This window comes from Homalodisca vitripennis, chromosome 2 (assembly GCF_021130785.1).
Source record: "Homalodisca vitripennis isolate AUS2020 chromosome 2, UT_GWSS_2.1, whole genome shotgun sequence".
Lineage (NCBI taxonomy): Eukaryota > Metazoa > Arthropoda > Insecta > Hemiptera > Cicadellidae > Homalodisca > Homalodisca vitripennis.
The window spans coordinates 12,422,891-12,567,069 of record NC_060208.1 but is presented as its reverse complement, the minus strand read 5'-3'; the positions used below and the strand labels follow the sequence as shown (position 1 = coordinate 12,567,069).

Below are 144,179 nucleotides of genomic sequence, written 5' to 3'. Positions count from 1 at the left end.
ACCAGAACCCCTAACTAATTAATCTTATATCTTACCAGAACACCTAACTAATTAGTCTTATATCTTACCAGAACCCCTAACTAATTAGACTTATATCTTACCAGACACCTAACTAATTAGTCTTATATCTTACCAGAACACCTAACTAATTAGTCATATATCTTACCAGAACACCTAACTAATTAGTCATATATCTTACCAGAACACCTAACTAATTAGTCATATATCTTACCTGAACACCTAACTACTTAGTCTTATATCTTACCAGGACACCTAACTAATTAGTCATATATCTTACCAGAACACCTAACTAATTAGTCTTATATCTTACCAGAACACCTAACTAATTAGTCATATCTTACCAGAACACCTAACTAATTAGTCGTATATCTTACCAGTAGTTTGATCAATAAGTGTTTCATTGCCTACAGACCAAACAGATATTTTAACTAGAATGAATTTTAATCATTAGGATAATCCATAAGCGCAGAGAGAATACCAAACGTATTAGTCGTATATCTTACCAGCACTTACATCAATAAGTGTTTAATACACTACAAACAAGAACGGATAAGTTTCTACTAGAATGAATTGTAATCATTATGATTATTCATAAGCGCAGAGAGAATACCAAACTTATTAGTCTTATTTCTCACCAGCATTTGGATCAATAAGTGTTTAATACACTACAGACAAGAACGGATAAGTTTCAACTAGAATGAATTGTAATCATTAGGATAATCCATAAGCGCAGATAGAATACCAAACGTATTAGTCTTATATCTTACCAGCACTTACATCAATAAGTGTTTAATACACTACAGACAAGAACAGATAAGTTTCTACTAGAATGAATTTTAATCATTATGATTATCCATAAGCGCAGAGGATAAGCAGAATACCAAACTTATTAGTCTTATTTCTTACCACCACTTGGATCAATAAGTGTTTAATACACTACAGACAAGAATGGATAAGTTTTAAACTAAAATGAATTGTAATCATTATGATTATCTATAAGCGCAGAGAGAATACCAAACGTATTAGTCTTATTTCTTACCAGCACTTGGATCAATAAGTGTTTAATACACTACAAACAAGAACGGATAAGTTTCAACTAGATGAATTGTAATCATTATGATTATCCATAAGCGCAGAAAGAATACCAAACTTATTAGTTTTACTTCTTACCAGCACTTGGAGCAATAAGTGTTTAATACACTACAGACAAAAACGGATAAGTTTCTACTAGAATGAATTGTAATCGTTATGATTATCCATAAGCGCAGAAAGAATACCAAACATATTAGTCTTATTTCTTACCAGCACTTGGATCAATAAATGTTTAATACACTACAGACAAGAACGGATAAATTTCTACTAGAATGAATTGTAATCATTATGATTATTCATAAGCGCAGAGAGAATACCAAACTTATTAGTCTTATTTCTTACCAGCACTTACATCAATAAGTGTTTAATACACTACAGACAGGAACGGATAAGTTTCTACTAGAATGAATTGTAATCATTATGATTATCCATAAGCGCAGAGAGAATACCAAACGTATTAGTCTTATATCTTACCAGCACTTACATCAATAAGTGTTTAATACACTACAGACAAGAACGGATAAGTTTCTACTAGAATGAATTGTAATCATTAGGATAATCCATAAGCGCAGAGAGAATACCAAACGTATTAGTCTTATATCTTACCAGCACTTACATCAATAAGTGTTTAATACACTACAGACAAAAACGGATAAGTTTCTACTAGAATGAATTGTAATCGTTATGATTATCCATAAGCGCAGAAAGAATACCAAACATATTAGTCTTATTTCTTACCAGCACTTGGATCAATAAATGTTTAATACACTACAGACAAGAACGGATAAATTTCTACTAGAATGAATTGTAATCATTATGATTATTCATAAGCGCAGAGAGAATACCAAACTTATTAGTCTTATTTCTTACCAGCACTTACATCAATAAGTGTTTAATACACTACAGACAGGAACGGATAAGTTTCTACTAGAATGAATTGTAATCATTATGATTATCCATAAGCGCAGAGAGAATACCAAACGTATTAGTCTTATATCTTACCAGCACTTACATCAATAAGTGTTTAATACACTACAGACAGGAACGGATAAGTTTCTACTAGAAAGAATTTTAATCATTATGATTATCCATAAGCGCAGAGATAATACCAAACTTATTAGTCTTATATCTTACCAGCACTTACATCAATAAGTGTTTAATACACTACAGACAGGAACGGATAAGTTTCAACTAGAATGAATTGTAATCATTATGATTATCTATAAGCGCAGAGAGAATACCAAACGTATTAGTCTTATTTCTTACCAGCACTTACATCAATAAGTGTTTAATACACTACAGACAGCAACGGATAAGTTTCAACTAGAATGAATTGTAATCATTACGATTATCCATAAGCGCAGAGAGAATACCAAACGTATTAGTCTTATATCTTACCAGCACTTACATCAATAAGTGTTTAATACACTATAGACAAGAACGTATAAGTTTCAACTAGAATGAATTGTAACCATTATGATTATCCACAAGCGCCTAGAGAGAATACCAAACGTATTAGTCTTATATCTTACCAGCGCTTACATCAATAAGGGTTTAATAACACTACAGACAAAAACGGATAAGTTTTAATTAGATGAATTGTAATCATTATTATTATCCACAAGCGCAGAAGAGAATACCAAACTTATTAGTCTTATTTCTTACCAGCACTTGGATCAATAAGTGTTTAATACACTACAGACAAGAAACGGATAAGTTTAAACTAAAATGAATTGTAATCATTATGATTATCCATAAGCGCCTAGAGAATACCAAACTTATTAGTCTTATATCTTACCAGCACTTGGATCAATAAGTGTTTAATACGCCTATAGACAAAAACGGATACGCTTTAACTTAAATGAATATCAATTTATTAGGACCATCCACAAGCAGCCCAGAGAGGAGACTCAACTAATTAGACTAATATCGTACCAGTAGTGGATCAATAAGTGTTTAATATATGACTACAGACAAAAACGGATGTTTTAACTAGAATGAATTGTAATCATTATAATTATTCACAAGCGCAGAGAGAACACCTAACTAATTAGTCTTATATCTTACCAGTAGTTGGATCTCTGTTGAGTAATTGGCCTCGGTAAGTATCGGCGAACTTCTAAGAACAAACAGTAAGTAACAGGCGGCTGCGTCTGCAACTCTCGACCAACTCCCCGCGGTCACCCTCGCTCCAACTGTAACTCTAATTATCGAAGAAAACTGTAACTTACCTTAACTTTAGTTAACAATATTCTTCTTGTTACGTTCAAGCCAGACCGTACTAAACAATAGACCGTTTATTCTATCTATGATAATAATAATCTTTCAATTAAATGAACTTACTTAATAATACAAATACTTGCGCTATTTTGTTACATTAAATTTCTTTCCTGTTTCAACTTAATAACACTTTTTTTAATAAATATCAGGAATTTTGTTATTTAGCTTGAACTTTTTAAAACTAGCAACGATTCACGTCGAGCAGAGTTAGACAACCATTCGGAAAAAAGGCATGATTTAGTGCTTTCATATATATGAGCAATACATTTGACTCTACTAAATTTGTAACTCTGGGGATTATTCGAGTCCAAATTCGGTAGTCGAGCTGATCAGAGTTTGCTCAAGACGTTCTGTAAGGTTAGCGAGCGTTATCTGAACTCGCGTAATTCTGAACGTTCAACTTGTCCGTGTTTTAAGTGTTCAAATTTAATTTGAGTAAATTAATCATGGCTTTCTGTGTTGTGTGCATGGAAGAATGTAACGAGTCCAGTGGTTAAAAAGAACTAACTCGGAAACCTAAAAAGGTAATACCAATTAAAAAAAACCTCAACCAACAAAATTCGTACACACGCCATGACACTAAGATCTAGGACCAAAAACATAGGACCGGAAGCGGCTTGCCTTTACCCCTTCCTCCCCCTGATCATGGCCTTCGTGGCCCATTGTTCCAGATCACATGAAGCAGTGCTAAAGAGAGAGCCGACAACGATTTTCGAGTTAGTATCCCACTTTCATTCGTGCCGGTGAAATGTGTGATTGTGTTTCTCATACTCGTGACGTGCTCGGGATTTGCATTCTCTGCAATGACAACGTCTGGGTTGCTCTCCAAGCGGCTTTTGGGTATGTTTTAACCCTTTTCTTTCTCTTCTTTTCTTCTTTCTGTTCTCTATTTTCGTATGTATTAATAACTACCCCACCTGACGAAGAGGATAGATTCCAATCCTTGAAACGCTGTGTTATACATTTTGTAACCATAACGATGGAAATTTCCTACTTCTATTATCCTGTAAAATCTTTCATCGTCAATAAAAAACTTTAAACTAAGAGTCTAGTGGTGTTAAATGTACCGGTGGTTGTGATAGTTATATTCACACTTCGTAGTTGAATGGTACAGAGGGTATGACAACTCGTTCTGTGAAGGAATGGAAGAAAAATGCAGAAACCAATCCTAAGGTAGTGTCAAGTCCTGACCATTAGTGTCCACTCCGATTGTAAAAGATTCTTTTATTAATATAAGGGAAGGTTTTAAAAATTAAGTTTTAATGCACTTTAGAAACGAAATATAAAAAAAGTAAAGTAAAGAATGTCTTATTTTACCAGGCGAAGTTAAGGCTAAGAAAGCCCTCTCTAACACTTAACCTGGAGCCCTCGAAAATGGAAATGCTCGAATTGTCATGATCAGTACAGTTTATATCAGATAAACTTGATACATCCAACAGCATGATGGGAGAAATTAAGGGGCAGTTTTGTCTTATACAAAAGAAAATAAAAAAGTGCTAATAAAGTCGTTATATTATGCATTGATACATTCCAGATTAAAATATGCATTTCAGAGTTGGGGAGAGAACTTTTAAATATAATATTGATAAATTGCGAGTTACGCAAAATCACTTTATTAAAATTATCCTACGAAAAATAGACGAGAAATTTCCTTTCCATTGATTAGAAAATTAAATGTTTTGCCAATCCAGCACTTTTTAATTTTTGAAGTATTAAGAATATTCTACACTAGAAACGGGAATACGGGGACAAACAACCTGGTTCATAATATTAGGCTAATAAGTAATAATATATTTCGCACCCCTAAAGTTAACAAATCATTATTTAGACGATACTTTGATTCTTGGGTCTAAATACACCAATCAATCTCATTTTGAAATAAAAAAATAGTAATAACTTTAAGCTATTTCTTAAAAAATATTAAGTTTTGTTGTTTTCAAATGAAAGTGTTGATTTTTGGAATTACTTTAATTGAATAGACATAGATTAAACACTTTTATATAGTAGTCTGAATGTTTAGGAACTGTATAAGATATAACTATACGATAAATGTTTAATGTGTCAAAATTAGTAAGAGAAAATATAGTTTCAAGTTACTACTTTTATATTATTATAATTTTTAAATTTTATTTGGTAATAATATACCCCGGTACGCCATAGACAGATAGCAAGTGATGATACATTAAGGACTGGACTCAATTACAATGTTATTATTATCTAATAGAACTTCCACACCTGTACTGTATACAGGGTGACAATTAAGTCTGGAACCTCCTTTTTAACTTTTTAACCACAATATAAAGAAATACCAAAGTTCACATGTGCTTACTGGTGATAGTAATGCACACATCTGCCCAATTACCGACCGGATAAAAAACTTCATTACTACATTGTCAGATGATGGGAGTGGAACATTTTGAACACTTACTTTGATCTCAGGTACTTAAAAAGTGGTGTTTACTTGTAATAGTACTTAAGAATTTACATTGTTCAATTGTTTTAAAATTCAAATAGCTGTAACTAATGAATGAATCCACCTTTTGAAGTCCGGTTTGCGGCATTGTACTCTGCTAAGTAAGACCTTTAATTTGATACCAAACTTGACCTTTGCTGCTATTTAAGAATTTTGTCTGACTCCTTGTGGACCGTCCCCCAAAGGGATTATCCGGTCGGTAATTGGGCAGATGTGTGCGTTACTATCACCAGTAAGCACGTGTGAACTTTGGTATTTCTTTCTATTGTGGTTCAAAAATTAAAAAAGAGGTTCCAGACTTAATTGTCACCCTGTATACTTACCAGTGTAAGTTCCGAATTGTTTTCAATTTGTGTTTTTGGAATAAATATCATATGATCATTATAGGATATACTATGGTAGCTAGACAATACTCTTGGTCTCTAAAATACCTAAGGTTAATCCTTTACACTGTTTAAACAAATTTTAAGCAGGTAATCTTCAATAATTAAAATTTGAGGGAACTCAAGTGAGTGTAGTGCAACGCCACCGTCGTTTAAAGTTGAAGCCTGTAGTGGCAATCCATTACTCCACATTCTATTTGTTATGTATAATGTTATGTATGTATAATCATTTTCTCACCTGAAGAAGAGCATAGATTTCAATCTACGAAACGTTGTTTTAGACATTTTGTAATTGAAAAAACAGTGTGTTTTTTGTATTTTTGGGTAATTGTTTGTTTTAGCGTCCACTTTGTGTATTCTCAATTAATTTGTTCTACGAATTTTGAAAGAAAGTTGTATGTCAGAATTGTAAATATTAAGTAAAACATCGCTTAGCAAATGTTTTGCAAAAATGTTACTTTTTGCAAATTGATCGTCGATCCAAGCGCCTGCCTTTAAAATACACCGTCACTTTGGCGGGCAAACGCCAAAAGCAAGCTGACATGAATTGCATAATCAGTACTTAAAATTAATATGAATTTATTGAGCTTACTCTAATAATTTGTGTTTATAATCGCTTATCAGTAATTAATAATAATATTATTTATGAATTTCAACTTATGTACTTTTATAGTATTTCAAGTAATAACAAAACAATATATATTCCAAACTCTGCCGGTTAAAACTACAGAACCAATTTCAAGACAATACGAAGATGGGGTATAATTTCAATACGGCTCAAGTTACTTCATAAATGCTGAAAATTCTCCATATAATAATACACTTTTCTTATCTTCAGAAATGTATCTTAAATTGCTGTTACTAAAACATGTTTAAATTCCAAAACACGACCAAAGAAAGTTTGCATCACCACAGTAGACGCATGAGAGTGCCGATGCCAAACGGTCTAAGGCGTTGGACTTCGAGTCTGTGAGTTAAAAATAGCACAGGTTCGAATCCTCCCTGTGACGTTGCACTTTTTATCAGTACCATCGACCTTGTACTGTATCAACTCTACCCCTTATTCTGTTTGATAAGATCCTCGTACAGGCCAGTGGCCCATGGGGACGAGCAAAGTACGGCTTAAAAGGAGATTAGCTTCTCCTTAATAAAAAAGACCCTTCCCCATCCAAGATTTTCCCAAAGCCCAGAATTGTTGCGATTGAGCTAAATAATGTGAGAGACTATTACATTATACTATTTTTATTCACAGCATTATTTCCAAAGTAGTGTTCCAAACAAAGATTTTAACGTAGATGTAGCATTTATACGATTTTCCATACAATTTTTAGTTTTTATTTCCGTATCGTACGTCAATTTTAGTTCATCATCTTAAGTGGTAAAACTTGTTGACGTACACAGAAGACTTGTTTGTTCTATCGTAACTTATAAAGAAAGTGCTTTAAAGTGCACTATCCAGGACGACCTAACCCAGTTTCATAGAGACATCTCTTCGTGTTTACCAATGATTTGTTGTGAAAAATCCTCAGATCACAATATCTGAACACATATAAATATCTTTCTAAACTAATGCCGTAAAGTTCTGCGCAATAAAACTTTTGAACATGCAAAATCTACTTAGTTTGGGTTTGTGTACAATTTTATGAGGGCGTTTTCAATCTCCGTGCCACCGTGTAGGATTTGCACCTTTAAGATGGCAAAAGTTGATGATAAAATTTGAACTAGTGGCACTGAACATCGCAACATTAACACCCCAGTTGATATTGATCCGCCAATTAAACCTGACGGGCACAACAGCAAACGCATTTGGCTTCGTATTGTTAGAGTTACATTCTTTACAATTTCTTTATTGAAGAAAACCTAAAAGTCAAACTTTACCTGACAATACTGCACCGGCAGATTACTTTGGCTGAGTGGTTAACAACAATAGTGTCGATCAAATCTTGTTCCACCTAAAATAGAGTACCTCCCACTTTACGGCCATCATTAAAAAAATCCCCAACGCTGAGTTATAAAAAGAGATATTGAATGGCATATGTAAGCTCACCTGATCTACCATCTATACCGTAGATTAAATCAAAACCACAGTGCGATCTAGATTGTAAAAACGGAAAAATCTATGTTTCATGGGAATTATTCTAGTTGCCATTATAGGATTTTACAACTAGGTAAACACATTGCCAGACAATCCAATGTCAGTTGTAATAAAATAAAATTGGGCATCTGTAATAAAACGATCAGGTTATTTAGGTCATTTAATAATAATAATTAGTGAAAAGTGACTACATTCATGATATGCATTGTATGAGTACAGCCAAACCACGTGTCAGGCAAACAACTTCGCTGAACATGCATACAAAACTCAAGTATATAGCTAATTTCATTCCAACTCAAGGTTTTTTATAGTTTTCATGAAAAAATTAAAGTCTGTAGATCAAATCGTTATTTGGATATTTTACGGATAGGGTATTGCAACTCAGAGGCTATGTTAACGCGTAGGCTATGCTGACGCGTAGGCTATGCTGACGCGTAGGCTATGCTGACGCGTAGGCTATGCTGACGCGTAGGCTATGCTGACGCATAGAAAAATCCCACAGGGGGACACGCATCATCAAACTCAACGTTATCCATATAGAAATGAAGTAACAAGTAGTATTTTAAGTCCATACCTCCATTATGTATCGAAATGATCTGATGACAATTTTACAGACAGACACACTTATAGAGGGGCATACAGAAAAGGAATTTGTCATATTGTCTCGATGGACCATTTTGGACGATCTGAGCAAAAGTGAACTTTAACTTTCAATTGAACCAGAGTGTACTAATGATGTTGAAGCAGTGGCAGGCTCACTATGACTTTACAACAGTGACGCTCTGCCAACTGTCCCATACGAATATACCTAGTGCATACACAAATCATGTAAGTGTATTTCATGCTTCTAAATCCATTCCGAACGAAATCGGTTAAAAATTCGGGATGTTTACCAATTAAATTTTAAAGGCAGTGAAATATCAAACCCTTTAAGGTAAAATTCAGATAGTGGATATCTTAGTGTTTCCTCTCGGAATATCCTCTTGGTAGAACGAAAAATCCTTCGGAAAATCCTCCGAAAAAGTCCTCGGATCGAAGGACCAAAAGCACGGTGTCGAAACCCCTCCTTCTTCAGAGTTTAGAATCCTTCCTTTCTAAGATTTACTTCACCGACCACTAAACCTCGAAAATAAGGGGACAAACAAACTGCTTAAGTGTTTAAGAAGTTTGTTATTGACGATGGAATGTTTGAAAGGATAATAGGATTTCGGACATTTTTCATTACTGCCAAAAATAGAAAGAAAATATTGAACATAGCCGAACACTGCTTGGAGTCCAGGCAGGAGAAATGAACCCAGACACTATCACTGCACAAGATGCAAGTCACGAGCATAAGTCACGAATACGAGAAGTCAAGAGCACAAAAACACCAACGCAAGCAAAAGTGACGTGTTTTGTGAATATCTGCGCAGGTTTTCAGGCATGTTCAATATTTTCTTTTTCTTTTTTTCTTCCTTTTCTTCTTTTGTAGGTGGCGGTTCATTTTTGAATTTCCTAACATTTATGTACTTGTCATCACCTCACCTGACGTTGAGGATAGATTTTACTCCTCGAAACGTCGTTATGCACTTTGTAACACAAAACAATGACAAGTGTTTAACATATGTTAAAGTTCAAGAGTTTTCATTATGTGTTCAAAATTCTACCGAATGTTTCCTCCTTCTTTCTTTGACCTCAAGTCGACCTTGAAGACTCAGTGAAGTATTGGCACTCCCTAGAAGCCAGAGTCTGGCAAATAGAGGCCCTCACCTAAGGGAGATCGTAATAGTTGCACTTCGCAAACCTTTCCGGCTATACCAAGAAACTAGCTTCAATATTGCACCTCTACGTTGGTGTTACTTCGTCCTTTCGATTTAAAGTCTTCTAAAGACACAAACGTAACTTAGGAAGATAGAAAAGTGAAATCCAGATGTTAAACTAATTTACTATGAAAATCAAAGCCAAAATCTCGAGGCTCCAGGCATTATCCACAAAAAAGCTAAACTTTTACAAGTAGCGCAAACCCTTTGACAAGCCTGCGGACCTCCCGTATGTTTTATAATAATTATAATAAAAAGAATGAAATAAAAATAACAAGAACAGGTATCATATTAATTCATAATATTTATTGTTGTAATAATTATCTACCCTTAACATTATCCTAATTGACTATGAAACTCAAAGCCCATATGTCAAAGCTCCAGGTATTACCCACAAAAAATCAGAACTTTTACAAGTAGCGCAAACCCTTTGACAAGCCTGCTTACCTCCCGTATGTTTTACAATAATTATAATAAAAGTTGAAAATAAAAGTAACAAGATCAGGTGCCACGACTCATAGTGTTTATTGTTGCATTAATTATCTACCGTTAAAATTATGCTTGGTTCAATTATTTATGCTATTACTCTGTACGAGGGTTTAGTACGAATATAATTGAAAGCTTCATCCTATGAGGAAGATAGATGGAATATCCAAACTCTCACGTAAGGCTTTCATCGGGAGTTAAACCACCGCTTTAAGTTGGCTTCACGCAAGCTGCTGAATCGAATTGCGTTGAAAGGCTTAAAGTTGGCTCCGCGCAAGCTTCTGAATCGAATTGCGTTGAAAGGCTTTCTCCGTTATTGGAATACTAACGCTTTATCGAGTCTGGATTATCATTTGTTGAGTGCAGCTTTATGAATCAGTAAAGCTATACTAATTAATATTATAAATGCAAAAGTGCCTTTAGTTGTTTATTTTACTTTCACGCACAAACCATCTAACCTACTGTGCTGAAATTTTACCGGATATTCTTGCGGTTTGCTGAGATAAATATAGGCCTATTCTTGTTTAGAAAATCCCTCCGGGCTACGCCCCACTGTTCTTTAAATCGCGAAAAACCCCATATTTGCCCTTAAAGTTGTGGAATATTAATTGAATGAACATGTCAAATATAATCAACTGTTATATGTAAACATATTTTGTTATTTTCAATTTTTTACATTTATAGTGAGTAAATTTTCTAATAAGTAACCATAATATTGAACGCCGTTTTAGATTCCAGCAATTAGTTAAATACTAATCTACCTTATAAACTGTCTTAAAACATAAGAGCATTTGACTCTGAAGACTCCCTTTTGATGCAGTCGACAAGAACTACGCTAGATAAAATTTCGCTGGACTGTTCATTTGAACTAATTTAAAAGATTTTACTATAAATTTAAACATTAATATAACATCCATCTTAGTTCTCTTTTGACAGAAGTAGGGTTCTCTGATCTGTATTATATATTTTCTTGATCGTCAAAGAAAACAAAATCAACTATGGAACAAAACATACTAAGAACGAAGTTACAATGGCGAATTACAATGGCCATAATTATAAACGTTTTGACGTATTTTCTTGAACCTGACAACAAGGCAAACCCGAAATTTGGGAAATATAATTCACTCAAAACAAAAATGCTCATACTGGTGCAAAACCTGTGAAACTGTGTGCGAAGACGCGGGTAACTGTTATTACTTTTAATATTTATGCTTTCAAAATTAAAATCAAACGTACATGACAATTAGAAAATAAAATTGTTCTATTGTGTTCTCTTTATTGTGGGTTTTTATTTGTGTCACAGGCAATGGTACCTTACAATTATATTTTTATATCAAAATGATCTTGTGCTGATAATAAAAAGTAAAAATATTTTTGATAAAAAAACATCAGGATCTAAATTAAATTTTTATACGCCTATGTAAAATGCTAATTTATCCATCTACAGGCATATTATACAAAATGTACAAAAACTGCCAAGAACTTCAGTGTAAAATTTAATACAAATATTCGTTTGATTTAAAATGTTCGAATGGTTACTAAACTCATAATATCCTATCGACAGGGGACTAGCAATATAAGGCCACTAATTAACTACGATCAGGGAGTTACCTGGCGGGTTTCATATATATTACAGTAATTTAAACATTATTGAAATACACAAGTTGTTTTAAGCAAACACGATATAAAATTTGTAGCGTTACACATTTTAACATGGCCATTACCATCTTACCAATGTTCGTTCATTTCTTTAAGATATGACGGAAACAAATAAAGGTTCATTCTAAAAACGGAGGAAAGTTATTATCAAATATTCAAGGTTGACTATAAAACTGTATCGTTTGAAACAAGCGAGTTTCCAAAGTATTCGATGAAAGGATAAACACTAAATCTAGCTCATAAATACACGGGCAATACATAATACTGGATAAACGATGCCATATGCGATAACCGATGTATAATACAATGTTCAGAGCTGCGGGCACGTGTTAGATAATACAATCCCTTTCGGCGTGGTCGATAAGCTGAGGCAGATCAATTTTAAATTTTACTTTATAGATTATAAAAAACCCCCTTATATAAGGGGTTATCTAGGGATATCCCTAGATCATAAATATTTTTCAAATATAACATATCCTCAGCCTTGAACAGATTGCGCTGTCTAAAAACTATCCAGTTCAGATTTAAATGCCGACTAAGAGCCTTAAGCAACACCCCACATGACAACATTTGGAAAATTTAAACTCCCCCTCCTCTCATTTAAACACCTTCTCATAGATTGTAGGGACTGGGAAATATTTAATTCATCCATGTGATGTGCCTAGTGTCTCCCGCATAAACAAAGGTAAAAGTCATTTTAAATAGAACTTCAATTATCCAGCTACTGCTCCGGTTTTTACTCTTATCAACCTTTAAGGATTTGTACTGTCAAAAGATTATCAGAGAAGATTGTTAAATCTATTCCATTCTTTCCTATAATAACCCAAATGCCATAGTTCTGAAAATTACAATTTCACTTCTGGCTCTACCTCTAATAAAGTCAACCGAAAATTGGCTTTATGGTGTCATTATAAAAGTTTAAAGTATTCAAGCAAAGAACCTTACAATAACCCATACAAAGTAAGACATTAAGTTCAAAGGTATATGTTATCAAATGAATAATTAGTGTACTGTAATTTAGGGTAATGTGTAATTTAGTGTATGCTTAGTTAAGGACTGATTTTGACCAATTTTGCAATGCTTGTGTACAATCGGATATTTGCGTGTTCTTTGAAATGTGTCATTGTAAAAGTTTAACGTATTCAAGCAAAGGACCTTACAAGAATCTATACAAAATAAGACATTAAGTTCAAAAATTTTATAACGTAGTAAACTAGTATTATTGCCTAATAATCGTATTTTTCATCCATAATATCTAAGAAAACGTAAAAGATTAAATTGTCTGCCATTAATTGATAAAAATAATACAAACCACATTTAAATAAAAAACTATATTTAAGTCAAAATAAAATTTTCGTTTCGTGCAAAAGTGAAATTGATACGTGGCAATTGAAGCAAAATAAAATTTCCGCTGTATTCCGCATACTTTTCGTTTCTTTTAGCCAGTTTTTTTATAGATTGTGCTTTAAAATTATTAATGATATAGGTAATCTATAAATCAATATTATATACTAGCTGTTCCCCGCGCCTTCGCACGCTTTTTGTAAGCTTTGCTCGTGTATGAGCACTTCTGGTTCAAGTGAATTATATTGTCAACGCCGATGTAGAGTTTACCTTGTTGACACTATCAAGAAAATCTGCCAAAAGTGTATGTTTATAGCCATTGTACACGTACATGTACTTAATAATAAAGTAGTCTAACATTCAAGCTATAAGTCCAAACAGAAATTCATTTTAAAGACAAATATCCATAAAAACTTAGCGCCTTCACATAGTGTGTGGTTATTATACACAACTATCTCGTAATTGTAGTTTACAATGTGCAGGCGCTTTTGATAACTTATATATTTTGCAACGCCTCCGTGGTGAGTTACATCAATGGGCATAGCATATAAACCTTCAACGTGGAAAATACATATACATACAAATTTTCATCATGATCGGTCAAATAGTTTCTGAGTCTATAAAAGGACAAACACACAAACATTAATTTTTATATATATATATATATATATATATATATATATATATATATATATATATATATATATATTCCATATCTTAAATAACTGGCATTTATCATATGTTTTAATTTCATTGTTTATGTAATTTATTCGGTGTTTATTTTGTTGTTTACGTCTTTGAATTACATGCAGCTTCTTATTTGCTTCAATTTAACTTTAACCCCTTTTGCCGTACGTCTCCTAGGAAATGAAAAGAGTAACGGCTTAAACTCTTGTTTTAACGTGTATTATAATACCTATACAAATTCTATTTTTTGAAAATCTAAACTCGAATATATAACAATACTGGTAATGGAATAAAGTAAACCCTCTTTTCTTAGTAAAAAAAGAACGTCTTGTACCTGTATTTATTAAATGCATCGTTTATAACAGCCATCTTTTGCAAATATTTGAGCATACATCTAATAATTATAAGAATCCATTTTCATTAATTAGTTTTTTTCTTCAGTAAAGCAGCATTCTTCAAACTATTTTACAATAACTTTATAGCTGTAATACATACAGTTAATACTGTACCTTCTCTGCTGATCTATGCTGAGTGGGGGCTCAGTCTCTGCTGTAGTTAACGTGCTGATATGTAATTCTTGGAAATATAAAATCATATAGATTAGGATATAAGATTATATATCTTTTATTTATTTATTTATTTATTCTTCCAACGGAATTACACCAGTAGTACACGTAATAAGTTAAAAAGAGTATAAACTATTAATAGCACTAATATAATGTATAAATATATAATTAAATAACAAACAGTGTTGAAATAAATAATCAACAAAGCAGCGAATTAGTAATAAATATAAGTAAACAAATAATCAACAAAAAGGTAAAAAAACAAAAAACAATAATAAATAGCTAAATATAAACTATATACATATATTTAATCACCACGCCATTTATCGTCACGCCATCTTAATTTCTGCCGTGACGATCGCCATTTACTATTGGCCTCTGGTCAGACGTAGGTCGTTGGTAGATGAATGCAGACGTACTGTATTCTGTAGTTCAGTTTTAATAATTAGTGTTGTGTGTTTGGGTTTTTTCATTAAGTGCATGTTTTAGAGTTAGTGAAGGTGACACACAACATGGTGGTTGTGATTCCTGACTTAGGCGTGTCCCAACGCTCTGGTATGATTTGTTTATTTTAAACTAGTTTGTAATTATGTGTTATGTTAGTTATTTACCTGAAGAAGAGATCAGATTGCAGATCTCAAAACGTAGTGTTAATGATTTTTTTGTTTCACTGAACCATTGCAATTGTCCGGTAAAATCCTGTTTCCTTCACGTCCTTCCATTGGCAAAAGAACTTCAAACAAAGAATACAATTTTAACTTAAATAGTAACGATAGTAACCAAATTCGAAAGTGTCGAAACCCCAAAAAAGAAATAATGCTCGGTTATGATTTATAATGCTTGATCAGTATCAGAACAAACATTCTCCATTTTCTACTAAACTTAAGAGCGCCCGTTTATTTGAAATTATAATTATCATGTTTTCAATAAACAGCTAAACTAACTGTGGAGAATATAGAATCGTCTACGGGTATAAAGTACGACAAGGAATTAATTAGTTTGTCACCTCCAGTACTTCAGAGATTATATGAGTTTAAACATTACGTCTTTTCTCTATTTTCTACTGTTGTTTTAATGTAAAACATTTTTATGGTTGTCAAGAAGAAAGAATATCACCGAGGGCGGCTCAGTAAAATCCTGCTCAACAACGAGGAGAGAACAAACAACACGGCCTTAAGTAGGACAAATGGGGTGAAATGTTCAACCAAACAAATGATCCTACTACTCAGTAGTTCCTTATTTTCTCCTCGGCCTAGCTTGTTGGTGACTGGTAGATACTGATAGAACTTTATGTACTTGTACATACTCCTGCATTCATCGAGTACTTGGACTTTAATATTAACTTCAAGTATACGCTAACATATTTTAATTCGCAAATGTATTCTACTACACTGAAATAACGCCAATTAGATATCAACTTATGATGGTAAAGTAATTAAAAGATCCCTCATTAGTCAAGTTTTATCATATTCTCTAAGAAGAAGGGAACCCTCATTTCACACATCATAAATTTTTATCATCAATTGCACGCACTATAACTCATTTGTCATTGCCATCTATACCTCTCGCACTTTTTTTTCTGTTATATATTTACGCATGTATACGTCAGTGTCTTGAGTTCATTAATTATTGTTCAAAACTTTAAAAATGGAGATGTCCGTTGAAATGTAAAATAAAATAAGATAAAATAAGACTTAAACATAGGAAAAGTCCATTACAGCTAGTTTTGTTTTATGTATATCTTATAAAACACGTTTAACTTTATTTAACTACCGATATAGCGAGAATTATTGGCTGAGCGATAGCGAACCTCTTCTAAAGGTTTATCGAAAAAAATCGATTTGTCCCTGTTGGGAGTAAATTCAACGAAATTTACACATTTTAGAGAAAATCGTTCCCTAAACACGTAATTTAAATACTGAAAATGTCGAGATTGATACAAAATATTTATAATTATACTCCCCAAAGTTACGTGGAAACAAAAGTATTTTGTGTGTGATACATTCGTAACTTTACTAGCCCGCAGGGCTCTCTGTGTTGTCTATTTTCCTACGCGCGCAAGCAGGCACACGCGCGGCCCACCGTTCTGGCTTATGGCAGTTTCTTTGTTTGATGAAATAAAATCCTGATATTAAACCGTTGTTATATTTAATTAATTGAGTTGTAAACATTAAATTACCAGACAACCCGATCTGTCAAAATTAGGTTATTTTGACCCCAATTATGAAAACTGAACTAACAAACAGATTAAATATTTCTAATAATCCAATTTGGAGTCATAGTATGATTTGAGAAGGGCATTTAGAGTAAACAAATAATAATTATAAAGGCTCACCCCGGATTCCTGATTTGCCGCAAACTACTTTCTGCCTTTACGACCGTCTATTGGCATCTGGTCAGTTTTCAGTGATTGGTCGACCATTGCAGATCTATTGCGTACTTTATTCTTTAGTTCGTTTTCAATAATTATTAGTATTTGGTTTATATGAAGTGAATGTTTTAGCTACATCTATAAATGCAACTAATGAATATTCATTTATATTGATCATCATAGTCACAAATACCTTAGCTACATCTATAAATATGTTAGTAATGTATGTTAAAATCAGATGAAATCGTTTATTTGCAGTCAACAATTAACATTAACTTAGTTATGGTGGGAAGGGTTAATTCAATGTGAACGTAGACTTTAGCTCCAGTTCACTTTCCTCTTAAGTGCAGCATCTGAAATCTGATACTTTCGCTGACTTGACTCCTGAAATCTGGAGTCATGATCGTCTGAAGAGATTCAAAAATAGTCAGGCGACGAAAAAGCTCAAGAAGCTTTGCATTGTTTCGATATCAGAGACAACCTATTTCTTACGGATTGGCATTGTGGGGTGTTTGCGCAACCGCAAACTTTTCCATAATTTTCATTCTTAAAAAAAATCAGTTCGAACAATTGCAAAACTGCAATGGAGAGAGTCGTGCAGGCCAGCTTTCAAAAATTTAAAATTGTTGATATTACCTTACCTCTACGTCTTGGAAACGTGTCTTTTTGTCAAATCCAAATGCGAACACACAAGAGGTAGTGATTTACACTCTTATGCAACTAAAGGCAAGGGATGACTAGGGAACTGGAAGACGCAGGACGGTAGCTCACGAGCGTTTGCCTTCTCAGGCAGGAGTTCGAATTGTCAACAACTTGCCAAACTCGATTAAATGTCCCCATGCTGAAGGCATTCAAAGCTTGTCTAAAAACAACATTGATTACACATGCGTTCTGCAGTATAGACGAGTTTATGGCACACAATTGGGAGACCTTTCAATTGGTTGACTGACCGGGGAAGTGGTGGATCAATTCGAATGGGTGAGAGAAAGTGAACGCAAAAATTGTATGTATGGAAGGGACTTCGATGGTAGAACGAATGGAAAATTTAGCTCAGAATACTTGACGATTGCTATAACATTGTTTATATGTTCTACGCAATAAATAATTTATTATTATTATTATTACCTACACTACAAAATCTAGGCAAAGAGGTATTCTCATTGTCTCATCAGGTGCACAATAAAAAAATAAATATACTGGTTCCAACTGACGAATAAGAAACCTATATAATGTGAAAAATTAAGTAGTTGTTTACGGTTTTACTCAAGAAATTACTCTCGGTCTTAAATTGTTCGTAATATATCAGAACATTTTAAGTAATCTAAGTGTTTTATACTCTCATGACAAGGTCATACTTTTCGAAGGATCTTCCTGTGATAAAATCAACCTAAGCTGTTCACGGTTAGTCAGTAAAAACTCTGATCTTCTTTAACTGACTATTTTGTATAGTTCCTCATGAGGTATATTGAATTACTAACATTATTAAATTCGGTCATTTGGAGCATAATACATTCACCATTCCATCATTAAAGACAGTGGAACCACCGAATAAAATTGTGTAAATATGTAAGGTGTGAGAATGGATACAGAATCAGAACTGTGTACATACACACTTGTGGTAGTTGTTTGTTCACATTAGGTCTCCATCAAGATCTCAGAGCAGCCCACACAGACTAGAAGTGGATATATCTTAACCTTCCTAACTTGTATATATAAAACGTATAAAAATAATGTTGTAAATTGCCATGCAAAACAGTTTTAAAACTATTTTGTGTGAGTGCTACAACACGTTACGAGATGATTTCACCATTAAATATTTAAAACGTCTCTTCAGGACTAGCTGAAAGTGGTTACAAAAGATCCATTTATCATTCCAAAGAAAAGGTTATATCCGTCTGATCCTAAAAGAGCACTGACGGTTATATCCGTCTGATCCTAAAAGAGCACTGACGGTTATATCTGTCTGATCCCAAAAGAATACTGACGGTTATATCCGTATGATCCCAAAAGAGTACTGACGGTTATATCCGTCTGATCCCAAAAAGGGTAATGACGGTTTAACTGTCTATCACAGGATTGTTGAAATAATCCATATTAGAGCTGTTTATGTTCTCTAGTGGCCTTCTTATGTACTATTTCGACTGTGAAATGTTTTAATGAATTATTGATATAAGATGCCCATGACGTCAGATATATAACAACAGCTTTGCCGCCAAATATCCTGTCTCGTGGCAAGTTCATTAAATGGGTTACTTGTAATGTTTGTATTTGTATGCAGTACATGCAATCAAACCCCAACCAAACGAAGTGCAAAGCTTCACGTCATGGATTTCCAAATAAATGTCATAAAACAAATATAGGAAACGCGTGTTGCAATGAGAGAAGAGGCCGCAGCTGTTTTAGAGCCTGGAGCAGTCGCAACGCTTGACAGTACGCCATTTCCCGCGCTATCTACCAGCAAGGGAAGATGACCGATGAAAACTAAAACGCTGCTTTGGGTACTCAAATACAACACAAAATGTAAGAGAGAAGAAGTTGGTTATGAGGGCACTAAATGTGAAATAGCACTTTGCGTGTACCAAGGTTTTAGAAAATTATTATACTTTGCCAAATTTCTAAAAAAAACGAAATTGTTAGTTTTAAGGCCTATAAGGTGCAAATAGTTAATTATTTAAGCCTTTATGATGTTTAAATACATTTTGAATAAATATAACTAAAGAGGGTTCTTTACTCCATGGAGTCAATTAATAATATATAGTTTTGCTTACTCTAGTACACCCTTGGAGGTCGACGGTTATATCCGTCAGTACTCCTCAACCGGATAAAACTCTGTCAATGTACTTGCCTTGAAAACATGTCATTTATACAAATAATATAAAAAGTGGAACTGCTCTGATGAGGTAAGGTAACAAATTTATATCCACTATTTTGCGAATGCGGCAAATAATAACTGCTGCCTGAAATCTGGTCGACGCAAACTGATCATAGTAATGCAAATGGGTTTGCCGCTTACTCCAGTGACACGGCACAATCTATCTCTTTTACAGAACTGTATAATATAACAATTACACACACACACAAATATATATATATATATATATATATATATATATATATATATATATATATATACACACACACACACATGGATATATTATATGTATGTAAGAAAGAAAACTTCAATTTAACTGCTTGATACTCCCTTACTCCTTGGTAAACTTTTATATAATATAACATAAAATTAACAAAAGAAGAAAAAAGTTATTAAATCATCCGTAGTTTCATTTAGTACATAAAAAAAAAAAAACGTTGTAAACTGTCAGTCATTGTAGATTATGTATTTGTTAGTAATAAACCACATATTTTACTTAGAAATCCTCATAAACTATATTACTTATTTAATGACATGGAAACATCAATATCTAATACAACAATGTTAATATTAATACTTTTCTGTTAACTGTAGCTGCCTAAATTAAAATATAGGCCTATGATGCTCTAGTTGATTAATTATGAACGTGATTTATTAGTAAACATGACTTAGTAAGCGAACTTGTCCATTACAAAGTAAATTTGCTATTGAAAAACACTGGCTGTTCGAAGTCATGAGCTTTTTAGGTATAGGAATTTTTAAAGAATGTATTTAAAGCTAAATATCATGAAAATGTTACGAATTTTATCCGATAGATGGCATCACATCCTTGGGAAATTTGTTTGTTTTTTTCAACTTTAAGTTCTTAACTGATTTATAAGCCAGGCAGTCATAGACTTAAATTATGAATAGAAGCATACATAAATGACTTTTATTTCAAATTTTAAAATAGAAATGTTGGTAACCATTTTGTAGGTAATAAGTTTTGAAATTTTTACTTTTAAAATCGGTTGAATAGTTCGTTCGGAATCCTTTTTTCGTTATTTCTGGTATTTACCTCTTGCCAATAATGCACTGCACAGCCACCGCCACCCTGTGCCTCCTGCAGTTCTCGGGTCTTGCCTAGCCTAGCACATCTGCAACAAATATCAATCTACGTGGCACGTGTTAATCATTTACGTCAACCACCAATTAAGTATATAATCAATAGCATCCTATCATCGAGGAGGCGATGATCAATAGCATCTCCACAGACTCCTTACAAGATCGTAAACTAAAGGACCGATATCTTCAATTTACATAGTAAAAAATTGTGCAGGAAGATTGAGCGAGCACTAAAAAGCCTAACCTAATTAAGGTTTGGATTAGGTTAGTTTCTGAAATTGATCAAGATTCACTGAAGGTAGCATAGACATGTAGGATGCAAGGACGTAGCCAGCGAGGTGGTCGCAGGGTCCGAACCCCTCACCAAATTTTTAATTTGTTAAATTATTTTTTTAGTAAACTAATATTATTATTTAAATAATTCAGTATTACTGACATGTATTGCTGAAAGATCGTTCTCAACAAAGAAACGGATCAATGACTTTTTTAGGACAAAAAATGGAGCCTTACTCTCTGTCCACCAAAGGACAACATAAGTTGTTGGACTCTCCCCAAAGTTTTCATGGCTACGTTCTTGGTTAGAAGATGATTATAAATAATCATAACAATGCGTTATGTACAATGATCGCTGGTAAGCTATAACTTAAACTCATCTGCTATAAAATGGTCCAATGAATAACTCCACAAATCCCCCAGTATCTGTGGCTCTGACATGTCAGTTCTTAACTCGAGTATCAGACATCAATACCGACGCGGTGCACTGAAAGATCGATGGCAGTTGGACATCGAAACCCACTTGCCCATCATGTCGGTTACGTAGAGGTAGAAGTAGAATGTATTTATTCCCTCAAAATGCAATAAATATTTACAAGTAGTTTATTTTATATAAAAACAAATTAAAACTAAAACTCAATTGTCTTGTTGTCCGATTAATTTTAGGCTATATAATATGTCCTATTTAAGAATAAACATACTTTACACAATGACAGTTTACTTTAAAAGTTTTGAAATTTAAAAAAATGCTATTGATATTGTTTGAGGAAATAACAGGGCCTCCAAGGCTGAGCCTATTTGGAGGTTCCATCATTGTATCACGACAAATATATACAGATTCCATCTTTAGAATAATTGAAAAATAAAATTCTCGCTCTAAAAACATAAACAAATCACGCATTTATTTCATATTCTTAAACTGAGCTATATAATGTTAAATAATATAAATGGTCCTAAAATATACATACAAACCTATAAATAATAATAAAATAAAACTAATACAGTCATTACGGATATAAAAATGCATCAAATTACACAACTATTAATTAACAAAATTTCTGGCTACAGTATAAATGTATGTTATTATAACTTTAGTTTGCTTCGTCCAGGGAATTTCCGCAGTGTTTCAATCTCCTCTATACAAAATAACCAATAATAAAGTATTTTTAAGAATATATTTTAATTTTTGGAAGTTTTAATATTGACTGGTGGTTTTTTATACATTCTAGGTGCAACAAAAAAGAAATACCTAGCAGGGAATTGCAATACTCTTCGTTATAGCCTGCAGTTTCTCCACTCAGAATATCTAAATCATTCTACTTATTCAAGCTTTTACAAAGTTTGACTCACGATACGCAGAGTCAAATCTAGACCGAGAGTAATATTTATATTTATATATGGGCAGCTTCTCAGGCACGATACACAGAGTCACATCTAGACCGAGAGTAATATTTATATTATTTATATATGGGCAGCTCCTGTGGCACGATACACAGTCACATCTAGACCGAGAGTAATATTTATATTTATATATAGGCAGTTTCTCAGGCATGATAGGCTACACAGAGTCACATCTAGACCGAGAGTAATATTGATATATGAGTAGCTCCTGAGACACGATGGAGTTGTGTACGCATAAACATCTGGACCGAAAGTAATATTAATATATATGTACCTCCAGAGACATGATGAAGTTGTATACGCAAAGCCACATCTGGACAGAAAGTAATATTGATATATGAGTAGCTCCTGAGACACGATGAAGTTGTATACGCAAAGCCACATCTGGACAGAAAGTAATATTGATATATGAGTAGCTCCTGAGACACGATGGAGTTGTGTACGCAAAGCCACATCTGGACAGAAAGTGATATTGATATATGAGTAGCTCCAGAGACACGATGAAGTTGTATACGCAAAGCCACATCTGGACAGAAAGTAATATTGATATATGAGTAGCTCCAGAGACACGATGAAGTTTTATACGCAAAGCCACATCTGGACCGAAAGTAATATTGATATATGAGCAGCTCCTGAGACATGATGAAGTTGTGTACGCAAAGCCACATCTGGATAGAAGTTAATATTGATATATGAGTAGCTCCTGAGACGTGATGAAGTTGTGTACGCAAAGCCACACCTGGATAGAAGTTAATATTGATATATGAGTAGCTCCTGAGACACGATGAAGTTGTATACGCAAAGCCACATCTGGACAGAAAGTAATATTGATATATGAGTAGCTCCTGAGACGTGATGAAGTTGTGTACGCAAAGCCACACCTGGATAGAAGTTAATATTGATATATGAGTAGCTCCTGAGACACGATGAAGTTGTATACGCAAAGCCACATCTGGACAGAAAGTAATATTGATATATGAGTAGCTCCTGAGACGTGATGAAGTTGTGTACGCAAAGCCACATCTGGATAGAAGTTAATATTGATATATGAGTAGCTCCTGAGACGTGATGAAGTTGTGTACGCAAAGCCACATCTGGACAGAAAGTAATATTGATATATGAGTAGCTCCTGAGACACGATGAAGTTGTATACGCAAAGCCACATCTGGACAGAAAGTAATATTGATATATGAGTAGCTCCTGAGACACGATGGAGTTGTATACGCAAAGCCACATCTGGACAGAAAGTAATATTGATATATGAGTAGCTCCTGAGACACGATGAAGTTGTATACGCAAAGCCACATCTGGACAGAAAGTAATATTGATATATGAGTAGCTCCAGAGACACGATGAAGTTGTATACGCAAAGCCACATCTGGACCGAAAGTAATATTGATATATGAGCAGCTCCTGAGACATGATGAAGTTGTGTACGCAAAGCCACATCTGGATAGAAGTTAATATTGATATATGAGTAGCTCCTGAGACGTGATGAAGTTGTGTACGCAAAGCCACACCTGGATAGAAGTTAATATTGATATATGAGTAGCTCCTGAGACACGATGAAGTTGTATACGCAAAGCCACATCTGGACAGAAAGTAATATTGATATATGAGTAGCTCCTGAGACACGATGAAGTTGTATACGCAAAGCCACATCTGGACAGAAAGTAATATTGATATATGAGTAGCTCCTGAGACACGATGAAGTTGTATACGCAAAGCCACATCTGGACAGAAAGTAATATTGATATATGAGTAGCTCCTGAGACACGATGAAGTTGTATACGCAAAGCCACATCTGGACAGAAAGTAATATTGATATATGAGTAGCTCCAGAGACACGATGAAGTTGTATACGCAAAGCCACATCTGGACAGAAAGTAATATTGATATATGAGTAGCTCCTGAGACACGATGGAGTTGTGTACGCAAAGCCACATCTGGACAGAAAGTAATATTGATATATGAGTAGCTCCTGAGACACGATGAAGTTGTATACGCAAAGCCACATCTGGATAGAAGTTAATATTGATATATGAGCAGCTCCTGAGACACGTAGAAGTTGTATACGCAAAGCCACATCTGGACAGAAAGTAATATTTAAATATATGAGCAGCTCCTGAGACTCGATGAAGTTGTATACGCAAAGCCACATCTGGACAGAAAGTAATATTGATATATGAGTAGCTCCTGAGACGTGATGAAGTTGTGTACGCAAAGCCACATCTGGACAGAAAGTAATATTGATATATGAGTAGCTCCTGAGACACGATGAAGTTGTATACGCAAAGCCACATCTGGACAGAAAGTAATATTGATATATGAGTAGCTCCTGAGACACGATGAAGTTGTATACGCAAAGCCACATCTGGACAGAAAGTAATATTGATATATGAGTAGCTCCTGAGACACGATGAAGTTGTATACGCAAAGCCACATCTGGACAGAAAGTAATATTGATATATGAGTAGCTCCAGAGACAGATGAAGTTGTATACGCAAAGCCACATCTGGACCGAAAGTAATATTGATATATGAGCAGCTCCTGAGACATGATGAAGTTGTGTACGCAAAGCCACATCTGGATAGAAGTTAATATTGATATATGAGTAGCTCCTGAGACGTGATGAAGTTGTGTACGCAAAGCCACATCTGGACAGAAAGTAATATTGATATATGAGTAGCTCCTGAGACACGATGAAGTTGTATACGCAAAGCCACATCTGGACAGAAAGTAATATTGATATATGAGTAGCTCCTGAGACACGATGAAGTTGTATACGCAAAGCCACATCTGGACAGAAAGTAATATTGATATATGAGTAGCTCCAGAGACACGTAGAAGTTGTATACGCAAAGCCACATCTGGACAGAAAGTAATATTGATATATGAGTAGCTCCTGAGACACGATGGAGTTGTGTACGCAAAGCCACATCTGGACAGAAAGTAATATTGATATATGAGTAGCTCCTGAGACACGAAGAAGTTGTATACGCAAAGCCACATCTGGATAGAAGTTAATATTGATATATGAGTAGCTCCTGAGACACGATGAAGTTGTATACGCAAAGCCACATCTGGACAGAAAGTAATATTTAAATATGAGCAGCTCCTGAGACTCGATGAAGTTGTATACGCAAAGCCACATCTGGACAGAAAGTAATATTGATATATGAGTAGCTCCTGAGACGTGATGAAGTTGTGTACGCAAAGCCACATCTGGACAGAAAGTAATATTGATATATGAGTAGCTCCTGAGACACGATGAAGTTGTATACGCAAAGCCACATCTGGACAGAAAGTAATATTGATATATGAGTAGCTCCAGAGACACGTAGAAGTTGTATACGCAAAGCCACATCTGGACAGAAAGTAATATTGATATATGAGTAGCTCCTGAGACACGATGGAGTTGTGTACGCAAAGCCACATCTGGACAGAAAGTAATATTGATATATGAGTAGCTCCTGAGACACGAAGAAGTTGTATACGCAAAGCCACAATTGGATAGAAGTTAATATTGATATATGAGTAGCTCCTGAGACACGTAGAAGTTGTATACGCAAAGCCACATCTGGACAGAAAGTAATATTTAAATATGAGCAGCTCCTGAGACTCGATGAAGTTGTATACGCAAAGCCACATCTGGACAGAAAGTAATATTTATATATGAGCAGCTTCTGAGACACGATGGAGTTGTATACGCAAAGCCACATCTGGACAGAAAGTAATATTGATATATGAGTAGCTCCTGAGACACGATGAAGTTGTATACGCAAAGCCACATCTGGACAGAAAGTAATATTGATATATGAGCTCCTGAGACATGATGAAGTCGTGTTGATGGGTAAGTAAATGAACTGTCCATCACCCAGTCATCGGTTTTTAATCCATTTGCGATCCGACACATCACCTCAAACTCTACTTGATTAAAGTTTCATCAACTAACGTAAAATTACGGCCATTTCATGAATTAATTACTGGGTGACCTTTTCATTCCGCAATTACTGCTCCATCAGTGTTTGTTTACATTGGAAACTGCGATCGTACTCGTACAGCACGACCTATTCATACAACTCGTATTAATTAAATACCACTGTGTTTAAAAAAAACCTCTTAAAAGTAACGTATCTACGACTATATGTTAATTAAAATAAGTGGTAATATCTTATTGCATCCATTAAATTAGTATCAATGATACTTTTTATTTGTAAAGTAACAGGTAAACGCCATTGCGCAATGAAACAAACGTTATTTCTGTGTGATTCTCTTTAAATGTTTCGCCGGCCACTTGGTATGCAGCATAAAGCCTAATTACACCTATCGTAGATTCATAAGAAGTAACTTAGAACTCATGTAAAAACATTATTCATGCAAAACTATTAGTAACTATTAGTGTTAGTATAGATTCAGAATATATGAAGAAAAACATTCCAAATAAATGACGAGCATCCATTATATTCCAATATTATTAGTTAATATATAATATAGTGCTATATAAATTATATATATATATATATATATATATATATATATATATATATATATAAACACACACACACACACACACACACACACACACACACACACACAAACACACATGTCTTTATATATAATACATAAGCAACTACTTGAAATTGGTAGGGGGTCTATCGAGACGTAAACATTGAAAACATTTATCAAGGCCCCTAAATGTTACTTCCATCTAATTTAGGGGAGGGTTTGAAGAAGTGTACTAAATTTCTTAAATATTCTTAATTATGTTTAGTCGAACATTGTTGTTATTTTACGAATTATCTGTAACAATAGTCCTTCCGGCTGTAATTGTGATGTGGCGGTTGTAAAGTACCGGTAATTGTGTTTAGTTGAACATTGTTGTTATTTTACGAATTATCTGTAACAACAGTCCTTCCGGCTGTAATTTATTGTGATGTGGCGGTTGTAAAGTATCGGTAATTATGTTTAGTCGAACATTGTTGTTATTTTACGAATTATCTGTAACAACAGTCCTTCCGGCTGTAATTGTGATGTGGCGGTTGTAAAGTACCGGTAATTATGTTTAGTTGAACATTTTTGTTACTTTACGAACTATCTGTACAAACAGTCCTTCCAGCTATAATTATGATGTGGCGGTTGTAAAGTACCGGTAATTATGTTTAGTCGAACATTGTTGTTACTTTACGAATTATCTGTAACAATAGTCCTTCCGGCTGTAATTGTGATGTGGCGGTTGTAAAGTACCGGTAATTATGTTTAGTTGAACATTTTTGTTACTTTACGAATTATCTATACAAACAGTCCTTCCAGCTATAATTGTGATGTGGCGGTTGTAAAGTACCGGTAATTGTGTTTAGTCGAACATTGTTGTTATTTTACGAATTATCTGTAACAACAGTCCTTCCGGCTGTAATTTATTGTGATGTGGCGGTTGTAAAGTATCGGTAATTATGTTTAATCGAATATTGTTGTTATTTTACGAATTATCTGTAACAATAGTCCTTCCGGCTGTAATTGTGATGTGGCGGTTGTAAAGTATCGGTAATTATGTTTAGTCGAACATTGTTGTTATTTTACGAATTATCTGTAACAATAGTCCTTCCGGCTGTAATTGTGATGTGGCGGTTGTAAAGTACCGGTAATTATGTTTAGTCGAACATTGTTGTTATTTTACGAATTATCTGTAACAATAGTCCTTCCGGCTGTAATTGTGATGTGGCGGTTGTAAAGTACCGGTAATTGTGTTTAGTCGAACATTGTTGTTATTTTACGAATTATCTGTAACAATAGTCCTTCCGGCTGTAATTGTGATGTGGCGGTTGTAAAGTACCGGTAATTATGTTTAGTTGAACATTGTTGTTACTTTACGAATTATCTGTAACAACAGTCCTTCCGGCTGTAATTGTGATGAGGCGATTGTACAGTATCGGTAATTACGTTTAGTTGAACATTGTTGTTACTTTAGGAAGTATTTGTAACAACAGTCCTTCCAGCTATAATTATGATGTAGCTGTCATAATTCAACCAAAGTGTATACTTGTACTATAGTATAATATCGTATATTATACTACATATACTTGATAATTTTAAATACAACTATAGTTTTTAACAATAACTTTTCGACTCAATCTTCATTGTTCAAAAACATCGAAATGTGTAAATATTTAAAATATAATTAAAATGTTAAACATATTCTGGACGATTTTCGTATTTTAGTAATTATCACTGAGGGGCAGATAACCCGAGATGATGTTTGGCTGTTTGGACGTAGTGTCGTCTCTTCATTCACATATTGGCAACATAATTCAGAGTTGCCACTGTGTTGCAGCATTCTCAGATTGAGCTTGAGAGTAATTGTAAAGCTTACTCTCGCTCCAAGAACCTTCACAGCAAGAGTAGAAGACTAATCGTTTCATCATTTAACAAGCTGTTTTTGCATGCATCTTATCATGTTTTTGAATGTGGCTTTCATCAAAAACTTTAAACGACCGCCATTTTGTAACTTTGAACGGGTGAGATGACCCGCTTGTGTTTAGCGGTGTTGTCTCTTCAGACCCACACTGGCAACGGATTTCAGTTGCTACTGTGTTAAAGTACCATCACTAGTAAGAACATGTTCTAACATGTTTCATTAGATATTTTATTTCCGTTATTTTATTGCATCAGAAACCAAATTTTAATTTTCACATCCAAATTCTTAATGTTTTTTATTTTCACAATGCGCGGCAAACGTCAAGTAATACAGAATAATATAGTATACTATCTGTTCATATAATATGTTTGGTCAGAGCTGAGAGTAACGAAAACTGAGAGAATATTACTAGATTTCTAATGAGAAGAACGTCCAAATAAGACCTCACTGGAGTAATCTTCGGGGAAAACTAACGCCAGACCAGCCTGCAAAAATCTTAAATACCTCGCCGAATCTAAGGTGAGCCATATTTGCCTCTTATCCATTACAGGCACTGTAACAAAAGTGAAAATCCGCAAATCGGCGATTAGCACAGGCAGAGGGAATTAAATATTAAATTTTGTCCGGGTACAAAAATCAGACGATTTCTTGATCCAATTATTAATATTCTAAAAGTTTATGTTACAATAAATGTGAATTAAATCTTTCCCAGTGTAATACTTTTTGTAAAAGAAGTGGTAACTGTGTATAGGTGAGCATTGTTATTGTTTTACGAATTATTTGTAACATCAGTCCTTCTGGCTGTAATTGTGATGTGGCGGTTGTGCAGTATAGGTAATTACGTTTAGTTGAACATTGTTGTTACTTTACGGATTATCTGTACCAACAGTCCTTCCGGCTGTAATTGTGATATGGCGGTTGTACAGTATCGGTAATTATGTTTAGTTGAACATTGTTGTTACTTTAGGAAGTATTTGTAACAACAGTCCTTCCGGCTGTAATTGTGATGTGGCGGTTGTAAAGTATCGGTAATTATGTTTAGTTGAACATTGTTGTTACTTTACGAATTATCTGTAACAACAGTCCTTCCGGCTGTAATTGTGATGAGGCGATTGTACAGTATTGGTTAATTACGTTTAGTTGAACATTGTTGTTACTTTAGGAAGTATTTGTAACAACAGTCCTTCCGGCTGTAATTGTGATGAGGCGATTGTACAGTATCGGTAATTATGTTTAGTTGAACATTGTTGTTACTTTAGGAAGTATTTGTAACAACAGTCCTTCCGGCTGTAATTGTGATGTGGCGGTTGTAAAGTATCGGTAATTATGTTTAGTTGAACATTGTTGTTACTTTAGGAAGTATTTGTAACAACAGTCCTTCCGGCTGTAATTGTGATGTGGCGGTTGTAAAGTATAGGTAATTATGTTTAGTTGAACATTGTTGTTACTTTACGAATTATCTGTACAAACAGTCCTTCCAACTATAATTATGATGTAGCTGTCATAATTCAACCAAATTGTATACTTGTACTATAGTATAATATCGTATATTATACTACATATACTTGATAATTTTAAATACAACTATAGTTTTTAACAATAACCTTTCGACTCAATCTTCATTGTTCAAGAACATCGAATTATGTAAATATTTAAAATATATTTAAAATGTTAAACATATTCTGGACGATTTTCGTATTTTAGTAATTATCACTGAGGGGCAGATAACCCGAGATGATGTTTGGCTGTTTGGACGTATTGTCGTCTCTTTATTCACACATTGGCAACATAATTCAGAGTTGCCACTGTGTTGCAGCATTCTCAGATTGAGCTTGAGAGTAATTGTAAAGCTTACTCTCGCTCCAAAAACCTTCATAGCAAGAGTATAAGACTAATCGTTTCATCATTTAACAAGCTGTTTTTGCATGCTTCATATCATTTTTTGAATCTGGCTTTCATCAAAAACTTTAAACGACCGCCATTTTGTAACTTTAAAAGGGTGAGATGACCCGCTTGTGTTTAGCTGTGTTGTCTCTTCAGACCCACACTGGCAACGGATTTCAGTTGCCACTGTGTTAAAGTGTCATCACTAGTAAGAACATGTTCTAACATGTTACATTCGATATTTTATTTCCGTTAATTTTATTGCATCAGAAACCAAATTTTAATTTTTACATCCAAATTCTTAACATTTTTTATTTTCACAATGCACGGTAAACGTCAAGTAATTCCGAATAATACAGTATACTATCTGTTCATATAATATGTTTGGTCAGAGCTGAGAGTAACGAAAACTGAGAGAATATTACTAGAGTCCTAATGAGAGGAACGTCCAAATAAAACCTAACTGGAGTAATCTTCGGGGAAAACTAACGCCAGACCAGCCTGCAAAAATCTTAAATACCTCGCTGAATCTAAGGTGTGCCGTATTTGCCTCTTATACATTACAGGCACTCTAATAAAAGTGAAAATCCGCAAATCGGCGATTAGCACAGGCAGAGGGAATTAAATATTAAATTTTGTCCGGGTACAAAAATCAGACGATTTCTTGATCCAATTATTAATATTCTCAAAGTTTATGTTACAATAAATGTGAATTAAATCTTTCCCAGTGTAATACTTTTTGTAAAAGAAGTGGTAACTGTGTATAGTTGAGCATTGCTATTGTTTTACGAATTATTTGTAACATCAGTCCTTCTGGCTGTAATTGTGATGTGGCGGTTGTGCAGTATAGGTAATTACGTTTAGTTGAACATTGTTGTTACTTTATGAATTATCTGTACAAAGAGTCCTTCCGGCTGTAATTGTGATGTAGCTGTCATAATTCAACCAAATTGTATACTTGTACTACGAGTCGTATATTATACTACATATACTTGATAATTTAAATACAACTATAGTTTTTAACAATAGCCTTTCGACTCAATCTTCATTGTTCAAAAACATCGAAATATGTATATATTTAAAATGTTAAACATATTCTGGACGATTTTCGTATTTTAATAATTATCACTGAGGGGCAGATAACCCCCCCCCCTGTACAAGTATCGGTAATTACGTTTAGTTGAACATTGTTGTTACTTTAGGAAGTATTTGTACCAACAGTCCTTCCGGCTGTAATTGTGATGAGGCGGTTGTACAGTATCGGTAATTATGTTTAGTTGAACATTGTTGTTACTTTAGGAAGTATTTGTACCAACAGTCCTTCCGGCTGTAATTGTGATGAGGCGGTTGTACAGTATCGGTAATTATGTTTAGTTGAACATTGTTGTTACTTTAGGAAGTATTTGTACCAACAGTCCTTCCGGCTGTAATTGTGATGAGGCGATTGTACAGTATCGGTAATTACGTTTAGTTGAACATTGTTGTTACTTTAGGAAGTATTTGTACCAACAGTCCTTCCGGCTGTAATTGTGATGAGGCGGTTGTACAGTATCGGTAATTATGTTTAGTTGAACATTGTTGTTACTTTAGGAAGTATTTGTAACAACGGTCCTTCCGGCTGTAATTGTGATGTGGCGGTTGTACAGTATCGGTAATTACGTTTAGTTGAACATTGTTGTTACTTTAGGAAGTATTTGTAACAACGGTCCTTCCGGCTGTAATTGTGATGTGGCGGTTGTAAAGTATCGGTAATTATGTTTAGTTGAACATTGTTGTTACTTTAGGAAGTATTTGTAACAACAGTCCTTCCGGCTGTAATTGTGATGTGGCGGTTGTAAAGTATCGGTAATTATGTTTAGTTGAACATTGTTGTTACTTTAGGAAGTATTTGTAACAACAGTCCTTCCGGCTGTAATTGTGATGTGGCGGTTGTAAAGTATCGGTAATTATGTTTTAGTTGAACATTGTTGTTACTTTAGGAAGTATTTGTAACAACAGTCCTTCCGGCTGTAATTGTGATGTGGCGGTTGTAAATTACCGGTAATTATGTTTAGTTGAACATTGTTGTTACTTTAGAAATTATTTATAACAAGAGTCCGTCCGGCTGTAATTGTGATGTGGCGGTTGTGCAGTATAGGTAATTACGTTTAGTTGTACATTGTTGTTACTTTAGGAAGTATTTGTAACAACAGTCCTTCCGGCTGTAATTGTGATGTGGCGGTTGTAAATTACCGGTAATTATGTTTAGTTGAACATTGTTGTTACTTTAGAAATTATTTATAACAAGAGTCCGTCCGGCTGTAATTGTGATGTGGCGGTTGTGCAGTATAGGTAATTACGTTTAGTTGTACATTGTTGTTACTTTACGAATTATCTGTACAAAGAGTCCGTCCGGCTGTAATTATGATGTGGCGGTTGTACTACGTTTAGTTGAACATTGTTGTTACTTTACGAATTATCTGTACAAAGAGTCCTTCCGGCTGTAATTGTGATGTGGAGGTTGTAAAGTATCGGTAATTACGTTTAGTTGAACATTGTTGTTACTTTACGAATTATCTGTACAAACAGTCCTTCCGGCTGTAATTATGTTTTAGCTGTCATAATGGGAGCTAAGTGTTTGCGTTAGTTCCATTAATTCAAATTATAAAAATAATAAAAATAACCTGGAACAATTTAGGAGTGCAAAGTTGACACAATAATATTTAGTAAAATAAAGTTACCGGTACTGTGTACGATTTCATATGCAACTATTAATTAAATCGTAAACTACGAAAATCATGTAGTATTTGAATTCAAAATTTATGCTCTATAAAATTATCAGTTTCAAACGTTGAGTTAAAAAGGTGGCAAAAATATCTATAGAAACGGCTCATTAAACATTATAAATAGTAACTTAATTATTAACTTAATTATGTATGTGTTGACTTCTTCATACGATAAATTTACGGCTAAACTTAAAATTTCTGTTTTATTATTGCATATATGAAAGTTTACTGCTTCCAGAATATTGATTCCATTAAATAGGCTAAGTTATAATATAGTGCAAATAGCAGGAGCATACACCCTAGCCCACCTACCAAAGTAATGTTCCCCTACAGTTTTTAAAATGGCCTATTATGGCCCAACCTATTTACACTTTGCGTACGGAGTGAGGTTTTGGGGAGGCTTTGCCAAAAACAAATTTAAGCGAGTCTTCAGACAAAAAAAAAATGCTGTCAGAATAATTTGGAAAATTAAATTACAGAGAGTCGTGCATGAAATCTGTTAGGGAGCCTGAACTTCTGACTTTGCCCTGCTTCTACATATTTGACGTAATGTATCAACTATCGAACCCAACATCATAGACTGACGCAGTCGCAGCACTTCCAAAAGTGAATATCAGGCGGATTATAAATTATAAAGAAATTATAAAGAACTCCAACATAAAAATCAATCAAAAACTGGTCTAAAACGCCTATTGGAATCATATGATCTGAGGTCAGTGAAAGTGTGATTCAGTGAGTGAGTGAGTGAGTGAGTGAGTGAGTGAGTGAGTGAGTGAGTGAGTGAGTGAGTGAGTGAGTGAGTGAGTGTGTGTGTGTGTGTGTGTGTGTGTGTGTGCGCGTGCGTGTGTGCGCGCGCGCGCGCGCGCGTTTAAAATTATGAAAATTGAATAAAGTATTATTTTATTTTGAGCTTGTCTCAACCAGACATATAGCAATAATTCTGTTATAAATCATATCTTAAGTAATTAGTCATAATTTAAGTGAACATGCCTTTTAGAGAACTTCTCGACCAAGTGTAGACAATTTAATTCAGAATCAATTCTTACTGGCTGTTCGAGTTCGTCTTTGCCTATATTTGACTATATCATCGTTTCTCTTGTGCATCGTATATACTAGAGAAGTTCACGAATATTTTATTCATGTTTACTTAAATATTATTATCGTGGAGTCTACTCTTTCCTATACATAATAAAGAGGCCAGTGGCGGCTCTAGATCTTTGCTACCAGTGCTCCCGGGGCACCGTGTAGGGAGGGGTAGGCCTACCATACAAAAATTAATATTGAAATATAAACTAAAAAAACAGATACCACTGGATTCTGGGAAGCTCCAGTGTTGCAGGTGTTATTTTTTCTCCCGTTTTTTTCGGAAAGTTGAAAAGTATAATCGTCTGGAAATCAAGCGGTACAACCTCACTTCCTTCCTACTCGCACAATGCCTTCGGTTTAAAAAGCCGAGTGAATTTAAAATCCAACAAATTTTAATACAGTCAAATCACTTATAAAGGTAGACCGTTTACAAAAAGACCATGGGTGACTTGAGTTTACGCAGGGTGGGGTAAATACCCCTTCGACGCTGTGATGCCGCCCTCTCCCAGTATCCCCCCACCACTGCTCGGCATTCGCTCCATCGGATCATACGATTAACCCGGCTCAATCGGTCTCGTTCACTGCTGCGATTCGTTCAGTTAAACCGGTAAGTACAGAGTTATTGAGCCTTCCCACTAGAGCGTGTCATGCCGGTCATCGTGTTGACCGAACAAAATGAAGGACTGAATGTAATGGCCGAGTGAACGAAAGGATCCGCTCGTAAAAAAGTGTTCGAATAGAGGAAGAAACAGCATATCGTACAGTGAATGGATAGATATATAACAATAAATGTATTGTTTCAGGAATCCAGTAAATGTAACTGTATCTACTAAAACTGATAAAAAATGTAAATGTAAACTACCAGATACATTAATAAATATTTTAAATGTTAATACTCATAATCAATGGACTTGGTTGATTGATGTGACTTTGATTTATGATAAGTAAGGTTATTCCCTTACAAATATTTTAAATACATTAAAATAAATAAATAAATAATAACAAATAAAATTAAACAGTCACATTGCTCGTTTGAAAATAATTTATTTTTATAAATAACAAGATATTTATATCCAAACGATTAACTTCCCACCACTTTTCATAATACCCAGCCTCTATTCCCCCTGTTAAGTTACGCAACAAGACCGAAAGACTCGTCTCTATTGGCCACTGCCACAGCGCGGCTAACCCCACAACAAAATGCTCCTGATACGTGTATGGCTACCTACATTAATCTGTTTTACGCTTAGACTGCAAGTCTGCCTACGCACCAAAATATAATATAGTTATAATAGAGCAGGTAAAGTGTCTGCAGTGTAAACAAAACTGTGCGAGCGAGACACGATGCACATAGCTGATAAACAGATGAAGATGGTGCTGGTCCCACTCCCCACCACAACCTCCCGCCGGAGAGGGGCCCCTCCTGCGCGGTACTGCTCAGACATTTGCTCCTGCGCAGGTTTCTTTGCGAGTGGTTTATCTATAATAGCTAAATAGTATGTCTCTGCCTTCATAAATTTATAAACATTACTCACAATTCCACGGCCCTGACTATGGATAATTCTATCTTGGACTTTCGACTTTAACTTATCAGACATCATAGGCGTATCCAGGGGTGGGGGGTTTTGGGGTTGTAACCCCCCCCCCATTTATAACAGCTGACATATAGTAAAACACTCATGCTTCGTAATGTTTTGGAATGACTAGTCCATCTGCAACACGGGGGTTTGATAGATATGTTACAGACCTCACTTTCCGCACTTCGGACGAGAGAGATAGCGAGCAATGGGCATGACTTCTTGCCTACTAGCCATCTCTTTGAACGGCTAATCTGTAATAGTCTTATACGGTACTACGTGTTTTATACTTGACTTACCTATAAAAATAAAATAATGAACTTTCAAGTTTTTGGTGGTAAGTTCTGATATATCTTGACTTCAGACCCATTTAATTTGTTTTATAACATATTTTAATCAAATTTTTACGAAAAACTGTAAGTCCACGATCAAAGTAAATAAATATTACGGTCCTTTAAATAAACCTGACACAAAGTTTGTAATATTTTAACTTTTTATTATACGCACTAGAACATACTTTGTTTACATTAATTTCAGGAATAAAATATTAATAAGAAAATAATTAGTGATAGTTTTCTAGGTTGCACTCAAAGGGTTGCCAACATCAGCAATCAAGCCCTGGCATGGTCAAATTGTACTCTAACAATAAGTTTTATGTTAAATCGTTTTCAATTTTTAATAAATATTAATTCTGGTGGGCCATTGATATGTAAAATATAAGCGTCTTGAAGTTCACGTCGGTTAATTTCTAATTTTAAGATTAAATAACTTTGGTATTAAGGATTTATCTTTCAATATCTCTTTCACTGAATACTTTATTTCAATTTTCATGTTGCAATGTTTCTCGATATTTTTCATACTTCAAATTATGTTTTTTTTTTGTAATTTCAGTGTACTTGGTTGTAAGAAACTGCTAAATAAAAGGCTAGTTAGTTATGTAAAAGATTAACAAAACTTTTCTCTATACCGTGCCTTCCCTTTATACACAGTATAAAGTTAAGAGTGCAATTTTGTTTTTGTTAAGTGATTTGTTGTTAGTTTTAGAATACATAGCAAATATTCATTTTCGTTTTTAAACGCTGTTGATTTAATTTTTATTTTGAAGATTACAAAATGGCTTGTACTTACATATACTAATAATCAGGTTAAGAGTAAGAAAGGACTATTTATTCCAAACTTCGCCTGAAAAATAAAGAGAATTTTCATTTTCATTTCATTTCATTTCCCTGTCAGATCTCAGGTTGATGTCTGTAATAGTTTGTCTAAAATTGTTACCTAAAAGAATGTCTAATATGGCAATAGGGCCATTGTTATCACTAGTATGATGACATTAAAATCGCAAAAAACAAAATAGATTTATTTTTTGTCGATTTATATATTTGTGTACGTTCATTAAGTATTACAATGATTATCGACCGTTCGCTATAACATGTTTGTGTCATGTGTTTTGTGTATGAAAATACAACATTACACAACCAAAGTAACAAAAAAATTGTGCGTTTAAATAATATTTAACTTTAAATTCGTTTTTTGAATTTGTTTATATTTGTTCATCGCCGAGCGTCTGCTGCGTCTATGCACAATTCACGTAGTTGACGTCAACCGCTCAGCCGCGGTAAATATTACAAATTTCATGTCTCAAAATTTAAGTAGTTGAATACGCAGTAAATATATCCTCTATAAAAATGCAGGTCAAGTTCCGTTATTTCACCCCATGTTTTTAAATCGCTACTATAGCCACGGAATTGATTGTTTGAGGTAAACTAATCATTTCAATTTATATTTCTCATCAGCCCCTCTAGAATTTTATATTTTACTGATAGGTACTATCTCGAGGAGAGAGAGAGAGAGAGAGAGAGAGAGAGAGAGAGAGAGAAGATGAGAGAGAGGGAGGGAGGGAGAGAGAGGGAGAGAGAGAGAGAGAGAGAGGAGAGAGAGAGAGATAGAGAGAGAGAGAGAGAGAGGGAGAGAGAGAGAGAGAGAGAGAGAGAGAGGGGGGGGGACGTGCAGGCCATTCACAGGATTCCGACAAAACGTGATAAAGGCCCAAAACCTATAATTATCCAGTTTTCAAATCGGCAAAATCGTGATCTGCTTCTGAAAACTTGCAGAAAAGCTAGGCTGGAGTCAACTACATTTGTAAGGGGTATCCCGACCACAAGAGTGTATGTAAATGAGCATCTCACTGCATTTAATAAAAATATTTTATACCACGCCAAAAGACTTAGGGATATGAATTACAAATTTGTTTGGGTTACAGAGGGGAAAATATTTGTTAGGAAGTCCGAACAAGAAAAAAGAAATTCGTATATCTTCCCTTGAAGATCTAACCAACCTTGGATTGACGATACAATAATTGAAGTGAATTATTAGCAGTTTAAAAACTCTCCCGAGCCGTTAAATGAGAAGCCGAGATTTCAGTGACCATAGTTTAGGGATATTTTACTTGAATATTCGAAGCTTACGAAGGAACTTTGATGAACTTGTGATTTATTTAAGTGGTTTGTCACATCATTACAAAATTATAGTATTGACAGAGGTGTGGATAAAGAGTGGAGAGGAGGTGAAGTATCAATTGCCCGGATACGACCTGATACTACAAGATCGACCAGATAACCAGTCCGGTGGGGTCGTTATATACGTGGACTGCGACCTCCGCTGCACTCACCGCCTATCTTGCTGTCCACTGCTGAGATAATCAATATCACTTTCATAGTAAATTATAATAATACACTCTTGGACATTTCATTATATGGTATATATCGTAACTGTACATTTTTATTTCAACACTTTAAAACCGACTTTGAAAATATTTTAAGATTGTCCCATAACCCAAAATTTATTATAGGAGATTTAAATATTTTTATATTAAAAAATAATGGCTCAGGTAAGGACTATTTAAATCTATTGTCGTCCTATGGATTTATAAGCTATGTTAACGCCCCCACTAGAATATTTAACAGCGCTGCTTCTTGCCTTGACCATGTGTTTGTAAGAAATTCCAAGAATATAGAGTTTAAAAGTAGAATTTTAAATTTAAGTTTAACAGACCATTTTGCTTGTAGAATTGAAACTGTCCCAATTAGACTGTAATATTACCAGTAGGAATTGTTTTATTAAAGTAATAGACTATAACATGTTACGTAGACAGTTAAGTTTGGCTGACTGGGGTAACGTTTTCAGTGAGCATGATGTGAACAAATGTCTGGCAGAATTTTATAGAGTATATTTTGAGTGTCGGGAAGCCTCATCATACCTGAAAAAAGTTAACAGTAAAACTAGAAAACGAAATGCTTGGGTTTCTGATAATCTTATCTCTCTGATAAATCGTAAAAATGATTTATTTAAAATTTTTACTAAAGATAGGAACAATTTTGCACTAAAAATTGAATATAAACACTTTTCCAAAACCGTCTCTAGGAGAGTAAGGCAGGCAAAGATTGATTACTTTTCATCGATGATTGATAGGGCAAATGGTGATTCAAGGAAATATTGGGACATTGTAAAAAGAATAGTGAAAAATAAAAAAAGTAAACTCAGTAAATTAATGGTAGATGGCAATCTTTTGTAAATAGAAGGCAATGAGCGTATGATAGCCAATAAGTTTAACGACTATTTTACAAATATTGTGTCGGATTTAAGATCAAAAGAATTCGGATATGACCTATTCCTTGAGGATCAGTCCGAGTATAACTATTTTTTCTCAAAATTTGATTTAAACTATGAAGAAGTATTCAATACCATAGTTAAAATTAAAAATAAACCAAGTTGTGGCATTGACGGAATTAATACTATAACTATTAAAGAGAATATTAACGTATTTTGTCCTTTACTTGGTCATATATATATATAGAAAATCTTTTTCCCAGGGATTGGTTCCAGACGATTTCAAGATAGCTTCTGTGACACCCGTCCTAAAGTCTGGTGACCCGTCAGAGGTGTCATCGTACCGGCCGATCTCAGTCATTAATACCATAGCAAAGATATTTGAAACTATCGCTAAAAATAAGTTGCTGAACTATTTTAACACTAGGTCACTTCTCTCGGAACACCAGTACGGATTTCTGCCGGGCAGGGGGACGGATTTGGCACTTGAGAAGCACGTTTCAAGTATAACGTACTCAAGAAACCAGGGTAAATACACACTGGCCGTATATCTTGATTTTCAAAAAGCTTTTGATACTCTAGATAACCATATACTAGTCAATAAATTAAGAATTAGTTGGCATAGGTGGTACTGCTTTGGACTGGCTGATGTCTCTATGTACTAAAAGAAGACAGATGGTAAAGATTGGTAATTCATATAGTGAATCTTTAGAACTGCTTTATGGAACGGCTCAGGGTGGTATACTTGGTCCAATTATTTTTCTAATATACTCGTACATAAACGACCTATTAAAACTACCTTTACATTCATCAGTCTTTGCGTATGCTGATGATACCGCCTTGGTGTGCTCTGCTTTCAACAAGGAGACACTAAAAATGAGGATAAAAGAGGATCTGAGTGCGGTGTTGGAGTGGCTAATTAAAAATAAACTTTTAATCAATATTTCAAAATCAAAATGTCTTGTTTTTTTTCAATCAATCCAATGATAAAGATTATTTAAGAGATGATTTGAACTTAGTTTGTCATTCACATTGCTGTATGTATAACTGTACCTGTTCCAATATTGAGGTTGTGGATAGTGTAAAGTATCTGGGCTTATATGTTGATAAGTATTTGAAATGGGACCACCACATAGACTTTTTATCGAAACGGCTAAGGAAAGTAAATTACCCTCTATACCATCTTAAGCAACACCTTAAAGATAAACACATGAAGGAACTATTTTTTCTTGGTTTGAGAGTATACATATTAAGATTTGGATTAATACATTACGGTGGAACATTTAAAACTATTCTAAAGCCAATAATAATGGCGCAAAGACACGCATTACGCATAATGTTTGGTCTACAAAGAACAAACCGAATCAGCTATATTTTTAAAGAAAATAATATATTAAATTTTGACCAGCTGTATAAGTTTTGCTTGTTAATGCATGTACATAAATATTTAGATCACTATAAAATCAAAACCGTGAATAGAACAACACGCAGTTCCAGGTTCTATCAAATTGAATTGCCTCTTTTTGGTTCAGTTTCCTCTAGATGCCAGTTCTGCTACATGGGCCCAACACTTTTTAACAAGTTCATAGCCTATTTATGGCAATGAATTATTTTTTGAGAAAAAGCCTAAAGTAAAAATGAAAGCATTAACTTATGTCACTGAAAGCGTGCCTGATTGAGAGTATAGTTGCTTAAATCGCCCCATTTATTTATTTATATATTTTCTATTTTTTTGTCTTTTCTATCATATACTAATGTATTTCTATTGTATTTATTATTTATTATAGAAAATAGAGCACACATGTTCTATAATTCACTTTTACTGTACTTGTTATAAATCTATAGTTTTATTTCGTTGTTATTATTTATTTGTTATAAATTTATAGATTTATCTCGTTGTTATTATTTATTTGTTATAATATCTATAGATTTATCATAATGTTACTTATTTATTGTTAAACATTGTATTTATAAATTTATTATATTGTTACTGTTCATTTGTTATGTATTTATGGATTCATATGTTGCTTATTTATTGTTATACATTGTTACAATTAATGAACTGTTGTAATTGTATAGGGTAATTGTGTGGACTCGGTGCAGGTTAATTGATTCATCGATTTCATGTGTAATTTCGATGTATCTTTGTTGAATGTTTAGAGTAGTTAATGCATAGCACGATGGATTATACAGTAGATACCTATAGGATGCTTCCTATATTGTTTAATTATTTATAGGAATATTTATATTTTATTAAGAGAATTGTAAATTTATATAATAAGTGAATTGTAAGATTGTGATCCTTCCAGCAGTGCTGAATTTCTTGTTGATTCGGGTTCGAGGAATGCCTAGAAGCTTCCTTTTGTCTCTAGGTATTGAGCATAAGTTACAGGTCTGGGTTGGATAGGTAGGCTACCATCCAGTTCAGACATTGTGTTTGCTCAATTTTGATTGGCCAATGTTAGGTTGATTAGTTGGTGGGAGGCACTTCTAGATCCTTCCGGTGGATTCAAGCAGGTTTTCAAGGGAGTCTTTTGCTGTGTGCTCAGAGAGAGAAGTTCGCGTGGAAGTGATTAGCCTACTCTTGCCGTATACATTTTTCGGTAGGAAGGTTGAGTTTTAAGATTAAAATTCTTTTCAAAATTTAAAGTTTGTATTTTCAATTAAGTAATATATAACAGTTATTTTTGTTTGTTGGTGAAGTCTTCAGGAGATGTGTGAGGTACTGTGAAAGTTAGAATTTAACATTTAAATATAAAATTGCTTGATGATATTTTACTGTTCAAGTTGGTTAAATCAGGAATAGCCTGCTGATAAAGAAAATTTATTTTATGCTCTGAGATTTTATATATATTTTACAAGTTCCTAAATTTAATATTCAAAGCCAAGCAGATTATTCTGGATAATTCAATAATCTTGTAAATTGGAAAATTACAGGAAATAAGAACTTTGTAATTGATACAACTTTGAGTTTAACTGGTTGGACATTGTCTTTGTTCATATATTAATTATGAATATTACCTTAATTTGTTTGATTTTTATTTTGAGAAGAAGTCTTATTTAATTATTTGTTTCATTTTATATTTGAAGAAGATTATTTAATTTTGAAATTTAATGAAGATTTTTATTTTGAGTTTGTGTTGAAAATATTAGCACTGAGAACTTGAAGGACACAATTATTGAATGATTTGATTCATTGTTAATTTTAAGGCTGGACATGTGAACATTTGATGGCTTTAAATACTAAATAGTGAGAATAAATTATTAAATGTAAAAAAGATAGCTTGGCGTTGATCTATTTTTGGTGTTGACTTTTAATTAAAAATTTCTATTAATTTAAACTGAGTTTAATCATTGAATTCCATTGGAACTTGTGCTTGTTAAAATAAAGGGTTATTAGTTTACAACCCAATTGATCGCTCATATACTAAAACAAAAATAGTTGTAATTGGTTTATAGAAATTAACCTTCCTATAGACACGTTACAATACCTCAATTCTTACAGTAAAAAAATAAAATTTTTGTCTGCAAAATATCAACTAATTTATACTTGTAATATAGAATGGACTGTTGCATTAGGACTGATATCATCAATCAGTAATGAACAATATATAGATTAAGATGTTCTCGCGCGCACCTTGCATGGTGCATTGGGAAAATACATTGTAAAATTATTAAATTTTTGAATAAAGATGGTTGTGAACTGTGAACACACACACACACACACACACACACACACACACACATATCTATTTTATATATATATATATATATATATTATACACACACACGCGAGCGCGACAGTGTGTGTGTGTACTGGAAGGCCGTATTAGAATGTAGAATCCAGGTAAAATTTGGATGATGTGTCTTGTATTTCCTGATGTAGCAAAGGTTTGCAAGCCTCTGTTATTCTCATTAACAGCGTCATTTTCTTGAAATTCTTTTATGTTATTGTTATTATTCAAAAATGGAAAATTTTCGCTTATGTTATAGCCGTTTTTTGCGTAGCATAAAATAATAATAATGCTCTCAGACGTCTGTCAAATATAAAATTTTTAAATTTATTAGCATTTAACATATTCCGAGTGGGGGGAGGGGTGCTACGGACCCCAGCTTGACTGGGAAGTACGGGCAATTTTCAGCGGAACCCCTCTCCCCCCTAAGTAATCCTAGATACGCCTATGCAGACATTATCAGTAAAAAGAAGAAACCACCACACTGTCACAAACAGACTGATTTTAGCGAGCGTGATGATTTATTTGTGACGATGCAATTCCGAGATAGGAGGATGTCACCGATGAGTCATAGGAAACGTTTTCGGGCCGCAGCGCATAACGCTACCCCCCTCACCACCGTCAAACCTATCATCAAACACTCAAGGTCACGCGCGCCGGTGTTTTCAATCTGTACACTAGTCAATGACAAGATTCGCTTTGCTGGAACGGAAATACAGTAGCTTTCATTGATAAGGCTACAGTATTTACAGTATCATTTGTATAAATATTTTAAGGTAGAATAAAGTGTTCTTTTCAAAATTGTATTGACCAACTATGAAGCTGAAATTAAGCATCTCAATTTCAATTTCAACTCATTCGAAAACTATTACATCTCAAAAACTGATAATTCAAAAACTTAAAATGTAGCGATCGCACAACTATAATACAGGTGCAGCTCCAGGGATTTTATTTTGAGTGGGCCCATGTGTGTGTGTATATATATATATATATATATAAAACTTTATGCCCGGGGGTGGACAAATACTCAAAATGGTGAGTTTTAAGGCCTTCCTGAGGTCAAATTTAGTTTTCTGGTGTTTTAAAAAAATTGTTATAATTTTAAACATTTTTTGATCAGTTAAATAATTTGATCAGTTTTACTTTGGTAGTAGCCACTATAATATCATTTTATATCATTTTTTATGTAGGCCTATATGTTGCATTTATGGCAAGCTTTTAATATTTTTGTCTAAGGTTTTATTCTCAATGCAGAGAAGGCTTGGCAGTTCTTTGAAATTGTCTTTGTTTACTTTGTTACTTCCTTTGTTACACCTTTTGATTGTAGGCCTAATATTACTTTCGGTATCAGCTTCTCGGTCTGACTCACTAGAGTCACTATTTTCTGTCCTATCTTCGTAATCTTTTAGTTCAGTTTTCTGGTGCCCGCGCAATGCAATGTTTTGACTTCCACAACATATAATGCTTCTAATAACTGACTTAATGATTTCTCCATTTTTTTGTATTTCTTTGGTGAGTTGATAGTTGTAGTCGCCACACCAGTCTTTTTGGAAGATTTCCATCCATGGTATTTAGATAAACATGCTCTGTGGGCATTGGAACTTTCATGTCTTGTCACCACACTTCCTAGATGTTTCCAATCAGTGTAACCAGTTTTAACTAATACATCTTCAAGTAATTGGCCCTGAGTAGAAAAATGTCTACAGACAAAGCAAAAACTCGAATAATTTTTAATTGAATATTCTATCCAAGGGTAACATATCTTTCGTACCACGATCTTTGTTTCCAACTAATGTTGCGGCGTGGAAACGTTACTACTGGCTGTTTGGGCCCATTTTCACAATTTAAACTCAAACCAAGAAAGACAACACGACTATGTACCATTTGTGTTTTAGAGGTACAGGCGGATCCAATTTTTATTTTTTTACTCTTTTGTTGCTAAAATTTTTCACAAATGCTACTCAGTTTAGGCCTGCCATTGTCAGATTCTTTGTCTGTTTGCACTGTTAATTGTAACATTATTATAGCATTTTTTTAATTTACGCAAATATTTATCCATATTAATTGGTTTAGGCACATAAATAGATAAATTCTACAATTCTGACCTCCTAAAATTGTCCACTTTCACTTTCACTAACACTAGTTGAAAGTTCTCAGTGATCTTTCATTTAATATTATTTACAATTTAGGCTCTTTGTAACAATAACACTTTTAAGTTTAGTTTATCTTTAGCCACAATGAAAACTTAGCAGTTCACAAGATGCTTATAATATAAAATAAATGTTTAACCTGTATAGGTTATAACTTTTTTCTCGAATTGCTCTGAATATAAACAAAACAAAACCCGTTTTTCGGGAATACTTCCTGTTATTACGTCATAATCTTAAAAATCTGGGTGGGCCCGGCCCACCCGCTAAAGCCGCCACTGCTATAATGCCAGCGCAACTGTCTGAGTCATGACTTGTGACACAGTTCCAATTTAGTGTCCGAGTCTGTAACTGTAAACTACACAATGTTCAAACTCAGCGCCGGGTTACGTTCACGTTCAAATAAACGGTCAAACAGGTTAGCCAAGTGACAAGAACTTAAAACCCTCAACAATGAACTAGTCGCGTTTAGTGGGAGTATCACAGATTGGTGGTAAATTTATTTGCGACAAACTTGTTGAATTCGTCTCGTCAAAATTCCGTACCATTCTAGTGCTCAAGCGTCAGGAACACATTCGTTGTAACTGTTTAGGAATAGTGGAACTGTTTCAGTAACGAGTCATCATATAGGAGCTATTTTTTTGTTCGCCAATGAGTGCAGTAAGTGTTACACAGTTCCATCAATTTATTATCGTGCGGAACTTTTCCTTATTTTAACAACTTGTCGTTACCTTTACACTTTCCTTTGCTGTATTTTGCTGGTATTATAATCTTTAATAATTTCAAACCATCTTGTGGTAATTTTCATATTTTGTGATTCATATTCAGCCGAGTGTATGTGTAACCTTATCTGCAATAAATATACTTACATTAAAGAGTTTGAATTGAAAAAACATGGGTTTATACCCTTGCCTAATCTTATATGAGTAGCGTTTCTCACGTGGAATTATTCCGGATCAGGTTCCATGTTCAATAAAAATTTAAATAATTTTCCACGTTCTCATAAGAATGAAAAATCTTGAGGAAGTTGTGTGTTAAATATTTAGTCTTATATCTGAGTATGGAAATTTGCGATAACACAGATTAAAAATAACTCTCAGGAGAGAATTTACTAACACACAAGAGTAACAGCTTGTTTTCATAATTCAGTATTCAAATATTCAGTAACATACACGTGTATACATTCAACATACACCAAGAGTTTCAATTAATTGTGCTAAGATACTATTTTATAACACCTAAAATCGAGGCTACAACTACTAAGATGTTTGGGTAGACTGTTGTTTCTGCGCATCAGTTATGCGCCACAACAGTTGCTTTGTAGTAACAGATCCAAAGAAACTGTTATTACACTGCAAGCAAACCACTGGCATATCAGACAGACTACCCGGCAACCTGGTGTGGGAGCTTGGAACTGACCGGATGCGGATAATCACTCTGGTTAAAACCGTCCCATACATAGATAAGACCACCGTGAAGTTAGCGTCACTTTATCGTCCGTCTGTATTCCGTGCAACAATTTTGCAGTCAACAATCTGAAGGCGCTAACAAACATTCAAAATCTGAAATAATAGTATAAAACTAATTATTAAAAAACGATCTTTCACAAAATCTACACAGTTAATCGTATTTATTACTTACCACAAAGAATTCCCGTTAATATACTTTAATTATACTTTAATATACCAACGTCAAAAAGGTGGTGTCGGCCGTCAGAGGTCCTATCGTCTAAATTAAATGCACCGTTAGACGGGCGTTCTCGCATAAAAGTAACTCCTGAGACTTAACCAAACAAGTGCCCGCAATGAAACTTTGTACACAGATGCTCTGTAAGCTGAACTTTAATATACCAACGTCAAAAAGGTGGTGTCGGCCGTCAGAGGTCCTATCGTCTAAATTAAATGCACCGTTAGACGGGGCGTTCTCGTATAAAAGTCGCTCCTGAGACTAAACCAAACAAGTGCCCGCAATGAAACTTTGTACACAGATGCTCTATAAGCTGAACTTTAATATACCAACGTCAAATAGGTGGTGTCGGCCGTCAGAGGTCCTATCGTCAAAATTAAATGCACGGTTAGACGGGCGTTCTCGTATAAAAGTCACTCCTGAGACTTAACCAAACAAGTGCCCGCAATGAAACTTTGTACACAGATGCTCTGTAAGCTGAACTTTAATATACCAACGTCAAAAAGGTGGTGTCGGCCGTCAGAGGTCCTATCGTCTAAATTAAATGCACCGTTAGACGGGCGTTCTCGTATAAAAGTCGCTCCTGAGACTAAACCAAACAAGTGCCCGCAATGAAACTTTGTACACAGATGCTCTGTAAGCTGAACTTTAATATACCAACGTCAAATAGGTGGTGTCGGCCGTCAGAGGTCCTATCGTTAAAATTAAATGCACGGTTAGACGGGCGTTCTCGTATAAAAGTCACTCCTGAGACTTAACCAAACAAGTGCCCGCAATGAAACTTTGTACACAGATGCTCTGTAAGCTGAACTTTAATATACCAACGTCAAAAAGGTGGTGTCGGCCGTCAGAGGTCCTATCGTCGAAATTAAATGCACCGTTAGACGGGGCGTTCTCGTATAAAAGTCGCTCCTGAGACTAAACCAAACAAGTGCCCGCAATGAAACTTTGTACACAGATGCTCTGTAAGCTGAACTTTAATATACCAACGTCAAATAGGTGGTGTCGGCCGTCAGAGGTCCTATCGTCAAAATTAAATGCACGGTTAGACGGGCGTTCTCGTATAAAAGTCACTCCTGAGACTAAACCAAACAAGTGCCCGCAATGAAACTTTGTACACAGATGCTCTGTAAGCTGAACTTTAATATACCAACGTCAAAAAGGTGGTGTCGGCCGTCAGAGGTCCTATCGTCGAAATTAAATGCACCGTTAGACGGGGCGTTCTCGTATAAAAGTCGCTCCTGAGACTAAACCAAACAAGTGCCCGCAATGAAACTTTGTACACAGATGCTCTGTAAGCTGAACTTTAATATACCAACGTCAAATAGGTGGTGTCGGCCGTCAGAGGTCCTATCGTCAAAATTAAATGCACGGTTAGACGGGCGTTCTCGTATAAAAGTCACTCCTGAGACTTAACCAAACAAGTGCCCGCAATGAAACTTTGTACACAGATGCTCTGTAAGCTGAACTTTAATATACCAACGTCAAAAAGGTGGTGTCGGCCGTCAGAGGTCCTATCGTCGAAATTAAATGCACCGTTAGACGGGCGTTCTCGTATAAAAGTCGCTCCTGAGACTAAACCAAACAAGTGCCCGCAATGAAACTTTGTACACAGATGCTCTGTAAGCTGAACTTTAATATACCAACGTCAAATAGGTGGTGTCGGCCGTCAGAGGTCCTATCGTCAAAATTAAATGCACGGTTAGACGGGCGTTCTCGTATAAAAGTCACTCCTGAGACTTAACCAAACAAGTGCCCGCAATGAAACTTTGTACACAGATGCTCTGTAAGCTGAACTTTAATATACCAACGTCAAAAAGGTGGTGTCGGCCGTCAGAGGTCCTATCGTCGAAATTAAATGCACCGTTAGACGGGGCGTTCTCGTATAAAAGTCGCTCCTGAGACTAAACCAAACAAGTGCCCGCAATGAAACTTTGTACACAGATGCTCTGTAAGCTGAAACTTTAATATACCAACGTCAAATAGGTGGTGTCGGCCGTCAGAGGTCCTATCGTCAAAATTAAATGCACGGTTAGACGGGCGTTCTCGTATAAAAGTCACTCCTGAGACTTAACCAAACAAGTGCCCGCAATGAAACTTTGTACACAGATGCTCTGTAAGCTGAACTTTAATATACCAACGTCAAAAAGGTGGTGTCGGCCGTCAGAGGTCCTATCGTCGAAATTAAATGCACCGTTAGACGGGGCGTTCTCGTATAAAAGTCGCTCCTGAGACTAAACCAAACAAGTGCCCGCAATGAAACTTTGTACACAGATGCTCTGTAAGCTGAACTTTAATATACCAACGTCAAATAGGTGGTGTCGGCCGTCAGAGGTCCTATCGTCAAAATTAAATGCACGGATAGACGGGCGTTCTCGTATAAAAGTCACTCCTGAGACTTAACCAAACAAGTGCCCGCAATGAAACTTTGTACACAGATGCTCTGTAAGCTGAACTTTAATATACCAACGTCAAAAAGGTGGTGTCGGCCGTCAGAGGTCCTATCGTCGAAATTAAATGCACCGTTAGACGGGGCGTTCTCGTATAAAAGTCGCTCCTGAGACTAAACCAAACAAGTGCCCGCAATGAAACTTTGTACACAAATGCTCTGTAAGCTGAACTTTAATATACCAACGTCAAATAGGTGGTGTCGGCCGTCAGAGGTCCTATCGTCAAAATTAAATGCACGGTTAGACGGGCGTTCTCGTATAAAAGTCACTCCTGAGACTTAACCAAACAAGTGCCCGCAATGAAACTTTGTACACAGATGCTCTGTAAGCTGAACTTTAATATACCAACGTCAAAAAGGTGGTGTCGGCCGTCAGAGGTCCTATCGTCAAAATTAAATGCACGGTTAGACGGGCGTTCTCGTATAAAAGTCACTCCTGAGACTTAACCAAACAAGTGCCCGCAATGAAACTTTGTACACAGATGCTCTGTAAGCTGAACTTTAATATACCAACGTCAAATAGGTGGTGTCGGCCGTCAGAGGTCCTATCGTCAAAATTAAATGCACGGTTAGACGGGCGTTCTCGTATAAAAGTCACTCCTGAGACTTAACCAAACAAGTGCCCGCAATGAAACTTTGTACACAGATGCTCTGTAAGCTGAACTTTAATATACCAACGTCAAAAAGGTGGTGTCGGCCGTCAGAGGTCCTATCGTCGAAATTAAATGCACCGTTAGACGGGGCGTTCTCGTATAAAAGTCGCTCCTGAGACTAAACCAAACAAGTGCCCGCAATGAAACTTTGTACACAGATGCTCTGTAAGCTGAACTTTAATATACCAACGTCAAATAGGTGGTGTCGGCCGTCAGAGGTCCTATCGTCAAAATTAAATGCACGGTTAGACGGGCGTTCTCGTATAAAAGTCACTCCTGAGACTTAACCAAACAAGTGCCCGCAATGAAACTTTGTACACAGATGCTCTGTAAGCTGAACTTTAATATACCAACGTCAAAAAGGTGGTGTCGGCCGTCAGAGGTCCTATCGTCAAAATTAAATGCACGGTTAGACGGGCGTTCTCGTATAAAAGTCACTCCTGAGACTTAACCAAACAAGTGCCCGCAATGAAACTTTGTACACAGATGCTCTGTAAGCTGAACTTTAATATACCAACGTCAAATAGGTGGTGTCGGCCGTCAGAGGTCCTATCGTCAAAATTAAATGCACGGTTAGACGGGCGTTCTCGTATAAAAGTCACTCCTGAGACTTAACCAAACAAGTGCCCGCAATGAAACTTTGTACACAGATGCTCTGTAAGCTGAACTTTAATATACCAAACGTCAAAAAGGTGGTGTCGGCCGTCAGAGGTCCTATCGTCTAAATTAAATGCACCGTTAGACGGGCGTTCTCGCATAAAAGTAACTCCTGAGACTTAACCAAACAAGTGCCCGCAATGAAACTTTGTACACAGATGCTCTGTAAGCTGAACTTTAATATACCAACGTCAAAAAAGGTGGTGTCGGCCGTCAGAGGTCCTATCGTCCTAAATTAAATGCACCGTTAGACGGGGCGTTCTCGTATAAAAGTCGCTCCTGAGACTAAACCAAACAAGTGCCCGCAATGAAACTTTGTACACAGATGCTCTATAAGCTGAACTTTAATATACCAACGTCAAATAGGTGGTGTCGGCCGTCAGAGGTCCTATCGTCAAAATTAAATGCACGGTTAGACGGGCGTTCTCGTATAAAAGTCACTCCTGAGACTTAAACCAAACAAGTGCCCGCAATGAAACTTTGTACACAGATGCTCTGTAAGCTGAACTTTAATATACCAACGTCAAAAAGGTGGTGTCGGCCGTCAGAGGTCCTATCGTCGAAATTAAATGCACCGTTAGACGGGGCGTTCTCGTATAAAAGTCGCTCCTGAGACTAAACCAAACAAGTGCCCGCAATGAAACTTTGTACACAGATGCTCTGTAAGCTGAACTTTAATATACTAACGTCAAATAGGTGGTGTCGGCCGTCAGAGGTCCTATCGTCAAAATTAAATGCACGGTTAGACGGGCGTTCTCGTATAAAAGTCACTCCTGAGACTTAACCAAACAAGTGCCCGCAATGAAACTTTGTACACAGATGCTCTGTAAGCTGAACTTTAATATACCAACGTCAAAAAGGTGGTGTCGGCCGTCAGAGGTCCTATCGTCGAAATTAAATGCACCGTTAGACGGGCGTTCTCTTATAAAAGTCGCTCCTGAGACTAAACCAAACAAGTGCCCGCAATGAATCTTTGTACACAGATGCTCTGTAAGCTGAACTTTAATATACCAACGTCAAAAAGGTGGTGTCGGCCGTCAGAGGTCCTATCGTCAAAATTAAATGCACGGTTAGACGGGGCGTTCTCGTATAAAAGTCGCTCCTGAGACTAAACCAAACAAGTGCCCGCAATGAAACTTTGTACACAGATGCTCTGTAAGCTGAACTTTAATATACCAACGTCAAAAAGGTGGTGTCGGCCGTCAGAGGTCCTTTCGTCAAAATTAAATGCACGGTTAGACGGGCGTTCTCGTATAAAAGTCACTCCTGAGACTTAACCAAACAAGTGCCCGCAATGAAACTTTGTACACAGATGCTCTGTAAGCTGAACTTTAATATACCAACGAAATTGAAGTTGTTTGTGTTTTGTACTTATTAGTTATATAAGTAATATATTACCTTTTTATTAGACAATACTCGTACTTCTTTTCCATGTAGTCAGGAAATTTTAAAAAAATGAGAGCTATAACAAAAAGTAAAATTAATATGACACAAACCATGTTTTTTTTTTTTTTTTAAGTGGTGAAAAAATGCATTGCTGCACGAACGCTTGGTCTTACCGTAACCAAGCGAACAAGTGTGGGGCTCTCCACCAGATAGTATTCTGATGGCATACCCACTAAAAAAACACCACTTTCTTCTTTTTTCTTCTTCCTTCTCTAGACTCTGGAACTCAACGGGTACAAACTTAAAAGATAATACCAACAAATATGTTATTACAATTTCTTAAAGCATATGCTATGTACGAGTTTTTTAAATTTATATTACAAATACCCAACACCAACAAAATTTACTCTGCCATGCAACTATGGACCTATTTTACGGACATCAATAGCAGAAACTGTTACTGAAATGTCTATATACATGTATGATATATTATGGGAATGAATTTACAGGCCATGATTTAAGCAAAACAATTAAATTATTCGTGGATGGAAATATTTACGCTAACACATGTATGGGATAAGAAGGACCGTATGTATGTATTCACTGCGCTCTGTCAGTTATGACACAATTCCCATACAATAATAATGAAGAAAAATACGGCTGTAAAACATTTACAATTTCTAAAATTTACTTTTTGTTATTAATGTTTTACTTCACCTGTAAAGAGTATTCTTATAGACAATCTAAATATACGTTTAATCTAAATATCAATCTGAGGGACAATTGTATCCCTTTACCACTTCAGTAAATCATGTTGTCAGGAAGAGGAGAACATGTTGCTCACGACAGCGACACGTCCTTCGTGTGGTCATTACCATCGTCTAAGCAGGTTCTGGTTGTAGAAGGATTCTTTTCGAAAGAGATGAGGTGGTGGAAGTAGAGTATAGTATATTTCGGGGTTAAGTATGGCGTATGAGGTAGTTAGTTGTAGGGTTAGGGTTCTTGATAATAATTACAATTAATATAAAACTAATGGTAGCTACTAGTTTCACTACCAACAACTTCAGGAAACATCTCATTATTTTTGTGGGACCTAATAACTTTTTCAAACAGTGGTTGTTGCAAGTTCTATTTGGATCTCTTCAATTCATTGGCTTCTGTCTATCAATATACTGGGCATAACGATATTGGCAGCTACTCAATCCTCCACCAAACCGTTAAGCACTTTTCTTTGCGTTGGGCGGGACCTAATATTTTTGCTATACCGTGGTTGATGCTAATTCTATATACAAATTAATAAAATTGCTTTCTTTCCTTGGCTTCTGTCTATCAATATACTGTGCATAACGATATTGGCAGCTACTCAATCCACCACCAAACCGTTTAAGCACTTTTCTTTGCGTTGGGCGGGACCTAATATTTTTGCTATACCGTGGTTGATGCTAATTCTATATACAAATTAATAAAATTGCTTTATTTCCTTGGCTTCTGTCTATCAATATACTGTGCATAACGATATTGGCAGCTACTCAATCCACCACCAAACCGTTAAGCACTTTTCTTTGCGTTGGGCGGGACCTAATATTTTTGCTATACCGTGGTTGATGCTAATTCTACATGCAGGTTAATAAAATTGCTTTCTTTCCTTGGCTTCTGTCTATCAATATACTGTGCATAACGATATTGGCAGCTACTCAATCCACCACCAAACCGTTAAGCACTTTTCTTTGCGTTGGGCGGGACCTAATAGTTTTCCTTAAAAACAGGTGTTGTTGTTAATTGTTTCATTCCCATGGGTTCCTGTTGTATTTCGATTTAAATTGTTGGCAAAGTTTGCAAATAAATATGAAATCATTTACCTCAACCTCATGTTGGGTTTTACTTAAATACTTAAGACATGGTTTGAAGTGAGCCCATCGTTTGCAGCTGTCGCACACTATCCATATTTTGCATCGAGTCTCTCCCTTTCCACATTGTAAGCATATGTCTGCCATATTATCTGACCATTGCAGAATTTCTCTTTTTAAGTATTCTCTATAATCAGTAGGATTTATTTTCGTCGGCATTTTTTGGTCTTTCAGAAAACATTCTATATAATTTATAACATATATTCCACAATTAAAGCTATCACTTTGGACTGCCCCCTCGCCTTTTACATATGTCCATCTGTCTACTTTCATGCCATCATTCTTGTACTGAGTTTTTTGAAGACCACTGAGAAATGTCCTAAATTTTTTAAATCCAACTTCACAGTTGTCCGGATATCTTGGCAGTGGGTTGTAGAAAAAAGCATGTGTGGTTCTGTATGTCTCCAACCAGCACGCAATAGTGATTTTTGTTTGATACAATATACGGCATTAGAATTTTTGTCATACTCATTTAAGTTTCGGAAATAATACCAAACAGGCGATGCTGCAGTAAACGGAATTATGTTTAAAAAGTGTTCCGCAAGTTTCTGTATTGACGAATTTAACGTTGTCTGTTTTGCACAGTTTTTTAATTAGAGCAACAATAGCGCAGTCGATCACATTCTGGTGTAATTCTCTCGATCCATTCAATGTGAAATATGCGTCTCCGAACAGATACAGTTTTTTTGTAGGCACTAAATTTTTAAAAAAGGCTACTACATACGTATCTGTTTCTAATTCATTTTCCTCGTACAAATAAAAATCTGGATTCATAAATAGGCCATTTGGAATCGCACAGACGTGAGGATACTGTTTGCTCATACTCACCCTAAATTTCCTGTTATTATCTTCACCTACACTTCCTATTTCTTTTCTTGTACTGTGTTCGTTTTCTGAAGGTAGTCCTCTATCAATAGTTATGTACTTCTCTTCATTTTCTGGCGGCTCGTCTACTGTAGGTTTATCGGCGTTCTCAAATCCTGCACTACAAGTTTGTTTTGTAAATAATTTCGAATTTCTTAAGGGTTTGTTTGTAGTCAAGTGATATGTAGAAGTCGACCTGCGCTTCTTTTGCCATGTTTCTGTGATACTTGGATCATCAACATCTTCAATATCCTCAGAATGAAATTCATTACTTATCTGGCATGGCTGTTCAAAAGTGGTTTGGACAGTCTTTGGCTCCATTGGATTCAATATGACCTTAGTTTCAATATCACAAAAGTTATTTTTCTGTCTAACTCGTTGTTTTCTTTCTTTGTTATAATCTGAAATATCTATACTTATATTTTTCAATGAAGACTGTACATTGCTTTTTTAGAAGTTTTATCAAACGCCCTATTTTTAAATTCGTTTTACTCTTTAAAAGTCTGTGTTTAACCTGTTGGAAGTAGTTCTCAACGTTCGCGTTTGATAATCTATTAAATTCTTCACTTCCATGCATAAACAACATTAAGCCACTCCAAAAAGGTAACAGTGGCATTAAGTGGTTATGAACATAATCGAAGAATCCTGGACAGTAATAAATGTTTAATTCTTCGGTTGCTGGTTCATTTTTCCTGATGGTGTGTAGCTTGTCCGTAACAATTTGTAGAATTGAACAATATCTGGTAAAAAAGGGACTATCTAGCTTTGTTTTTCCACTCACATATTCATTATCTATGTCGTTAAGGTTTGAATTTTGAGGAATGTCTGATTTTGATATAACTAGGTCTTTATTTTCAAGTATCTGGTTCACTTTATCAATCTCATGTTTTGTAATAGAGTAATTCTTTTCACTGAGTGATATAGTTGCAAGCATTGTGTAGATCTCATCAGTCTCACTCACTGAATTGCATATTACCAGGAGACCCATCACTTTCAGTATCATTTCCTTCACTCTCTTATTTAAAATATTTTCTTTTGAGAGCCTGTCACTAACCATTTTCATGAAATGTGCACAGCATGCGTGTATTGTTATTTTAGCTCTATACTGCTGCGGGTCACTCCTGTCCGTTACGATGTCGTAGCACATACGGAGATATTGCAACAAATCCATCGAGTTCCAAGATATAACAATTCCTATCATCATAGCCCAACTCCAATCACAAACAATACGTTTAATAAGTGGCCAATGTTGTTTACTTGATTTCAAGCAGAAATACTTATAAGTTGTAAATAAATCAGCTAGGGCGCTTATGTCATGTACCTCAGATAACATTTCTATGACAGGTAAAATTTCACCATTAACATTAACAACCAATGCATAATACAAAATAGGTTTGTTATTAGATAAGACCACTTGTCTTGCAACCGAGCCTGTTGCATCAAAATAACCAGCTGGCACGTTTTTTACTTGCGATTACCTTTCTTTGCAGACCTGTAAACATATATACCTGGAAGGGTGAGGCTACTACCTTTCTTATATATTTCTCCTCCTCAGTGGATGAAACTGATTCGGTTTTTGCCAGTAAAATTAGGTCTAACAAGTCGTTTGAGTGCAAGTCATCTTCTTTGAACGCTTCTGATCGACATTTTCTCAGCGTCATTAATGTTTCTGACAGACTGCATATTAAGATCAATAGCAGCATCTATATTTATATGTTTCATATCTTCATTCTGTACCGTTTTTTGCTTGATCTAGTAACAACTTCTTTTTGTATATTTTACGTTCTCCTCCCCTCAGTTGGTAAAGACCTTTTTCTTTCCAGTATGAATCGGGACAGACGTACCGCTGCTCGTTATTCTTACATCAACAATATCAGTTATTTCAACTTCAAATTTAAACTCTTTACATTTTCCAGCTGCGCTTGAGCCACACCTTGCATATGTTACATATTTTAAATTTTCATTATGTCTTAGTCTACTATTTGTAAATATTAACCTGCAACTGATATTTGCTTGTTTTATTACAGCATTTCGGAACCAAATTCTAAATGTGGCTGTATCAAATACACCGTTAACCATTACGTCGTCTATGTGACCAGTAACTCTTTTTTCTTCAACTGCAAATTTATTAGAGCACGACAAGGAATGTTTCCTTTTAGGTACTGCTATGTACGATTTTCCTGATTTTTCTGCAATATTTTCAATATTTTTTTTAGGTATTCCTCATTGTTTGAACAATTAGCCGATACATTAATTTTTCCTTTTTGATGTAATATTTCCTTATTCATATTGTCAGTCTCATTGGTGACATATTCACTGTAAACATCTTTTGAACTATCGAATACTGACATCCATATTCTATCTCGATATAAAATTTCGTCCATTCTATCAAAAGGGTATTTTTTATCGTCATAATACTGGTAATGTCCACAGATGTCGTAGTTGTCACTACCTCTTTCTGATTCTCTTATTTCAATTTTTAATTCGTCCCCAACTGTACTTAAGTGTATGATCATTTCATTGTCGCAAAACTTATACAAGCACTTTTTAAAAACTAGAATTACGGGTTTTTTGATAGATCTGATTTGTTTTAGATTTTCTTTATATTTATACAAATACATGTCATCAAAATCTGTCCACGTACACACTCCACCGACCCTACGATGACAGCTAATAAACTCTTTGACTAAATGTTCAAATCTCTGATCTTTTTTACACTCATTTTCCCACAAAATAACAGTGCTATGAATTGTATTGTTAATAAAGATTTCTGTTTTCGTTGATGTTTGTAAGTCCTGGTGGCCTGGTGATTTGCAATAAGTCAATGATTTCACACAGCCTCTGCTGTCTTTTAATCTATCAGCGAATGTTTCTCCTTTGCCTGTTATTTGCTTTATTCCAATATCTGACTCAGGTAATTGTGTTAGAAACTTATTCCAAACATGCTTGAATTTTCTTGCATTATTTTTATTACTCCCTTTCCATCCTACCTTCTGACAATAGTGATTGTACACTTTATGATAAACGATCTTTTCCTTTTCCATTAGTTCTTCTTTTGTTATTTCATCACCGAGCGTGTTCAAAACACTGTTTAGTAATTCCGCATACTTCTCGTTTACTTTGTTCCGAGGAGATTGTTGGATGTCTTTTTCTGCTGTAACTTTTGTTATGAATTTTGAAAAGTTTTTTTCATACAATTTATTAAGCAATAACATGTGTTTGTTACTGCAGTCCCCAAATATCAACAAAGCAGCCTCTTTGAATAATGCGTGTCTTTCCTTACTACGTTTTTTTTAATTTTTGGTTACAGCATCCTTTCTTGTTTAAAAACGCAATCAATTTCTCTAACACATCAGGATATGTTGAACTAGTCATCGATTTCTCTTTCAATTGCAGACTCTGTAATGGGGTTTTTCTACATTTTTAGGTTGATCAGACGAAATGTAACTGTTTTCTGCGATGCCACTTTTATGAATGGTAGTATCATGTCTGGTGTTAGATTTGTGGGGTTCATCGGAGACTTCCAACTCAAATAAATCTCTTTTTATTAGTAGATCATAATGGCCTTCTGACTCGTGACCTTTTTCTATTCCTTGAAATACAAAATCATATGTTGTATACACTTGATTGATATTAAAATTAGCAACCTTAAAGATAGTATCTTCCCCACAAATCCTTTGTTTAACATCTCTTTCTCTGTATACAGTTGCATTTCTCTTGTAAACCTCGCAAAAAACTGTAATTTCAAATTCCGATCCATATATTCGCTTCTGTACATTTCCCATTAGGTTTGCATATTTTAGAGGAGAGTTAAATTCTTCTCCGAGCGTATATTGTATTCTCTCATAGTAATGCTGCCAGTTTGTTACTACGTGGTTCACTATGCTCGTCCTAACTTCCGCGTGCCGATGTTGTGTACCCCACAACGCCATACTCATTGCCCGAAATAAACAATGACCGTCCCCTATAACCTTAACTCTTTCAAACACCTCCTAAAATAAATATTACTTATATTATTATTATTATAACATAATACGCATTATTGATTACATATTACAATGGTCGCATCATATAACTTGTTTTGAAAATAAGCAAAAACTGCTCATTTAGAAGATTAGGATAAGTTTATAACAGAAATATGAAAAAGTATATATTTTACTTATATCGCCTCCTTCATTTGGTCTTAGTGATTTATCTATTGTCCAGGACTATTCAGGCCAGTCTTCAAACCTCTTTTTATCTCAATAGCATAATTTAAAAGTCATTTTTAAATACTATACATTATACAAAATTTACACAACTATGAAACCTTTGTTAAAGTTAATGCAGGCCTACCTTGTCTCTGCTATTATATTCCATAATGGTCGTAGCGACACCACGCAACAAAGCCATGACAAAGTAGCAGATTTATCAACCAACAGGATTTAGTATAACTGACAAATCCTGAAAAAATATCGAAACATGTATCTTCGGCCAGTAAGGAGGATAATGTGTTTAAGTTGTAAGCGTAAATACATGTGCATTGATTATTTTTAAACGATTACTTAATAAATGTTTTAAATTCAATAGTTCCATTTTACTAAATTATTTTAATTCCATAATAATACTTAAATAAATTTCAAATTGAATCACAGTTAAGTCACCGTAACTTATAATAAACTACTTTTATTTTGGATATGATAGATGGTGGTTAGCACTATAAGGTCAGATATTAATGCACAGCAAATAAATAAATTTGTTTGTAAAAGACTGGCCTCTGTATTCACTGTTCTTAAATCCGCGCATGTATTTATGTTTTAATTGTCATATTTATAAAAACACGTGCACAAAAAAATAATATAATACCGTAATGCTCAGTTTAAATATGACTTTGAAAATATTTTAAATGCATCAATAAATCCTACTTTAATAATAGGCGATATGAATGTCTGTACAATGAAAGAAATTGGATCGGGTCCAGAATATATTAATTTAATATCTTCCTTGCTGTGTACAGATAGGCATGGTAAGAACCAATATCGTCGTGTAATAATTTAATTTATGTTCATTACAGGTAATGTTTTGTCTAGAAAATCGTATTACAAAATTAAACCATGTTTTGTAACTGGTATGAACAAAATAATTTTTCTGTAGAAAGGTTTAAACTAAAAAAAGTTGTGTTAGATTACGTGTAACCACTGAGTTTTGAAATTAACTGTTAAGTATAAATCTCTTATTATATTTTCCGTTATTTGTAAAGTACGGAATGTTTATGTTAAAATTCAAACTTGTTGCTATTTGATAAATAAAATAATCAATTGAAGCCTACATCTGTTGTTTTCAGATGGATGATATACATAATTTCAATTTCACTATTAGTACGAAATGATAGACTTTATCTATTACGTCATAATTATGTATCATTAAAAATTTAATCGCGAGTGATAAGTATAAAATATTAATACCAATTTATCCATACCAGGTAAAGTTTATAATATGTTTTAAAATTTTAAAATTAATTACCTCAGATAACAGGATACAGAAGATCAAGTAGCACTCCGTGTGTTGAACTTTGCACTAATGCAAACAACGTTCACAGATCACAGCCAATCCAAGAATGGTGCCAAACATCCCTCAGGCATCGTTTTTATATTTATTTGACATATTGGAGATTTGCAACGGGGAACAGAAGGAAGATGGTCCTAGACTACTGTAGGGTTTTCAGCAAAGTGTGAGGTCCAACTTTTTCCGGGGTTCAAAGGGCGCCGCCCGTGTGCCGCCCTTGTGCCAGCAATTTTGAATAGAATTTATGATTCTATTGGCAAATCCCAATATTCACTTTGCCTAGTAGAAGCAAGGACATCGCTACCTACCATACAAAAGCAAGGAATGCAAAATCAGAACTAGGCATTTTCCTCTCAATGTCTTCCAGGACGTTACTTAAACTACAAGTTTAAAAAAGATCTACAGGGTGATTCAAAACTAAACGGCAATCTCTCGGGAGCTTATTCTATAATGCACCCCGTCTAACGGTGCATTTAATTTCGACGATAGGACCTCTGACGGCCGACACCACCTTTTTGACGTTGGTATATTAAAGTTCAGCTTACAGAGCATCTGTGTACAAAGTTTCATTGCAGGCACTTGTTTGGTTAAGTCTCAGGAGTGACTTTTATACGAGAACGCCCGTCTAACCGTGCATTTAATTTTGACGATAGGACCTCTGACGGCCGACACCACCTATTTGACGTTGGTATATTAAAGTTCAGCTTACAGAGCATCTGTGTACAAAGTTTCATTGCGGGCACTTGTTTGGTTAAGTCTCAGGAGCGACTTTTATACGAGAACGCCCGTCTAACCGTGCATTTAATTTTGACGATAGGACCTCTGACGGCCGACACCACCTATTTGACGTTGGTATATTAAAGTTCAGCTTACAGAGCATCTGTGTACAAAGTTTCATTGCGGGCACTTGTTTGGTTAAGTCTCAGGAGTGACTTTTATACGAGAACGCCCGTCTAACCGTGCATTTAATTTTGACGATAGGACCTCTGACGGCCGACACCACCTATTTAACGTTGGTATATTAAAGTTCAGCTTACAGAGCATCTGTGTACAAAGTTTCATTGCGGGCACTTGTTTGGTTTAGTCTCAGGAGCGACTTTTATACGAGAACGCCCCGTCTAACGGTGCATTTAATTTCGACGATAGGACCTCTGACGGCCGACACCACCTTTTTGACGTTGGTATATTAAAGTTCAGCTTACAGAGCATCTGTGTACAAAGTTTCATTGCGGGCACTTGTTTGGTTTAGTCTCAGGAGCGACTTTTATACGAGAACGCCCCGTCTAACGGTGCATTTAATTTCGACGATAGGACCTCTGACGGCCGACACCACCTTTTTGACGTTGGTATATTAAAGTTCAGCTTACAGAGCATCTGTGTACAAAGTTTCATTGCGGGCACTTGTTTGGTTTAGTCTCAGGAGCGACTTTTATACGAGAACGCCCGTCTAACCGTGCATTTAATGTTGACGATAGTACCTCTGACGGCCGACACCACCTATTTGACGTTGGTATATTAAAGTTCAGCTTACAGAGCATCTGTGTACAAAGTTTCATTGCGGGCACTTGTTTGGTTTAGTCTCAGGAGCGACTTTTATACGAGAACGCCCCGTCTAACGGTGCATTTAATTTCGACGATAGGACCTCTGACGGCCGACACCACATTTTTGACGTTGGTATATTAAAGTTCAGCTTACAGAGCATCTGTGTACAAAGTTTCATTGCGGGCACTTGTTTGGTTAAGTCTCAGGAGTGACTTTTATACGAGAACGCCCGTCTAACCGTGCATTTAATTTTGACGATAGGACCTCTGACGGCCGACACCACCTATTTAACGTTGGTATATTAAAGTTCAGCTTACAGAGCATCTGTGTACAAAGTTTCATTGCGGGCACTTGTTTGGTTTAGTCTCAGGAGCGACTTTTATACGAGAACGCCCCGTCTAACGGTGCATTTAATTTCGACGATAGGACCTCTGACGGCCGACACCACCTATTTGACGTTGGTATATTAAAGTTCAGCTTACAGAGCATCTGTGTACAAAGTTTCATTGCGGGCACTTGTTTGGTTTAGTCTCAGGAGCGACTTTTATACGAGAACGCCCCGTCTAACGGTGCATTTAATTTAGACGATAGCACCTCTGACGGCCGACACCACCTTTTTGACGTTGGTATATTAAAGTTCAGCTTACAGAGCATCTGTGTACAAAGTTCCATTGCGGGCACTTGTTTGGTTAAGTCTCAGGAGTGACTTTTATACGAGAACGCCCGTCTAACCGTGAATTTAATTTTGACGATAGGACCTCTGACGGCCGACACCACCTATTTTGACGTTGGTATATTAAAGTTCAGCTTACAGAGCATCTGTGTACAAAGTTTCATTGCGGGCACTTGTTTGGTTAAGTCTCAGGAGCGACTTTTATACGAGAACGCCCCGTCTAACGGTGCATTTAATTTAGACGATAGGACCTCTGACGGCCGACACCACCTATTTATCGTTGGTATATTAAAGTTCAGCTTACAGAGCATCTGTGTACAAAGTTTCATTGCGGGCACTTGTTTGGTTTAGTCTCAGGAGCGACTTTTATACGAGAACGCCCCGTCTAACGGTGCATTTAATTTAGACGATAGGACCTCTGACGGCCGACACCACCTTTTTGACGTTGGTATATTAAAGTTCAGCTTACAGAGCATCTGTGTACAAAGTTTCATTGCGGGCACTTGTTTGGTTAAGTCTCAGAAGTGACTTTTATACGAGAACGCCCCGTCTAACCGTGCATTTTATTTTGACGATAGGACCTCTGACGGCCGACACCACCTATTTGACGTTGGTATATTATAGTTCAGCTTACAGAGCATCTGTGTACAAAGTTTCATTGCGGGCACTTGTTTGGTTTAGTCTCAGGAGCGACTTTTATACGAGAACGCCCCGTCTAACGGTGCATTTAATTTCGACGATAGGACCTCTGACGGCCGACACCACCTTTTTGACGTTGGTATATTAAAGTTCAGCTTACAGAGCATCTGTGTACGAAGTTCCATTGCGGGCACTTGTTTGGTTAAGTCTCAGGAGTGGCATTTATTAGAGGACGTCCATTTTACGATACATTCCTACGGTTTACTTAGGTATTATATTTGGGAATTTTATTCATGACACATTTAATGGGAAACCTTTGTGGAAAGTAATAAATAGAAAAAACTGTGTTGATTTTGTGAAAGATCGTTTTTATAATTAGTATTATACAATTTATCTCAGTTTTTGAATTTTTGTTAACGCCTTCAGATTGATGACTGCAACATTGATGCACTAGACGGTCTGGACGATAAAGTGACGCTAACTTCACGGTGGTTAGATAAGGGCTTTACTTACATTTCACGCTCTGCTGTCTAGTGAAATTTTTTTTAAGTTTTCGACGACACATCTCACAACATTAGAGGATCACTCCACTGCAACTGCAGGTAACCTTTCTGCTTGGTTACTTTAGTGTTGACGTTGACAGGCGATATTAGTTAAATACGATTCTTAGATTAAGGTAAATACATAACTCTGAACTTTCCAACAGTAGACCTTACATTATTCACTAATTTAATCTTTAAATCAATGTGTAACTACACTAGATACAACTATGTGTATTAACTAGTACTAATAGCTGAATATATTGCACAATCATGTTTAGTAGGTCTAACGTTTATTTTGTTTGATTGTTTTCTTCAATGTCACACACAGGAGATAACAAAATATGTTAGTGGAAATGGATTGAACAATATTGTTTAAAGGTTCCTTAAGATATCCCCTGATAGGTCTAGTTAGGTTGCAGTATGAGAGAAGGCCACCATGTATAGGCTTGTATTTTAGTATAGTAGACCATGTAGTGATTGTGTATAGAAAGTTTTATCAAAATTGGCTCGTACGTTTTTGAAGTATGGACATCCATAGATTGGTTTTTGTCAGCACTTGGCCTGTAAAGTTGATGTGGCTCCGGAAATAGTTGCGGCCTAAGAATGAGGCTTGTATTTTAGTATAGTAGACCATTTAGTGAATGTGTATAGAAAGTTTTATCAAAATTGGCTTGTACGTTTTTAAGGTATGGGCCCTTTTATAGGGTTTCTCAAAACTTGCCTTTTAATTGAGTATAGTCTTGAAAATTGCCACTATAAAAGGGGATTATTATCATAAAAGTAGTGTTTGTTCATTTAAAATTTGTATTTGTAGTATTTATCTTCACGTTATTAATTAAATATATATTTTGTATGGTTTGAGTTGATGAACTAGGTTAGGATTCATTTAGGAACTAGTTCCCGGTACTCGTTCTTTTTATGGATGGAATCTATGGCCAGTTTCACGTCGGTTGATAACCTAATCAGCTAACAAAATTATCAATATTAGAAACACCTAAACTATCAAATACAAACTCATTTTTATTATACTTAATTAAAATTTATTTAAAGCTAGCTGTTTTTAATGTATTAAAACAAAATTGTTTGAAATTAATTCAATGTGTAACTCTCAATTAATTCAATGAAATTGCTGAAAATATTTTAATTGTTTTTAGTATATATGCAATTTGAGTTGTGTGTGTGTGTGTGTGTGTGTGTGTGTGTGTGTGTGTGTGTGTGTGTGTGTGTGTGTGTGTGTGTGTGTGTGTGCACATATGCGTGTGTGTGTGCGAGTGTGTGCATGCGCAGGGTGTTACTAAAGGTGTTTCAATATTGTAGTATTTTGTTCTAGACAAGAAAATGAGAAAAAACTTCATATGGATGTATGTCCTAAAACCTTTAATTTTCCATCTATCTGTCTGAAAGTGATTTTTACCAAAAAAGTTATATCTCTTATACCAGTAAAGATAAATTTATGCAACTTTGCAGTTGTTTTTACCTTTTGTATACCCATTTGAGTAAAAAATATGGACAAATTATCTTAACCCGTTTCAAAATAGCAGCCGATCATAAATTTTGATGTTAAATTCCTCAAAATCAATACCCTGTATGAAAATTTTACAAGAATAATAAAATGTTGTAAAATTTATTGTAAATTTAACAGTGGTTGTTTCATTAAAATCAAATAAAAACAACTGATTACAGTAGTACTACCAAACATAATACCAGGTTTTACAACATTACACAACGGGAAGTATAGTATTCTAAACTATTTTACTCTGAACAGCTGATTTAAAGTCAATGAGCTGATTAATGTGAACAGCTGTTTATTTAAGCTATTAAAAGTTGTTTACGTTTCTGGCATTGTTTGCATTTTACTCATAACTAACTTAACCTATTTCTTCTGTAATGTAAAAGTTGTTTTGTGTCCATTCCAATTACTTTAGTATAAAGTATTGTTTGTTTTAATTAGTAAGTGTTTATGATTTAGTTTCTTTTCATTAGCAACAGGAATGGCAAATAATGATATTACCAATGATTTTACCAACTCAGAATTGGGAGACATGCATCTAATGTATGGCCTTGCTAATTGTAGTGGTACTGCAGCGAGAATACTGTATCAGGAACGTTTCCCAAATTGTGTGTTACCTTGTAATGAAACTTTTTCAACAATTCATCGACAACTTGCAGAGACAGGAAGCTTTTCACACCAAAAACCAGGTAACTCAGGCCGACAGGTTTCAGTAAGAACTCCTGAATTGGAAGAATCCATATTGGATGTCATATCAGACCACCCCAACAAAAGTACTAGAGAAATTGGTTTGCAGTTCAATGTTAGCAATGAAACAGTCTGGACTATACTACATGAGCAACAACTTCATCCTTACCACGTACAACGAGTTCACTCACTGTTACCTCGTGATTACCAACCTCGAATCCAGCTTTGTTAGTGGTTTTACACAAAAAAATGTGGTTAAAAAAAAATCAATTGGATAGTTATTGGCATCATCTTTATTTGTTACACAGTCAATAGATTTGAAAGAATGCAGTGTACCAATGATCTCATTCTGGATTATGTAGTTTAAGTTATCTACATCTTTATTCTTAGCTGCCAAAATTGCTCGCTCACTCAACCATTCATTATTTTTGAGGTTAGTAATGATGTTTGGGAATACTTTATTGATGAGTTTGTCTTTCGATGAGACAAAGTTATAGAAATTCGGAGGAAATGAAATCCATCCGCTCGATTCGTCGACAGGTACACGACCATTACCGATAGTCAGCAATTGCTCAGAGAAATCTTCAGCAGATGTATCGTTCAGCAATGCAACTCTCATGTTTTTTGTCAGCTGAAGTTTCTTAACATAGCGCCATAGATTCGATGATTTGAGGCAAGGGTTTATTTCGTCAGCAGCAGTCGATCTGGGAATTACTGGCAATGTTTGGCAAAAAACGCCAGACAGTAAAATCATTGCGCCTCAAAACATCTTGAGTCATTACGTAGATCTTGCAATGTTCGGTTAAGTGTTTGGTTAGTGGGAGAAGGTCAGACACCACTCTGGAGGAAGGCGACTGTATTACCATTCTGCTCATTCTCATGCCCAGGTGCAACCTCCACCTTCTCTCATGTTCAGTGAGATCCCATTTAGTCCAGGGATTCACTAAATTACACATAATAGGCTACGCTGAAGCCATAGAGTGATATATAACTGTAATTTTTCATCTGATCGCCTTATTCCACAGATTATGAATCTGGCACAAAATTCCTGTTTTAAAATGTCAAAACCGATTACTTTAAAAAAGAGTAATAAATGTTTAATCATTTCCAAGATATAAAAAAGTTTGGAAATTCATTTGTTTCTTTAGAAACACATTTTTGTATTGCACATAATAGTTTTTTATTATGTTGATTGTAATAGAAATAGTCCTTCTGGCTCTATTTCTTAGAAAGATGTGACTTAGGTACTTTTGGTGACATCTGAAATATTAATTTATGCGAGCATTGGATTTACCGATACCAAACAAATGTTAATAACAAATAATAAAACGTTAATATTATAATCATATCAGAACAGTTTTTGATTTTACTCTAAGTTTATAAATAACAGAGATGTGAACATTTAGAAGTTTAAAAGACCGTCATAGTAAAGAGAGATGGTGTACCAAACAGTTCAGTAAACTTAGTCGACATTTCAAGGATCAAGTTTTGTACCAAGTTTAAACTTGTTTCAGCATATCAGATGTGATAGAAAAGTTCTTATAGGATTACATTTAATCAATATCTTGAAAACCATTTGAGATGTAGTCCCGGTGGGTACCAACAAAATTGATTTCCACAAATTTTTAGTAAATCTTATAAGCATTTCTGTACATGTTTTTTCTCTAGGTTCATATATAACTTAATTGTGAATTTAAAAAGTTGTATACAGCCACCAATTGTAAAAAATGACGAATCAAGCTGGCCAAAGATCTTCTGCGAGATATTTATAGGATATATTTTGTGGTTTAAACTTTTTCGGGGTTTTTAGTGACAATTATCGTATCTACAAGTTGCACTATATAAGTATATTTAAATCATTTAGGACAGGGATGGTTTCGGTTTTTGGAGATCATGTTCGGTAGTTAAGTTGTGCAGAAATTTTTCCAAGTGGTACCATAAGACTGGTTGTATATAAAATCTACATAAAACTTCAAAATTACAAAAAAGTTTACTTTCATTCAAAACAACTGTATAAAATCTTAAATAATGTATATTGCCGATAAATAACTTATTTTTATGTAGAAAACAAAAAGGAGAACAAGTTCATATAATAATTTAAATTATTACTAATTGTAAAACCTAAATAAAATTACAATGAAAGTACTATTGTGTTTTTAGCTCAAAAAGAGCTAAAGCAGTAGTAAATTTAACTGATATTTAAAATAACTATATTTTTATTTCATGATATACATTTTGTAGCAAATTTGTACGATTACTGTGGTAGTTAAACGCTTTTACAGACCTTAAGCTTTTGTTTGGTATAAACGTAATTTCTAAAAATTAATTGTTTTATATAATATATAGAAATAAATAGACTCAGCTGTTTTTCTACTGCTGGAACTTTTGTTTGCTTGTAGTTTTCAAATAAGACATAGGCTAATTTCCAAATTCTGTTACATGAAAATTATAACTTTTATATAAAAACACATGATTGACCATAGTTGCTCTAAAAATGGAACTTTTCTTAGACTGGTGCTACCCATACGGAATTTTTCCGTTTATGAATTTCATTGGTGCAAGCGTTTAACTGTCAACTGTTTACAAATATTGTAGTTTTTCTTTAACTTTCCATTGATAAATGTTGTGTTAGGGTGCAACATTAAACCATGAATTAAAGTAAAATAGTACAGAATATAATCCAAAACTACCTCAGAAATAAGGAAAACCTTGGAAATCTGATATTTGTCACTTCTAAAGTTAACCAATGAAATTATCTTTCAGGTACATTACATGATCAATGCTTACACTATTATTCTTATCAATACTGACAATAACTTAAATAATATTGGCAATCAAACAAATTCTCCATAATTGTAAACATACTGTTGGCTGTTATTCCCTTTACTGATTATCAGATTTATAGAGAATTGAAATAGAACTGTCAGGTCTACATCTAGCTTTGAAGCAAGTTAGCTTATCATTCTTCATGATATTAAATAAAATGAGTTTAATTTACTGTAGGGTTTGCTGTTTTTGTAGGGTTCTAATACGGCAGTAAAGCAGGATGTCTTAACATGTTTGCTACTGAGTATAAACTTTTTCTCACTGTCCAATCCTGTTAGACTTGATTTCTACCAGACACTAAAGATGGTGACACATACTTTCGAATAGACCAACCTAAAAACATTTGTTTCATCAATCAGACAATGATTAGATACGTAAATCAGTAAAGAAAAACATAATTTTCCTTCATAAATTATACTTTAATTTACCCAGGAAACAGGATTTTTCTGGACATTTATCCATCGTTCAATGAAACTAAAACGTCTTACGATGAAAAATGTCTGGAAAAATCCTGTTTCCTTCACAATCCTTCAATTGTCATAAACTAAACTTCAAACTAAACTTCAGTTATGTTAATTAATTATAAGTGTTACCAGTCTATTGCGTACCTTGCAATGTATATAACTTAAAACATGTTAATATTCTCATAGACCAATGTAAGCTATAGTTGATGTAGAGAATATGTTTTCTATTGTGGTGTATTTTATCAATTCAATAAAACACGACAATATATTACAAATTTCAACCACAATTTCAATCCATTACAATATATAACATACATCACTATTCGGCCATCTTGTTGAATGCCGTTTGTAGGAAATTTAGTTACAAGATAAGGATTAAAAAACAGTAAAAATTATCCCACTCAGGAAACGTGTGGCCAGCCCAATTTTCAAACATTCCTGTTGACCGAACAACTAAATTTAAGTTGATAACATAGATCAAAAGGTTGTAAGAGACAATAAAACAACATTGTTTTTACGTCAATAGTAGCTGACATTGGTTCAGTGCATTCAGTCCATGGGTAACCTACAGTTGTCAGTCTATGGGGAGAATAATTTGAAGTGACAACTGTATTTTTTGGCACCGGGCTGTTGTAACGGTGTTTTCTCACGTGTTGATAGGGAACGTGTTAATCCTGGATCCTGGCCGTTGAAAAACTTTTAGTTGCGGACACTCATCACATAGTCACTTATAAATAAATATGTTTAATGAGATTCTTTCGACTCAAATCAGCATTATTTTGTTTTTTTGTATAAAGTAAAAACTCTAAAAAGTAATTTTCAAAACATACAAAAGGTTATATGTTGGAACAATCTAAATATACAAAGTGAATGTAAAATAGACTTTTGTAGGAAAGGATACAATGTTTCATCAAACGAAAGAAAGAAAGAAAGAAATTTTATTTCTCAAACAACACCTTACATACATACAGAATCAATGTATGTTTACATACATATTTTCTACCATCAATGCTATAGAAAATATAGTATCCTATGTATTTCAAGGATTTTAATAAAAAAATTATACTCATGCAACCTTGTTGGACCTAAGTAAAGCGTTTGACATTGTGTCTCATGATATTCTTATGACAAAACTTGAATTTTACGGTATTGTGCAAAATGAGCTAAATCTATTAAGGTCGTACTTGAGGGATGGATATCAAATGGTTAAAACTGGTGAACAACAATCAAGCCTGCAAAAAGTATTAAACGAGGTTCCCCAGGGCTCAGTACTTGGGCCATTTCTTTTTATTATTTTTACTAATGACCTCCCAAGTTTCTTATCCAGAAATTGTGCTTTATATGCTGATGACACAACATTGTTAAATGCAGGAAAAGATCTTAATATATTACTCGAAGACAGTGAAACCACATTTAAAAAGTTTTGCATATGGCTTGAAAATAATAAATTATTACTTAATAAAAATAAGACTGAAAGAATTGTTTTTGGGCTTAAAAACACTGAAAATAGATCTGTTAAACTCCTAGGAATAAATCTAGACTGCAAGCTTAGTTGGAATGAACATACAAATAAATTGTGTAAAAAATTGGCTAAAGTTCTTTTCTTATTAAGGAAACTAAAAACATGTACCAGTAGGGAACTTATTTTAAATGCTTACTACTCTTTTTTTCACTGTCACCTATTATACGATACAACTCTTTGGGGAAACTCCTCTGGGGCTCAACAGGTTTTTATATGGCAAAAGAAGGCGATTAGATGTATAGTGGGAATTGGGGACACTGAATCATGTAGACCGCATTTTATTGATCTGAGTATTCTAACGTTACCCTGTGTGTTCATGTTTCAATCAATTATGTATGTTAAAGACCATTATGCAGAATTTAATTTACGAAGCAGTAAACATGTATATAACACCAGAAATAAAAACCTTATCGATGAAGAATTTGTACGTCTAAGTAAGACGAAAAGTAATTACATACATATTGGCATAAAGCTTTTTAACAAATTACCTCTAAATGTAAAGTCTTTGTCTGTAAATAGTTTTAAATTAGTTCTTAAGAAATGGTTTTTAAAAAAAAGCTTTTTATAGTTTAGACGAATTCTACAATGTTTCATTAGATGACATAATATTTTAGGTGTAATATTTATATATCATAATTTATTCTCATATTTTGTAATTGTTTATTATTTGTTGTATTTATTAATGTTAATTTTATTAATTGTTATGTTTGTTAATTGTTATATTTGTTCATTGTTATATATTGTTAATTGTTATATTTAGATTAAGACACATTGATAAACAACAAGCTATCTTACATCAAATTTTCGCTGAAGTCAAATGTCTGCTATTTTATTTGTATCATTGTGCTACCATTTAATTGACTAATGTGACAAAGCCTATTGTAACATATGTTTATTTTAACGACAATAAATGAATTGAATTGAATGAATACATACATTTAATAAGTATATCGTGAGAAATATTTAATTCTCCAAGGCTTAGCCTGATTGGAGGCTTTACTGCAATTTTAAATATCACCGTTCATATGGCAACTAAATTATATAAACAAAAATAAAGTAATTATACTTAAATCTATAATACACAATCAAATATACAATAAATACTACTCTTCCAAACTACAGTAGAGTCCCGTTAATCCGACCTAATTGGGACCGAGCCCTATTCGGATTTGTGATTGTTCGGATTAGCCAGAATTACAGAAAAATACGGTTTTAAACTTGAGAATGGGTCTATTTTGTTATAGAATTATCAACATTGTTTTATTAAAACATGTTTTCTGACTGTTGCATTGTATTTCTTGACAGATAAAAGTGTTTGCGAATATTAAGCACATTTACCGTATTTATTGTGAGAGTTCTATTGGTAAGCAATGTGAGCGTACTGGATATTGTACGGGTACACGCGTTCAATAGTTGTACGAAACTACGTGTCATCCAATAGACTCTCTTCAATGCGACAGAAGACAATAACTGAATTTATGTCTTTTAACAATTAATATTGTACTCAATAATAATATCAGTACTGTACGTCCAATTTTCGTTTGATTTCACTTCTTAATACAGTAATTTAACTCATACTTAACCTATAAGTTTCAATTTGATACTGTATTTAACTTCATTATTTATGTACTGTACCGTACACAATTTGTCTTAATAAAAATACTGTACAGTATGTCTATTTAATTAAAGTTTTCTTTGTTCGTGTACGAAATAATGCATCCATTTTCATTTTTTTATGTAATTAGTTCCTATAACTGTTCATTATCGTTATAAATAATTCCTCCTGGACCTGTTCGGATTAACCAACGTTCGGATTACACGTGTTCGGATTAGCGGGACTCCACTGTACTACAATTTATAATATGAACACTTACAAAATCATTAGACAAAACAACTTAAAACACTTATTGAGAGAATTTATGATTTCATAACTATAATACTTATCATAAGGCAATATACAGTAAGTAAAGCAAAGTACAGTGGAGTAAAGTAGGAGGGAAAACTAAAACAACTAATTACAAATATAAAACAATAAATCTTCAATATTCTGAATTGTAAACAACCATAGTCTTAATTTTTTAAGAAAAACATTTATATTACTTAAATCTTTTATGTTGTTTGGCAATTTGTTAAATAATGTAGGTGCTAAAAAATTAAATGATTTTGTAAAATACGTGTTTGTTGGCTTCGGTAACAAAACACATTTTTATTACTACGCAGTCTGTTAATATACTCATAATTTTCCCTACAGTTTCTACTTCTTAAGAAAAAAATTTTGAGTACCTAATATACATAAATATATCTTAAAGGAAGAACTTTTAAGGAACAAAAAATTGGGAAAGAATGTTCAAATCGATTACTTTTAGTTATTATTCTCATAAACTTTTTCTGTGCTGTAATTATAGGTTTTAAGTTTGAGACATATGTGCCTCCCCAACACACTATTCCGTATTCTAACCTACTATGAACTAATGAAAGATATAATGTTCTTAATAAACTATCACTACACATACTTCAAATATAATAGAAGAGTCTTGTTGTATTATTTATTTTTTGTTTGAGGTGTGTTATGTGATCTTTCCAATTTAACTTTTCATCTAATATAATTCCTAAATATTTCACGCTCCGTGCTTCCTTTAGTTCACAGCAACCATCGTTGCAAAAACCACCACTCATTATACAAGTAATGCATTTCAAAACAATTTTATTTTCCTGTTTATTATTCTTTTTAATAGAGAAATTGATAAATTGAGTTTTTTCAGGACTCAATGCCATATTGTTTTTACAAAACCACCATTAAATCGAAAGCAAATTCCTGTTCATCTTAATAGCTACTTCGTTCCAAGACTCTTCGGAATAAGACAAAGGAGTATTATCAGCGAAAGAAGTGATACTAGCATTTAATTTAGCATTGCACAAGTCATTAATGTATATTAAAAATAACGTAGCCCCTAAAACCGACCCCTGCGGCACACCGTGTTTGATTTCCCTCATTCCACTTGCGATGTTATTTTCGGGGCAAGCGAAAATATTCGCAACTTGCCAGATAGCCAGTCGAGCTGGGTTAGAAATTTCCAGGGTTCGAGAATTTCATATAACTATTATTTATTGTTAGGAGTCGAATCAGAGGGCCCTGCGGAAGAAATTGATACTTCCAAAATAACGTTGGGCTTACTTCATCACGTCGACTCCAATAAAATTTTGAAGACGAAAAAAAATAAAAAAAAATAATCTTGCTCAGAAAAATAAAAATTTCTTGTTCTAGGAAAGTTATTGTTCAAGCGAGTCCGATTTTCGAAAACAACTGTATTGTTTATTAATACGTCGGTCAGTGAGGAATTACAAGTAAGCTGAGTAGTCTCCACTGATAACTTGGTCGGGGAGTCGTATACAGTAATTATTGTAAGAGCCCGGGGTTGGAATAATTAATCGGTTAAATAATGATGGTTAGTAGAAGCAAAATACAAAATCAAAGCAAAATATGAATAGCAATGGCAAACAAAAGCAATATTCAAATAACACCAATAGCAAATATACAATCTTATAAATTAAAGATTAGCCATGCACCAATATCACAGTGCAACTACTATATACATAAAGCAAGCACTAACCATTAACAAACAATATTTCTACGGGATGCAAAAGCTAGATGAATTTATAATATAAAAATAGACTAAACTGTATTTTTTCTCTAGGCAAGTGTATAGCTCCAAAATAAAATATCAAGTTTACTTTCTCAGGCATATAATTTTGGAAAATAAAAAAAACAAAGTAATCACTTATAACACACCATGCAGAATTACCCTACCATATGCAAGCTAAGATAAAGTTAAATGATTAAACTATGCAATAAGGCTACTAAGCTAAATTACTATAAATATTAGGGCTCTATGAATATCAAAGAAAAATTGAACACTCACCCTATCTGCACAGTTCACCAGAAAAATAAACTAAAATATCGTTATATAAATATTTTGATGGAGGTTATCGGGGTGAGGGTGTCAGGACGTTCGCAAAAATAAAAAGAAAGGGTTGCGAGTCCCGAAATAGATAAAGGAGAAAAATAAAGATAATCACTTACAAAGATATAAATAATTAATAAAATGAAAATTAGATTGAACTTCAATAAGAAAGAAAAATATTTCCGAGTAGATTAGAGATTCGCCAAGAAATGTGATAATAATCAGACAGCAGAATGATGGTCGAGAAAACTTTATACCTAATATAAAAATTTACATCGATTGAACATAAGATTTAGTTTATGAGGACGGGGTCGGTGGGAAGAAAGTATTTATAAAAGGAAGTCGTGGGTATAGGATGCCAGTACTATCGCCGGAAAGAAAGCAGTGGTAAGGCGAGTCCCGACTGTTATAATTTTTTTTCGGGTAGGAGATAATTGGTAGGAAAGTTCGTAAAGGAAATTCGGGATGAGGTGCCAGATCGATCGCCAGGAAAAGAAATGCGAGATCTGAAAAATTTAGAAAGGAAAATTTTAACACAGTAATTAAAATTTAGTCGAAATGACAAAAAAAAAATAATCTGAGTAATTGAAATTCTAAATATAAGTTAAATTGAAGAAAAGAATAACTTTAGTAATTCAGGTTGAAAAAGTAATCAAAGTTTCAGTAAATTGAGAAAGTCAAATATATTCTATTTAAATTTAATGATACCCTTAAATATCAAATAAATTATTAAGAGTATATTTAAAATCAAACAATTATCTTATCAAAATAAATCTATAACCATCAAACATTACTAATATATTTCAGATCGATTAATTTTCATAAATGACAAATAAAATATTAAATTCTGTCTCACATAAAAAAAAAATTTGGAAGAATTGTTGATGGCGGAGATAAAACACTTTAGTAAGGAACAGGGTCGTTGTTCCTTACCTGGTGCTGGATATCGGCGGCGGGCGTCGAGTCGTGATGTACAATCGTTCAGCGAGCGGGGTCGGGGGAAGGGGTTGAAGTAGTCGTGGTGAGCAGCGGTCGTCGGCGGTGTCGCGGTCACTGACTGTCTCTCCGTGTCTTCAATCGGCCGTCATTATATAGGTTCGCGCGATCGCGGGGGTGGGGGAAGCCTTCTCCTCTCGCCGTGATCGGAGGGGAAGCGGCGATATCCGTGCGGGCACGGACCTGCCAGATAGCGTCTGACTCATCGTCAGTAAAATAATCATTTCGCTCCTTTTCATTATAATTCTAAAACTCAAGTCGTTATTCGTAATATTAAAAAATTGTCTGTTCTAATTTTTTCAATTTTACTAATGAATATTTTAAATTTAAATTTAATTTTGTATGTTAAAAAAATAACATGTTACACCCCATCTGTACTTCGGGAAACAAAAAAAGAAGAAAAAAGTTAAATGTGGTATTTGTATATAGATAAACAAAAAAGTTACCGTAGTTTAATCTCCTCTTGTATTCGTTTTGAAAGTTTCTGAAATGAAATGAAACAAACTAAAGACTCTTTTCGTACGAAATTAATGTTTTAATCAACAAATAAAATAAAATGATAACATATTCTGGTAAGAAAATATAACTAAAAACAAATTGCAATCTGCATAAACAAAGAAAAATTATTTAACAAAACTAAAATTTACACTAAAATATATTACGGGCACAGTCTTTCACAATACATATAATTGCTAGAAAACAAAATCAGATCTCGCTTTACTAATAAAAATAAACAAAAATCGAACTCGAAAATATAAAATCTCTAAGGGAAGGATATTAGACACGCCGGGTACAGGAGAGTGGCAGTCTTACAAGGAAGAATTTGGGATAGAAAGGTGATTTGTTGTAGGAATACTAGTCTACTAAAGCAACTCTTGGCGCAAAAACAATAAACACATCGGGCAACCAAGAAATCATACAATAAAACAGATTAGTAGAAAGGAAACTATGGGCACACTACGGGGCAACACAGGGATCTAATGTGCCTCCAAGGAAGAGTATGTCTTCAGATCCTTCGTATGGGCTCGGCCTACGTTCTTTCCATGGAGATCTCGAAGTTCGAATATATTCCATCCTATCTTTCGATGTAAGATGAATGGTCCTTCAAACTTTGGTGCCAATTTTCCTGCGATATTCTCAGCCGCTGAGGAAAGTGTATGGCTGCGCCTCAAAACTTGTTGGCCTATTACAAAACTGTTATCTCTTCTTCTGAGATTATAGTAATGAGCTTGGCGAGTGTGTGCTTTTTCCATGTTTAGCTTACATTTTTCCCTTAATTTTAGCATGAAGTTCATTCGAGATTCATGTATATCGATTTCGCTAGGTTTAACAGCACCTTGAGTGGCATTCTCTAATACCTGACCGTAGATACAGTTTGGAGTTTTAAGTTCTCTGCCAAAATTGAGCATGGCCGGAGTAAATTTTGTTGATTCGCTAAAACATGTATTTAACGCAAATCTAAATTCATTTAAATGTTGATCCCAACTACGATGATCATTTCGCACGAACTGAGAAATCATAGTTTTCAATACACGGTTCGTTCGCTCTGTTGGATTACTCTGCGGACTATAAGGTGCGGTTGTTTTGTGAATTATTCCCCAATCACTTGTAAGTTTTTGGAAGATTTTCGAGAGGTACTGCGTTCCGTTATCTGTCAGTACTACTTCTGGAGCACCATATCGCATCAATATAAGGTCTTCGAACTTTTCTGCCACCTTCTTAGCAGTTGCTGATGGTAATGCTACAATTTCTACCCATTTGGTAAAGGTATCTTGGAACACCAGGATAAATCTGTTTTCCCTTACGAGATCGAGGTAAAGGTCCCATCAGATCGCTGGTTACTGTGAACCAAGGTCCTTGGGGGCGTCTGAAATGCATTTTACCCACCGGTTTACATTGTTCCACCTTGTATCTCTGGCAAGTGTCGCAATTTTTTACATATTTTCGAATATCGTTTCTCCATCCAGGCCAAAAGTATCTGGCGCTGATTTTCTGGATCGTTTTGTTTACACCTAAATGGCCAGCTGTTGTGCTGTCATGATTTTCTCTCAGTATATCGGATTTTAGAGAATCTGGTACGCAAAGTTTCCAATTTGTTTTTGGGTCGGTACTTGATTTATCGATTTTTCGGTATAGTTTATTTCCTCGAATGGTGTAATCTGCATATTTATTCGGACTTGCAGATACCTTCAGAAGCATTTTCGAGTGCCAATCGGGCACAAGTTCGCCTGAAGCTGTTTCTAGCCTTGGTTCCTTGGTTTTGAGCGATAGTTGCCTCCGAGAGTTATTCGAACTGTCGTTGGCGGCGCTACACCCAACGGTTGAACCGACTACAGGATCACAGCTTGACGTGTCGATCGGATACCGGGAGAGTGCGTCTGCTACTCGGTTCAGGACTCCCTTGCGGTATTGGACTTCGAAGTCATGTTGCTGTAGTTCCAGCATCCAGCGAGCAAGTCTTCCAGATGGTTTCTCCAAACTCATCAACCACTTTAAAGCTTGATGGTCAGTTATCGCAATAAACTTGTACCCTTCGAGGTACGGACGAAATTTTTGAACGGCCCATACCAGAGCTAGGCATTCTTTCTCGGTTACAGAAAATTTCTTTTCATTCTCGTGTAAAAGTCGACTCGCATATGCAATAACCTTCTCCCTCTTGCCAATATTTTGAGTAAGCGAAGCCCCTAAACCTTCATTGGAGGCATCCACGTGGACCACAAAAGTTTCCTTGAAGTCAGGGCAGGCTAAGACCGGTGCGGTAGAAAGTTTTGCTTTAAGGGAATTAAATGCTCGTTCTTGAGAATCCGTCCATTCCCATCTATTCCCCTTTCTTAAGAGTTTCGTCAATGGCTTAGATATGTTTGCAAAGTTTTCGATAAATCGTCTGTACCAAGACGCAAGTCCCAAGAAACTCCGTACTTGTTTTACAGTTTTAGGTGCTGGAAAATCTACAATTGATTTAACCTTTTCTGGATCCGTCTGGATTCCTTTCTCGTTTATTACGTGGCCAAGGTATTTCAACTCCTTTTTACAAAAGTTACATTTTTCCATATTTGGTAATAATCCTGCATTTCTAAGGCGTTCGAACACTTCTTTGAGAAGTTTTAAATGTTCTTCGAATGTTCGGGATACCAGCACCAAATCGTCTAAATAGGCAAAAGCGTAGGGCTCAAACTCAGGTCCTATCACTTGGTCTAGCAATCTCTGAAAGGTAGCCGGAGCAGAGTGTAAGCCAAATGGCATGACCTTGAATTGGAATAACCCTCTGCCGGGAACGGTGAAAGCCGTAATTGGTCTACTGTTTACTTCGAGAGGTACCTGCCAATAGCCATCCTTTAGGTCGATCGTGGATATATAGCAAGCATTTCTCAGTTTGTCGAGTATCGCACTTATTTGGGGAAGGGGATATGCATCCTTCTCACTGACCGCATTAACTCGCCTTAAGTCGATGCAACACCTTACTTTTCCATTCGATTTCTTAACCAGCACTAGTGGAGAGCTCCAAGGACTAGATGATGGTTCAATGATGCCTGACTCCAGCATCTTGTCAACTTCTTTGTTAATGATCGCCTGCATTGCCGGGTTGCGATAATAATACCTCTGTTTTATGGGTGTATCAGTTTTAAGGCGAATTTTATGTTCCACTAATGTCGTGCGACCAATAAAACCATCGAACAAATTCAACTGATAATCAAGGAATTCTTTCAGTTTTTTACTTTCTACTTCTGTTAGTGTCATAACGGCATCAGTATGAATAGTCTTTGAATTATCGCATCTAGTCACTGTTTCTGCAGTACTTTCATGAGGAGTGATATCGATCAGTTTTAAAGGCGTTATAACGTCCATACCCAAAATCATCGGCGTAGTTAAGCCTGGTAGAAACAGGGCGCGTACCTTAGTTCTAATATCGGCTATCTCGCAGTTAAATTCGAAGGCCTGAGATATCTGGCTATTTGTGCTATCGGTCATATTAACATTAACATTTACGTTCTTAGGCCTAACGCCTAACTGTAATAGATGATGAGCTACTCTTTCCCCTATAATAGTCACCATCGATCCCGTATCAAGCAGTGCACAAAAGGTAGTTTCTTGAATCTTAATGGATACAAATGGTCTAGGATCATTCGATTTAACTTCGGCACAGCTGCTTTTGTTAAATTCTTTTATTTGGTTGAGCCACTTGGGCCATTCGATTGAGGTGATTTGTTGCCCCAGAGTCCCGGGACACCTCTGACGCTCCGGGCTCCGGAAATGTTTCCCTGCCTGCAAGGACACTGGACGGTTCGAACTCCTACTTTCTTACAGTTAAAACAGCGAATGGTTTTAGGGAGAAGACACTGGTGATATTTATGCCCTTTAGTTTCACAATTCCAACAAATAGGAATGGCAGTCGTTGTATCTGTAGTAAGATGCCTTGGCTGAGTAGTGTTAGTCGGGACAGTTGTAGAGGGCTCGAACCTTCGCTTATCGGGAAAAGATTTGGGTTTATCGTGATACAGTTCTGGCTTATCTATCATCTGAACTGGGTATGACTTAAAAAACTCTACGTTTTGAGTCGTATGCCGTCTCAGGTACCATGGATTGAGCCGGATTTGGAGGAGGTCGGTAACTATTCTTCTCTCGCAAATAACTTTCATAACCTTCGGCAAGATGAATTAATTCACTAATCGAGTGAAAACTTTCCCTTCTGATCGTTAATTTGTATTCAGGTCTCATGTTGGAATATAATCGGTTTAGTGTTTGGTTTACAGAGAAGCCACCACGTCGTCGAATTAGAGTCATAAGGGCTACAATAAATTTTCGCATTGGCTCACTCTCGCCCTGAGTTCTTCGAGTTATTTCCTCATCCAAGTTACGTCGGTAATCTGGAGGAAGATACTGCTCTTCGAAGCTGATTACAAAGTCGTCATAGTTTGTCCAAAATGACTTATTATTTCGGTACCAGAAAAGAGCGTTTCCCTTAAAAAGTTCCGGTAATGCTTTTAGTAGCCGATCGGGAGGTATTTCATAAGATTCGGCAAGTTCATTGAGACGCTCAATGAAAGAGACTGGGTCTCCATCCCCATCGAATCTCAAATTCCATTTCCGAACTTGATTACAGATATGAGAGATATCCGGATGTCTAAGTTCAGATGTAGGCCTGCTTGCCGTGTTAGCGCCACTGTACAATCCAAAATTCGGGTCACAAGGCTCATCACCTGTGAGGGATCTTGCTGTCGACATTCTCAACGGGTGAGGTGTTGTTATATCTGGTGTGTTTGTTTGGGCTATGGAATTTACAGATTTTTCGTGTATTAAAAGGGCTAATCGTTCCTGTACTAGTCTAAAACTGCTGTAGGAGGGAGGTTTAACATTTCTCGAATGCTAACTTCCTCATGTTGTATATGACCGTCAACATGAGAGGCACTAATCGGTCCTAATGCTGAGGAAACTACATTGGTCGCGAGGTTTTGTCCGTATGACAATAATTCTGTTCTTAGTGGAAGAGGTTCAGGAGGTGTTTTTTCCAGACCTAAGAAAAGTTACAAGTCGCTTTCGTAGTTCAGCCACATTACCATCCGGATTCAGATTAAATTTTCTTAACTCTTCCTGTAGGTCGTTCTTTTGTAGTTTATAAATCCAGCCCACACGAGGATCATTCTCCGAAGGGGAAGGAAGCATAATTTGGGGATTGGGAATAGTTGTAGGAGGGATCGGTAGGCCCATTGTAGTAGCAGTAGTACTAGTAGTAGTGGTGGTGGTAATAGTAGCAGTAGGCGTAGTAGTAATCGGTGCGACTGTAGGGGGACAAAGTTTTGGTAATGTACCAACAGAAGCCTGTGGTGTCGTAACCCGAGTTGAAGTCGTAGTAGTCGTAGTTGTTTTTCGTTTGTTTGTGTCCCCTTGTCCATCATTTCCGTTTACAGACATGAAGAATAAAATTTGATAAGGGCGGAGAAAGAGGTTTAGTAAGTACATCATTATTGTACGTATCGAATTCTCTTAAACAAAAAGTTATTGTAAAACTTTAACAATTTTTTTAGTCGTAAATTGTAAAGTATATTCACAAAAAAGTGTAAAGTAAATCGTAAAGTTCGTAAATTAACGTATATTACAGTCCCTGTTCGGGCGCCACTTTGCGATGTTATTTTCGGGGCAAGCGAAAATATTCGCAACTTGCCAGATAGCCAGTCGAGCTGGGTTAGAAATTTCCAGGGTTCGAGAATTTCATATAACTATTATTTATTGTTAGGAGTCGAATCAGAGGGCCCTGCGGAAGAAATTGATACTTCCAAAATAACGTTGGGCTTACTTCATCACGTCGACTCCAATAAAATTTTGAAGACGAAAAAAATAAAAAAAAATAATCTTGCTCAGAAAAATAAAAATTTCTTGTTCTAGGAAAGTTATTGTTCAAGCGAGTCCGATTTTCGAAAACAACTGTATTGTTTATTAATACGTCGGTCAGTGAGGAATTACAAGTAAGCTGAGTAGTCTCCACTGATAACTTGGTCGGGGAGTCGTATACAGTAATTATTGTAAGAGCCCGGGGTTGGAATAATTAATCGGTTAAATAATGATGGTTAGTAGAAGCAAAATACAAAATCAAAGCAAAATATGAATAGCAATGGCAAACAAAAGCAATATTCAAATAACACCAATAGCAAATATACAATCTTATAAATTAAAGATTAGCCATGCACCAATATCACAGTGCAACTACTATATACATAAAGCAAGCACTAACCATTAACAAACAATATTTCTACGGGATGCAAAAGCTAGATGAATTTATAATATAAAAATAGACTAAACTGTATTTTTTCTCTAGGCAAGTGTATAGCTCCAAAATAAAATATCAAGTTTACTTTCTCAGGCATATAATTTTGGAAAATAAAAAAAACAAAGTAATCACTTATAACACACCATGCAGAATTACCCTACCATATGCAAGCTAAGATAAAGTTAAATGATTAAACTATGCAATAAGGCTACTAAGCTAAATTACTATAAATATTAGGGCTCTATGAATATCAAAGAAAAATTGAACACTCACCCTATCTGCACAGTTCACCAGAAAAATAAACTAAAATATCGTTATATAAATATTTTGATGGAGGTTATCGGGGTGAGGGTGTCAGGACGTTCGCAAAAAATAAAAAGAAAGGGTTGCGAGTCCCGAAATAGATAAAGGAGAAAAATAAAGATAATCACTTACAAAGATATAAATAATTAATAAAATGAAAATTAGATTGAACTTCAATAAGAAAGAAAAATATTTCCGAGTAGATTAGAGATTCGCCAAGAAATGTGATAATAATCAGACAGCAGAATGATGGTCGAGAAAACTTTATACCTAATATAAAAATTTACATCGATTGAACATAAGATTTAGTTTATGAGGACGGGGTCGGTGGGAAGAAAGTATTTATAAAAGGAAGTCGTGGGTATAGGATGCCAGTACTATCGCCGGAAAGAAAGCAGTGGTAAGGCGAGTCCCGACTGTTATAATTTTTTTTCGGGTAGGAGATAATTGGTAGGAAAGTTCGTAAAGGAAATTCGGGATGAGGTGCCAGATCGATCGCCAGGAAAAGAAATGCGAGATCTGAAAAATTTAGAAAGGAAAATTTTAACACAGTAATTAAAATTTAGTCGAAATGACAAAAAAAAATAATCTGAGTAATTGAAATTCTAAATATAAGTTAAATTGAAGAAAAGAATAACTTTAGTAATTCAGGTTGAAAAAGTAATCAAAGTTTCAGTAAATTGAGAAAGTCAAATATATTCTATTTAAATTTAATGATACCCTTAAATATCAAATAAATTATTAAGAGTATATTTAAAATCAAACAATTATCTTATCAAAATAAATCTATAACCATCAAACATTACTAATATATTTCAGATCGATTAATTTTCATAAATGACAAATAAAATATTAAATTCTGTCTCACATAAAAAAAAAATTTGGAAGAATTGTTGATGGCGGAGATAAAACACTTTAGTAAGGAACAGGGTCGTTGTTCCTTACCTGGTGCTGGATATCGGCGGCGGGCGTCGAGTCGTGATGTACAATCGTTCAGCGAGCGGGGTCGGGGGAAGGGGTTGAAGTAGTCGTGGTGAGCAGCGGTCGTCGGCGGTGTCGCGGTCACTGACTGTCTCTCCGTGTCTTCAAATCGGCCGTCATTATATAGGTTCGCGCGATCGCGGGGGTGGGGGAAGCCTTCTCCTCTCGCCGTGATCGGAGGGGAAGCGGCGATATCCGTGCGGGCACGGACCTGCCAGATAGCGTCTGACTCATCGTCAGTAAAATAATCATTTCGCTCCTTTTCATTATAATTCTAAAACTCAAGTCGTTATTCGTAATATTAAAAAATTGTCTGTTCTAATTTTTTCAATTTTACTAATGAATATTTTAAATTTAAATTTAATTTTGTATGTTAAAAAAATAACATGTTACACACTTACTACTCCGTTAACTTTAACACATTGCATCCTCCTTAATTTCCTTAAAATGAATCTTAATCACTGTCGAATTTACTCCGTCAAGACCTGGTGTAGTTCCATTTTTCAAATAGTTTACTGCTCTTTCTAGATCATTATCTAATACAGGAGATAGATACATTGATCCTGACAACGGTTGGGTAGCAAAGCTGTCTTTACAATCCATCAGCTCAAGATCAACTGTTTTATGAGTTTTTTGTTTATCTACTAATTTTTCAGAAATGTACAAGAAATATGTATTAAATGCTTCAGCTACAGCTAAAGGTTCAACTATGCTTGTATTGTCTTCTTTTAAATAAATCAAACCATTTACTTTGGTTTGTTGACCACTTACCTCTTTTAAAACCATCCAAGTTTTCTTAGAATTTCCCTTATATTTTTCAAATAACTATCTTCTTGATTCCTTATGTCTATCTTTAACTTGTTTCTAAATGTTTTAAAATACGTTAATAATTCCATATTGTCGGAATTTTTTTAAATTGCTTTTAATAAACTTACGCTTTTTAATTAGTTTACACGTTTCATCTGTAATCCATGGCTTTAGTTTAGGAAATTTACATTTTTTATGCACAACCTTCTCGGTTTTTCTTGAAAAGTTACAAAATTTATCGTGGAACAAATCAAAAGCGTGAGATGCATTCTTTTCCTTAAAAACGAAATCCCAATTTACATTATTTAGCTTATCACTGAAATATTCGTGATTGATACCGATAGAGGGTACTGGCTCCGTGACCTTGATATTTCTAAGTGTGTCTTCCCCCTCCCGCACCAACAGTACAGCTGATAAACAATGGTCAGTCAGCCCGCTATCAATTACCAGTGCTTGTACTCCTATTTTGTTTCTGTTCCGAATTCTAACTAATACATGATCAATGCAAGTTTGTGATTTCTGTGTTATTCATGTTGGTTCATTAATCATGGACTGTAAGCCATCTAAAGCTAAGGTAAGCTTATAGTTATCTATTAGTTCCCTATCCTCCAAAAGATTCAAGTTCATATCCCCAGCAATCAATAGGTTGTCGCAGATTCTAAAAACATAAAATCTGGCAGATAAAAAACCGCAATATAAAACTACATATGACACTTTCAATACTATGTATTTATTCACAGTACTTATTACTGAATAGTATACTTCACAACATAAAAACTATGATTCCCAAGATGCTGTTTCCCAAGATAACTCAATATTCTTTAAAATAGGGATAATCTCTAGTGTAGGAGCAGTTAAGAGCAAATCTACTCTGTATAAACAACCCTGTTGTTCATAATAGACGATATTTTTCCTAGGAAAGAAATTGGTTGTCAGCCTTCCTAATTTTGGTGGAGATAAAACTTTTAGAGTAACAAAAGATTTAGAAATAGATATAGATGATTTTTGACGTGACAACGTCTTAAATTAGGTTGTGGCTAGGAGTCACTCATGAAAAAGTGTAACGCCCGGTAACGTTACGATGCCCGTCCAGTGGGTCCGCCGCACGGGATAAAGCAGATAACTATGTTTATTCGTGAAAATGTGGAGTGCTTAGATTCGTCATTTACAACAACTACAACAATAAAGGTAAATAATTGTACACTGATATTTCATTATCGTAAACTATGATTGATTGATTAATTGTTAGATTGACACAAAAGTTGAGAAACTGAGTTTATAGGTTATGTCATACTATTGACAAATGTTGATAGTGTTAAGTAAATTATTAGTTTAAATCACTCTGCAATCAATCGTAATTCAGTCGATTGAGAAGAAACAGCGCGTATTGCTAGTCAAACATTTAAAATAACAAATTATAACCTCTAACCTGCATAACAGTGCGACCAAACAAACGAACTAAACCGACCAATCACCACGCGCGGAGTTAGAATTTAACTGTGTTTAGCAAGAATTTCAAATTCCAATTTTAGTAAATGTTTTATTCAACTTTACCATTTACAATAACAAATTTTAATTAATTTCAAATTATGTACAATGTTTTAGTAAACAAAATATATTTCTATAGTTAAAATTTGTGCAATTCTTATTTTCATTCAATTCCTTGTTCCTATTGTGCAATTTAATAATATTCATATCAATAAATATTCTACCGAGAAAAAGACGTTGTCACGTAAAATCTTCGCCCGTAAAACCGACTTTACAGGCAACCATAATTTTTTTTGGATTTTATTTTTCTTTGCTCTTAATTAAGACAAAATAACCATCAGGTGCATTAAATAACAATAGTTGTAAAAGTTGCAATCCTTGAAATTCCAAGCTAACTGAAACTATTATTTGACATATAGTAATTAAAAATGTGGTACTGTAGTTCCAAAATCTAATTATACAAGGATAGATCTGTTGGTTGAAATTACGACCCAAGGCACTAACTACTGGGTGGGGCAGAGTAACTTGCTAATTTTAATTTGGCGCAGTGAAAGGACTGCTGTTCCAAATTAAAATAACGACTATCCGTCTCTAAATTTGTAGGTCTATCTGTCTCTCTACCTGTGCATCTTTCTGCCTCTCAGTCTGAATAAGAAACGTAGAGAGACAGATAGACCTACAAACTTGGAGATGGATGGTCGTACAGACATAGAATGAGATAAACATATAGATAGAGAAATAGAAATTAGTCTTTTAAATGTATGTGTTTACATATACCTTATACTTAACACTGGGAACTATTATTATTATTATTCTTTATTGAACATATTCTTAGAGAACAGTACAATCGTCAGATTTTCTTTTGTTACAGCAGGTTAGAAAGTTCTGTTTAAAAATTCATTTATTGTGTAAAATGGATGGTCTTGAAGCCAGAGTTTTAGTTTGTGTCCAAACTGCAGTCGGTCTCTCCTCTTCAGTTCTAGTGGGAGGGTGTTCCACAGCTTTGCTCCGACATACTTGGTTTCTTCTCCGTGGACGCTATTACATTTTCTACTATTATATGACTTAATTCAGAGTTAGCAATGCAAAAGCTTATTTTTTATGAACTTTTAACAGTTTTCTTGTTGTCTTTGTTAAAAAAAGAACCAAAATAGGATACTACGTTCTTTTGTTTAAATAGACGTGAACATTACTTGAGATATTTCTCCTAGTTGTTAGGGTGTCTTCTTTAAAGATGGCTTGTAAGCATAGAAAGCGTCATACTATTATAGTTAACAGTACACCACAGTCTACACATTGAGGACTAGGAGAGTTCTCATCCTGGAAATTAAAAATCCGTCCTTTAAATACGCATCGAAATATTTTCTTTTCTTTGTAACTGAAGAGATGTAACATTAATATCTCTTCTCTTCCCTATTGGTATTGAGGTGTTTTCACTAACTTATGTTGAAGTTTCCTTTGAAGAAGAACTCGGCGCATACACTTCACTGTTATACTTATTTATAGCAGCATACTTTAACAACTTATCACTATTTCCTGATCAAAAGTAACTGGAAAACAATTCTATTAAGAATAAAAACAAGTTATAATGCTTTGAACTGTAATAATATGTTGTATCAATAAACAAATTTATTACAATTACAACAAACAAGAAAAGTGCAGATGCAGTTTCACCAGCTAAAAAATTTGATTTGACTAAATGTGTGGGAGAGTCTAAATTCAATGTGTGAAGGGTGGTCGCTTAGTGGAGGAGTCCTGGCACGGACAAACTGTGTGGGAGAGTCTAAATTCAATGTGTGAAGGGTGGTCGCTTAGTGGAGGGACCCTGAGGCACGGACAAAATGTGTGGGAGAGTCTAAGTTCAATGTGTGAAGGGTGGTCGCTTAGTGGAGGAGTCCTGAGGCACGGACAAAATGTGTGGGAGAGTCTAAATTCAATGTGTGAAGGGTGGTCGCTTAGTGGAGGGGTCCTGAGGCACGGACAAAATGTGTGGGAGAGTCTAAATTCAATGTGTGAAGGGTGGTCGCTTAGTGGAGGGACCCTGAGGCACGGACAAAATGTGTGGGAAAGTCTAAATTCAATGTGTGAAGGGTGGTCGCTTAGTGGAGGGACCCTGAGGCACGAACAAAATGTGTGGGAGAGTCTAAATTCAATGTGTGAAGGGTGGTCGCTTAGTGGAGGGGTCCTGAGGCACGGACAAAATGTGTGGGAGAGTCTAAATTCAATGTGTGAAGGGTGGTCGCTTAGTGGAGGGACCCTGAGGCACGGACAAAATGTGTGGGAGAGTCTAAATTCAATGTGTGAAGGGTGGTCGCTTAGTGGAGGGGTCCTGAGGCACGGACAAAATGTGTGGGAGAATCTAAATTCAATGAGTGAAGGGTGGTCGCTTAGTGGAGGGACCCTGAGGCACGGACAAAATGTGTAGGAGAGTCTAAATTCAATGTGTGAAGGGTGGTCGCTTAGTGGAGTAGTCCTGAGGCACGGACAAAATGTGTGGGAGAGTCTAAATTCAATGTGTGAAGGGTGGTCGCTTAGTGGAGTAGTCCTGAGGCACGGACAAAATGTGTGGGAGAGTCTAAATTCAATGTGTGAAGGGTGGTCGCTTAGTGGAGGGACCCTGAGGCACGGACAAAATGTGTGGGAGAGTCTAAATTCAATGTGTGAAGGGTGGTCGCGTAGTGGAGGGGTCCTGAGGCACGGACAAAATGTGTGGGAGAGTCTAAATTCAATGAGTGAAGGCCAGTCGCTTACTGGAGGGGTTCTGAGGGTCTTTAACCCTACGATAGCAACATTGAATGCACAACGTTGAAAGGCAACATGGGGTGACGCGTCACCCCATTTTGCTTAAAAGTATAATAAAGCATATTAAATATACATTAAAAGTGCTTCTAACTTCATTATTTAATAAACCGATTATAAATACACAAAATACTGTTATATTGTTTTTCTTCTTTTCCTAATAAAGTATTAAGAAATGTATTTCAAGGAAGACTTAATGAACAAGTTTTCTATATTCAAAATGCATTCAAAACAATGATAGTTACATAAAAGAATGAGAAAAAATACGCTTACTCAACAATATTATAATGATAAGATACATGTTAGTGAAAAATAGCATTTTTGAGTAGTTAAAATACTTTGTAAATGTATAATTATGTTCATATAATATAGTTAAAATCATGAATAATAAAAAAACAATACGAGTGTTTATAGACCACACTAGTATAAATTAATGTTTTGATTAAAAAAAAATATAATACAAATGAAATATAAAATTATAACTTATATTATTGTAGCTAAGGCAACATATTAATTTGTAATAAATTTACCTTTTGTCTTAAAAACATTCATCACAGACTTCTTTGCGATGGTCACCACAAGTTGGTTTCCTGCATTTTGAACACACAGTTTTCACTTTTTTGTCCTTACAACGTGGACACAAGTGACATCTAGCTTGTTTAGCTAGCTTTGCCGGTGGGTTGAGGGGTAGCTGAGGATCCTCTATGTGTAGAATTGCCTTGATGGTAGCCTTCAGCTCCTTTGGAAGATTTGTTTCCAGTCTTCTTTCCATATGAGGTCTTGCCAACTGCAGTCCCAGCTCCTTTAAAAATTGCCTTCGCTTCATATTCTCTAATGGTACAGTTTTTTTGAACAGGACCATTGCATTAACGCCTGCTTGGTCCAACATACCATAGAACATGCGGAGGGGCCATCGTCTAGTACCTCTTGATACACTGTATGCGTGTACCATTTTATCAAATGTATCTACTCCTCCTTTAGTCGAGTTGTAAAACTCTATGACTTCAGGCTTTTGGGAGTCTTTATTTACATCAGGTTGGTTATGCATAGTTGACAGAATCAAAACGCATTTGTTCTTTTTAGGAGTAAATGATGTAAGCATCACTTGACCAGAAAATCCAAATTGTGTTGTGTTGACAGGCTTTTGTTTGTCTGCCAAAAATGAGGTAGGAATTTCTCTTTTGTTGCGCCTTACAGTTCCTACAAGTGTTAAGTTGTGATCTTTGGCCATTTGCTCAACAAGAGGCACAGACATAAACCAGTTATCACATGTTATGTTGCGACCCGTACCATGTATTGTTTTTGTCAGATTGTTTACATAATAATCAGCTGAAGTTTTTCCATGGGTCTTTACCAATGTACGGAATTGCATCAATCATGTAGTAAGTGCGTGCATCACACATAGTCACTATTTTAATTCCATACTTATCTGGTTTCTTAGCGATATAAACCTTAAATGGACATCGGCCACGAAATGCCAGCAATTGCTCATCAATAGTAACATAAGCATGGGGCTCATAAACTGATTTGCATTTATCAATGAAGTTCATCCAAAGCTCTCTAATGGGGGCAAAATTGTCTTTTGTATTTCGCACGTCTTTGTTGTCGAATCTTAAGCATATCAGTAAAAACCTAAATCGATTTTCAGTCATAATATGGTATCATATTATAAAACTGTGATCCATAAGGAGACCACATTTCAGAAGTGCTAAGGTGCCCATCTTTCTGTGATCCTGCTGTGTATAGCAAGCCAATCAAAGATAAAATTTCAGTTGAATCAGTATCACATAAATACCTTTGAGGAGAGGTAAATTTTTCTCTACGCTTAGCTATCTCTGTGTTTGTATGAATGACAATCATATTTATGGCTGACTGGTCTAGCAATATTTTAAAAGCATCCTCTTCAGTTGTTATATTTAGAGCTGTTCCCCTTGCATGAGGTATACGAATTATATTTCTATTAGCTGTTCTAGTAGTAGGAGGTGGTACAAGTGACCAAGTATAACCATTTTTACCTTTTACTATAGGTCCTTGTACTTGAGACGCAGGATTATCCGGTTCCGAGTCAGAAGCAGCTGAAGAATCATAGTCGGTCGGGTATTCAGTATTGTCTTCCACAGAAGTTATAGAACTTTGATCTTCATCAATTATCACACTGTCTTCATCTAACATATCTCTAACTATATCACTAAAGTTTGGGTCTATTGTACTTGCCATATTATAATAAAACTTTAAAACTTTAAACACAGCACTCTGCAATTGGACATACACCGAAGGCAACAGGGGTTATACGTCACCCCAAGCAATTATTTATAGTCACTTTGAACTGATCAACACACTTGTTATCTCGCGTGCGGGCACAGACTGGACTGCTTGTAGAATAGATAAAATATCAAGATCGTATTAGCAAGATTGCCACAACAACAACAAAATATTATTCTGTGTGGGGTTACGCGTAACCCCTGTTGCCGTTCTAGGGTTAAGTTAAAAACTAGTAAACTATTATAATTTCATTTCCATAGTTATTTATAAGTTATTTTAGAAAAGTACAATTGACATATCTTCCATTGTTAATTTATCTATTTCATATCCCTTTCAGCTCTACATAAACATTTGGGAATCCAGGAAGCCCAGTTTGAGAACCGGTGATGTATTTATTATAACTTGTATGTACATGGTTTTGAAAATGTATGGGTATGATTTGATTAATTTTGTTTTATTTTTACAGATCTAAATATTTGATGAATACTGTAAAACATGTTAGAGTTCAATATTTTTTGAGATTGGGAATATAACCTTTGGAATATATATTTTGAACATAAACATGATTTTTTATGATGATGATGATGATGAGTATTATTATTTATCTAGTAAATTTCAACATGTTTCTATTGACGGAAATCCTAAAAATACATTGATTGATTCTAAGACTCGTTATCCTGAGTATTTAAGAAATCAAAATGTTACATCAGCCCGTAAAAGAAAATCAAAGAAAACTTGTAAAACGCAGGAAGTAATCACTAGCTCAGGTAGCACCAGTGAAAGCAGGAGGAGGAGTAATAAAAAACCTCTAAAGGAACGTTCAAGGAATGTCGGTTATGTTCAGGAAAGTTGTGAAACGACTGATGAACACATTCATGAAATGAAAACTGTGAGTATTTTTCCAACAGAAAAAGATTTGTTCGGTACTCCTGAATTGGAAAAAAATATTGTGGAAGGTGCATATAGAAATGTGGACCATTACTTAGCAGTACAATTTAGACTTCTTCGAGAGGATTTTATGGGTTCACTTCGAAAAGGAATTATAGACTATCGAAGAAATAATTCTTCCAATGACGATACAGAAGTTTCCTTCTATACTCAAGTACAAGTAACAGGATCTTCTTTTATTGGTGGTGGGAAATTTGGCCACAAGATAAAATTTAATAACAATGTCAATTGGGCTGATTTGTCAAAGGACTGCAAATTTGGCTCCCTCCTTCTGTTTACAACAAATAGATTTGAAACCTTTTTCTCAGGAACAGTGATTGACATGGACAGTGTCAACAGCACAATAATGGTAAAATTCAATAGCAAGTCTGAGACAGCCAATGTCTGTGCTTGGCAGTTCACTGTAGCATTCCCAAAAGTGTATTTTGAACCTTATTTCCATGTATTGAATGGACTTCAAAAAATGGCACATGAAAGATTTCCCATGGAAAAATACATTATAAAAGTCAATTCCAGACCAAATCCACCAGCTTATATCAGGGGATTTGGTCCTAGAACCTACAAAATAAATGGAAATCATTATGTCAATGTCTTAAGTACTACTTCGTGGCCACATCTTGAATCAATGAAATTAAATCCTTCTCAGCATCGTGCATTCCAAGCGGCCCTGACCAACGAGTTTGTAGCAATACAAGGACCCCCCGGGACAGGGAAGACTTTTCTTGCCAAACAAATAGTTGCCACACTTCTGGATAATGTGGAAATGGATACACCTATTCTAGTCGTTTGTTACAAGAACCAGGCCTTGGACCAATTTCTGGAGGGAATTCTAGAGAAGACCAAGAATATCATCAGAATTGGCAGCAAAAGCCAGAGTGAGGTATTGGAAAATTTTAATATAAAGAATCACCGTCCAAAGAACTATGGTTATAATACATATGCAAAACCTATGGAGAGATTAGCTGCTGAGTACTCAGCCAAACAGAAACTATTAAATGAAACCATCTCTCAAGGCGTTAGAGAAGAGATGAGGAAAATTGAAAGGGATATTCAAGTTCTAGAACAGGAATTGGATGATGCCAGAAACTCAGCTGATATAAGTGTTATGAAAAAAGCCAAGGTTGTAGGAATGACTACTTCAGGAGCGGCCAGACTTAGGCCTTGGTTGAACCAGCTTGGAGCAAAGATCGGTAAGTTTCAATTGCTTTATTCAAGTTTGCTTTCAATACAAATTACAGTATTTGCAAGAACTCTGATACGGTAATGTCTGTTATTTGTATGCAATATAATCAATCATGAAGGAACTAATATTCCTTCTATAAGTGAGTTTTGTTTTATATAAACAATGTTTTCTTATGATAGCCATACAAGTTGAGTTGTATATTACTTAAGTTGGGTTGTAATTTGGAAAATCTTTTGATTTTTTATGTACACTAAATAATTTTATTTTACCTATGAAAACAGTTTAAATGATTTTACTTTCTTGGCAAGAACACTTTTTGCACCTATTCTGGATAAAAATTCATGGCCTATAACTCTGTAACTATAATTAACTAAAATATGGTACTATACCTTGTCAAATTTTACAATTATAACATTTTCAACATTTGGAACTGTTTTGACAAGGTATAAAACAATATTTTACTTATTCTGGATCTTTTTCCTTTGTTACTTAATGGCACTTTTGTTGATAAGTGATCCTTCTTCATATTCTTCCCCCTCTTCATCAAGTTCAACCTTTGCTCGTCTCTGCTAGGCCCAACGATCAAGTCCTATCTGAATTTCAGCGTTGTCTTTTCCCCCCAATTGATAATAAATTAACTGAACAGAATTATAGCATTAAGAATACCCATTTCTAATATGTGAATAGACAATAGACAAATTCTTTACTTACAAATTTTTAGAGAATACTATCTCCATCAATAAAAAAAAACTAAAATTACAATACATTTTCAAAGGAAAAAAGCCTGTCTTGCAAAGTACTCCTCAATCGTATGAAAAGGATTCTGCAGCAGCCACAGCTTCACTTTAGTCTTGAATGTTCTCGCATTAGTCAATAGTCAGTAATCTTTATTACAACTTCTTTTAGAAATGCACATGCGTAAAAATTTTCTATACAGATTGGTTAAGTTGTGTTGGCTTCTTTTCTCCTCCGGTCCAGGAATTCATTCATGGAGTAGAATGTTCTGTTGATGAGCCATCTGGTCAGAGTCATTTTCAGCTTCTGTTCTTGGAGTGTCTTCATGTCGTCTGGTAGAAGGTGAACAGCATTTGGCCCATATAGGATGGTTTCTTTTCAAACTGTGGTATGATGCAGGGGCAGGTGAAAATGTAATGAATGGCAAGTGATATATCTATGCATGTTTTGGCCTCTTTGTAGAGTTCCTTGTCAACATGCCTAATAACTTCTTGGGTGTATAAGCCAACTATTATTAAAAACTTGTGGTTGGGGAAAAACTTTTGCAGCTCTCTTTAGGAATTGCAGCTCTCTCTAGGAACCAGTTTTGACATTATTCTGATGGCTTTTTTCTGAATCAGCAGAATTCAATTGAGGTTCCTTGATGTGATCCCTCCCTAGACCATGAGGCCTTATATCACGTGCAAATCGAACAGAGTAACTTTAGTTGTGGTTTCATCACAAATATGCTTGAAACTTTTAAAAATGAACAGACATGAACTTAGTTTCTTGGAAAGACTCAATGTGACTATTCCATTATAAGTTGTTGTCGACTATCATTCCCAGAACCTTGGCATGAGTTTCCAATTTTACGTCCGGAAGAGCTGGAATTTCGACATTGCGATTTGGTCTTATCAGTGTTGACTACTAAATCATTGTGGAATGTCGTTCGTCAGGAGGATGGACAGGACTTGGCCCAATACAGTCTTGTGGTACTCCCCTGCTGATTGGTAGAGGCTTTGTTCTTGTTATTTAAGTTACACCATTTTGTGTGTTTTGTACCTCAATGATTTTATTTCCTTCCTTCAAGGCGTCGATAATAAATTCTGCCAGTTGATCATAGCTGATATTGTTGACCTTCCTTAGACAAAGCCATTCGTTATGAGGATGAACAGGACTTGGCCCATAATCCTGTGGTACTTCCCTGCTGATTGGTAGAGGCTTTGTTCTTGTTATTTGGTTTATACCATTTTGTATGTTTTGAATCTCAACGATTTTATTTCTCTCCTTCAAAGCATCGATGATAAATTCTGCCCGTTTGATCATGACTGATATTGTTGACCTTCCTTAGATAAGGCCATTCGTTAGGAGGATGAACAGGACTTGGCCCAATACAGAGCCCTGTGGTACTTCCCTGCTGATTGGAAGAGGCTTTAAAATTAATGATGTTGGTCTATAGTTGCCTGCTTCAGTATTAATCCAACTTTTAGCTTTTAGCTAAAACCTTGATTTGTTATAGATCTGAAATGAAATGACCTTGGTTTAGGAATAGATTTGTTATGCTGACTAGAGGTGGTATTAAAGATTTGATACAGTGTTTTAGTAATTTTGCTGAAATTTCATCAAGCCCGGCTGAGGTTCTGGGCTTAATGCTTTCTATTATGGCCTTCATTTCTTGTTTGTTAGTGAGAGGTAGTTGTGTTAAGCCATGGTTTTAGACTGTCAGGTGTGGTGCAGTTCGTTTGGAGGGCCTTGGTTGTTGGTGGAGAGTAGTTCTGCTACTTTAGTAAAGTAATGGTTTAAATGGTTGAACATTTTGTGGATAAGATTAACTGTCCTGTGTTGAGCTAGCTCTTGGTTATGACTTTTCCTCTCACTGTTAATAACTTGCCAAAGAGTTTTAGACATCTTAAGGGATTTTGCTACATGATCTAATAACTTGCCAAAGGGGTTTAGACTAGTTTTAGACATGTGTAAGGGCTTTTGCTACATGATCTACTGATAATTTACAACTGAGGTTTTTCAGTATGATGTCGTAGTCTTTCTTGGCTTTGCTCATTTCAGCTTGATCTGTTTCTTCTCCAGTCAGTTCATATATTTTGAGAATTAAAATTTTGAATGAGAATTTAGAAACATTTCTTAAGTGCACAATAAAAACCAAGAGCAGTTTTTATGGCTATCATACAGAAGTTGTGTGTTTTGTTCTCTTACATCAATAAATATTACCATAAATTAAAAATAATAATGTGCAGGATTATGTTAAATATAAAGTAAACACTTTTGTGGTTTTTTTTGTCATGATAGTGGTGATTGAAGAAGCAGCGGAAGTGTTAGAGTCACACGTCGTAACCGCACTCAGCAGCCAGTGTCAGCATGTCATACTCTTGGGTGAGTCATAGCAGTTGTTTTATATATACTATTGTAAAGTATTAGAGTCTAACATCGTGACAGCACTCAGCAGGTAGGTATCCGAGGGGGCCAGTTCAGTAACCAAACTAAACAACTGTCAGGATGATATCATATGACAAGTGAACTGACTAGGGTAGCTGTCTGAGGGGACCAGTTTAGTGACCAAACTAAACAACTGTCAGAATGATATTATATGACAAGTGAACTGACTAGGGTAGCTGTCTGAGGGGACCAGTTTAGTGACCAAACTAAACAACTGTCAGGATGATATTATATGACAAGTGAACTGACTAGGGTAGCTGTCTGAGGGGACCAGTTTAGTGACCAAACTAAACAACTGTCAGAATGATATTATATGACAAGTGAACTGACTAGGGTAGCTGTCTGAGGGGACCAGTTTAGTGACCAAACTAAACAACTGTCAGGATGATATTATATGACAAGTGAACTGACTAGGGTAGCTGTCTGAGGGGACCAGTTTAGTGACCAAACCAAACAACTGTTAGAATGATATTATATGACAAGTGAACTGACTAGGGTAGATGTCTATGGGGCCAGTTTAGTGACCAAACTAAACAACTGTCAGGATGATATTATATGACAAGTGAACTGACTAGGGTAGCTGTCTGAGGGGATCAGTTTAGTGACCAAACTAAACAACTGTCAGAATGATATTATATGACAAGTGAACTGACTAGGGTAGCTGTCTGAGGGGACCAGTTTAGTGACCAAACTAAACAACTGTCAGGATGATATTATATGACAAGTGAACTGACTAGGGTAGCTGTCTGAGGGGACCAGTTTAGTGACCAAACCAAACAACTGTTAGAATGATATTATATGACAAGTGAACTGACTAGGGTAGATGTCTATGGGGCCAGTTTAGTGACCAAACTAAACAACTGTCAGGATGATATTATATGACAAGTGAACTGACTAGGGTAGCTGTCTGAGGGGATCAGTTTAGTGACCAAACTAAACAACTGTCAGAATGATATTATATGACAAGTGAACTGACTAGGGTAGCTGTCTGAGGGGACCAGTTTAGTGACCAAACTAAACAACTGTCAGAATGATATCATATGACAAGTGAACTGACTAGGGTAGATGTCTGAGGGGACCAGTTTAGTGACCAAACTAAACAACTGTCAGAATGATATCATATGACAAGTGAACTGACTAGGGTAGATGTCTATGGGGCCAGTTTAGTGACCAAACTAAACAACTGTCAGAATGATATCATATGTTAAGTGAACTGACTAGGGTAGCTGTCTGAGGGGACCAGTTTAGTGACCAAACTAAACAACTGTCAGAATGATATTATATGACAAGTGAACTGACTAGGGTAGCTGTCTGAGGGGACCAGTTTAGTGACCAAACTAAACAACTGTCAGGATGATATTATATGACAAGTGAACTGACTAGGGTAGCTGTCTGAGGGGACCAGTTTAGTGACCAAACCAAACAACTGTTAGAATGATATTATATGACAAGTGAACTGACTAGGGTAGATGTCTATGGGGCCAGTTTAGTGACCAAACTAAACAACTGTCAGGATGATATTATATGACAAGTGAACTGACTAGGGTAGCTGTCTGAGGGGATCAGTTTAGTGACCAAACTAAACAACTGTCAGAATGATATTATATGACAAGTGAACTGACTAGGGTAGCTGTCTGAGGGGACCAGTTTAGTGACCAAACTAAACAACTGTCAGAATGATATCATATGACAAGTGAACTGACTAGGGTAGATGTCTATGGGGCCAGTTTAGTGACCAAACTAAACAACTGTCAGAATGATATCATATGTTAAGTGAACTGACTAGGGTAGCTGTCTGAGGGGGCGAGTTCTGTGTCCAAACTAAATTATTGTCAGAACGATATCATAGATGACACGAGAACTGAGTAAACAGTAATGTAATGTTTAATGACATAATGTCAACAATATTCTACCTTTCATAATGATCTATATAACTGTCTCGGTTCTGAGCTCACAACATGTTGTGTCACACACCGTATATTTATGACACATGAGACCTGACTAGTTAATACTCTTAAAGTTTATATGGAGCATACCTAGAATGTGAGACGGTGCCCACATAACTATCCTTTTCAGTTTAAACAGACAGGTTTTGGCACACCCTTATGTCTATTCCTGCAATAACCCTCAACACTTAGGTAGCCATATCAACCTCATCAACCATCTTCCGCAATATACAAGACCTTTCGATCTTCCCTTCTCAGTATATTGTTATATGTGGCTAATGATGTCCATAAGGTTGCCTAGATTTCAGTGATCTAATGTTGGTTCTACTGGAAACGATAAACCAGCCAGAATTGATTCCTACTCAAGTGAGGAATTAGGAAGGATTAGTTTTCCGCCAATGGACTTGACTATCCAACTGTAGGGCAGGTTTGTGCTTCTGTTGTTTATTCAACAGCTAATTGGAATGTTTCCTGTCACCCCCACATGATTGCTTTGATTAGTGTAGGGTTACGCTTCTAAGAAAGTGCTCCCAAACACTGCACCATAAGAATGCATGTCTGGTATTTATTCACTTTTTCTCTTATAGGGTGTTTGACTGAGCTAAGATCAATCGTCTCTTTGTGTACTGTTTAAGATCAGTGGTTTAGTGATACTATAGCAGTAACAGAAGATGGAAAATTATATTTTTTATTAATGGATATTATAACACAGGAAATAAATAACAGTTGGTAAACCTTTTGTTGACAGGTGACCACAAACAGCTGAGGCCTAGCACTGAAGTATATGAACTATGTCAAAAATACAACTTAAACATCTCGTTATTTGAGCGGATGGTTGAGAATGGATTGAACTGCTACCGGTTGAATGTCCAACATCGCATGCGACCGGAGTTCTGTTCTCTAATATCTCCAACCATATACGATGACCTCACCAGTCACAAGTCCACCGAGAACCGACAGAATATTCCAGGAGTCAGCAAAAATCTTTTCTTTATCACACACAACTTCAATGAGCGTAAGGTAAATGCCTTCACTAAGTCGATACTCTTTTACAGTAATATGTCTCACTTAGTAGGCTAAACCATTTTACTCTTTTACGAGATGTGTTTTTTAAGTAAGGTCCGTTTGAACTTAAATACACAACAAAAGGTTATGTCAAAAGAGTAAATTTTTTCAGAAGGTACATATTTTATTCTATTTTTCGACACAGTTGCCAAGTTTGTTCATACACTTATTACACCTCTTATCCAATTTTAAAATATCCTCTTCATAAAAATCTACCAATGACTAAGAGTTCACTGCTGTTTTCCCATTGTCGTCATCATTGTACCGATTCCCACTGAGGTGTTGTTTGAGATGTCTTTCTATTTAACTGTCTGCACAACATCTTAAAGCAAAGTGACCCATAAACTTGAAGTTTTCCATGAAGCCTTTATTTTTACATAGACAACACTGACTTAGATGATGGTGCGTGTAACTCTACTAAATTATAATAAATGGTTGTTCAATTTTGTTGCTGGAATTTATTAAAATTTTGGAAATAACTATTTTAATAATAAAAAAATACACTAACGAAATTATGGTTATTTTATCAATGATCAAAATTATCGTACAATCATATAAAATTATTTTCTGTAAGAAAACAAAAACATTAGACTAAAAATAGGATAATTATCGTAATTGTACATCTCGGTACACTGATCTAAAGCCATCTATTGACTGGTAAAATAATCTCTAGAGGATTACATAAATGTCGAGGTTACTATCACAGGACTGTAGGACCACACTGGACAATTTTTTTCACTGGACATGCCCAAGGAGACTAGAAGAAACTCATAAATTTTAGAAAGACAACCTTCCCATAAAAACCTTCTGTCTCTAAAGCATTTACTATAAACAGAAGCCTGGAATCCTATTTTTTCTTTACAAGATGTAGATTAAGCCTACCTACACTAAGTGCAACAATCCAACCTGCACTCGACTGGCCATGCCCCAAAAAAAAGTTTTGGGAAAGGCAAAAAAAAGGAAAACAAATCAATTACACTGAGGAAATTTCTCAACCCTCAAAGAAGAATTTTTAAATATACAAGACAAATTCCTACTGTCCGGAAATGTAAATGACCAACTGCTGCTGCAACAAAGAAGAAATCATATGACCAAGAACTTAAATGGGGCAGACAAGAAGCCAACACTACATATATACAACAAGCCAACAATAAATCCAAAGCTGTCTGGAATATCATTAACAGTAAAAGCAGAAGAAAGGTAGACTCTGAAACAACTAAGCTAGAAATACTCCACGAAGGTTAATTATACAGACACTAAGATTATAGCTAACCATTTCAATGAATACTTTTTAATGTAGCTGACAAAACACTGAAGGCTAACAACATGAATGTCAATTCATCTACAAACACTAAAATCTTCAAGCAGTTTCTACAGAGTGTCTTATAAATTTTCAACAATATTCAGCTGATAAAGTGAAGGAGACGATAAAATCATGAAAAAGTCAACTTCTACAGGGATTGATGAAATATCAACTAAGATCCATAAGTATTGCTCAGATGAACTAATAATCCCACTCTTTAAAATCTCAAACTTGTCCATGGAGCAAAGCATTTTCCCATCTAAACTAAAAATAAGTCAAATCTATCCAAAACTGAAGGTATTAGCAGCTATAGACCAATATCTTTGCTCCCATCACTCTCAAAATTCATAGAAAAACATTTATAATCACCTGACTTTTGGAGTATTTAAGAATAAATTACTAACTGACAAGCAGCATGGTCTTATATCTGGTAATCTGGATTTTTTCTACTGCAGTTATTGACCTTATAGAATTGGCAACATAGAAATTGGTAACACAGTAACTACTGTACTCCTTGACCTTAACTAGACATTTGACTGCTTAGGTCATGACCTCATACTGACTAAACTTAACAGACTTGGGATCCAAAAAACAAAATTCCAGTGGTTTGCAAATTACCTTAAGGAATGAAGTCAGACAGTGGAACTAAAGGAAACAATCAAAAGGGCTCATAAGTATAGCTCAGTCTTCTGCCAGTTAGAAGAGGAGTTCCACAAGGCTCGATCCTTGGACCAGTCCTATTCATATTATTCTTCGACTTCCAGGACATCTAGTTAAATATGAAACTGTGCTACTTACAGCTAATAAGGATACAAAGCAACTAGAAATAGACTTGTTCATTTCCTTCAATATATACCCCAAGAATATATACTTACAAATAATCTTGTTCTCAATGAGGATAAAACCCAAAAAATCTTGTTTGGTACTAAAAAAGATCTTATAAGTGAACTGCCAGGCCTCCAAGCAGCTGGCGATGTTAAAAATCTAGGCATAATACTTGATGAGAGACTTGCCTGAGCTTCAAAAGTCACGTAGACAATATAAGCTTAGCTCAGCTCTATTCGCACTGAAAAGAACTAAACAGGTAGTAGTCCTGAACCCACGAAAATTGCAAACCATGCACTTTTTGAAAGCCACTTATGTCGTGGAATAACCTGTCTGGGGTTGTTCTTCGGATGGAAATCTTCTTCTTGTCCCAATTATGCAGAAGAAAACACTAAGTGTAATGGCAGGAATAGGACTTGGAGAGAACTGCAGAAACGTATTCAAAGACTGGAAATTGTTGACAGTGACTCCCATCTACATCCTGGAAACCATTATACACTACAGAACCAAGGTTCCTCCTAAACAAAGTCATCTGCACATTCACTTCACCAGATAAGCATAAGACTATACACTCCCTATTCACTGTACTGCCCTATTTGAAAAAGAAACTGTCTTATTCTAAAATTAAGCTGTGTAACAAGCTGCCTGACTACCTGAAAGATGACAACCCAAGAACCATGAAGAGAATCCTTCTCCATTAGCTACAGAACCAGGCCTTCTACACACTTGATAATTCTACTCGTGGAATGACAATCTTTGACTTGACTAGACTTCTATCTATTCTGACATACTTTTGTCTCTGTAACATATCTCAATAAGATTGTTTAATAAAGAATATTGTCTATTTATAAGTAAGTAATTTGTTCACACACATTATTTTTAGCGTTCTTTTGAAACGACAAAATAAATCGGCATTACAACAATATAATTTGCTTGTAATTTAATGTTCCAGCTGCCGAATTCAGTAAGCTTCAGGAATGAGCATGAGTCAAGTTTTGTGGTTCAGCTTGCGAGGTACTTAATAATGCAGGGAACCCACCCAGAAGACATAACAGTTTTGGCCACGTACTCGGACCAAGTCAGAAATATTTCTAAGGTCAGTTTCTTTAGGAAAGTACATTTTAGTACACAAAACCTCAACTAGTACATATGTTTTACCTAATTTGCTTACAATTAGACATATGGTAGACTCTAAAATACTAATAAAGATTTCAAGTCTAACCACAAGCTGTTGTTTGAGTTTCTTTCTCAATTAAACTCTTTTTTTCTTTCTCAATTAAACTCTTTTTGCCTTTAGCTGTGTGCTTCTAAGCAATTTTATTGAAAAATCTAAGTACAGTTATAGGCAAATCTTTGAAAATTCATGAAGAATCTTAAAAACAAATTAAAAATTATTGTTATTATTTCGTAAATTAATGAAAAATTGAAGGAAAATCTGTGTTCTACAAAGTTAATTATAACACATTTTTTATCTTTATTATCTTGTTTCCAAAAATGTAAATTTAGCTTTTTATTTATCTCTTTTTCATATAAACAATTTAAAAATCTGTTAGGCAAATGTACTTTAAATTCTTCTAACTCAAAAGATAACATTGTAAATCCAAATTTAGATTCAATTTCTTATATTCTTTCAATCTTAACTTCCCTATTTTATTTAACTCTTCTAAGACCATTTAGTGAGACAATCGTTTGTACTGCAAAATATTTTGTAGAAAATGCCAGAATTATGCACTCTATAATGCGAGAATTCCTTTCGAAACGGATGAAAAATTTTAACCTTTTTTTGAATAATCATAATTAATTTCATCAATGTATTCTTCAGGTGTTTTCTCCAAATGTTCTATAAAATCATAAATACCCTTGGTCAAAAACTGGTAGATATAACATTAGTATACTCGTATAAGGGCAGAACGTATTAATCCGAAGCGCTTTCTTCTTAATTATCTCGCACCCAATTTGGTTAACTTCCCGGTATTTTAACCACCACCCCTAGAATCCTCTCCAGTCTTTTTTGTCAAACCTCCAACGCTCAACCTCAAAATGCCTTTGGTAAAATCCAGAAAATAAAACTAACTACGATCTAATTTTAACTTCCAGACTAACCTATATCTGGACTTAACCTGTCACCGAATTCCGCTTATCCCCGAATCTGATAGCACCTCACTTAAAAGCCTGGGGTGTAGCCCCCAGTGAGCCGAAGGCAAGTTTTTATATATTCATAAGATAATTCAAAATGGTCATTCCTTCATCTAAATTCTGGAACAAATTTCTTTTCATTTTTGTGTTTATATTGTAATTGTTTTAGCTGATTGTTCAAATTCGTTAATTTATTTAGAAATTTCTTAAGTTTTGGTTTCTTATACATTAATTAAATTACAAAGTCTAAAAACTAAATATTTGTTATCAATAATTTCTCCTCTTTCAGAATAATTATATAACAGCTGATCCAGATGGCTCCTTCTTTTATTTATATAGAAAATTACTTTGTTATAGATGCAAAGAAGAATTATAAGACTACCAATAAATAAAATTTTCAGCAAAAATGTTTATATTTCTACAACTAATATAAATAGAAAAGATTTAATTTTATTATTCAACTATTTAGGTTATTATGTTTATGATTATAAAATTTTCTCTAAATTTGTGATGTCGGCATTACCTATGTCGAACTTGACCCTGAACTTTTAACAGAAATGTTCAAATCTTGAACTTTACTTAACCGATTTTAATGAAATTTGGTAACACATAGCAATCTTGATGCATCTTGTATATAATTCTGGAAAGACCTCTGGAAATGTTTAAGTTTTGTAATTCATCTGGATGATAAGAACCATTCAATTTTACTCTATCGATTTTTTACATTCGAACTATTGAAATTTGAAGTATTTTTTCTTGATTATTCTGTCTATGTTTGAAAAGCAATAATAATGAATTTAGGATTGAATATGTTTCATTAAATATTTGTAATATTGAACGAATAAGTTGTTCTTTTTGTTCAACACATCTTCAATCTAGAAACTTAAACATAATATTTTGAGATTATGTAATATCAATCAATTGAAGTGTAGTAATGGTTTTATAATCAATCAATCAATCATTGGAATTCTAGTAAAAGTTTTGTTAGTTGTAATTTTTCATTGTGCTGAGTTATTACATACACATTAATGCACAATATTCACTTTCTGCAGTTGTCCATTTCAAAATGATGTCAATTCAAAATGTTTGCAGCTAAAATGTTTAAGAAATCTACAAGTTTTACAAAAAGTGTAAAATATGCAGGCAAGTCAAATGTAGTATCAGTTTTTATCATAGAGTGAAGGTTAACTAAGAAAATAATTCATTCTAACAGTCGTATTTCCAATTTATTAAAAACTTATTAGAAGACAACTATTAGAACAAATAATTTGAAACATATTAATATCATACACACTTTAGTTATTTCTGTTGTAGATGATGAAACAATATTCAGAAACCATGTCAATGAATGCTTCAACAGTCGATGATTTCCAAGGCCAAGAAAATAAAATCATCATACTTTCATTGGTTCGTAGCAACAATAAAAGGAATGTTGGGTTTCTGAAGATGGAAAACCGTGTATGCGTTGCCTTGTCTCGTGCCAGAGATGGGTTTTATATTATTGGCAACATGAAACTTCTTGCTTCTAACACTGACATATGGTGGGAAGTAGAGCGATCCCTACTTAAACACAATGCAATAGGTTAGTATTATTATCAGTATTTTTAATTATTGATTTTTTTAATATAGTGATGGGCAATTCCGAAATGATTGGATTCCGATACAATAAAGAGGTATTGGTTCTTGATTCACAGTTCGATTCATGTGTTATTTGTAATCACGCATTCCAAACAAATTCAAAGAAATTAGGCAAAAACATGTTATTATTGGGCTTCTAAAAAGGTAAAAGTTTTAAAATTAAAGCACAAAATGTAAAGAAATCCATAACACCGTAAACAGTTTTGTGTAAAGATATACAACTAACTATATATACACATACACCTACCTGTATAACATAATTATAAGAAATACATACAACTAAACTTTTAATTAGTAAAATTGAGTAACTTGTTATGATTTAAAAATCTTGATTTGTTAACTCTCTGAACTAACAGCAACTTCCACTTATTTAAGTGTGCGATACTTTGTAGATTTTTGTTAACTTTTACATCACACCTATTTTGGTTGTCCTTGCACTTTTATTAAAATATTTAACAGTGTATAATCTCTTAAATCATGAGATTTGCACTTTACTTCGTAGAATAGTTTGAATCTTATTAAAGTGGATAACAGAAACAGTCTGGTTTAAACTAACCTTAATATTTCTGTTCAGTTTGAAGCATTGTACTGTGACAAATGTTTTTTTGCACTCCCTTTTCTGAAGTAAACTTTTTTAAAGTTCTTTAAAGCACAACACCTGGAAGTGATTCAAGATTTAAGATTCAAAAAGACTTTATTCGTGAAATGCATATCATGTATAAGAATAGTGTCAAATAAAAACACAAATTTGCTATTGAAATACCATTAAATTAATTATATAAAGAAAACAACAAAGTATACATATATATATATATATATATACATACATACACACATACACACATACACAAAATAGTTACCTCCCAATTTACCTTCTTTCCAAAAATTCCTCAAATAAATAAAGTGCTAGGTCCAGCAGGTAAGATTTTAATTTCATTTTCATTTTTTTTAAGCTTTGTTCTTATCTCTCTTGGTAGGTTTTTAAAGACCTAATGTCCCATAAAATCAGTTTTCTTTTTGAAAAAAAAATCAAGATTATGTTGTGGGAAATTTCTGTTATGACTTGTGTTGTATTGATGACTATTAACTAGAATTGGAGTGTTGTTTTCTTATTGTTTCGCATAGAGAACTGTTTCATAAATATATAAACTGTATACCTTTAAAATTCCATTTTCTGTAAATAATTCTTAATGGAGTCAGTCTTTTTAAGTCTAAGAATAATCCATAGAGCTTTCTTTTGTTGGACTAGTAATCTATCCAGATTCTTTTTTGTTGTTGCGCCATATATGCTTATTCCATATGATAAGTGTGAATGCACTAGAAAAATATAAAAGTGCACAACATTACAAAACAAAATTAAAGGTGTGTGCGTTAAGTTTGGAAAATTCACCTGTTTGACATGTAAAATCCTTTAGGCAAATCAGAATATGTTCTTTGGGAACTCTAAACAATAGTCTGAAATGAGAAGAACTGTCTTGCACTCATCACAGTTAAATTTTTATTCCAACTTCTTCACAAGCCACCAGCAAATAATCCTGCTAGGAAAATAACATTGTCTTCTAGAGATGGGCATGAAACTGTAAACATCGTGGCAGCAAGTAGAACTATGTAACACATCGTAACATTTCAGAAATCTCTTAAGGCAAGTGAGGACAAAGGGATGAATGGAAAGGCTAGCAGTAAGTTTATTGCTTCTTGAGTTAATGCCGGCTCCGAAGGCACCTCTCACAATTAGTGGCAAAGTCCTACATAGTGTGTAAACTATCAGATTTCAGTGTGTAGTGAAAAAAGTGGCAGAATGTTTAACATGGAGCCTGTCCTACTTATGGTGTAGTGTTCATTGCCACCATGCTCATGCCTTCAATTTTAGCAACGCAACTAAGTAGCAGCCTTGTGGAGACATCGTCTTTATTCATGTTTATCATCATATAATTCATGTTTCTTCGTGTAAACAACTGGATCTACCTTAGGTGTATTGTTGGACTTGGCTTAATTACATAGTAGTTAACCTACTTGTAATGTATGGGTTCACTGTTAATTCCTCTATTATAATTATTAACCGTTAATTAGTCTAATAGAGTAATAAAAATGTCCTTTGTTATTTAGAAAACAGCTACAGTTAACAGATGTATTCAAATTAAAATTTTTTACTCACATACACAAAACAATAACAGATACACTACACTTCCATAATTTAAAATGAAAAACTCCTCATATAGACTATAGGTCTGTGTAAGGGGAAGAGTCCATAAATCAGTCCTTTCTGTATTTAAAATTTATATAGTATGGTTTTCCATTCAAATTTACAAAGGGTTGGTTTAATATTATACGAAATACATTATTATGAATTCAATATAGGCATCGTTTGACCACCATATTTACTGTTAGATGGATGAAAACAATCCAAAAACACCACTAAACCACATCCAACAATAATAATTCTTATGTACACAATATTTCCTGTTAAGAGGCTTCTACATAATTTATTGGTAACACGAACAAATCAATGCCTCTGCAGCAGCATCACCCAGGTTGAACCACCACTGACCCACCCTACGCTTGTACTCTGCTACACATTTGCCCTCTGCCTTTAATATGTGCTCCGGTAGATTTTTATAAAGCACATGACCTATGTAAAAGCAGTTAAATTTTTCTACGGAACAATTTTTGGTCTTGGTATTTCATATCCAAATTGTATTCTATGTGTGGTAGTATAGTGAAGCACTACAAAGATAAAATCTTCGTATTTTTTTCCATGCAGTAAAAGAAATTTTATATATTATTGCCGTACACTTAAAACAGGAAATTCGTGGTATAAAAGATTAGAAGGATATCTGCGATTTCTCCTCAAAATGATCCTTATTATATTTCTCTGTGTGACCGCAAGTTGTTCCAGTACAACAGACGACACTCCTCCCCACACGAGAGTACCATACTCTTAACTAATACTGAGAACTGAGAATAACCATTGATTGATAACTACAGATATAAAGTCGTATACTTCCTCTAGCGGACGGGTTGTAACATAGAGATGCCTTTGTAAGACCTGCATGGCTTCATTGACAACGGATAGGAATGGTGAGGAACATTTGTTTCACAAAAATATACATTGCGGCCCTCAAATCAAAACATTAATAACGGGTGTCTCTCCTTCACTAGAGTGCTCACACTCATCTCTCAGATAATATGTCGCAGATCGACGCATGAGATCAGGGTGTAAACTGATAATGACTGTCTTATTTCAAAGAACTATTTGTTAGTGAGAATTGACCAATTGACTTGTGGACGATCTTCGCTGATAAACTAACTTCAGCACTTATGCCTTGAACTTGCTAAAGAAAATATAGAAACAGTATGCATGAGAAGAATCGACCTAACCTCATAGATAGGGATAAGGGAACTGTGTACCATTTCGAGAAATATCATAGTGCGAAAAATACATTCCTGGCTGCACGAAATGGAATGAAACAGAAAACAATTGGGCTAAAACTGTAAGATATGTATAAGTTATGCAGACAGAGCCTGCCATTGTCAGAAATAAAATAAGACTTGTTGAAAAGCAATAATAATAAGGATGTGAGCCAAACAGTTAAGAATGGAAGATAGAAGGGTTGATCAACCTTTAGTCATGTCAGATTGCTGGGATGACTGAACACACACACACAAAAGATATGTTAACCATTGGTGATAGGGAGGGATCGAGTACTGAAGGATGCAAATTTAGGACAATTACACTTACTATTTATTGGTTGGAAAGTCTGACAAAAGCCTAGAAGATAGAAATCTTAATCTTAAACTACTATTGCAAACAGAATAAAATGAATAAAAGGAACAAAAAGGAAAATGAATGCTACACTAAATTTAGCGAAGCTAACATTGTACCGTATACGAAAGCTTGATACGCTTAAGTAACTTTTTTAAAGTTGTAATTGGACAATCAACTAAGCAATCTAATGAACAATCTGTTCCCTCTAATACTTAGGAAATGAAGTACAAGACAAGAGCATCTGTTAATTCAAAATACACGTTGACTTCTAGAATGAAGCCTAATTCCTTCGCTTTACCATCAAGGAAACAAATCAGCCAGGTGCTAAAAATATAGAATGACAGCCTTCAAATGTGTGGGAAGTGGCAAAGTATAATAGCAATACTGAAATTTTGGTTATTGGAGATGGCCACACATGGATTGGGGAGGTGCTGCGAGTAGAAGAATTCTGCCATCCAAGCAAGTCTATGGACTACGTCACTACGCTTCTCATTGTTGGAGGCACTGTTGGATCAGCAACACAACACCAACACCATGTTGGATTCACTCCAACATCTGCCCACCAGTAATCCTCAGCTTGATATTCTTGTCTGTGAAACCCCTTTAGGAAATTTAGTAATCCTAACTTCTACTGAGTCATAAAGCAAACAAATTCTCTTTAAACCTGGAATCACTGTGACGAACTAATTATGGAGATATCTATTGACAGTATTATTGTCCGCATTCATTAATTACTTTTATAGGAGCAATATAGCAGAGTAATATATGAAACGTTTTATCAATCTCTTCACCGATAGTGATTAAGTCGTTATTCATCACAATTCCTAAAACGTGTTATTGTCGTACCCACTGTATGGAAATACTTATATAAAATAATTACAGAAGTTAGGTTTCATTAAGTGCATGTTTTAGAGTTAGTGTTCATGGAATAGACACACAACATGGCTTTTGTTTTTCCTGACTTATGCATGTCACAATGCTCTGATATGTTTTGTTTCCTTTAACCTAGATTTTAGTCATGCATTAGTTTAGTATTTACCTGAAGTAGAGATCAGATCTTGAAACGTAGTGTTACTTATATTGTATCACTTAGCACTCAAATGTCCGGGAAAATCCTGTTTTCTCCACAGTCCTTCCATCGTCATAAACAAAGAATGTCTTGTTATTCGTTTTCCCAATGATTGATCTCTGTAAAACTAAATAATAAGTTTGTTCACTTTTCCTGTTATGTAACAGTTCCTGTTGTATATATTGTGTTTTTACTGTATTCTCAAATCCAGATTTTTGTCAGTTCAGATCACTTTTGGTGCTAATTAATCAGGATAAAGGATGTTGTAGTGTACATAGCAGTATTGTAATTATTGTTAGTTTGAACTGTGTTGTCTTCTTGTGCCATATTTGGATTGATTGTGCATTTAGTCACCTTTTCATTATGGAAATCCAGCTAATCATAAGTTGACTATGTAGGCTTGTGCGAATCACAAATTTAGTGAGTTATTTTATATGGCTGTAGTGGTTGGAGAAAGCTCTGCTATCTGTTATATGCTGATGACACAAATGTGGTTATCTCGGGAAAAAAGTGTCGAAAGTGTTGAGATGTCCGCTTTCATAGGTCTCTCAGTGATTAAAGACTTCTTGATCAGAAAAACCCTTTTATTAAACTCAAACAAATAAAATTTTATCTTTTTCCACAAAAAAAGCTCTATGTTCTTTCTCAACATTGAAACAGGTCAAGAATCTTTGGAAGGAACAAAATGGGGAGTGAGCGGTGTACTGCACGTTCCTTATTTTCTGTCCACTACAGGAAAAAGTCGTCTTGACCCCCCCCCTCCCAAAATGTGAGTGGAGTAATTGAAACTGACTAAAGCAAAATATATATGACGTATGTTTCTAATCTGTTGTAGGTTTTTGTATGCAATTAATTGTATTTGTATAATTTATATTTTTAATGTTAAATTTTACATATTGATTGTTAGATTTGATATATTAACTGTTCAATTTTATAATATTAATTTTTAATTTTATATATTAATTATTAAATTTTATACTTATTGTTAAGCTGTTAATGCTACTTTTGGACCTCTGTGTGATTTTTATTTTATTTAATTTGTAGAATAGTTCATTGTTACGTGTACTTCTGGCTTGGCCATCTGGTAGCAAATAGATGTTAATACTTGTAGAAGTCTTAAGGCAATAAACATGATTTAATTTGGTTAATTTTGTTAGGAAACTCCCTGAGTCTTCATTGCCAGTACCATCCAGAAATAATCACCTCGGTATCAACAGGGGAAGAGATCGCAGAGATCATAAAGAAAGGTTGCAATAAGGTATGTGGGTCACACATATTCCGTTGTGGCCACACCTGCAAGTATGGGTGTCATACTGCTGACAGAGAACATATAGGAGTGTACAAATGTCCTTCACATCCTGAAAGGTACGTTACAATAATGTTATGTTATATTACTTATGGCTCATGCTATTCTAAGGTTGTGTGAATGAAAGAGATGCACTGTAATGTAAAGTATATCAACAGGTATTGTTCTAGAAGGAACCTGCCACTGCTGCATCACCTATCGCTCTGCTCCGTGTTATTGTTAAAATTGTCTTTGTTTATTTCTGCATTTAGACACGTGAAGGAAATAGTTTATAAACAATAACTTCTACTTTCTATTTCCATAAATATGAGAAAAAATACCGGATTTTGGCACTTTTCTTTGAAAATTTTTAACTCTGAAAATTGTGATCCGATTAAGACCAAAGTTTTTAAAAAAACATTATATTCAAGTGTAATGATTTTCAGTTTGTAAATTTTTAACTATACAAATAAAAGTTCTTACCAATTTACCATCTTAATCTTTATTCTCGACTAGGTGTTTTGTAAAATACGGGATTGGTCACGTTATGGAGCTCTTAAAGCACTGCCTTAGGCATGTAATTTAGTAAACCACTATTCAAAACTTTAATTTTTAACTTCGGTTACTTTAAACAGATTTTGTTAATATACTGTAACAGTTATACCTCCTTGTTTAAACATGCAAACCTCCAGACTGCAAGGTTGTTGTTACAATGATTGTGCACAGCTTGCGTGCATTCAAGATCGGAAGGACAAAGAGTAATTAATGTTGTTTGAATATATTCTCACATTTCTCACAAGGGCTTTGGACCAACAAAGTCAGGATTAATTGTTTGCTAAGAAGTCGTTTTCGAATTACATTATTTATACAATATTTACATTGAAGCAGTGAACCATACAACAAAAAGTTTAAATTTTGATAGAATAATTGACGATTTTACCCATGGGGAGCCAGAAAAAAGCCATTATTTAAGTAAGCAAAAGTTAATATTTTTAAATTCAAAGAGATCTTTTGAATCCATCAAATTTTTTGTTTCCTTTTTTTATTTCTATCTTTACTGTGATTATTGTTATTATTGTCTGCAATCTGACAGAAATAAATAGGCCTACTTTTTTAAATCTTGATTTCTATTTCCATATTTAAATACGCAAACTATAGAACTATCAGTGAGAAATTGGAGGAATGCCATTATAGTTTATAGAAAACCACGAAGTAAAACAATATTAAATCATAACTTAGTCAATCATGCATGACTTAGTGTGCATGATGGCTTGGGTAAGTATGAGGGGATGAATGAATTATTGTCGAGGGGCACATTATTACTCAATACGGCCATATTAACCTTTACAATCAAAAATATCCACTGCTATGGACATTAGCATATATAAATAATATAACAAATTTGAATCTAACTTTATTTCTAGATAGGCAATGTTGTTATTATATCATCGACCATGTTTACAAAAAAGCTATTGAACAGTTCACAAACTTTTAATGGATCATTAGTTTCTACTTTATTTTGTTCTAAAGTTATATAAGTCATGGTCTTGGATGGTTTCCCTACTTCAGATCTAATTACATTCCAAGTACTTTTTTAAGAGCTTATAATCCTTTCATTGATTTTCTTCTTTTGTGTTTCTATTAATTTTTTTTTTAATTCTTTCTTTTTTTGTCAATATTTTAGAACCGGAGACTTCAGCATTGTGATCAGAGCAGTTGGGTCTGTGGCATCAGCAGTTGTGTCTGTGGCATCAGGAGTTGTGTCTGGGATATCGTGGTAAGTTTAAAATTGGAAACATATAGAAGCTCCAAGGTCAGCAGTACTAGAAATTTTAAGTTTGGCCATATTCATAGCGATCAATCTTTTATATATATATATTGTTATTTTGTATTATACCTTATTATACCTTTTTGAAAACGGCAAAAAGCCGAAATATTAAAGGAACTTTGTATCAAGAAGTCTAATAATTGATATAACAGAGCAATTCTGCTTTTATACACTCGAAGTGAATATATATATAATTATATATATATAAACTGCCAGAATTTCCATATTCTCAAAATATTTCTCAGCTGTTTGATCAGGTCGTATAATTTAAGAATAATACAAATATGCTTGGTTTTGTTGTTTAAGCATAAGATAAAGATTTATTTACTAGTCAAATCATACAGACAAAATTTCAAAATAAATATGTGATTGAATATATGTGTACTAAATTGTTTTCAATGTTTGAACATTGCAGAAAAATGACATTCTAAATAGAGCTTATATCCCTGAATTAATTTTAGATCATATATTGCAAACATGATCATTCCAAGTGAAGTGTTTGTTCTATGTGCAAACCATGAAAATTTATAATTGTTTGAAATTTATTCTGTTTAGTTTCAAGTGTTATGTTTGGAGTATCTGATATATTATATTATTCAAAATAAAATAAAATAAATTTTCTCAACACTTAATGTAAAGTTGGGATTAGTGAAGTAATTTACTGTATTTTTAGTTGTTTTTTTTTTTTTTTTTTTTTTTTTTTTTTTTTTTTTTTTTTTTTGTGGTAAAATTTTGAATCATCTGCATAGAGACACAGGCTGTTCTAGGGGATATGCGTTAGTGCTAATTCTATGTTTTTTATACATCAAGTAAACAAAGGAGGTCCAAGTAGGGAACCATGAGTGACACCATATTTGAGTGGTTGTAGATCAGAATGAATTGCTCTGTTATTAAATAGCAGGGTACATAAATTGTAACATTTTATCTGTAAACTCTACAAACTAATACCTGTTTTCTAAATATGATATAAACTATTCAAGAGCATGTTTTTTTTAACACCAATTGATCTTAGTTTTGTAATCAGTACGGAGTGATCAATTTTACCGAAAGCTTTTGATAGGTCCATAAAAATTCCCACTGTGGGTTGACCTTTATCAGCAGAATATAGCACTGAATCTATCAATAAAACTGCTGCTTTAGTAATGGATTTACTAGTGAAAAACCCATGTTGCATACTGTCTTTTAAATTGCGTTCATGTAAAAAAGACATAAGTTGAATATATGCCCATTTCTCTTATTTTGAGATGGATAGGAAGTAAAGAAATGGGTCTGTAATTTGACATCTTCATAATTTTTGGTATGATCGGAATTAGTTTTAAATTTTTAATTCATTAGGAAAGTAGTCAGATACAAAAGATGAATTTACAAGGTGCAGCAGTATTCCACGGGTGATGTTTGAAAATTTTAGTATTGTTACTTATCTTCATCATACCCACTTGAAAATTTGTTTTTGGATTAAAAAATTGGCTGTATATTGAGCTCAGTTTTGGAATCCTCATCATCAGTTTTTTGTTTGTTTGTTATTTCAATGGACAATCATTAGGAAAACAATATAAAGTGTACAGGCAAACTAGAAAAAGAATACAGATAATACAAAACAAGTGTTCTAGCTAGGACAAAACACATGCAACATAAATGCTAATGTACATGTGCACAATATTAATATTATAATCATAACAGAGTATAAATTATATATAACAATTTAACAACTAAAGGGAATAACAAACAGAAATGCAAAAGTAAAAAATATATTTATGAGTAACATAGCAGAGTATAAACTATTAAAAATTAATAATAGCAAACAAATATGTAACAGTGAAAATATAAATAAGAGTATAATAACAGAATATAAAAAAAATAACAACTGAAAGATGCAACAAACAACAGCGAAACAACAATTTAAGAGGTCAACAATAAGAGAAAATAATAGTTAGTATCAAGAGTTACAACAAGAAGGTAACGAGAAAGAAAGTATTAAATAAGTAATTGCAAACAAAACTGTGAAGGAGTGACAAAGAAAGATGAGTAATAAATAAATATTAGAAAAAAATCAAGAGCTTAAGAGGAAGCTTTTAAGAAGGGGAACAAAATTTCTAGCAATATAATACAGCAAGTGATAGGACGCACTTAAGTTTTCTTCTGAAGCCGGCGTAGGAAGGGTTGAAAAAGTCAACTGAGTTAGAAACATCATTGTCCAGTTGCTGAACCCGGTCAAGCATCGAGTTCATCATAGTTTGAGTTGAAGAGTCGTCTTCTGGAACGCGTTCTCATGGTGCATTGAAGACCGCAGCGAGAAGCTCTGGGGAGTCGATGAGGTTTTTAAGAGTTTGTATAGAAACAGGATGTCCTGAACCTTCCTTCTGGTAGATAGTGGTTGGAGGTCAAGTTTGACAACCAATTCCTCGACTGGGACTTCCTTGAATGCAAATCTCAGTCTTGCTTCGACCATGTGTAGGAACCGTGTTTGAACACTCTGTAACTCTTGTTGCACGTTGATTTGATGTAGGGGACTATACAGCGGAACTGTACTCCAGGGTTGGGGTGCACTGCTGTAAGATAGAGGAGTTTGAGGAACTCAGGGTTTTTCATTCCAGCTGTGTAGCAACAAATCAAACCAGGGCATTTGTAAGCTTTACAACGAACATGACAAATGTCATCTGAGTTCAGATATGTGAAAGCATTACACTTAGATCTCGCACTGACACAACAAACCATAGGAACGTCTCCCAAATGATACTGGAAAGTCACAGAGTTCTTGATCTCTTAAAAAGACATGCCAAAGCATTTCTTAATGTTGAGGTCCATACAGCTCTTTTCACACTACACTTCTATCTCACTCAGAATCCTTTGTAGTACTAGACAGTTCTCTTTTTGTGGTAATAGTTTTAAATAGTTTAATGTCATCTGCGAAGAGAAGGCAACTGCTCCCACCTGCAGCCTTGCCAATATCATTAATGTTAATAGTCAATAGTCTTTATTTACAGTTTCATGGAGAAAAGTACATGCGTCAATACAATATAGGTTTCAGTTTATAAAAAATTGTCTAGTGAGTCAAGTTGTGTTCTTCAGTGCAGGAACTCTTCTAGGGAGTAGTATGGTCTGTTGATGAGCCATATAGTCAGGGATGTCTTCAGCTTCTTTCCTTGAAGTGTGGTCATGTCGTGTGGTAGAAGGTTGAATCATTTTCTGCCCATGTAAGATGGTTTCTTTTCAAATTCATGGTGTGGTGTAGAGGCAGGTGGAAGTTTGATGTGTGACGGGTGTTATAGTGATGGTTATCTTGTCCTTGTTGCAGGAGTTCCTTGTCAACATGCATGATTACTTCTTTAATGTATAAGCAGATTACTGTTAGAATTTTTTGGCTTCGAAAATAATCTCTGCAGCTTTCTCTGGGACCAAGATTTGAGATTATCCTAACAGCTCTTTTCTGAAGCAACAGGATCCGGTTGAGGTTTCCTGCTGTTGTATCTCCCCTCATGAAAGATTCGAACAATGCATGTTAGGCAATTTTTGTTGTGGCTTTATCACTGATATGTTTAATTCTTTTTAAGACATACAGGCAAGAGTTCAATTGACTGGAGAGAGATTCAATATGGTCATTCCACTGTAAGCTGTCGTCAATTGTCATACCAAGGAATTTGGTGTGTCTTTCCAGTTTTAAATCTGGCAATGCTGGGACTTCGTCTTTTCTTCTTCCAAAAGCCAGTTGTTTGGTTTTACCAGTGTTCACTACCAGATCGTTTTCATGACAGTACTGGTAAGCCGTGTGCAAGATTATGTAGGAGTTGATAGCTAGATTGTTGAAAGAAGATTCGGACACGAGTAGTGTCGTATCATCAGCGTACATCAGTGGGAAGCAGTGTGTTCCTAGGTATTATTTTTTGGTATTTTCTAGTTATTGTGCTTTTAGTCCATGCTCACTTAGAATGATAATATCTGGTTTTGTTTCTTCTACAAAGTGATTAAGTCTATCAATTTTATTACTCATTTCTTGCATGTTTTGATGAAGTATGGAGAGTTGCAGATTATTTTGGAGGGGCTCTTGTCTGGCTGGGTTGTTTGAGAGTGTATTTACTTCTGCCAAAATTTGCTGTTTAGAATAATTCTCGTGGTGAAGGCCGTTTTTTGCTTGGCTTCTTTTTCTTGGTGCAGTTCTAAAAAATGTTTTGCTTGTAAGGGTTCTAGAATAACAAATATTTTTATTTAGATTCTCTGAAAGGGCTGTAGTAGATAGGTTTAATGAGTTATTTGTTTCTTTTCTTGAATCTTGTTGTGGTATTTTGGACTGTCTTTTTATTTTTATTTTTTTCAATAAGGTTTGTATAAAACTCAGCTGTGTTTGTAGCTGTTTTAGTTCCGGGTGGTTTTTTACTAGTTTATTGTTTTTATATATAGTGTTTGATCTTGAGATGTCATTGTCGGAGTGTTTAATTGTGAGGGGTTTGTCTTTGAAGAGTTTCAGCATTTCGTCTGTTGAGGCCTTGTTTGTCCATGTCCTCAAAGTGTCTTTTCCAAAAGGTGAGATGTAAGATAAAGAGTTTGTATGTCTCGATATGGTCACAAGACAGTGTGGCATAGAGTTGTAGATTTGTTCGTCCTTTCTCACAATTGCTATGTCTTTTGCTTGCTTCCCTTGGAATACATGGATTGTAGTGACATTATAGCCCAGTGGAATTAATTCAAATTTTTCTGATTGTTTGAATACCAAGATTTTGTACTTTTTGTCAATCTGAAGATTGTCCATGCTTTTTAGGTGAAGCTTTGTCATTTCATTCATTACTAGGCTGGATGTCAAGTCAAGTCAAAGCAAACTTTATTCATGAACATAGAGTACAGAATATGTGTCAATAGATAAAAGTAATTATAAATTAGGTTGACAAATCTCTCCAATTTGAAAATTCTTCAACGGAGTAGAATGTCTTGTCGGCCAGCCAGGTGGTGAGACGTGTCCTGAATGGGAATAGTCTCTTCTCTTCTTTGAGATGTCTTGGCAGTAGATTGAAAAATTTTGCTCCTGCATAGGAAGGTTTTTTGGCAAACATTGCAAGTCTGTGAGATTGAAGGTTGAAATTTACTGCGTTTCTGGTGTTGTGGGTATGGATGTCAATGAATCTTTCAGCATTGCTTGTGAGAATGTGATTGATGGACTGAAAGATAAACAAGGCAGTAACAGTTTGGATACCAAGGTCTTTAAAGGCACTTCTACAAGTGTCTCTTGGTCCCAAGCTTGCTAGCACTCTCACAGCCTTTTTCTGCATTATTAGGACTCTATTCAGATTTCCTGCAGTTGATCCACCCCAAACAAGCAGTCCATATCTTATGTGGGATTCAAATAGTGAGAAATAAGCAACTTTAGCTGTTGCGAGGCCTGTGACAGCTCTAACTCTTTTGAGCACATACAGGGCAGTACTCAATTTGTTGCAGACCAAATCAACATGAGGTGTCCAAGATAGAGCACTGTCTACAATAATTCCCAAGTACTTAGTTTCTTCCTCCACCTCTAACATCGGGAGTCCAGCATTTTCATTTTGTGCTCTACTAAACAGTACTTGCTTTGTTTTTCCTTCGTTTAGTGCCAAGTTGTTAACATGACAGTATTGTTTGGCTACATTTAAAGCAATGAAGGCCTTACAGTCTAAATTATCAGGTTGCTTTTCTGCCAACATCAAAGCAGTATCGTCTGCATACATTGTAGAAGAGGCATACTCACTGAGATGATTGGGTAAGTCATTAGTGAACAGTATATAGAGTACTGGTCCAAGGACGGATCCTTGAGGAACCCCTCTACTGATAGGAAGTTGATCAGATCTTGCATGGTAAGTTGTGTTGTTCACTGTATATTTGATCTCAACCAATTGAGTTCTATTTTTCAAGTAGCTTGAAAACCACCTTTCTTCTGTATTGTGAATTCCCAATGTTTTAAGCTTTTTAATGAGCAAGTTATGTCCGAGACTGTCAAATGCTTTAGAAAAATCTAAGAACAAAGCTGTGGTCAAGTTTCCTTCTTCCAACTGATCTATTACACCTTCAACAAAACTTATGATGGCTGTAGTGGTGGATCTTCCAGGTAGGAAGCCGTGTTGGTGTTCAGATAAGAGATTGTTAGAAGAGAGGTGTCTCATCAATCTTGTTAAAACAATTTTTTCAATTATTTTAGAAATCGTAGGAATAAGAGATATCGGTCTATAATCACTTGCAACTTTGCATGTCTTTCGTTTATTTATCGGGATAACCTTAGCTACTTTAAGACGTCTGGAAAAATGCCTTGTAAGAGAGACTTGTTAATTATGTTTGTCAATGGAAGCCTGATTTCTTCGACTATATATTTCAATACAGTGGATGATATATTGTCAATTCCAGCTGAGGGTTTTGATTTCAGTGAAAGAATTGTTTTTTCAACCTCGGTTAGATTTGTCATTTCGAACTTATAATCAGAAACATTGTTGATTATGTCCATTTGGTTATCAGTGAGGTCAAGATTTTGACCGGCTTCTTTCAGTGTTTTCTCCGCTACAGTTGTGAAATAAGTATTTAAGTGTTCTGCTACTTGGAGTGGATTCTGAGTTTTCTTTCCGTCAACTTCCAGTTCAATTGCTGATTCCGTGCATTTTTTTTGTCGTTCACTGTTTATGGTGTCCCAGATCGCTTTAGGCTTGTTATCAGCATTGTTAATAAAGTCGGCAGTTGCTTGTCTTCTACAAAATTTCAATCTCAAATCATATGCTTTTTTCTTTCTGCTGTTAATCTTTTTGCCTCAACCCCAGGTCTTAATTTTTCTTGCTCAAGAGCCTCAAGAAAGTCTTTTTGAAGTCTGTTAGCAACAGGGTCTGACATGCTTCTAAAGTTAAGCCTTTGTTTGGATCTAGATTTTTGTAAGGGCAGGCTGTGTTCATTGCTGAGGTGAGGATGCCACTAAGTTTTTTGTACGCTGTGTTTACATTTTCTGTATTTATGATTTCATCCCATTCCTGATCGCGGAGAATTTCTTTTAGGTGGTTCAAATTTTTCTTGTTTAAGTGCCTTCTTTCTGAATTTACAATGGGCAGAGGAGCTGAACACTTGTAGATTGAGCTTAGCTGTGCTTTATGATCAGAAATCCCAGTAGTGAATGTAGAGACATTGATTTCTTGAGGAGTGATATTACTACATACACAGTCTATGGATGAAGATGTAGCATTTGTCTCTCTGGTAGGTGGGAGTTGTAAACGGTGAATATTGTATGCTGCCAAAGTATTAGTTAGCTTTGCGTTGTCCCTATCTTGTTTTAGACAATCGATATTTATATCCCCCATGATTATAATACGTGACTTCCATACAGGTACAGTGTCCAAAATGTCAGATACATGGTCAAGGGCTACGTCAAGATCTCCTCCAGGTGGCCTGTAGATTCCCAAGACATAAGTGCATTCCTGTCCCTCTGAGATAGCAACTAGTTGCGTTTCACACACCATTTCTATTGATGGTTTTGCAATGATTGGTTCTATTTTATATCCAAATGTATTGTTCTTATAAATGGCAACTCCTCCTTTCTTATGTGTGTCCCTGGAAAAACCTGCTATGAGATCATAATTTGGGATTCTGGTATTTTCAAGATGTTCATTTTTTAATCCGTGTTCAGTAAGAATTACCAGACCAGGATTTGTGTTCTCAAGCATGTGACTCAATCTATTTACCTTGTTTGCTAATGAATCTACATTCTGATGAAGAATTGTCATTTGACAATTTTTTCCTCCATGTGTTCTATTTTGATTTTTCTTGGGATTCTTATTGTGAGGACGTTCACTTAGTTGGTTTTTTAAACCAGTTGCTTTGTTTTCCGGAAAGAATTTATGAAGGTTTTTGTTTTTTGAAATTGTTTCAATTTGGATTTTTTCCTGGGCACTGTTTCTAAAAAATTCTTTTGAACATTTTGGGCTGGTATCATGTTGTAGTTTTTGGCCATGTGTTCTTTGTAAAAAGTTATATTTTTATTGAAAAAGTCATCTACAGTTTGGCCCTCTGAAAATTTCTTTGAATTTAAGGGTGGTTTGCAGCTGAAAGGATATGTGATAATATGATCATTTTGTCTGTTTGTTTTAATTATAGAGTTGAAAAAATGAACATCTGTCTCACCTACAATGATGCTGGCGTCTTTCTCATTACTTGGAGCAAATGCAGTAGGTGTAGCCTGTGGGGTTGTCGACTGGCTGGGGTCCTCTGTCAAAGATGTTGTGGACAGTTTTTTGGTCAGGGTTTGACTGACTCCCTCCGTCAATACCGAAGCCTGTGGGGTTGTCGACTGGCTGGGTTCCTCTGTCAAAGATGTTGTGGACAGTTTTTTGGTCAGGGTTTGACTGACTCCCTCCGTCAATACCGAAGCCTGTGGTGTTGTCAACTGGCTGGGGTCCTCTGTCAAAGATATTGTGGACAGTTTTTTGGTCAGGGTTTGACTGACTCCCTTCGTCAATACCGAAGCCTGTGGGGTTGTCGATTGGCTGGGGTCCTCTGTCAAAGATATTGTGGACAGTTTTTTGGTCAGGGTTTGACTGACTCCCTACGTCAATACCGAAGCCTGTGGGGTTGTCGATTGGCTGGGGTTCTCTGTCAAAGATATTGTGGACAGTTTTTTGGTCAGGGTTTGACTGACTCCCTCCATCAATATCGAAGCCTGTGGGGTTGTTGACTGGCTAGAATCCCCTGAAGTAATTGATGATTTACTTTTTGCTACTTGCAAAGAGACACTAAAAACATTGTCCCCCTTGCCACTATTTTTAGGTTTTCTGTAGCTAGTGTTCATGTTATGTCCCTTTGGTTTGTGTTTCTGATTGTAGTTAGCAAGGTTAGAAAATGATGTTATTGTGTCTTTGTTGGGTTCAAGATTAAGATTATTGAGTTGAGCTGACAGTCCGTCAATCTTGAGTTCCACTTCATCTTGCCTTCTACATAACCAAGCTAATTCAAGGACGATTGGTGTGTTTGTCAAAGTGCAAAAAGTCCCGTCATAGGTCTGGGTCTCAGTAGACTTGAAACATTTTTGTTTTTTTTGTCTCATCAGCAATGTCATGTAGATTATGATGAGCTTCATTGCTTAATCTAGACATTTCTTTTTCCAAATTACTTATTTTATTTAGATATTGCCTAAGCAGTTGGCCCTGAGCTTGGTCATGATCCTCGAAAATTTGTTGCAGCTCAACTTGCTGTTGTTTACTTTTCTCCAATTGGAGAAGTGTCTCTTGCAATTTTCCTTGGAGAGCTTCGATTCTATTTAAGTACTGTTCATTAGCTAGAAGATCCTCTACTTTAGCTTCCATACTAGCTAGGTTGGCTTCATGTTTGGAATTACACGTACGTAAATCTTGAACTTCTTGAACTAATTTAGTATTCTCGTGTAGTAGAGCATTTCCTGCTTCTGCTGCTAAAGTTAAGGAGATTTCCAGATCAGATTCATCTAAAGTTTCATGGACCTGTAATTTTGACTTTATCCCCTCTAGGTCTGAGATTTTATTGCTATTTTCTGATAAAAAAGAGTTTTCTTTGATGGATGGATTTTTAGATGTTTTGCAATTTTCACACATCCACGACTTGACATCCGACCTAGACATTTTATTAAGTTTATTTGGTAAACTAATACATTTCTCATGGTACCAAAGCTGGCAGAGGCCTGTGCATTTAATTCCTGAGTATCTGACCCCAATACTACAGACACCACAAGGGTTTTTAGTTAATGACATTTTATTCTCAAGGGGATTATTCTATGAATGCAAAAATAAAAATGTAGGCAAAAGAATTATTTTACTATTGTTACTGGTATCAGATTAACAGAATATTGACAGCTTTTATAATATTACTGTAAGCAGTAGCCAGTGTGTGAGGTCAGGGTGGCGAGTCAGCAGTCAGCATATGGAAGGTCAACGCTTCACCATTGTGACATACATCAGGCCGTCTGTCTGTGAGCTGGAATGTTTCGTTGGAAGCAATGTATTGAGTAGCTGTGAGCTGGCAGTGAGTGTGACGTCACAGCTTGTATTGCCTTTCAGGTGGTCAGTGTCTATCTCTTTGATATAATAAAGTTCATTTAAGACATATATTTCACCAAATAGAAAGTTTTACTCTGGAGTTAGATACAAGTTCTTCTTCTGTGTAGTAATGGTGATGTGTAAAATATTGCTGCCTTTGAAAGTAGGTTAGCTTGTAGTGTTGATTGTGTTTCTAGTGTTTCTTTACTTTTGGTTGTGTAGCTTATAAGTCTATAATTAGAAGAGACTTGCAGTTATTTGATGTTGTAATGGTGAGTAGTTAGTAGGCTATTTGTTGGTTTAAACCACTAAAAACTTCACTTTTGATGGGAGCACTTTCACAGTTACTGATGAGTGTCCGCCATCTTGGATGAGTTTGTCATTCCTTTGTCATAAAAGTTGTTTAGAATAGCTGCTGTGGTCCTTGTGCATCTGTAGGAGTGGTTTAGAACTTGATTTATTTCTGCAACTTCCATAATGTCGTAGTGCTTAACTTCAAAATCTTCAGTTCTATTAATTTCAGGGATCTGGTTCACATCTCCAAAAAGTAGTGTCTCTGTGACTCCGGCTTGTATTGTGGAAAAAAGTGTTTCTCCCGCATGGATCATGAGGGCCTCATCTATTATTAGTCGGCTGTATGTCCCTCCATTCTTCATGTTATTTGTTGAGTTCAGTAGGAATGAGTGGATAGTCCAGAAGTTGTCAAGAGTGGAATTTTTGCATTCTGGGTGCTGTTCTTTGAAGTGTGCCCGAAAATCTTCTGCGCCCCCCTGGTAAGAAACAGCACCAGGTCTCCCTCTTTGTAGGGGTTTAGTGTAGTTGTTGTCTTCCCACACCCCCCTGGGACACCTTGTATTATTTTTCAGTTTAGCCCCTAATTTCACTAATTTAATGTCTTTTGTTCTGTTGTACAGGTGGAGGTCGTTCATTATGTGTGTCCTTAGATACTTGCACAATGGCGTTTATCAGGCTTGTTCCTTGTACAGCGGCATATTTTGAGTTTGTGTCTGTTTTGAGCTCTATAAAATGAGCTCCATCATAGCCATGCTGGTACTGTTTAGTAGAGTTTTGAGACAATAAAGTCTCCTGTCTTTAAATCAATCAGTGTGTATTTTTCTTTGGAGCTTTGAAGCATTTCCTTTATTCTACTGTCTGTTGGCTTGATATTGTTAAGGTTGTATTCTCTGTAGAGAGAGGAGAAGATGTGAAGTAATTTGCCTTCTTTGGCTCACCATAGTTCTGTTTGCTCATTTAGTGCTCCTCTCATATAATCACCTTTTAAGTCGCTGAGGTCAATATGTATTGGGACAGGAGGAGTATGAGGTGCCTGCTTTCCTCCATGTGTAATAGATGCTTGTTGTGTTGTCTGTAGATATTTGGGATATTTTTTTTCTGGGTCTTGCAAAGGTAAACATCTATTATTGAGTCCACTAACTTCTTAAGTTTTTTGTCTTCTGTATAGAGGCGGATTCGGTGCAGGTATGCATTGCAGGCAAATTGGTGGAGTACATGCAGCAGATCTTTAATGCAAGCATAGCTGGTTTTTAGCTCTTCTAACACTTCTTCAAGGCCTATTGACAATAGTAGGGGAAACTTAAAGCAGTCATTTAACAGTTCTAATAATTTGAAGATCTTCTTTTTCCAGTTTATTTGCAGTGAGGAGTAGCAAACTATGATTTAGGGTTTTTCATCTGAGTTTGTAGTTGTGATAAAGTTATTGTAAGATAAGTTATTGGATGAGATTCTGTCTGATATCTGTGTGATTCTTTTTGTTTCTAGTTTAATTAAGCATTTTTTAGTATCTTTGTCAAACAGTGCAATTCCGCATGATTTATTCCAGTCGCAGTCTTTGCTTTGTTGAGTTGTTACTAATGGAGTTTCTTCTGGGTCGAATGCAAATATTTTAAGGTTATTGATAGTGGTAGAGTCTGATTGGTGTAGGTGTGATGTGGGACCAGTGTTAGAGTTTATAGCTGTATTTCTTAGATTTCTTTTAGCTAATGATCTCGTATGTGGTGTTTCGCTTTCATCATCGCTGTTTCCAGCGGAGCATTTGTCTTTTGTTGTTTTTTTGTGTGAGAGAGAAATTCACTTCTTTCAGAGGGTTGTTTGTCTCTTCTCTATTTTGTTGTGGGGTAGTTTGATCTAATAGAGTTGGTGCTTGGGAGCTAGTGCTTGGATTCTGCGGTTGTTCTGGGTCAGTTTTGGCTTCATTGCTCATTTCAGGTAGTAAAGATTTTGTTTTGTTTTTGTACTTGTAATGAAACACTGAATAGGTTTGGTGTACTGTATGAGGGGTTTTGTAGTTTTTTGTGATTAGGTTTAGTCCAGTTTGGTTTATGTGATCTCCTTTGATTTAATAATGCACTTTTTGATTCCCGTTTTGTTACCAGCAGTTTGTCTTTTGTATTTGTGCTATTTGGTAAAATTGTTAGAGGTGGGCTGTCAATTATTTTATTTTAGAATTCATTGATTGAGTTTTCCAAGTAGTCCTGCCTCTTTTTTATAAGTCCTATATCTAACAACAAGGTAGGGTCAGTGGTGAATGTACAAGTATTTATTCTTTCGGTTTGAGCATGTTTTGGAGTATTTAGTACATGATCGGTTGGTTTGGCAGTACTTTTGAGTTTTGAAATGATGTTTTCCTGCTCTTAATGAAGGTGTTTAAAAAGTAAAGACCCAAGGTGGGAACCTTGCAGAACGCGGAGGTAGCTGCAATATTAGAGGAGAGCATACCAGATAACTTCACTCTCAGTCAACGTCCTTCCAGGTAACTCTTGAGCCATAGCAATAGTGAACCAGTTATACCATATACTTCTAACTTAGATGTCAGATGTGGGTGACTAACATGGTCGGATGCTTTTGAAAAGTCCATGTAGACAGTATCCAGCTGTAGTCTCCTTCCAAAAGCAGTGATAAGGTTTGATTGAAAACAATCAAGAGTTAACACTGTTGATCGGTGAGAGTAAAACTCATGCTGATTTGGATAGATCAAGCTATGAAAATGGAAAGACAGTCTGTCCAAGACCAGCCTCTCAAACACCTTGGATGGAGCGGGTTGTATGACAATAGGTCTATAGTTCTTGGCACCCTCTTTCGATCCAGACTTGAAAAGAGTTACAGGTGATTAACCTGTTGAAAAGTATGAAAGTAAAGGCTCAACAACTAGATGGATACAGTATTTTAATACACTAGGAGGGATCTGGTCCACACCACAACCTTTAGTTACATCCAAGTAATTGAAAATCCTGATGACCTCCGAACACGTGAATAAGACGCCAGCGAAAGAAGTGTTACAGTTGATCACAACTTCATGAGGTATCCACTTAGGAGAAGAAATAAACGAACAACTTACACATGGTTGCAGGTTAGTCAGCCGCTTACTCATCAAGACAAAGTGTAGTAGGTAAGCAGTCCTGGCATCTTATCGAGTTGAGAAAGCTCCAAAAGATCTTGGGGTTATTCAGAATTTTGTTAAAACAGAATACTTGTTAAAAAGATACACCTTAGTCAATATACATTTTCTTAGGTGAGAAAGGGCATTATAGCAAAATAATAAAAGGGCATTACGTCAAGAGGAGGAAGGGTATTACATCAGGTGGAAAAGGGGGCTGCATAAAGGGAGAGAAGATTGTGCACCTACAGCACTTCTTTAAATGTTTTAGTATAAAAATATTAATTGCCCTTTGTATTAAGCAATTGCATAGAACTTTGTGTGTACAGATAAGATGGTGAATAAGATTTTTCAGATGAACAGTTATAAAACAAGAGAATGTAAATATAATATAATTTTTATAGAGTTACATAGCTTAAGGTTTGTATAAAGTTTACTAATTCTTTCAATTTCTGTTTCAGGGTTGTGAATATATTTTGGCGTGATTGATGACTTTGTTGGTTTGGAAAAGCTGATATCGATTGTTACTGCATAATTTAAATGGTAATCATGTAATATTTTCTTTAAATGAAAGGAATTCATACCAATAAAATTATTTTAATCATGATAAAAGCCTCTGGATTGTTTTGTTAATATGTAGACAATTAACCTACTCACCTTAAAAATCCTTATTGTGGTGTTTTTTAAATCAGCTCCGATTTAAGCTAAATCATCTTCAGCCATGATGTAACAATAGAAAGACTTACCATGATATGTATTTTATCACCCAATTGTGGATCTTTGGTAGTTTGGAAATATATAAAGAAACACATAAAACATCAAACATTTTGTATAAAACAAATAAACCTATGTACTGTTTGATGATGGTCGACCATCCTAACATCAAATAGGAGTTGTCACTGTATTTTGAATTTGAAAGTCTAGACATCTAATCTCATTAAGGAACATGGATGAATATTCAACATGATTCTTCCTGTTGATGAATAAAAGAAAAATGATTCTGATCCACATCAGAATTTGATTAGCTCAATGCGTTCTTGAGATATTGTGTGAATAAAGAGACAGAAGAGATCCTCTGGATAATGAACTTGACTGAATATCAACCAATAAAAATAGCTAATTATTCATAATTTAATTCTGAAAGTTTCATCACAAACTACAGCAATAATTCAAGACAAGCCAGCAGTGTTTTTGTTTTCATTCAAAAAGTTAATATCAAATTTTTTATTTATAATAATTTTGCAGCCTATAATCAAAAACAAAAATTTAATTTCAGAGGTTCTGAATTGACTTATGTCTTACTAAGAATAGAAATATCTGTATTTTTTTAAATTAACAAGACATTACAATAGAATATACATTTGTGTAGATAAAATATGGCCTATCTAACTTGCTGTAAAATTTAAAAAATTTTTTAAAATTTACAAGTACAAAATAACTAGTGTTCAAAATAAAAACGAGAAAATAAGTAGGGTCTCTACGCAAAGTCTGATAAGAGGTTCCATCATCATTTTAAAGAATTCAATTAAATTATTTGCCATAAGAAGTTATAATCATTAGACCTTTGTCCCCCCAATGAAATAAAATTTGGTTTCTGGCAAAACTTTGTTAATACAGTGATATACTCTTCTGATCATATGTTAGTTTGGTTATTTAAGCACATATGTGACAAAAAAGGCCAGATGCAAAATAATTGAATGATAAGAAGTAAGGGTTCTGTAGTGTAGTGGTAACATACTCATCCGGCAAGTGAAAAATCTGGGTTAGAGTCGGTGGAGCAAGTACTTTTTGTGATTCAATATTTATTTATATTAATTTTCAATACAGCAAAAACTTTCGAAATAGTACTAATCGTTTATGGGCTTACTATTGTTGATTGTGCTAAGTACAGTATTAGCTAAAATAAATAGTACTGAAATGTTAATACTTTATTATGGTAAACAGTAACATTACATATAGATTTTACCAATAAATCCAAGTCAAAGGAAGCAAAATCAGTTAAACTCGGGTATTAATATGTTCAGTATGACCCCCGTTTAGTTTGAGGCAACACTCGTACCGTTCTTGTAGGTTTTGCACCACTCTTATGAATAGGGTTGTTCCATTCTCTTAATACACATGGTTATTTTTTCTTTGAGTTAAACGATAGTAGATAGTGGGTCCTCGGGGAAAAATGTTTTCTTTCAACATTTCCCAGACGTAGGTGTCCGGTGTAAGATCGGGGGAGTGGGCTGGTAAGGAAAATTTGTTCTAAGGGAGATAAGACGGTTGCCAAAGGTTTGTTGGATGAAAGCGATGTTGTTAACGGCAGTGTCACTGGTTGCACATCTTGCTGGAATACACGCACAATAAAATCTTAGATCTCTCGCAAACCAATCAAGAATGGCCCTATATCGTTTTGGTCATTAGGCTTCTTTTCGGTGACTGTAGCACTTACTGTAACACTCTTCCATGGTTTTAATTTGTACAGACAGTAGTTGGGCGATCTGAAAAGCCCTTTCACTGTTTCAAAACACTACCTGTTCTTCGAAATTTTTCAATAACACTTAAGAATCACAACATTACTAGGCGGGTTTTAGTGGAAATGTTCCTGAAAACGTAATGCAGTGTATGACAAGCTTGGCCCACCCGCATGTCCAATTCTGTATGAGCGAAAATAATGCTCTACGATAAAAACTTTCTCTACCATTGTTAGAACCATGGTAGCAAAAACTAATCTAAAATAAGAAAGAAGTAATGGACACAAAGCCGTGGCAACAATCGAAAGTTGAATCAGCTTATCGAGAAAGCAACTACAGCTGATTCAGTTTCAGTACTGTTTATTATGGCTAATACTGTACATAGCTTATTTTGTTGCAAAACAGAGACCTACCACAAAAGTTGCCACCTCATTGTTATTCTTAGCAAACAGACACATTGCACTGCACACAGGATCTTTACACAGTTGGTCATTGACAAGAGGCTACAGTCAAGAGGAACTTGTGGCATTCGGAGATGTCTCTTTTGTGTCGAATGAAATACACCTCTAAAAACACATTTGTTGACCTTCATTATAAGATACAATATAAACTGTAGCTTTTGTTGAGCCTTGAAACTCGATAATGTTCTTGATGAAGTGTATCACCTGGGTGAAGTTGCTCCCTGTTCCCATTGGAGAACATACTAAGGTTTTAAGACCTCTCTTTTCAAAGTTGCCAGTGAGCTTCTTGAAACACTGTCTTTGAGTGTTGGCATGCCCTTGGAACATCCCTCCCATTGTAGGTTTATTGCTCTAGGTCAGCATAGTCACGAAACTTTAGATATGAGCCCCACTCATAATCGCTGATATATCGACCTTTTAGCTATCTAAGTCACCTCGATGAACTCTTCCAAAACTTGGCCTAAGACTGCTACGAATGTCAGGCATTGGTATGGAATTATAAAAATCAGCCTATAGGGATTGTGTGAACCCCACATAGGGTTCTTTCTTCACCTGTACTCCTGTGTTGTTCATATCAGCCTCCTATGTTGACATCATCTTTGTATTCACTAGTAATACACTTTGATGGCAATAGGTCGTTTCAGAAGCATATTTGCAGTGGTTCTTACAATGTTAACCATATCCATTTTGTTGGTGTAAAAGCCATGAGAATTCGACAACAATGACAAGTTAACAGATGCTAAGGATGAAGTCATATATGTGTAATAGGTGACAAAGCATTCTCAATTTCTTTGTTGACTCTGGATGTCTTGAATTTTTGGTTTGAAGTATCATGTTGCATTGTGGCTGTGACCAGAATGAGGTCAGTATCTTCCTGATTATGGAAAACAAACTTGTTTCAGTTCTGTTTGGAAAGTATCCCACCTTATATTTCTTCTGAAAATCTGATGAATGAGGCTTGCATGAGCTGACCTTGAAACTTAGAGCAGGTGTGAATTTCTTCCCAATTGTGGATTGCATCATTCATCACTCGTATTGTTTGAGTGATGGTGTGTAGTGCCTTCATTGGAGCGATTGTAACAGCGCTACTGCATCAAATTTTTCCAAAAACTGAATGACAGCCAGTTGGAACCATTCTGAAGATTCAGATAGTTTTGATGACATGTTACAGATCATGCATGTTAAGGAGCAGGCCTGTACTCAAACCGGTTTTTCAGATAATTTTACTGTGGCCTGGGCCGTCAGGGGGGCTGAGCAGAGCTCCTCTATTATCAGTATAGAGTGAGCCACGCTCCGATCTGCTCTGCTTTGGTAAAAACCCAGATTCCTTTGGTTCAACGAGTTCTGGCTGTTCCCAGAACTCAGGAGGCCAATGGTAGGAACTTTATTTCAGACACGAGAGAACATATGGCTCCAAAGACAGTGGAACTAAACATTCTGAAAGAGGCCTTCCCAGATTGCTTCCAACAATGGAGAAGCACTGCTGGGAGAAGTACGTGGAGTCCCAATTGCAAGATATTTGTAAAATTCAGCAGGAAATTTTATACAATATAACTATTAGGAAGCATTTAGACTGTAGGCGGATGTAACCATACATTGCTTTCAGCAACGTGATCTTTCTAATGAGCTGAGAAACCTGAAAAGCGTGCTGAGGCATACAACAACCCCCCGCTAACCAGAAGATACACCCAGCAGGGATCATTTCTGGCTGGTTTATACCTTCCAGTTGAACCTAACACTGGGCTTAACAAAAACTGATTTGTCACTTAAATCTGGACAACCTTATGGATGTCCAGGAGCGGCACATCACTAACCGCAAATTTTGAGATACTGGGGTGCAAGTGTAATTTTATAGGTCTAGTCTACTGCGGGAGATGACTGTTAGAGTTGGTGGGGTTTGTTCCCTAAGTATCAGAGGTTCTTGCTAGCCTCAACAAGGGTGTGTCCCACCTCTTGCCTGCTTTGACGAGAGGTGGCTTCCCCTTCTTGCGGGGGGACATGACTTTGAGATTAGTGCCCTAATTCTTCCTCATAGATCTCAATAGGAGGCGGCCCCTAACCTTACTCGTCATGAATATCCTGTCACTCCGGAAGCAGCACTAAGGTCCTTAAAGGACTAAGTGCAATATATAAGCTTCTTGACCTAAAAGGAAAATAAACAAGATACAAAATTCAACGAATTGAGCAGACCTTGAACCGAACTAAAGATCCTTGAAGACTGTGGTGTGGAGGTGGAGGCAGCTGCCTAAAAAGAGGGGAGAAAACCATCTTGTCACAAGACTTGAAAAAGAACTTCCACATGAGAAGGTGACTACTAATTTCGGGAGTGCATGTTGATGTGGCTCAGAACATTGTTGTAGCCTTCGTATTGGATAAACAGGTCCGTACTCACACCGGGTTTTTTGGAATAATCTATCGGGGCTTGATATATATTTTGAATTCCAAATTTTATTTGCCAATATATCTTCAAGAGTTCAGTGTACATAAAGTGAACGAATGTTCCAAAAGTTAAAATATAAAATGTAATGTATGTTTCATAATATTGTGCCTTTCAACAACCATGTTAATAATTATTTAATATTTTATATCTTTATTAATATCTTTAAAGAGAATTATATTTTAATATTCCATATAAATTGATTTACAGGTCATGAAAGGCCAATTTATAACTGTTATCAACTGTTCAATTTATCCTAAACTTTTCTTGTGTTATAATCCATTGTTATAATTAATTTAAATCACTAAATAACATCCATCCATACATTATCATAGTAATGTTCTGTTTTTGCATTTCATGAATTTTATGCTACGTTGTTAAAAAAAATTAATCTTGTGATTTTTTCAAAGCCGTAACCATCTTGTATCATTCTAGCGAAAGGTGATCAAGCACTTCAGTAAAAAAATTTATATTTTGCCTCACAGTTAAAGGAATAACTTATCTTATACCTAAGAGACACAGTGTAAGGATGATAGTCCGTGTCGAACCATGGAATTTGGCTGAGCTTCATTGAAGGCTATGACTCAGTAGGCAGAACTATCTTAAAGTTTGCATGCAACCTGAGCAAAGCCTGTTATGTGACACTTGTGTGGCGCACTCCTACCTTGTTTTGTTAACTCAAAGTTACGTGTTTGTTAAAGTTTAATCAACTTGACTTTTCAAGTCATATGTCATAATTTTGTAAAATTATCAGATTTGCACAAGAGGTCCGTTTTTTGTGTAGTTTGATAATTTTGTAAAACTTTCGATTATACTAGTTGACCAAATCTTACACTACTAGTTTAGTAAGTCAATGTCTTAATAGTAAATGTTGTTTTAGAGACCAGTTCAAATTTATTTTCCCTCTTAAATCATGTCTAAAAATCCTTTTAAATTGTTATGAGCTTTTGACAAAATACATTATTCAGTACTTTGCTACATATAAATGTTGAAAGATCTTTGTATGATCACTGAAAGTTATCAACGCCATGTAAAGTGAAATGGTTTCAGATATGTAAGCTAGTGTGAAGAATATTACACAATATTAGTTACAGTTCGGTGGTGAACGGTATTATATGATGTCCTGAGCATTTTTTTTTTTTTCTCTTAAGGCAAGAAGCTTATAAATTGCACTTAGTTCTATAAGAACCTTTGCGCTGCTTCCGGAGTGACAGGATATTCAGGATGAATAAGGTTAGGGGGTAGGAGCCGCCTCCTATCGAGATCCATGAGGGCTTCCTCATTATTAGAGCACTAAATCTCCAAAGTCATGTCCCTCCGGAAGAAGGGGTGGCCAGATCTGAACCAGCCTCTCCAGTCAAAGTAGGCAAGGGGTGGCCACTCCTGGATATGTATAAGGTTGCCCAGATTTAAGTGACACATCGGTTTTTGCTGTGCCCAGTGGTAGGTTCAACTGGAAGGTATAAACCAGCCAGAAGTGACCCCTGCTGAGTATTACTGGAGCTTCCTTTTCACTTACCAGGCCGTACCACATCCCCAGACATGTTCGAGAGGCTCCAGTACTCTATGATGTACCAACAGCGTAGTGCCCTTCCCCGCGTTGTGCAACTCGGTGGCGGACTTTTTTTCATTTAATGTGGTGTGCTTTTGAAGCCAGATACTTGCGCCTTTTCACTGCATCTGATTAGAGTCTTGCTTAAGTTGAGTGATAAGTGTGTGATTATGTGAAGCCTTCAAAGGGTCACACCTTCAAGGTCAAGTGTGGATGAATGTTTTGTTAATGTTCTGGCATTAAATTGTATTATTTATATCACTTTTTATTGCTTTATTACACTCTCTCACATATTCACACGCACACACTCACATTCACATACATAGCTTATATTTATTGTAGACATTAGACTTTTTGTTGTTGTTATGGTAATTTTTATTGTTAAATTTAATTTCGTTGCTCGTTATATGTTGGTTACTTTGTTAAGTTATTAAACTCATTTATAGTAACTGACTTAAACATAGTGGTTTTCCTATGTAAGTATACCTACTAGTCAGCATAGGTGTACCTACGATGACCTAAAGGGGGGGTTACCACTACAAATTTTCTGTACCTCTCAGTCAAGCTGGGGTACCGGAGTCCCCTCTCCCCCCACCAAGCCCGTTTTACACGGTAGGCACGTGCCTAGGGCGCTAGGCAATTGGCATTTTTTTGGGGGCGTAAAAAAGGAAAAAATTGCCGTGGTTGTATCTGAATGTACCATTTATTGCACCACTACCGAAAGGCTAAATTACACTTCGTGTAATCCAGTCAACAATGACCCCATAGGAATTCTCATTCGTCCATCAACGTCGGCCGCCCTAGATTCAACAACTGCAATCGCACGTAGCATACCTATCTCAGAATAAAACCTGGAAGTAGAACGTCCGAAAATCAAGCCTACGGACTCAGTTGAAGACCAATATGATTTTGAACTTAAAGAGAAAGACCCTATTCATTCTCCAATGTCGGCCGGATTAGATACAACTATTGCAATTGTGTACGAGCACGACAGTAATTCAAACTCAGACAAAAACCTCGTAGTAGAAAGTGTGAAGCCCAAAGACCCAGTTGACCAATGCAATTTTTAGCTTGAAGCCCCGGCATCATGGAATATCAAAAATGAATGAAATAAAATCATAAGTTCTAAATTTGATCAAAATCTTCTGCAAGCTGATTTTTCAAAGTCTGAACATCACGGCGATGGAAAAAGTAAGGTAAAACTAAAGCTTTTGGTCAACTTATTTTTGTCACGCTTCCGAACAGAGATAAGATCAAAAGAGACTGGATTTTTTACTCGTAATCAACAGGGCGGGTATTTTGTAAATTCTGCCTTATGTTTCAACCAGAGGACAAATCCACATCTTTTAGCAAAGGGTTTATTGTTTGGAAAAATTCCCTTGCATTAGCCGAAAAACATGCAAAATCTGACGTCCACAGGGCTAATGTTTTGACATTTATTTAGAGGAAGAAGACCACATCTAATGTCACCAAACAAATTTAAAGCCAATAGCAGGAAGAAATGAAATATTTGTAGAAAAGTTTGACAAGAGTTGTGTCTGTTTTAAAAGTTTTGTCGAGTAGAGTTCTCCCATTTAGAGGTGATAACCAAGCGTTTGGATCTACATCAAACGGACTTCAGTCTTGAGGTGATAAGTGAATTTGATCCATTTCTCGGCCAACAAATAGCAACACAAATGGTAACAAAGGCAAAGGAAGTGTTTCATACCTGTCGTCTGACATTTGCAGTGAATTTATTGAGATTATGAGCAAAAAGGTACTGAAACAAATCTTAAATGAAATCAAGCAATTTCTCTTTAATCATAGACTCCACACCTGACGTGCCGCATACAGACCAATTGGCTGCAGTACTTCAGTATGTTTCATTGCCCAATGCTTACGCAAACGAACGCCTGATACAACTCTTGCCAAGTGTATCCCACAAATGTGGCAGTTTGGAAGAAGCAACCCTCGGTTTACTTGAGAAACTTGAGCTAGATATCGATAACTGTCGTGGACAAAGTTACGACAATGCATCAAATACTCAGGTCTTCAGGCAAGGATTAACAGCAAAAATGATCTTACTGAGTATGTATCATGTGCAGCTCACTCACTAAATCTTGCTGGGAGGTTTTACTGCCGAGAAGGCGCGTCCAGAAGCCACAATATTTTTTACATTCGTACAAGGACTATATGCTTTTTCTCGGCATCCACTTACAGGTGGAACATCCTAAAAAGTCATATTGAAACGAGGAAATCAAAGAAAGATCAGAGAAAGCTAATGGTAAAACCCCTGAGTGACACAAGATGGTCTGCTAGGGCAGACGCCCTTCGAGATTTAACAATAAGTCGACACGAATTAAAAGATGCTCTTGAAGAGCTAAATAAAGACGATACTCAGACCATTGGGTCTCTAAAAACAGTTGGCAATTTTCAAACCACGTTTATTAACTATGATCTGCGACGAAATTCTCGAGAGAGTTGATAAAACAAATAAGACTTGATACACTACAAAGGAACTTGAAATACTATCCTCGTTTTTGAATGAAAAGAGAGATTTATTTGATGATTTCAAGTCCAAAGCATTGAACTTGCAGAAAAAATAAGAAGCTGTATACGACAAAGTAAGAAAATGGGGGGGGGGGGGGTGGGGGGGGGGGGGGGTGGGGGGGGGGGGGGGTGGGGGGGGGGGGGGGTGGGGGGGGGGGGGGGTGGGGGGGGGGGGGGGTGGGGAATTTTAAAATTAAAAGGTACATAAAATTGTTTCAATAGCTTCCCCTTTGCAGTCTCATATCAAGAGAAAATTTAATATTCAATATCATATCACGTTTCAATATGGTGGAAAGTTTTTTACAATTATTAAAAGCTTATATTTACATTACTAACTGACTGATTTTTATAGGTTTGGGCGTAAAAATATATGTTATGATATTCTGCAACTTTTAGGATTGTTTACAATGTTCGATAATCTTTTAGTATTTACAGTATTAGGCTAATAAAAACTTCAACTGTCTTATATCTTGAAACAATATATGTAATAGTATAATTGTAATTTTTTCTCTTGATTTGAGACTGAAGGAAAAATTATTGTACCAGTTTTAAGTATTTTATATTTACTGGTTTCAGAAGAAGAAACTGAAAGCTACAAACACACATAAAAAAGTAAAGTAAAGAATGTCTTATTTTTACCCAGGCGAAGTTAGGGCTACGAAGCCCTCTCTAATACTTAACCTGGGGACCAACGGCAAGGGGAGTCGGATGACCCCCTGGGTCAAAATTTTAAATTTGTATTTTTTTGTTAATTTTAGTTTTAAGGGGACTGTTACCGCCTATCTTAGTCCATATAAACTTAATGCAGGTTTCTAAAATAATGAGTCATGAAGAGCTTTGATTTTTTTTGTCTTTAAAAGCACACCTTTTTTTATAGTTCGTGACCAACCAAAATTACAATTTATCATCTTTTAGTATTAATAAATAATTTTTAAAAAGTTCACCTTTTTAAAACTAAAAAAATCACAAAATATATTTTATTTCTAAGATAATACTTTTTATTTTGTAAAAACCCTTTGGTCAGGACCTAGATTATAGTACAAAGTACAAGTGGTAAAAAATTTGAGAGTCTGAGCTCATAAATGGCTGAGAAAACTTGCATCTAAATAGAAAAAAACCAACTTACGGGAATCGAAGAAAATGTCTTAACTACAATAGCCTAGTAGTTTCCTGAGCTGTAGGATGGATTATCTGGGTCTTCACTTTGTGTAAACATGTCTTCAAGGCGTTTTATTTTCAAAGCTCTCTTGTTCCTTATTTTCTTTTCTAGTTCTTGAACTTTCTTGTCCGCTTCCTTCACTCGCACTATTTCTAGGCGCTTCATCGCTTTTACAAAATTTTTCCCTGGACGTAGGTTTAATGCTTCCAAAACTTGTAATTTACTAGAAAAGCCGTCACTAAAGCTACAAACTGCAGAGTAAACACCAAATTTAAGGGAAGGCAGAGTTACAAAAGTTCTTTTTGGTATTAGGGACCAAATAACACTATTCAATGACTCATTTTGGTTTTGAGTTTTCCCTTTCAAACATCGCTCCAACAGTTTGGTTTCTGAAAAGTCTTTGAATATGGATTTTATAAGACACATAACACACTCAGGGATGTGAAAATGTTTATCATGGTCATACATTTCATTGGTCAGTAAACTCAGGTTATATTTACACCATGTCTCCATTGTCTTTAGGGCATAGCTGATGAGTAGGTTTATCATTTGATGACATCGTGTCAAAGTACACTGCCCATATTGCCTTTCTCAACTCTTCAACACTCTGCACATTTTCTCCTTATAAGCCAGGCTCATAATAGGTCTGCAGTTTTTGAATATTAGGCTTCACTTAGTCTAACCCGCCCACCAAATCTCCCTTACCATCCTCAAGTTTTACTTTAACCTGAGTAGAGATTTTAAATTTTAAAAGCCGCTTTCCCATCCCTCTTTTGACAGTAGTAACAATAATAGTAACCTGAAATACAGATGCTAGACAGTATAGCCAACATAAAAAGTTAAATACAGCAAAACAATGAAATATATGAAAGTGTTAGCTAGTGGAACATGAACTGATGTTCAGTTTAGTGTCGAAAAATGACATGCAATGGTTTCAATAATATATTTTTTACCAACTTATAATAATCATAGGAAAAAACTAATTACTCGCAATGAAAATCAGTACATTCCAAAGAAAAAAAAGGACAAAATACAAAAAAATTATTATTTTATTAATTTTTTTGCTAAATTTAGTTTTAAATATATTCCTATTTATTTTAAAAACAAATTTCATGCAAATCCGTTGAGTCAAACTCAATTTACATCACTTTTTTATAAAGCAATACATGGAGAGTTTTTCGGTGGTTTTGTCGCAACAAGCTGTCATTGTCATGCTAAATGTCTAACTTTGTTATAGTACTATGTAAGCGCTGTGGTACAGTGATTTTATTTTCTGAGGTTGGTACTAACTCAGCTGTCACCCAACAATACAGCTGTTTTGTTGTTTATTTTTTATATTAATATTATTAATATTTATTCTGATAAGTTTCAAGGTGTTGTTGATTTGAATTGGTTAGTGACATCCTAAGTTTGCTTTATTACTTTTTAGTAAAAATGCCTAGATCATCTAAAGTGTATAAAAAGCGTAAGTCTATATGTCTAGGTAATCGTAAGGTTGTGGTTGTTCGTGAAGAAAATAATGATGAAAGTGCTGGAAGTGATCGTGATTCTGTGGATCTTAGTGCTTCTCCTAGGCCTACCCCACCTCAAAGTGATGTACCTCAACAAAATTCTTCAAGTATGAAAAAAATTGGTGAGAATTTGGCATACTACCAAGACTATTTAGGTAATGGTGAAATATATGACTTGGTCAATTTGAGGACTGTTCAAAAACTTACTTGGTAAAATAGCTGTATGTTTACATTGTGGAGCAAAACTGGATCTTGTTGCAAAAGATAGATTAGGCTTAGGTTTCACAGTAGAAATAATGTGTGTTAACTGTAATTTTAGTGTGAAAGAATCAAACAGCCCAGCACTAAGCACAGGAAAGGGAGAAATAAATGTTAGGTTAGCCTACGCTTTTCGTTGTGTTGGCGTAGGTGAGCAGGCGCTCGAACCTTTTGTGGAGTAATGAACATGCCTCCTCCAGCTTCATTCAAGTACTACAATAATGTTCTTTGTAATGCTACCAAGGAAAGTGAGCTTAGAATCTATGAAAACATCAGCAGAAGAAGCAGTACAAGTAGTAATTAGTGAAAATGATGATGCGAGTGATGAGTCTAGGGATATAACTGTTGCACTGGATGGCTCTTGGCAGAGACGAGGCCATACCTCACAAAATGGAGTTGTGACTGCAATTAGTGTTGCTACAGGTAAAGTAATAGATGCTCAAATACTATATAATCATTGCAGATGCCCAAAGAGGTTTGAAAAAGAACATTTAGGTAGCTGTGCAGCTAATTACATGGGATCCAGCGGAGGTATGGAGGTAGCCGGAGTGGTTGATATTTTTAGGCGGTCAAAAACACTACATAAAGTCAGGTACAAAAAATTTATTTTGGTGATGGTGACACTGCGTCTTACTCTACTGTATCGCAGTTGAAACCACATGGGCCTGAATTTATAATTGAAAAATTAGAATGTGTCGGGCACGTTCAAAAAAGGATGTCTACTCGCCTTCTCAAACTAAAAAACAAAAAAAGGCAAGCAAGAACTCTCTGACGGCAAAGCAATAGGTGGTCGTGGAAGACTTACTGGAGCTGCTATCAAACAAATAGCAATTTACTACGGATTAGCCATCAGACGAAATACCAGTAGCCTACAAAAGATGAAAGAAGCCGTATGGGCTGTTTATTTTCATTTGTGCTCCAGTAACCAACATCCAGCACACGAACTTTGCCCCAAAGGAACAAGTAGCATGTGCAAGTTTCAGAAAGCAAAAGAAAATAAGGACATTTATGATCATGATTCTCATTTTCATTTACCTGACACTGTAATGTCTGAAATAAAACCTATTTTCAAAGATTTAGCGTCTCCAGAACTTCTGAAGAAATGTTTGCATGGAGGCACTCAAATTCCGAGCGAGTCTCTTAATAATATGATCTGGTCTCGCATTCCAAAAAGGACATTTGTGATGAGGAATACACTCGAGTTTGGTGCGTATGAAGCCTTGGCTTGTTTTAATTTGGGAAACATAGCCAGATGTAAAGTCTTAGCAAATCTAGGCATTGTTCCTGGAGTGAACTGTGTTAGTGCCCTTAAAAAACTGGACGAAGCAAGAATCGCAAGAAGGCTCAGAAAGCTATAGAAGAATTAGAGAGAAAGTGTAGACAAAGCTCTACATTAGCAAAAAGGCGTTTGGAATATGAGTATGAGGCAGAGGAAGATCCAGACAATCCAGCATATGGGGCTGGAATGCACTGAGGTAGGTTTATGTTTTGCATTAGACTAGGCTTTAACTTTAAATGCGATTTCCCGAAAGTTTAGGTTTTTCCACTTATGTACCTTTTTCTCAGGAACCAATAAAGATATCTTTACAATTTTTTTTGAACTTGATGGGAAAATTAAGGAGCACACTTTGACCCGGGCTTTTAGCAAAATTCTCATAAAAAATGTTTTTATTACAGCTTTTTTACAAAAAATCTGTACTTTTTTGAATGTATTTACAAAAAAAATCCTAACCATACTAATTTTTTGAATAACTTAAAAACCCCGAGTCAAAATCTTAATAAAAGTCTAATAAAAGTAACTACAAAAAAATCATGTTGACATCTTATATAGTTTTTTAGAAAAATGTACACAAACTTGATCAAATTAACATTAGCAGCATAGGGCCATCCGACTCCCCAAAATGGTGACTTCCGAACCACCACCAATAGCCGGGCAGGCGGGCCGCTTGCAAGGACAGGATCGCTTAGCGGTCATCTGTCCAAGCAGCGGCCACGCTCGACGTTGCTTGATCTGGTTATCTTGCGATAACCGCCGTACCCGCTACACTGCGCCATTGGCACATAGACAGGTGGTAAACAAAAAGAAATAGATCATTGTTCAGTTTAGACTTTAGCTCCTCTTGGTCCATTTAACACTATCGTAAAGTTTGTGTAGCGAGTTTTGTTACACCCTGTATATAAGATCAGAATATAGTATATCAACGGTAGAGTATACATTTGACTACTTTTTGTAATAATAAAGTTTAGCGTTAAAACGAAAAAATACTTGATTTTTATATTGGTAAAGGGAACAAAAATATAAGTATAAGTCTGGATTGTTGTTGGGTGTCTGCATTGTTGTACAGTAGCAATAGTCAGAGCTGCCGCTGGAATAAACAGATAACGCTGGCCTGTTTAGATTAGATAACGCTGACAGCTCACATTGCTGCCAGTAAAAGGCTGATTAGGATAACGCTTCCGCTGCTATCATATCACTTACAGCAATTTATTTATGATTCCTTTTCCGTTGGTTCCAGTAATTTTTTATTTAATAATTTAACATTTTCGAGCACTTACGTAATCTGAGCTTGAATTTAGATTCTACCTCGAGGGATAGTGTTTCCCTTTTTTCGTCAGAAATTCAGGGCGCCACCAATACCCATACTTCTGGCCATGGACATTTTTAACCGGCATTTTCACACCAAGACATGTGTGAAAACCGGTGATGGGAGTTCGGAAAAGTATAAATCTGAAATGCCCCTGGCCATAAATGCAGGGGGGCGCCACCCCGCTTTTTTGGCGGGAAAAAACCACCCCTCGAAACGGTATCTAAATTCAAGCTCAGAACAAGTAAGCGTTACCGTGCAACAATGAAGACAACCAAAAATAATCCTAATAGTATTCACCGGTAAATCCGCGTATCTTTATAATTTAACAAATAGGCTACCAGTTACTTTAAGATTAGGTTAATCCAAATTTCGACAATAACATTTATTTTGTGTATAAATGTTTGCAAAATATCTAGAAATGATAGTATTTCATAATATAAAATAATAACACATTCTATTATTATTTGTTATATATTTAAGGTGAAACATGTCCCCTACCAAGAAGTTTATTTAGATTTTGAAGACTCTGGTGATGGTTCTTAGTGGTTTTTTCATCTGTAAAACTGTGTGACAATCGACATCTGCATAAGAGAAGTTCATGAAAGTTGAATACGGAAAGGTACTAGTAATAATCGCGATGATTTTAGACCTCTACAAAGCTAATATGTTGGTTGACAACAAAGAGGTTCACGATTATTGTAGAACGAGACGTTGTTGATAATGTTTGATATATGGCGGCCGTTGTTAGCATGCCATAGAAACGGTTTAATAGAGGTTTACGAGCCTTGCAGAAAGATATAATGCTGAAGATGCTTGTTATTAGGCAGCCGTTGTCAACATGCCCTTAGATAACTATCTAATAGTACGAGTCATTCAGATCAAGAAGATACTGACTAAAAGTCTAGTATTCGTTATAGGCTAAGTGTAAAATAAACTTGTAACGATATAAGAGTATTAATTATGTTTCGGACTTGCAATATAATGTTAGTTTTCTCACTGTTGTAGCTAAAGATGGTGGTCGAGGTTACCTGTGACCTGGTGACCTACTCATATATAATAGAGGTTTACGAGCCTAGCAGAAAGATATAATGCTGAAGATGCTTGTTATTAGGCAGCCGTTGTCAACATGCCCTTAGATAACTATCTAATAGTACGAGTCATTCAGATCAAGAAGATACTGACTAAAAGTCTAGTATTCGTTATAGGCTAAGTGTAAAATAAACTTGTAACGATATAAGAGTATTAATTATGTTTCGGACTTGCAATATAATGTTAGTTTTCTCACTGTTGTAGCTAAAGATGGTGGTCGAGGTTACCTGTGACCTGGTGACATACTCATATATAATAGAGGTTTAAGAATGCAATAGATCTTGAAAATACATGCGGTAAATACTTAAATGCTGATAAAAAGAAATGTAACAGAGGTGCACGAATGTTGCAGGTCGTGAAGATGCTGGTGATGATCGTGGTAGTGTTTGTGATCTGCTGGGCTCCTATGTTGATCGACAACTGCCTAACAGCATGGCAGATCCTGGACAGTGAAAGGCCGGGGAGTATACTTAAACACATGTATACGGCCTTCACACTCATGGCCTACTTCAACAGGTAAGATGGAGAGCAATCACTTCTATCTAGATCCAGGCTCT

At 35.3% G+C, this 144,179-nt stretch overlaps 2 protein-coding genes across 3 annotated transcripts in view; both read left to right on the top strand.

Moving 5' to 3' along the window:
• The first annotated feature begins 64,619 nt into the window (after window positions 1–64,619).
• Window positions 64,620–128,191, top strand: LOC124353569 (NFX1-type zinc finger-containing protein 1-like). 2 transcript variants are annotated; one of them, XM_046803467.1, is made up of 9 exons: window positions 64,620–64,723; window positions 92,500–94,171; window positions 97,183–97,266; window positions 100,024–100,295; window positions 103,421–103,564; window positions 105,919–106,186; window positions 112,235–112,442; window positions 114,047–114,139; window positions 128,041–128,191. In XM_046803467.1, exons 2-9 carry the CDS (start codon window positions 92,596–92,598, stop codon window positions 128,066–128,068), a joined length of 2,673 nt encoding a protein of 890 aa, XP_046659423.1. In that variant the 5' UTR covers window positions 64,620–64,723; window positions 92,500–92,595; the 3' UTR covers window positions 128,069–128,191. The 2 variants fall into 2 exon arrangements, with proteins under 2 accessions (XP_046659423.1, XP_046659422.1); XM_046803466.1 differs by having other exon boundaries at window positions 64,671–64,797.
• Window positions 128,192–143,977: 15,786 nt separating this feature from the next.
• Window positions 143,978–144,179, top strand: part of LOC124356205 (somatostatin receptor type 5-like) — a 7,953-nt gene continuing 7,751 nt past the window's right edge. Inside the window, exon 1 of the mRNA XM_046807388.1 lies at window positions 143,978–144,138. Within this exon, the coding sequence (XP_046663344.1) occupies window positions 143,984–144,138 (155 nt within the window). The 5' untranslated portion in view covers window positions 143,978–143,983. The remainder of the gene's footprint in view (window positions 144,139–144,179) is intronic.

Bases quoted from the DNA above. Each gene is read 5' to 3' on its own strand.
- LOC124353569 (XM_046803467.1), top strand. From the start codon at position 92,596: ATGATTTTTTATGATGATGATGATGATGAGTATTATTATTTATCTAGT. The intron at 94,172-97,182 runs GTAAGTTTCAAT...TTGTCATGATAG, and splicing joins CCAGCTTGGAGCAAAGATCG to TGGTGATTGAAGAAGCAGCG. The intron at 106,187-112,234 runs GTTAGTATTATT...TAATTTTGTTAG, and splicing joins ACTTAAACACAATGCAATAG to GAAACTCCCTGAGTCTTCAT.